Here is a 144,179-nt window from a genome sequence, read left to right as displayed (position 1 = left end):
AAATCTATATCAATCCACACTCGATTATACTACTTTCATATGCATAAGAGATCTTGACTTCACGCATTCACCCTGCAGAAAAATGACTAAACAAATTGTACTTTGTTATCAACTCTGTGATCACTTTTAACAATCAAACTATTAGTGAAATAAATGAATTAAACACAATATAGAATGCGGAATTGAAATGTTAGTTTGAAAACAATAAAACCTTACAACTCCAGGGGTGCCTCTTGCGAGAAGTAGGTGACAACACAACTCCTTCACAAGATTATATATGCATGGATAAATCACACAACAAAAGGATGAAATGAAACAGAGTTTTTAATTGAAAAAATAGAGTTTAAAAACAATATCCAAGTCTGTCACTGTCATTTCGAGAGGCAAATTTATAATCTCTTACAAATAATTGTTTCAGATTATTATGACCCTACCCTACTCGACAATGACAAAAATTAACACAAAGAGATAACATAACGTGATTTCCTCGTGATTTGTTATCATCGAAGAAAATCATGAGGTTGAATATATGCATTCATTAATTCCTTGCTTGCCTGGTTCGCCTTCCTCGATGGTTGACTTTCGCTTTGAATGAGCTACTATGGTGCTTTCCTTATTGATTTAGGCTATGAATATAAGTATAAATCATTGTGCCATCTATTTGTCTCCTGGCCATATGTCTTGTTCCTCGACTAAAGTTTCAGAACCTGCCAAACCTTCGATTTTGTTGCAAAATCAGTCATTAGCTGGAGAATTGGTGCAATTCAGTAGCTCATGCAAATATTAAGTTAAATAATAAATAATAATGACACATATGAAATAGAAGATGATTAGATACCTTCTATTCCATAGACCTTGTAAATTGATGCCCAATTTAGAGTTATGAGAGTAGGATGGAATATAAGAAAGTGGTAAAAAGAGGAAATTTGGGGTTCAACAATGGCCCTTAAAACTTATCGATTGCACATCTCTCAAAGGCCTTGTGTTGAATATGATTCCCACCTTGTTTTTGTTGCCTTGATATGGGATTGAACATAGGCTCAAGATCATTGTGCGGAGTGTGGAGGTGGATTTCATTGTGTGGAGTGTGGAAGTGGATTTCCTTGTGCGGAGTGCGGAGGTCGCTTCACGCTTTGCACAATGAAAGCCACCTCCACACAACGATCCTTAGAGTGTAGAGGTGGATTTCATTGTGTGGAGTGTGAAGCCACCTCCGCACTCTGCACAATGAAAGCCACCCCCACACTTCACACAATGATATCGAGCTTGTGTTCAATATGAGATCAAGGCACATGAAACAAGGTGGGAATCATGTTCAACACAAGGCCTTTGACAGAAGTCCAATCGATAGGTTTGAAGGGACATGCATGCAAAGAGGCATATGTTATATCTACCTCAAGTGCGTTGGGGCTAAGGAATGGAGACCTGGGTGGACTAAAGTCCTTATCATACACTAAGATGGCCTCCTTACCCCTACTTTTGACATTTTTTACTTTAGAATGCTTTTGCCTAGTAATGTTTGGTTCAATTTTGATTATTGTGACACTGATGGGCCTCACCCTCCTCTGTTTGCTCAAGAGCAAGCCAACTAGAATTATATACCGTGAGAGATGTATATATTGAGTACTAATATATTTGTTGTGGAAGAGATAGATATTTAGTATTAATCATGCATGGCCACTAGAATTAAGAATTAAAATTATATCTCTAGAAAAGAGTGAAGAAGCTTGTGAGTATCTGGAAGATTGCCACATTTGTATATACAATCCCTATAGTTGTACTTTATTGGAACAAGCAATGTAAACACAAACCAAACAAAATATTTATGTGAGTTAGTTGGAAGACTCATTGTATTATTTTAACATTTAACTAGTTTGGGAATCTAAGTGTAATCGACACTGCTTGTAACATTAAATCCAACCACATGCACTCATATGATTTTTTTCCTTTTTTCAAATGCTAGAAGTTGAGCGAATATAAGTTTGTTATGGTGCCAAACCATGATAGTAGGGTGCCAGTGAATCTATTGCTTGACAAGTTAAGTAGAGAATTATTTCCTGCATTGTTGATAACAAATCGGGAATGCTTCCTTTGATGCCGCAACAAATGAGGGAAATTTCAACTAATAAATGGATCCATTGTCAATGGACTCGTGTATGCTAAAGAAAAAAAATTAGTTCTCGTTATTGAATGACAATAGATATTAAATGAATTGATTATACTTGGTTTCTGGTTACAAGTTGACCTAGTATAACCTAACGACTCCTGCAAGCTTGTGTCACTTCCAAAATGTTGGTTCTTATACAACCGAAGCATTGGTCACAAAGGATGCCACAACCCACGAGGCCTCCTAACTTATATTGACCTTGTAATTCAAGGCGGTCTCCCTAGCTTTGTGTTTACAACAAAATCACATTAAAATTCACAAGTAAAATTATATGATACTAAGGTTTTATTATTATAGCAATAACAAAGTTAGGATTATGTAAACATTAACTCTAGATTTATCATTCAAATAACATTTAAAACATTTGAATGAGTTGGTGTGGAGGTACGAAGTCTTTGTAGTGCAGAAGAAGTTCATTGTGCAACGTACGGGGGTGCGGAGTCTTTAGAGTGAAGAGGAAGTTCATTGTGTGGAGTGTATAGGTTTGCATAATGAAAGCTTCCTCTACACCTCCCCAACACTCATAATGGATTGAGCGTAAGTGGGAAGAATAATACCATAGACAAAGAAAATGTATGAGACACCTGACGGGAATAAAATAATGGTATGCAGAGGGAAAAATATGCAAATTTACGTTATGCCCGAGTCTTAGGCTCCTTTGCATTGTACTAAACTTCAATTATTTTTAAGAGGTGAGAGGAGCCCAATAGTTTTGATGGTCAACAATAATCCATGGATTATGGATATCTACCTTATTTATACTCCAACAAATGTTTGGATTTTTGTGCCAAACAGCTTAACGTGACCTTGTGGAGGTATGAGACAATATACATGTCACACTCCATTGGAATGTTTTACCTCACAATTCAAACTAAAAAGACACCCGTTGGTTACAAGTACAGAGAGCCTACAAATAATGTTACGAGTGGGAATATATAAACGATGGTTGTCCTAGGAATATTATCAATAGGATTTTTTTAGTGGAACATAATTGTGAATTGGTGTAACATTCTTTGATTTATCCCTTTATATCACATAGTTCACAAATATAACACCATTTTTTTGCCACATTACTAAGAAAAGAGATGGGAATCAATACATAAAACCATTAGAGAATACAAATACAAACTAATGGACTCTACCTCGTGGAGAGGTCGCATGATAAGTGTGAATTTAGCATGCAAATCTTGGTGCATTATATCTAAAACGGTGCAACCCATAGGTGGGACGTTGTTGACTAGTTGGAAGTGATTCTTGGAGCGGGAAAAAAAGAACCAAGCCAAACCAAATAATCTTGCCCCACACCTCATTGGATAGTCATGAATGATAGTAACTTGTTGTTGTATGCATTGCAGTCATACACATTATGATTATGGTCATTGCATTTAAGATCTTGATGTTTTATGTATCGTGCTAATTTGGATTGGCCTATGCAGATGGTTACGATTATGATATTCAAGTACAAGTTGATATACTTGTTATATTGTGTCATAATAATTTGGATTGTCTTGTGCAGAGGTGATATCCTCCCCTGAGATACATTTAGGTATGAGTTTGATTATGTCATCTATTTGGTTTATATAACATGATATGTTTACAAGTTGTCTAAATGTTTGATTAATTGCATGATATGTGTCTATAAGATTGCATGAAGGAATGATCTTGTTTTATGATGGTTGTACTAACACAACATGTGTTGAGACAACTGATATGCACTTGAGTACAAGTGGATGCTAGTTGTAGTATTATAACTTATGACTGTGAGTTGATTGTAGATTATGACATGGTTGTTAGTCTTGGTTAAGGTTGATTTCAGATTAATAGCTACGATGTCTTGACCTTTGGAACATGTGACTGACACATGTGAACAACTTGCAGGGAAACATGTTGAGTACTAGCATGACAAGGTAATAGTTGATTTGTTTATATAATTAACAGCTTGGGGATATGATAGCACGTAATAAGGCTCAATTGCAGCAAGGAAAAAGGTAAAAGAAAGGAAGTGAGGGAGAAATCCTTTGGTTATGTTTAGAAACCACAACTCCAAATGAATGAGTTCTTTGCATGAAAACATGAAGTCTTCTCAACCTTGATTTCCTCTGACATTATGTGGATGTGTGCTATATTCATGAACATGTATTTGACAGGTATAACAGTTGGATTCCAGTTATGGTTGTATTCGTTTAGAATTGGAGTCCCTTGAGAGATGATATGTGTACGTGTTTTGTTATAGATCAATGTGTTGGGTACAACAAGGTACGATAATCAATATATTGTCATGTTTAATTATGTAGTGGCAGTTATGTGTTTATGGCAATATGATGCAGGGAATTGCATGGCAAAACAGACTGCAATGAAATCTTAAAGAAGGTTCGAGTTGAGCTTTCCCTTAGAGGCATTGGGGAGCCCATGGGATTGATTCATCGTGTTTGTTGCTAGTTTTGTGCTTTGTGATTTAATTTTGCTTGATTTGCAGTTTGTTTATGTCTAGTGCATACCCATGCCACTTTGTTTGTGGTGTCGCATTGCTATTGGTTTTTCATGGTTTTCTTCCTAGTTGATTTTGGTTATTGCCTTTTATGTTTTGATGGTATTGGGAATTGGTTGTGAAGGAGGAAGTTAATGGAGCTCAGGGAGAGTTGTGTGGTACCCAATAGGTAATGTAGGACTCGAATGAAGCTTGGTGCATGATTAAAGGGAAGTTGAAAGTAAGAATATGGAAGCCAGCTGGATTGGTTGGGCCCATGGGGATGAATGGACAGTGGCAGGACAGTCATGAGAAAGGTAATCAAGAATGGTAAAGTAAATGGATTTGAGGTGTCAGATGCTTTAGCTATGTTGGGAATTGTTGTTCTCAGTGTTTTGTATGAATAAAGGGAGTTTTCTTAACCTTGACCTTGTGATATCTAGTAATTATGTTGTGATCATGATTATGTTGATGTTTATATATGTATACATGTATGTATGTATGTCGTTGTCTGACAGGGTCGTCAAGGATCATGATTTCTTTATGCTAATGTTTATATGTACATATGGATGTATGTATGTTGTTGTCTGACAGGGTCGTCAAGGATCATTCTTCAGCAGGAATGATTGTTTATGCAGGTGAATGGCATTGTTGGACACCTAATCCTCTAAGGGTTGGTGTGGAAGCTGAATAATCAAAGGGATTCCAAGAAACCACTTGGAATATGAAACCAAGGGTCACTCCAATGTATTATAAATATGTATCAATGTGAATAATAATGCATTCAATGTTTATCCTTCACCTCTCTTGTCTTCGCCATGGTTGTCTTTAACATGTTATCAGAGCGGGTGTTCTCTTACCCTACTCCGACAATTTGAACCACTTGTTTTGTTTTATCGCCTTTCTGCATGTTAGTTCTGACATTTCTGCTCCCTATCAGAAGTGTTTCCTCTGCTCACCAAAACTACTTACAAAACTTTGTTGTATGTGTTTAATCCCCTGAAATTCTGCTCCTGAGCTCTGTGTTGAAGCAATTGCATATTTTTTGTGCATTGAGAGGGAAATTTGTTTTATTAAATGATGGTCACTACTCTTGATATGTGGGGTGTATACATTGAATTATGTTGGACACTGTGAATTTGGTTGAAACCGTTGAAAACTTAAATGTTGCATTCATTCCGGTCAGTTGCGTTAAGTTTTGTATGCTGGTGTTGAAGCATTACTCAGAATAGAGCGATGAAATAGTGGTATGCATTGTGAAGTTTTATATGTCAGTTGTTGTCAATTAAAAACATGTATATACGTTGGTTGAAATCTTCATAAATGATTGAAGTTGTAGTATATATATGTAATGGGCATATATATTATATATCTAGTGCATTGTATATATGAGTGCATTATGTCATGAATTGTATGCATTGAATTACATACGCCATGAGAGCTGGTTGGAGAACTCTCCATTCAAGTTTAATGAAGCACCTTGATCTGCTTTTTCTCTCATGGTTGGTTTTGAAGAATTAGATAGTCTTTCTATCCCTCTGAATTGCAAGATTTGTTTTTCTAAAATTGATTTGGAATAAAATCCCAAGACACCACAAAGTTGTTCTTGAGTTTCTTGATGTATTACAAGGTTGTTTGTTGCTTTGCGATGCAATGGAGGATTTAAAATTGGGTCTTTACCGCCTTGAAATGGTCTATTTATTACTGATGCAAATTGTATGTGTATGTTCTTGTTGAGATACCCATCGTTGAAACCTCAAGCTCGTTATTACTAGTGGTGAATTCCATCTAAGCATCGTTCTTGTAGAAACATGCTCCTTTCCACTTTGTTGAATTATTGGACGCTAGGTGCTCCGACGAATAGAGGAAACAAATCGACAGCGTTGTGCAAAGAATTGAGAACAAGCCAAGTGACCTGCCAAGGTAAAGTCGTCAATATATTTTTTCCGCATTGCATCCCCAGCATAGCACAATCAGGTTCGCCTGGGTAACTTCGCAGAGAAATCTTGCGCCTGTTGTTATGGCCTTGAACAGTCCTGATCCGGGCAAGATAACATGATAGGGAAGTGGTCTCCAGCATTGGACGTCTCCAGTTCAAATCTTGGTGTTGTTAATCAATCCGCAAAATTATTTCTCTCCCATGGAAAACTGGCTCAGCGTGATGTCCTTTGAGATTTGCCTAAGACCCCTATCTGGAGTCCTTGTATTCCAACAGATAAGATGAATCTCATCCTCTCTCAGGGGACAAATCGTGCCAAGAAATAACAAGCAATGGTACCTACAATCAAATACATAGAACCTAGGCAATTTCCATACCGAACCAAACACAATGCACAGAAGGACGCCAAAAACACCATCAGGCAAAATCCGTTGAGTGAAGATTTAGTAACAAAGTGGAGAACTGCAGGCACTTCCATCAAGAAATGCATCAATGTATTCTTGACATAATCACCATTGGTCTGAATTGAGACATAGCATATTACATAACATATAAAGAAAAATGGTTTTATAGATTGCATATCCCTCTGGCAGAGGCGAAGTAATAGACTAAACGAAGCTCCGACCTCGAAAAGAGTGGGGCCACAAGGGGAGGTTGAGAATTAGCTTCTTCGAGCCATGCCTCTTTGGTTTAATCAAAGCCTAGTTGGTCAATGTGAAAGAGAGGGTGAATAGAACTTGATAGAATTTCTAAATTATCTAACAGGTTTCAAATATTTTTACTCTTCAGCATAAGAGAGGGATTGGAAATATTTATTATTTTGTTGTGTTCAAAATTTTTGGATATATTTCCAACTTTACGAGCTAGAAGCTTTCTATTCAGTTAAAAAAAAGGTTAGTCAATTGTATATGTGAGTTGGTCTATATCAAAACAACTATGTGACATAAAAAAAAAAGTATTCCTCAGTGGCAAGAAAGCTAGTATATGGTTCGATGCTTAAATGTTGTATATGGACTTGTAAAAGGAAGCAAACAGTTCGAGTCACTTGCTCCAGTTGTGAAGATTATTACAACGAAGAATTGAAGGTTGGTTTATATTTATGTTGCTCATTCACCATTGGACATTCATTGTTGTGTTGAATATGCGTTGAATTTGAGTTGTTAATAAAATGGTTGAAATTGGCAATTTATTAGAGTTATTGAGAATTCTAATCATCTCTACTACTGTAATCACACTTAAAATTAGCAAGGAAACTCTTTCTGATATTCAAACCTCTCTGCAAAATGCATAAGAGAAGATAGAGTTTTTGCAGCTTGAATCTCAACTTCAGCAAGAAGAATTACAACAATGGAGTCATCATTCTGAACCTGTTTCTCTTCAGAACATTGAGACGGACTCCCATCAACCTCAAGAATATAAAGTTGAGGATGTGCATGCAGATATAAAAGTTCAGCCTACACTTGCCAAGCCCATCATTAGACCTTGGGAAGAGTTTGTCCATAAAAAGCACATAACTGGTCTTGGATATGACAAGGATGTGTCCTTTCATATTCCAGATTACTCAAAGCCCATCCAGTTCCATAGTGTTGGGTTTCTTCATGACAGTTCACCTTCAAGTATTCCAGATTATGCTCCTCCACATTCGCAACCAAAAGTTGTTAAATGCCAACACCGTGACTGAGTTGGCCATATGAAAGATCATTGTTTTGATCTTCATCCATGTAAGCATTGTGGTTAGCGTACTCATTCTTCACACAAATGCTTCAAAAACAAGCCTCCTATAAGAAGAAAGACTCATCTTGGATGGATCGCTTCTTGGCAATGGGCTTCAACAACTAAGAAGATATTTCAGTCATATATCAGAATTTATTCTATAGTATTGAACAATCTTGCAGTTGATTTTTCTCCATCTTCTCACCTTGTATCTAACAGGGGGGGAAATGATGGCCCTGCAAGTTTCAAAGCCACATTAAGTGAGAATGAGCCACAATCTTCCATACCAGATTCAGAGTTGTAGCCAGAGACAAAGATGCCCCTGAGCATGCCTTTGGTTGGTGGTCAACCTTAAACCATCTATGCAGGGTTGAGACCTCCCTTTTCAGGTTGAGATTCTCCCTCTTCAAAGAATTGGGGACACTTCCTCTAGCAGAAGACTTCAACTTCTTGCTAGTTCTGGAAGAGTTCCAGGAATTGCATTAAGCATTCCAGAGTTGGTGGTCATCCTTAAACCACTGCAAGTTGTAAACCTCCCTTTTCCAGGTTGAAGGTCTCCCTCTCTAAATCATTAGAGACACTCCCTCTAGCAGAAGATTTCAGCTTCTTTCCAGACTTGGAAGTGTTCCGAAAAATGCACTAAGCGTTCCAGTGCTAGTGGTCATCCTTAAACCACCACCTTATGCCAACATTTCAGAGAGCACATTTAGCCTAGTTTTGCCATGCATTTTTTCACATTTTGTATTACAACTCTCTTCTTGGACTCATACATACCCCTTCGGATTAAGGGGGGGAATGTTGGACACCTAATCCTCTAAGGGTTGGTGTGGAAGTTGAACAATCAAAGGGAGTCCAAGAGATCAGTTGAGATATGAAACCAAGGGTCACTCCAATGTATTATAAATATGTATCATTGTGAATAATAATGCATTCAATGTTTATCCTTCACCTCTCGTGTCTTCGCCATGGTTGTCTTTAATAGGCATGAAGAGGTTCCTGGTTTTATGCAAAATCAAGTGGGAAGAGTAGCCCTGACAGATCTATGAGGCTAGTATCATGTGGATATGAAATGATATTATGTGATTATACCATGCCTATGTTTATTTTATGGACATGGAATGTTGAGGGATACATTAGTGGAATGAAAGTAGTGTGATATGTTGCATGCTAGGATAAGCATGGATAGTGGGAAGACACTGGAAGCAAGGTTGCTTGGTAGAGTCAATGTGGTGTCTAGATGTGCAACACTACTATTGTCTATATGGTGTACATATGGTGTTGTGTGCATGTTGCATATGCAGTACTATGTACATATAGTGTTGTGTGCATGTTGCATATGCGGTGTTGGGTATAGATGGTGTTGTGTACACATTGTGCAGGTAGTGTCATGTACATCTGATGTTTTGTACACTTTGTGCAATTGGAGTTTTGTACATGTGGTGCTATGTACACGTTGTGTAGGTGGTGTCGTGTACATCTGATGTTGTGTAGGTGGTACTATGTACATGTTGTACATATGTTATTGTGTGCATGTCATACATGTTGTGTTGTGTACATGTGGTATTGTGTGCATGTCGTACATGTTGTGTTGTGCACATGTGGTACTATGTATGTGCATTGTGTAGTCGTGATATCATGATGTGTATTTGTTGTGTTGTACTCTGTGTACATATATGAATTATATTATATGTCAGGTGTAGTTGTGTGTATTGTTTTGTGGTGTACACCGGGTGTAACTATATGTGTTATGTTGTACACTAGATGTAGGTGTTTGTGTTGTGTTGTACACTAGGTGTGTGTGTGCGTTGTATGTCGTGTGTAGGTGCATGTATTATGTGGTGTTGTATGATGTGTGTGGCTATATGTGTGTGGTGTACACTATGTGTATGTGTACATGATTGAAGATAAGTGAAGGCATTGGGTGCTTGATGGGTGTGGCAACTGATTCGGTGTGTGTACGGAAAGAACAAAGGCAGAAGCAAAGAATTGATTGAAGGATAAGTATAAGTATTTTATTTCAGTTTTAAATATGCATGTGATCTATGATTTTGATTTATGATGGTTGCATTTTGAGCTAACCAGGTGTGATATGCTTATGCATGATTATTTGATCGAAGAGCTACTTTGACTTGTTGTGATAGCAAGTAAACAGAATTGCAAGTGTACTTTATTGACGAGCTACAAAAGAGGTATGATTTGAATTTATTTCAATTTATTTTGAATCTAATGGAAATTATGTGCTTGGTATAGGAAAGCAGGGAAATGCCCAGTTTGGGTGGTTGGAACTGATTGCAAGTATTAGCAACAGTAACAAAAGGAATTGGAATAGGCAGTTGTGTGCTGGTAAAGCATTCAGGAGCAGGGCCATTGTGGGACGTTGGTACCCAGTGTCCATCCATGAGCATGTGACCAGTATGATGGTTTTGAGGTAGGGATATGCCTTGGTTTTTGGACCTTCCGATGCGAGGAAACCTTGCAAAGGGATGGATCACCTGGGAAAGGGGATGTCGGGGAACTTAGAAGATGAGTGATTGCATGGAAGGGGGCTACCGTATTTCCCAAGGGACTATGTAGCAGAGAAGGGAAGGTTGGGGGATGGATTTGTTTTGGTCATCAACATTGCCAGATGAGATCAGTTGCACATTGGGAGTGTGCACTGGAATGATGAGCCGTTAATTGTTCACTGAGGGAACAAGTAGCGCAAGGATTGTAGTGTTGGACATTGGATGTAGGTTTGACTTTGGCAGTGGATTTTGGACTTCCTAGTATTATTTTAAGGGTGGAGGTGTGAGCCTCTAGATTCCCTTATTGCATACGCAGGTGTCATATCATTCTATTTCCCGGTAAATGTAAATGTGCATATGTATATGTATGTGTATATGATTGTAAATATTGTATCAAGTTGTGGTTATGAAGATCCATAGACATTACAATTATTTGTTGGTTGAAGAAATGTGCATGAGTATATATGTGGTTATTATTATAAATATCGTAATGAGTTGTGTTATAAAGGTCCAGTAAGCAGTATGTTGTTTTATTGTCAGCAGTGGTCATTGTAAATACTACAACGAGCTAGGTTATAAAGCTCCATAGGAAATATGTTTTGTTTTCAATAGTTTGTTGGTCATAGGTGTCATAGAACACCGAGGACGATGTTCCACTAAGGGGGAGGGGTCTGTAACAGCCTCGAGTTAAAAGTTCATGTAATAAAGTTAATAAGGGAAAAATAAGACCAAGGTCATAGAACATGTATTCCAAGCTGAATGTTGGGAAAAACATCCTAGTGGGCGTTCATTTGGTTTATTATGGCTAAGGAAATTGGCAAAGGCAATGGAAAAGGCTTTGAAAAGGCAAAGTGGTAATTATTGGCATTTATTTATGAAAATAAAGGAAAATATGAGAAAAGGAAGGTGAAGGGTCACAGGTTCTCATGAGAAGGAAAAATAGATGAAAATGAAAAAAATAAAGGCCTCAATGATAAAAAGGATTTTGAGGATCAACTCATAGACTTTTATCAGTTTAGTTTGGAGCTCTCTCTATTCTCTCATACTCTTGCACACTTAGAGAATTCTTGGAGCACTCTAACATTGGTGAAAGGAAGGACAATAAAGTGAAGGGAAACAATGGTCAAGCAAGGAAGAGTTGGATCAAGTGGCCACAACATGATTACTTGTAGGTATTGAGTTGCATGTATGATTTCTTTGCTAGTTTGGACATGCATGTGTGTATTTGGTTCTCTTGTTGTCAGTGGCATGGGATTTTTCAAGTGTAACAGTGGTTTCAACTTTGCCTTGCCATTGCTAGATAGCCATGGTGTGAAAGGGTTCTTTTACTTGGTTTATATTTGGATTGTCAAATAGTTTTGGAACCAGGTGAGGTGGGCTCAGGAAAATTCCCAAGGGCATAGGAATCCCTTGACTGGTAATGGCGAGATTGTGGTAAAGCTTGAGGGTGGAGATAGGCATATTCCTCAAGGTATTGGTGAAAAATTCTAGAGGCATCCAAGCTTGTTTAGGGCCTAGTGATCCCTTGACAAGTTTTGGGCGAGATTGTGGTAAAGCCTGGTAATGTATGTTTTTGTTTGGGCCTAGGAATCCCTTGACCTGTAATGGCAGGGTTGTTGTAGATATTGGTTGTATAGGTGAGGGTTTCGGGCCTAGGAGTCCCTTGATCAGTTTTGATGGGATTGCTGTAAAGCATGAGGAAGCTTTGGTTGTTTTGTTGTGAGTCCCACATTCATGTTTGGAATATGGCACGGAGGTGATTGGTTGAAAGAAATGTTTGGTTCAACCCAAACTATGGTCGGGTGGTACGTGGAAGTCCCTGACTTGGTTGGCATTTGCATATGTTAATAAGAGCCCTTTTCCTCTTGTGTTTTATGAGTAAATGTACTTGCTGTGATATGGATTTAATGGTTATTCTATCATTGTTATTATTATGGTTATATGTTGGTTATAAACATGGTTTTATGATTTATTATAACTATGGCTCTTATCATGTTTTGATTAGTAAATGAATGGTTATTTAATGCATGAGCTAATAGTTGTTATTACAACTATTGTGAGAGGGCATTAGACCTTCTTGATGATTTTTAGATAAGCATCAAATCCCTATGTTCAGATATGCATTCATGATCTATAGATTTCATGTTCACAATGTGTTTGACAAAATGTTTGTCATGTTTAGGCCTAGTTAGGTCAAGTCCTTGATCAAGTTTTGCGTTAGATGCTTTGTATTTGTGTCATTTATTATTTTGGAAAGTTTCATCAAGTTATGGGTAGTGATCTAGAGTTTATCCCTGAAAAGGTAACACAAATTTTGCTGTTGCACACACAAAATTGGGAAATTGGGACTACAGTTGTTGGCTTGTAGGCTTATGCATGCAACTGGAAGCCTATAGTCGCATGTATGTAGGCTTATGCATGTGAATGGTAGCCTAGGTCAGTAAAATAATTATTTAGCTCAAGACTTGGGCACTAGGAATGGTTGTTTGGCCTCTAAGATGTTAGTTTGTGGTTGATAGGTTCAATTGTCGACCCCACTTCCATAACTGAAGCTTGGAGGTTGGGTCATGTCATAGTAGCTCTTCCTCTCATGTTTACCCTAGGAGGGCGGTGAAACTAGGTAATTGTGGGAGGGGGTGGCTACAGGAAGGGTGCAAGTGACAAGGGAAATATGGCACCTCATAGGAAGTTCAATGTAGTTGAGAGAGGACGTGCTTCTCAGCCTGTGGAGTAACAGAATAAAGAAAATGGTAAAGAAACATCGCGGTGTTGAATCTGTGGTAGAGATCATCACAAGAAGGATTTCCCTTTGTATCAAAGTGGTGCAGTGGATGTGTGGTAGACCTTATATCCATGGAGCACAGGAGGCACAAACAATTGGGGATGTAGGTCAACGCATTCCCCGAATCTGTGCAACAGTGGATAACAAGTAGGCAGGTCACTAGGTATCCATCATTGAGGTGGAAGTGGAACCAAGGGGAGAGTTCCAATCATAGCCTCAATGCATTTTGCAACATAATAAGCTCATGCTCCATACCAAATTAATAGGAAAAGTTAAAGTGCATGGAAGCACTTTAGGCCTTATGAAGCTACATGGGAGATGGCTAATTAGATGCAAACATAACAACTGGTTTTCAGTTATGGTCGAATTTGTCAAGGAAATTGGAATCCCTTGAGAGATGATATGCATAGGTGTTTAGTTGCAGGGCAACGTGCTCGGTACATCAAGGCAAGGTAACTGGTATATCGTTATGTTTATTTATGAACTTGTAGTTGTGTGTTTATGGAAATATAATGAAGAGAATTGCATGGCAAACGAGACAACCATATATCTTGAGGAAGGCTCGGGTTGAGCTTTCACTTGGAAGCACTGGGAACCATGGGGATTAAGTCATGGTGTATGTTGAAAGTTTTGTGCTTTCGATATCTTATGATTTGTTTGCGTTTGATTTGTCATTTTGATTACATTTGGTGCATGGCCATGCCACTTTGTTTATGGTGTTGTATTATTTTTGGTTTTCGTTGTTTTCTTTATCTTTTCATTTTGTTCTTGTCTTTTACGTTTTGGGGGTATTGGTAATTGGTTGGGAAAGAAAAAATTTAATGGACCTCGAGGAGAGCTAAGTGTAACCCAACATGTAATGTAAAACCTAGATGAAGCTCGATGCATGGATAAAGGAAACTAAAGGCAAGCATATGACAACTAGTTGGGTTGGTTGGGTCCATTAAGGTAAATGGACAGTGGTAGAACAATTATGAGAAAGGTAATTAGGAAAGGTAAAGTAAATGGGTTGAGGTAACATATGCCCTGGCGAAGTTGGGAACTATTGGTCTTAATATTGTGCATGCGTTACACATATAAAGGAAGCTCTGTTAACCTTGACCTTATGACAACGACAATTGTGTTGTGATCATGATATCTAATGTCTATGTATATGTATGTATGAATCTCATTCTCTGACAAGGTCGTCAAGGATCATTCTTGTTGTAGAATGATTGCTTTATGCAGGTGAATGGCATGAGAAGATTATTGGTTTTATGAGGAATCAAGTGAGTGAGTAACCCTGGAAGATCTATGAGGTTAGCATCATGTGGATATGATTTTGAGATTATGTGTTTATAACTATGCCTATGTTTATGTTATGGACATGCAATGTTGAAGGATAGATTAGCGGAATGAAAGTAGTGTGACCTGCAGGACGCTGGGAGAAGCATAGACAGTGGAAAGAGCCACAGACCCAGGACTTGGGTTGTGGATGCACGCAGTAAGGCGAGGGAAAGACACTAGAAGCAAGATTTATTAGTAGTGACAGTGTGGTCTTTGGATGTGTTGTAATGTTACTATGTACATGTGTTGTGTAGATGTCATACATGTTTTGTCGTGTATATGTCATATTGTGTCATAAGTATTGTGTGCTCATTGTATCGTGACATGTGTATTCGTTGTGTTATACTATGTGCTGTGTTATACATTGTGTGTGGGTGTATGTGTTGTGATGTACATTATGTGTATGTGCAAGTGTTGGGGATTGGTTCTCTAGATCCTGTTGTGGTAAAAACACAACACCCCCATTTTTGACTTGTTCACTTCAAATAATGGGGACCCTTTCTATAAAAATTTTGGCTAAACACCTTTTTGGATTTTTGTTTAGTTGATTGCCCTACGCATTTGTTAATTTTTCGTTTTCTTTGGATTCTTGTTTTGATTGCTTTGTTAGAATCGATTTTTTATAAGCTTCACATTGACGCTTGTTTCGCCTCATTTGGTCAACTGGTTTGAAAATGGCACTCCTTTGAAGTCTCATCATTTATCTAGCCTGGGTTAAAAATGCATAAAATGTACAATATTGCATTTTGTAAATAAATTAGTTCAATAACGCATTCATTTTAAATATTAACCCATAGCGAGTTTTTACTAACATTTTTCCATTTTTAGTTATGCGGCCAAATCATTAATTATCGGGATTTAAGAAATTTACTCCAATTTCCAAATCAATTATTAATCTCGAAAACCCAAAATTTTCGAAGTGGCTGTAGTTTATTTTTATATTTTTACTTTTATTAAGAGTGGCTGTAGTTTATAAAATAATCCTCATAAAATAAAATCAAAATAAAAATTGATTTTTAATATTAAATCTTAGATTAATTAAATTAATTATTATTTAAAATATAATTAATTAAATTAAATTAAAATTTAATATATAAAAAATATATATCGTATCGGGACTTTTCAATAACCCGATACACACCATACCCCGATGCCAATATCGGATCGGGCATTTTTCATTGTGCCAAAGTTTAAAAACTCCGATATCTCAATACCCCCGATCTCCGATAAATAAAACATGAAGCAAAGGGGCATTAACCAAGTCTTATCGCATCGGAACTTTTATGCGAAACAAGTTTAGCAACCCCTCCATCCTCTCAATTGCTGATAGCGAAAAGGCATAAAAACAATTAATTAAAGCTTTGTATAGTTTGTTTCAAACGACTTGTTCTTTTTAACTCTTACATATGGTGACAATAGTTAGTTTAAATATTTTTATATATTAGATTTTAAATTAAATAAATAAATTAATATATAGAATTTAATTTAATTAAAATTTAATTATTATGTTGATTAATGTTAATTAGTTTATAAAATAATTAATTATATTAGTTAGTTAAATTAATTTTAATTAATAATAGTTTGTTAAATAATTAGTTTAGTTTATAATTAATAATTAAAATAGAATTAATTATTAAGTAAGTAGAATTCTAATTTAGGATTTAATTTTTAATGAGAATTTTGATTTTTTAGCTCAGCAACAGAATTTCCAAATTCATGCAAGATTTGATCCATCAATTTTGGAGGCTCATAGATTGGGTTATACTTGGCCAAATGAGCCCAAGACGGCTCATTGGAAAGAGAAAATCAAGGATAACATTTTTGAGGAGGTTTCACTAACAGATTTAATCATTTATTGAGTCAAAAATTAGGCAGAAGATCAAGCTCCGAATTTATAAAACAAAATCAATTTTCTGAGTTATTTTCTGCATTTTCATTTGTCCAAAGTCTCTTCTAATTGCAGATTCGCTCGTCAATGATATTCTTGGCCAATTAAAACCATCTCCGACATCAATAGAAAGCTTACGTTTTATTTTCAATTGTATTTGATTGGATTTGTTTTAAATGCCAGCAATGACATTTTGATTTTATTGTTGCATTTTAATTTATTTTAATTTATTTTTGCAGGAAAACAGTGGAAGAAATATGGAGAAAAAGATCTCAATCAATGAGAATGCTCCAGCAATTGAAGATCAGGATTTTTGAGCAAATAAAATTGGATTTGACAGATTTCTCTTCAACAAACTTTCCTCTCAAGAATTCCTTCACAAATATTATAAATAACAGATTGCAGAATGTAATAAAGGGGCTGTTCTCCTCTGCAATTCTAGACTTCTAAAAGCACTACTGTAATAGGAATTTAGAGTTGTAGGAGAGAGGAGAGAAAATCTCAGGTCTGGGGATTATTAAGGATTTTTCCTTTGTATCTTGAATTATGTATGAGGGGCAGAGTTTGCACTATTGTGGATCTAGTTTTGAAGGCATAAGTTCAAGCAATGTAAAGGACTGTTGGAGACCAAGGATAGAGAAATGAATGCAATAAATTGGTATTTCTAATACTATTGTTTCGAATATCAGTTTCATTTTTATGGTAACAGGAATGTCTCATTTTATTCATGTTTGTACACTATTGTCAATATGGGTAATTTGTCTCAATGTTGTTATTAGGTATCTCTGTTCTTATGAATTAAAATCTGATTTCTGAGTAACTATTTACTTAGAAATCTGTCTTATAAAACTGTTTTATTGAATGGTAATGTGTTGTGAACTATTTCCACATATTATTGTTTAATTATTGATATGATAATCAATATCATTTTTGTGAACTACTTCCGGGAATGTTGTTGGTTTATTATTTCAGTTGATAGGTCTCAATATGATGTTTTTTGGTAACCATAATATCAGTTAATTGAACTACTTCATTAACTTGATATTCATTATAAACGAGACATATTTAAATCCCAATACTTTAATTATCTTGCTCTTAGTTGGGTTAGATCTATATCTGCCTAATTAAGATAGGATTTAGATTAGTTTCTTTTGCTTGCATCATAGAATAAGCTTTCATTTAGAGTAAATTCTACATTCTTTTAAGTCCTCTTCTCAAAGAGGCAAAACTTTAGTTGTGGCTTGGCTGAACCCAAATCAGCTTAAGGGTCATTCTCTTGCCTGATCAGCAAGAAGAAGTGATCTGATATCCCTGTCTATTGGTAGTTAAAGATACATTATAAACCAATAGCAATAGGGAGAAGATAACTAGACCTAGTTAAACCAGTCGGAGCCACCACACCAAACGGAAAAGGAGCTGCTTTAAGGTCCGGACCGGGTGGTTATTCCCCAATGTTGTTGCAGCGATTTTCGAGGCATCAACATTTTTGGCGCTAGAAGAAGGGCCTGAGACTTTTTGTCCGTTGGAGTCTTTTCAATTTTAATATTTTATTTATTGTGATGGTTCCTCTTAAACTTCCAATTTGGAGTTGCATCCATGGACGTGCATCTTCCAATACTCCACCCGAAGTGGTAAGACTCTTGTCTCAGGTAAAGTTCAATGGTAAGAGAAATTCTTCTGCTTTTAACCATGTCTTTCAATTTATTCAAAATGTTTCAAATTACGATTTTCAAGGAATTGATGAAGGCATTTTATGCAGAATTTTTACTCTCACATTTGCGGCAAAAGCCAGAAGCTGGTGTAGAACTCTTCCAGTTGCTTCAATCCACAGTTGGGATCAATTTGTTACAATTTTCATTTGTAAATTTGACGGCTATGATTATGAACAGGTATGTGAAGAAATTGAACATCTACGAAGGTTTAAAAATGAGTCTCTTATTGATTTTAATATTCAATTTCATTTGAATTGTTTAAAATTTAAAGACAAAGATAAACCTATGGAAAAAGAATCATTAGATTGATTTGAATATATTTGTTCTCTTCCACCCATTCCCAATCCATATGAAATTAATTCAAGCTTTGTTCCATCCCCTTCCAATATAAATAAGAATCCAAATTTGGATGTGCAAATAAATTGTGATGAAGTGGTTTCACAAAGCTTGGAAAATAGTTATAATCAAATGCAAGGAGACAACAACAACGATTTTGGAGAAAGAACTACCTTGGAATCTGAAAATTACTCTGCGGTCAATTCAGAAAATCAGATCGCGAATCAACAAGTACAAGCAGCAATCAAAGTAAATAATAAAATGCAAACTGCTGTACAAATTTCTGAATTTTTCCATGATGAGCAAAAAAGCAGCCTTCTTCAAGAAAGCATAAGCACGCAAAGGAATGATCTGCAATCTGAAATTTACAATGAGCATAATGCACAAGAGTTCTCAAATAGAGACACTTTTAAATACATTGTTTCAGGTTCACATTTTTCCCTTTATCCTGATATTTTTAATGATGGTAATTTTTCCCCTCTTGGTATTAATGATATTTCAGAAAATACAGAGGCTGATCTAAATGAATTACCGTTAAGTTTTTATCAAGATAGAGAAGCAATTAATGATCATTCTTTTGCCATTAATGAACATGAAATTCTCGTTCCTCCTTGTTTGGATATATTGGATGAGATTGAAGGGAATTCTAGAGAAAATTGTGAAGTCATTTATGATAATTACTATGACATTGAGGATGTTGATTTCTATTCTTCTCAAGAAAATCCTCATGATAAAATTCAGATAACATCTGAGAATGAGGAACATTTCAATTTAGAAATTATTCCAACCTATCCTCATTTTAGGGTAACAAATTATCTTCATGATTTCACCATTCAAGAAAACATTCCAACTTATGATTCATATCATAATCAAACTCTCATTCCTACTCATAATCATAATTCATTTTCTAGTTCACAAGTTGGAATTCGAAATTACTCAAATTCCATAATTTTGGCCAATCCTTGTGAAAAAGAAATCATTTCAAAACAATCCCAATTGTGTTGTAACATTAGTTGTAAAAATAGTGATTTCATTTTAGTTTTTCTTTCACACTTATTTTGTTTAAATTTAGATTTATTTTCTGATTTTATTTTTCAGAATTTTAACACTTTATGCTGCCATATTGAGCACTTTATTATCAAACACTCAATTGATGAATTGCCTTATTGGGAAATTGAAGTTTCATATTATAACCATGAACATCAAGAGTTGTTAACATGTCAATGTCAATTGATGTTCATTTCTTATCAAAAGCTTCTATTTCCTCAAAGACAATCTCAACTAGAGGATATATTTTTACAATCTGGCCAACATTTTAATTCAATTAATAATTTTCAATTGTATTTAACAGATTTCCATTCATTTTTCATTAATTCATTTGAAAAATATTTAGAAACTTTTCCTTCAAGGAAAACTGTCAATGATTTAACATTTGTACATAATATTAACAATTATTTCCAAGCCTTTGAATTTAAAAGCTCATCTTCACAATCTGGCCTGTTATTTCTTCCTTTGAACATTTTCCAATTTTTAATAGAAATCCATCCAGATTTCTATGATCCAATTGGTATTCAATTGGAAAGGAAATTTCAAGAGAAAGAGATTTTAATTAAGTTGCTAACAATAACTGTACATTCTGATTTCAGATTTATTTTCCTCAGTTTAGTTAAATTTATATGTTTATTACTAACATTTGAACTGTACATATATGCGGGAATAAAAATGAGAGAATGGTTACACTGGAAATATGACTATACCTAGTCATTTCCATGTATATGGTTAGAATAGGAGTATAATTAATTTAGTTTGTTTGTTTTATGTAGTTAATTTATTTTCAACAGTTCTGTAGATTAAAAATAAAATAAAGCAATCAGCCATTCTCATACATGTTCAGTGAAAACATTTTTCCCTATCAGAAAATTTTAATTCTTGCTTTCTTTTTTAAATTTCTTACAGCGATACCTCTACTCTGCCTATTTTGAATAATGTCTTGATTAAATTCAATTAAGATTGCACTTGACATCGATCGCCTCAAAGCCACTTTTCTTTATTTCGAGATTTCCTTCTAAGATTTTCTTTTGAAATTTATATGGTAAGGATTTGAGGATATAAAAGCTCCATGATCCCATTGTCCCATGAAATGTATGACTGTCTATCATAAGCTTAATTCTAATTCAATCATTATTAGTCAGTTTAATCTTTCACGGTAATCATATGAAGTTCATATTATCTTCCTCGAAATTTGTTAAGGATGTTCATTCTGCTGTGTGCACACCTTCAAATCTGTTTTGATATTTTTCCACAAGTAGTGGCTTTATCCCATTTTGATCTTTAGCTTATTATTTGATGCTACAAAACGCATCATATTCATTTACTAAAGGTATTATTGAATAGTTGCTATAACAATACGGATTCTTCCCAAGTTATTCAGAATAAGCAGAGATAATAAATTGTTGTTTCAATTCAAAAGGGGAGCCTATTTTTATATTTATTTCTGATAAATTTTATATTTCCTGAACATAAATAAACAGATCTTATTTAGGCTGATTGCACACTTAAATTTAGAATAAATGATGAGATGATTTTGAATAAAGTCGAAATTTTGATAAATCAAAGGAAGAATTTGAAGATTCATAAGGTAAAATTTGCAGACAATTTCCTTCCAGGTACGCATTTGCAAGTTCGTTCTCATCTCTTATTAGTTTCTCTTTTCCTTAGTTTATTTTTTATTTGTGTTCTGTTTTATTTACAGGTTTTCATTTGTTTTCGAAACTTGAAGTAAGCAGCAAACCCATTTCAAATTTGCAACAGGTTCAGGGAAATTTTATTTTTGATTCATTAGAATTTGAACATTCTTTAACTTTGCTTTTATTCACTTAGAAAACCCAATTGAAATTTCAAGGAATATCATAAGACCATTCGCATCATAAGATTTCATCAGAAGTAGTTCTTAGCATTTCTTTTGATAACAAATTGTTCATCAAAGACCTTCGATGTATTATCTTACTCATATGCCATATCGCATTTCGCATATCGGAGCTTTGCAGTTGAAGTATATTTCCATTATCGTGAATCGCTGATCTCTGATAACCGACTTTACCAATATTGCGATGACCACATAATTCAGGACCCGATATAAAATTCAAATCAAGTTTAAAAAATATCGCGTCTGTTTAATCGCAATAAACGGTGATGAACTTGCCCTAATGTGCCTTTCTGCAATAGCTCCTAAATCTACCTCCTCATCTCGTCGTTTTCCATAATAGAGCATTAGTGTATTGGTCCATTGGGTAGCAGAATAACTTTAAAAGGGCTGATGTCTCGGATCCGATATGTTATTAAAATCCCATCATAAAAAGTTATTGGGTCCGCTCTTCATCACATATCGGCATCGCAAGAATCATATTGTGTTACATCGGGTACCCAAAGTTTGCCGATTGCCGATTAGCTACGTCATCCATCGCATCGCCGATATTGCAATCGTTTCATCACATTTTTTATGCTCACGTCACTTCTCTGAATCTACGATGTGCGGAAGCACAATGTAAATATTCTCCGATCCCGATATAATATTTCTTTAATGATGCGATCGCTTCATTTCATTGCACATGTTCTTATCAGCAATTTGCCATTGAAATCTCCGATGCGATAACTTCCAATGCATGTCTTTGAGCCATTAACATTTAATCGATATATGGCATAGCAACAAAAGTAAAGTCTTGTAAATTTAAATTCAAGCATGGTGAAGAGACATGTGATGCGAATCATCCGATACAGCGATGTGTTATTTTAAAAGCGAGCTTGGGTAACCACTATGGTAAGAAAGCAGTTAATGACTAATTTGCAGCATATTTAAACCATTTTGATTTCTCATACATTTAAGTTTTAAATATATAATTCCATAATTAAAAATGGAATTCGAGACCTCTCTATCTTCATATTTAAATTTTATTATCTTGGATTTGGTCTCGATTCTAGACAATTTATAAAATCATGGAATTTATATGAAACTTATAATATTTTGAGAAACAGTCATTACTGCAAATTCTCATTCTCATTTTTGATGTATTTGTTTTAATTTCAACTCCCTTGAGCACTAAGCATTCTATTTTTACATTTTACTGCTTACTCTAGTGTAAGTAAAATAAATAATGATTTTGGGTTATATGATTTTGGTTAGTTTGACTTCTTCATGTTTTTAATGTTAATTAAAATAAGAAGTCAGCTAGTTTGGAGAAACTGATACCTTTCAGGTAAGATCAAAAGCAATTATCCAATGGTAAGATTCATATACCCACTTTCATTAATTCGTTACTTTAGTTTCAGTTTTGTTTTTCTGATATAAAAAATCTGTTTTGCAGTTCTCCATTTGAAGCTTCCAATCCTCCGCCAGATCATATTTTCGAAGTCCATACTCTTCTCCTAGCTTAATTTCAAGAAGCAACGATAGTCTTCATCGAAATAGCTACACCAGGGAATTTCTGAACCTTTAGTTTGTTTCTTTGAGCATTCCTGTTATTAAAAAATGATCAAGACGATGCTTTGAAACAAGAAGATTGATATCAGATAGAAAATTTTCATTGTGGCTAAATTTTATCGTCACTGCTATCCAAAAAAGCCAAAAACACTTACAACCCTGCAAGGTATGATTTTCATAAATCTCAACATAAGAAAGATTGATTACACGATTATTTTATTTTTCTTCATATTGTTGAGACATTGGTATAAGCATTCTTGTTTGAGTTTATCTTTTGAAACTTGGATTTTCCTTCATTTTTCACATTTCTTCATTTTAATTTTGTTTGCTGATTTCTTTTCTCACTTTAGCATAAGACTTCTTTTCTTTTGGTTTTCAATTTTGATTTTGGTGACTCTGCCGTGATTTATATGGAAGGTCTTCTTGTTACCTAACTATGGTCAGCATTCATGGAGAAAAATTGTTAATAGTTACCTATTAGCGTTTTCTTAAATCTCTTAGTAAAGTTTGATTTTCTTATTATAAAAGTAGACATATTTAAGGAAGAGATTACCAATCAAGAGAAGTTGGCAAAGTATCATAAAATCTGAAAATTTATTTTTCATCAAATTGTAATCATTTTGAGATTTCAAAATTTTATTAAGATCTTTCAAAGTTTTATTATCAGTCAAGAAAAGTTATTTATAACCAAGTAAAGACATTTTACAGCAAAGCACCTTTAACTCTGAAATTGTCATTCTTAACTCTTAAGGAGTCAATGATTCTCTCTGTCCCAAAGAGTCTTATTTTTCTAGAGTATAATCCAGAAATATATTTAAACTTAAAAGATAAGAGGTCTCATCATGAGCCTGCTTACCATGATCATAGGGGAAAAATAGGCTGATATTACCAACATTGTTAAACAAACCAGGGTAATGGCTTATGATTGCAAACAATTATAAAACAAGGGGTCTCATCACGAGCCAGCTTGTTCAGTCCGATTATAACCAGTGAATGGCATTGTTAACTATCTGACCACCAAACCAGGACAATGGCTTTTAAGAAAAATAAAAAATAAAAATTCAAAGAAAATAAACATATATAAATGGATTTATCTCTAGATCAATAATTCTTAAACAGATGGGATTCTGAATCATTCATGATTAAAAGGTAACCTTGTCAAAACTATAGATGTTTGCTGGCAGCAATGGCTCTACCTATGACAAAGGAATATATTTTAAAAGCTAAGCTGTAAAGTGACCCTTACTTTATCTCTACAACTAATTAAGGACTGATGTAGAGTTTTGAAATATTTTAATGTATGAGGAATTTTAAGAAAAATTACAATTAGATGATTCTTGCTTTTATTCAGACTAATGAACTTAGTCAAACATTTCAAGCATAATTTTCTCTTCTTTAATTATTTTTACTTTAATTTTAGGAAAATCTTATTCATATCAAACAGAGATTTTGGTTCTTCTCCCGTGTGTCGCCATTGTTGTGGTAAAAACACAACACCCCCATTTTTGACTTGTTCACTTCAAATAATGGGGACCCTTTCTATAAAATTTTGGCTAAACACCTTTTTGGATTTTTGTTTAGTTGATTGCCCTACGCATTTGTTAATTTCTCATTTTCTTTGGATTCTTGTTTTGATTGCTTTGTTAGAATCGATTTTTTATAAGCTTCACATTGACGCTTGTTTCGCCTCATTTGGTCAACTGGTTTGAAAATGGCACTCTTTTGAAGTCTCATCATTTATCTACCTGGGTTAAAAATGCATAAAATGTACAATATTGCATTTTGTAAATAAATTAGTTCAATAACGCATTCATTTTAAATATTAACCCATAGCGAGTTTTTACTAACATTTTTCCATTTTTAATTATGCGGTCAAATCATTAATTATCGGGATTTAAGAAATTTACTCCAATTTCCAAATCAATTATTAATCTCGAAAACCCAAAATTTTCGAAGTGATTGTAGTTTATTTTTATATTTTTACTTTTATTGAGAGTGGCTATAGTTTATAAAATAATCCTCATAAAATAAAATCAAAATAAAAATTGATTTTTAATATTAAATCTTAGATTAATTAAATTAATTATTATTTAAAATATAATTAATTTAATTAAATTAAAATTTAATATATAAAAAATATATATCGCATCGGGACTTTTCAATAACCCGATACACACCATACCCCGATGCCGATATCGGATCGGGGATTTTGCATTGTGCCAAAGTTTAAAAACTCCGATATCTCCATACCCCGATCTCCGATAAATAAAACATAAAGCAAAGGGGCATTAACCAAGTCTTATCGCATCGGAGCTTTTATGCGAAACAAGTTTAGCAACCCCTCCATCCTCCCGATTGCCGATAGCGAAAAGGCATAAAAACAATTAATTAAAGCTTTGTATAGTTTGTTTCAAACGACTTGTTCTTTTTAACTCTTACGTATGGTGATAATAGTTAGTTTAAATATTTTATATATATTAGATTTTAAATTAAATAAATTAATTAATATATAGAATTTAATTAAATTAAAATTTAATTATTATGTTGATTAATGTTAATTAGTTTATAAAATAATTAATTATATTAGTTAGTTAGATTAATTTTAATTAATAATAGTTTGTTAAATAATTAGTTTAGTTTATAATTAATAATTAAAATAGAATTAATTATTAAGTAAGTAGAATTCTAATTTAGGATTTAATTTTTAATGAAAATTTTGATTTTTTAGTCCAGCAACAGAATTTCCAGATTCATGCAAGATTTGATCCATCAACTTTGGAGGCTCATAGATTGGGTTATACTTGGCCAAATGAGGCCCAAGACGGCTCATTGGAAAGAGAAAATCAAGGAGAACATTTTTGAGAAGGTTTCACTAACAAATTTAATCATTTATTGGGTCAAAAATTAGGCAGAAGATCAAGCTCCGAATTTCTAAAACAAAATCAATTTTCTGAGTTATTTTCTGCATTTTCATTTGTCCAAAGCCTCTTCTAATTGCAGATTCGCTCGTCAATGATATTCTTGGCCAATTAAAACCATCCCCAGCATCAATAGAAAGCTTACATTTTATTTTCAATTGTATTTGATTGGATTTGTTTTAAATGCCAGCAATGACATTTTGATTTTATTGTTGCATTTTAATTTATTTTAATTTCTTTTTGCAGGAAAACAGTGGAAGAAATATGGAGAAAAAGATCTCAATCAATGAGAATGCTCCAGCAATTGAAGATCAGGATTTTTGAGCAAATAAAATTGGATTTGACAGATTTCTCTTCAACAAACTTTCCTCTCAAGAATTCCTTCACAAATATTATAAATAACAGATTGCAGAATGTAATAAAGAGGTTGCTCTCCTCTGCAATTCTAGACTTCTAAAAGCACTACTGTAATAGGAATTTAGAGTTGTAGGAGAGAGGAGAGAAAATCTCAGATCTGGGGATTATTGAGGATTTTTCCTTTGTATCTTGAATTATGTATGAGGGGCAGAGTTTGCACTATTGTGGCTCTAGTTTTGAAGGCATAAGTTCAAGCAATGTAAAGGACTGTTGGAGACCAAGGACAGAGAAATGAAAGCAATAAATTGGTATTTCTAATACTATTGTTTCGAATATCAGTTTCATTTTTATGGTAACAGAAATGTCTCATTTTATTCATGTTTGTACACTATTGTCAATATAGGTAATTTGTCTCAATGTTGTTATTAAGTATCTCTGTTCTTATGAATTAAAATCTGATTTCTGAGTAACTATTTACTTAGAAATCTGTCTTATAAAACTAATTTATTGAATGGTAATGTGTTGTGAACTATTTCCACATATTATTGTTTAATTATTGATATGATAATCAATATCATTTTTTTGAACTACTTCCGGGAATGTTGTTGGTTTATTATTTCAGTTGATAGGTCTCAATAGGATGTGTTTTGGTAACCATAATATCAGTTAATTGAACTACTTCATTAACTTGATATTTATTATAAACGAGACATATTTAAATCCCAATACTTTAATTATCTTGCTCTTAGTTGGGTTAGATCTATATCTGCCTAATTAAGATAGGATTTAGATTAGTTTCTTTTGCTTGCATCATAGAATAAGCTTTCATTTAGAGTAAATTCTACATTCTTTTAAGTCCTCTTCTCAAAGAGGCAAAACTTTAGTTGTGGCTTGGCTGAACCCAAATCAGCTTAAGGGTCATTCTCTTGCCTGATCAGCAAGAAGAAGTGATCTGATATCCCTGTCTATTGGTAGTTAAAGATACATTATAAACCAATAGCAATAGGGAGAAGGTAACTGGACCTAGTTAAACCAGTCGGAGCCACCACACCAAACGGAAAAGGAGCTGCTTTAAGGTCCGGACCGGGTGGTTATTCCCCAATGTTGTTGCAGCGATTTTCGAGGCATCAACAGATCCTTAGAAGTTATGGGTTGAAGCTTTGTAATAGGTTGGGTTCCCTGGAGGTTGTGGGTTGTATCCCTGTAACAACTTGGGTGCCCTGGAGGCTATGTGTGAGATAGTAGTCTTGGAAGCCCTAAACAACTTGGGATGAGACTAACCTTGAGTTGTTGATATTAAGGGTTGAGATGGTATGGTCTATGGATGCCCTTGTTGTTAATACTACATATGGAAGAGAAGGCACTAGGTGCTTGCCGTGTTGGTAACCGATCTAGTGTGTGTAAGTGGTCAAAGAGAAAGAGAATGCAGTGGGTGTTGGCTGGGCTTGGCAACCGATTCAGTGTGTGTAGGGAAAGAACAAAGAACAAAGGCAAAAGCAAAGAACAAATTGAAAGATAGGTATCAATATTTTATTTCAGTTTTTAATTATGCACATAATCTAGAATTATGATTTATGATGATTGAGTTTTGAGTTAACCAGATGTGATATGTTTATACATGATGATTTAACCAAAGATCTAATTTGACTTGTTATGATAGGAAGTAAACAGAGTTGCACATATCACCTCATTCATGAATTACTAAGGAGGTATGATTTGAATCTATTACAATTCCTTTTCAGTTTAGTGGAAATTATGTGATTGGAATAGGAAAGGATGGAAATGACTAGTTTGGGTGGTTGGAACTGGATGCAAGAGTGTTCGCAGTAATAGAAAAAGGAATTGGAACATGCAACAATATGTTGGTAAAGCACTTCAAGAGCAAGGCCATTGTGGGACACTGGTACCCAACAATGTCCATTGATTTCCATGAGCATGCTATGATTGGTATGATGGTTTTTAGGCAAGGACATGCTTTGGTTTTTGTACCTTCCGGTGCAAGGAAACCTTGTCAAGGGATGGATCACCCGAGAAGGGGATGTCAGGGAACTTGGAAGGTGAGTGACTGCACAGAAGGGGGTGACAGGATTGCCTGAGGAACTGGGAAGCAGAGAAGGGAAGGGCGGGGAATAAATTTGTTTTGGTCATTAACATTGCCAGATGGAATTAGAATCACAATGGGAGTGTGCCCTAGAAAAATGAGTTGATAACTGTTCATTGAGAGAATAAGTAGTGCAAGGATTGTGGCACTGGACATTGCAGACAGAATTAATCTTAGCAGTGGATTCTGGACTTCCCCGGAAGGAGGTGAATCCTGGTACTACTTTGAGGGTAGAGGTGAGAGCCTATGGACTCCCTTGTCACTAATGCAGGCATCATATCCTTTTATTTGCTGGTTAAAGCAAGTGTGCATATGTATATCATGGTAAATATTGTATCGAACTGTGTTTATAAAGCTCCATAAAAAATATGTTTATTTGTTGATTGAAGCAAAGGTGTATAAGTAATATATATGTTGTCATTATAAATATCGCATCGAGTTGGGCTTATAAAGCTCCATAAGTAGTATGGTGATCATGTTTTCAATAGTTTAGTATGTTGTAAGAATTGCAACAAATTGTGTTATAAAGCTCCATAAGCAGTATGTTTTGTTGTTCATAAGCATCATAGAACATCGAGGATGATGTTCCCCTAAGGGGGAGGGGTTTGTAATAGTCCCAATTTAATTTTCCATGTAAATAAAATAATACCAAGGTCATGGGACATGTATTCCAAGTTGGATGGTGGACAAACATTATAATGGGCATCACTTGTGGTTTAGTAATGGCTATGGAAATTGGCAAAGGGAAAGAGGATATAAATGGCAATTTAATATGAGAAATAAAGGAAAATAAGAGAAAAGGAAGATGAAGAAACACAAATATGCATCCAAGGGAAATTAGAGAGAAAAGAAAAAGGAAAGGAAGAAACTAGACATCAATGATAAGAAAAGGCACCTAAGAAATAGCGGATAGATTTTGCCCAACTTTTGATCAAATGTAGCAAAGGAGAGAGAACATGCACTTGGATAAGCAAGCAGGGAAAGTAAGGGAGCGCAAGAGGAAGCTTGGATAGCTGCAAGTAAGGACATAAGTTAAATATGGATTGTAGGTAACAGTGTGCATGTGAGTTTTAGCATGTTGGGATTCAAGTGCATGGTGCATGAATTGGTTATTTATTTATGTTTGTTGTCATTGGCATGGAGATTTTCCTAGATTGACAGTGATTTCAACCTTTCCTTGCCATTTCCTGGATAACCATGGTGTAGTGGATTCCCCATTTGGATATTTTGATTGGTTCTCAGGTTCCCTGTGGCTGTGGGTTGGGATATGATCTTTGGGGCCCTATAATAGCTTGGGTCCCTTGAGGTTGTGGGTTGAGATGGTAATTCTCTGGACCCCTATAACAACTTGGGTCCCTGGAGGTTATGGGTTGAGATGGAATCCCTAGAGCGCTGGACAACTTGGGAGGAGATCAATCTGGTCGATGTTAATGATTTCTATACCGTATAGGTGAGATCACTATGGTTGAGGGTTGAGGTGGTTTGGCCTTTGGAAGCCATGGTTGGTTCTCTTTTGGTTTAACCCTTATGATTCCACATTCATGCTAGGAATATCGCATAAGGATGATTGGCTGAAAGAGGGATTTTGGTTCAGAAAATCTATGGTTAGGTGGTATGTGGAAGTCCCTGACTTGGTTGGAATTTTCATATGTTAACATGAATTATCTTCCTATTGTGATTTATGAGAACTTGTATTGACTATCATATTGATCTCATGGCTTATTGTACATGGTTTCTATTCTGGTTATATGTTATTTATATGTTTGGTTCTATGATGTACTCTTACTATGGATCTCTCTCATGATTTGATACATTATTGAATGGTTGATGAATGCATGGGAAAACAAGTGTTGTTGCAACTAGTTTGAGAGGGCATAAAGCCTTCTTGGTGATTCTCAAATGAAGTTCAAAAGTTTATGATCAGATATACATCCATGACCTGTAGCTTTTATGTTTACCATGTGTTTGACGAAATGTCTATCATGTGTTAGGCTTGTCTATATCAATATATTGCTTAAGATTTGAATGGTTGGCATTGTTAACATCATTTTCATGATTCTAGAAAGTTCGAGGCAATTTTGGGCAGTGGTCCGAAAGCTATCCTTAAAAAGGTGGCATAGATCTCGCCACTGCATGCAAAAAACTGAGGAATTCGAGTCATAACTGCATGCAGGCAGGCTTATGGGTGCGGTTGGAGCCTCATAACCACATGCACAATGTGTCAAGGGTGCAGTTGGGGTGTTAGGCTTGTGAAAAAGTAGTTCCAGCTCAGGATATGATCATCAGAGGTTGTGGGCTGACTTCTGGGCGATCTAGTGCTCTTGAGAGATATCAATAAGTTTTTGGATTATAGGCCCCACTTCCATAACTTGAACTTGGAGGTCGGGTCATATCATAGTGACACTTAGCTCATGTTTACCATGGAGAGCTTGTAAAAGTGGGTAAATGTGGGAGGGGTAGTTATAAGGGGAGGGGGGCTTGGTCCTCCATTGTGACCCTACTCCCTTGAGGGGGGAGGTTAGACCAAGCCTTCCCCCACCTGGATCACTCATTTAAAACATGGAGGTACATGTATTAAGATTTGAAAATACCAAGGTCCCTTCACCACGCGTGAGCGAGTTAACTAATTTCTCGAGGCTCCTTCTCTTGCACACACATAACATTGTATCCAAGATTCAGTGGAGGAAATTCGTCATCCCTTAGCACAAAATTCGACACCTTGGTGTTACCTCCTTTTCTCACACCAAGGCAAGACTATGTCCTCCTGACCCGACCTTCCCAAATTTCTTAATTCTTAGTAGTATGTTGGCTCGAAGGCTTTCTCATCCCTTGGATGGTGTTGTGGCTCTGCGAGTGGTGAAGGGAGGGGGCCTCTAGCGCACTTGCAGTGAAGGGAATTTGGCAACCAAGTTATACCAACTCAGGCCTCACCTCGTCAATAGACAAGTGTCCCCCATTGCTATTGGTGTATATTCCTCTCTATCTCTAGTTGCTTGATAATTGTTTTGTTATGCAAGTTCATTTCTACATACATGTCTTTTGTTTTCCACTCCAATTTTTGTCTTAGTCTCTTTTCTTATGCAACTGCCTCTCCTGAGCAATCCACTCATCCTAGGACTCTAGTTGCTCAACCCTATCACTGTCTCATGACTTCTTTGCTCTTTTGGTGGCTTCTTGAACCTTTATACTCTCCTAACTGGCTATGTCGTGTGGCACCATCTCATCTTCTCGTAATGTAGCCTTTTGTCTATTCAATATCCTATTCCTAACTTGGTCCCTCTGCAACTAGCTCTTAACACCATGCCTCAACAATGCATATGCTACAAATGAGTCTCTACTAATAGTGGGGAAGGAAGCTCTCGATATCACTACTAAGCCCAATCTGTTGCACATAGATACCATGACACTATCCCTGAAAACATTCAACATTTAGTAAACCAAGTTGCTACTAAATGTATGCATAAAAGAGATGCTTGCATGGATGACGACATTTTTGCTCACTCTACTGATTGGATTCCAAACCTCGGCCACACCCGTGGCCAACAAAAATTAGTATTTATGCATAGTAGAACTCTACTGGCACATTAGGACACTCCTAATCAAGACTTTGGAGGACAGGGAAGACAACAAAGCAAGATTTCACTACAACTAAGCATCCTTCAAGCAGAAAATAGGCAAATGTCCTTAGAGCATTGTAACATGGCCATGAAACTCACTAAAATTGAGGCTCTACTCTCCAAAGGAAAAGGTCCAGCGCCTCCAAGTACCCCTGTGGCGCCAATAGACCTATCTACCTCCTCTCAGTTATCTAACGATTATCTATGTTAATATGCAGTATAGGTAGATAGACTATCATTTTGTGTCTGCTAGTTTTTTCAAATTGCATATGTTTACAGTTTCTTTTGTTACTCCATAGCTTTGCCATAGTTTTTATGTTGTCCATGTAAAATTTTAGACCAAAGACCTATATTTTCGTCATTGGTTTGGTCACCCCAGTGGACGTAAACAATATGCTATTTGTTTTTTCTTGCTAATCAATAGAACTTATAAGCTTACAAAAAAAAGTTGATGCAATATAATATTTTACAAAAGCTAGCCTTGAGGATTAAATCAATTGGTTGAATCCCCGTTGTTAAGGTACCTTTGCTATTAAGAGGTCACGGGTTCAATTCTCTCGACACTCTTGGGGTCAAGATCCATGGTTGATATGATAGGAAGTGATCCCTTTGGATGGATTTGCCTGGTACAAATACTCTCTGAATGCACGTAGAAAAAAAAATACAAAAGCTAAAAATAAAGTAATACTAATGATGCTCACATGTATTATTAATAAGGGGGTCTCTTTACTCTTCTTTGTTACTTCTATTTGTTGTTTGTGGTACATGAATTTATATGGTACATTCAGTGTAATGTACATAGAGTGTACATAGTAATAAAGTTGATCTACAACTATGTATTATGGTTGTAAGATTAATAAATTTTAAAAAAATGACCTCAATAAAAATGAAAACTAAGAAGGTAGCCTACCATAATAAGAAAAAGTGATTATTATAATAAAATAAAATGGTATAAAACTATCTTTAATTTTGAATCTATTAAGTGCTTAAAGGGATATACATTGACAGGTTAAAAAGTTATCTAGAAGAAGTAGGTTGTGTCACCTTAACTCTTGCTAGTGTAGTCATCACCCGCCTTCTTTGCGTTGATGATATTGTTCTTGTGGCAATGAGTCTCTATGATCTCGACAAGAAACTAAAAATCCTCAAGGATCTATGCTCTATTACATGTATGAATGTTAACACTGACAAAATGAAAGTTATGGCAATTAAATCCAAAATGACCACTTATGCTAATTTCGTACATGATAACAACACCTTGGTTATTGTGACTCCATATAAATGTCTCATAGTCAATCTTCATCACAAGCTTGATTAGAATGATAACACTGAGAAAAGGATATATGGAGGGTGGAAAGATTATTATGTATTCGAAAACAATTGTAAATCAATGCACTTTTAGCTATGGGATAAGAAGAAACACCACTTTGAGACTTGTGTCACCCTTGTTATCTTAGATAGTTGTGAAGTTTGGGACTAAAATATCTCTAGATAATCATGGAGGAAGAAGAAGCAAATCCAAAAGTGATTTATAACTTGTAATCTCAAAATTTAAAGCAATGCATTGTATCCTATCCTCCTCATATAAGTGACTTTTATTTCTATTGGGAGCACAACCATGACTAGGTACCTAATATATAAGAATAAGAGAAACATCGCGGAAAATAATAGGCTTCCAAAGATAGCTTCAAATCCTAGTCGAACCACTTGTGGTTCAAGTGGAGGCGGCATAAAGATGCCCAATCTTAGTTAAATCAAAGGGGAATAAATCAAGAGGTCACTCTAGAGAATAATGATAAATTAAAAATATTACTAATCTAAATTTAAGGAGAAATTTTGCCGCGCCAAGGAACAAAAGGGTAAAAGAAAATTAAGATACTATAAAGAGGTAGTCAACCCTAATCTAAAAGATCATAAGTATCTCTTTGTTTTGATTAGCGCAAGAAGAAAATCATCGTTGCTAAAACATGAACAAATCTCGTGAGTTGCATAGACAAACATGGTTTTGGACATTCCCAAAACATCACGAGTCAAAATAATTTGTCATATTTCTGACACTAAGAAAGTTGAAGGTGAAAAACACTTTTTGCGTCAAAGAGGTGCTCTACAACCCAGTATGGGGGAGATGTTGTAACGACACATTAGATGAAACATTAAATCAAATAATAATAGTAATAAAACATATTGTTGTCTCAATTAAAAAGTAATAAAAGTAAAAGTTTTGAGTACAAAACTTATGAAAAGGTTTGCGTCTCAAGAGATTTGATTCCTCTTGGTCCTTCAGTAGATCCAAATTTAAGATGGATCTATGTTGGTTCTTAGAATGTCTTGCATACATCAACATTATATCATAATTTCAAAATATTTGTTGCAGTACTAACCTATTTAAATTTTAACTCATCAAAACTATGGTGATTTAGGAATGATTCTTCTACAACTTTTCAAGTACAAAAATAAGGTTTTAAAATAAACCAAGAAATTTCTTACCCTTTTAAAGATTTAATCACTTAAATTTGGTGTTTTCTTTTTGTAAGTAAGCATGTCTAAATTATATTAACTGATCCACATTTATAATATGTATAATCATGAGTTTTTTCTCTACCTCGGAGCGAGGAAAACAGAGAGATGAGATAAGATTTATCTGCCCCTAGAAGGGGAAACTAGAGTTAACATTGGTTTTCAAAAATATAAAACCATAGAAACTGCATAGGAGGGCAAGGCCTCGTGGTGCCTGGACAATGGACTGATACAGAGTGATAGTGTCATAATGAGGCAAAGCTGAAAGGTCCTTAGTCTCCAAATTGGCACTCTTTGGCCAAGCAACAACTGTGGTATTGAGCTGGAAATTTCTGAAGAAAAAAGGTCTTCCAAAATCCATAGATCAAAAGAGAAGGAGAAACCAACCTGGGTCTGCTCAGGAAGCCGACAGGTGACGAGAACTGTTGTGAAGCCAGGCATAGGCTGAGATGGAGCCACATTGCACTTAAGAAGTGCCATAAGCTTGTCACGCACAACCCTCCTTCGGGATCTCCTTAAGAATGTAACAACTGTAAGGGTTAGGATTGGGTGGGGAAGAAGATGGAACATTAGGCGCGGCGGGAGGTGAGGGAGCTCTGCGAGGTGGAGGGGGGGAAGAGCTAGCAGGAGGGGAGTGTGTGGGAGACCCGACTAGTGAAGGAACATTGGGGGGGTAATCAATGTGAAGGTCCCTGCAGGTGAGCCGCTTCAAGGTGGTGGACGAGTGGCTAAGGAGCGCCGAGAGCTCTGCAATTTGATGGGTGGCTTTATCCTTGGTTTATTTCTAGTATTTTAGCTGCCGGGACAAAAGGTTGCACAGAGCCTAGAGGGATGAGCGTCCATGGCACATTTCCTCTTCCTCCATGGCCACAACTTTCCTTCGGATGCTCTCAAGGATGGAATGATCGAACATGGTGGCAATTGAGTGGTCATCTAGGGTGGTAGGGGGTCTCCCTCTATCGCAACGTCGACTGGGGCGATGACCTTGTCCTATATTCTCGGTCATGGTTGGGGTGCAGGTACTGGTGGGTGACAACCCTGTCCTATATTTTCCCATTCATAATGTTCACCTCAACAGTCTCTATTGATATCTCTTCTACATCTCCACAATTTTGGACGACCTTGGTAGCGAGCTTCAACTTTGCATATTTACCTTTGCACAACCAGCTGTGACCTTGCACTGCCACTTTATTGCTCAATAATTAATTTTGGTTGTTCACACTTTGGGATTAGCTCTGCTAACCTTGCTCAGTGGCCATAGTCACGTTTGTAGAACTTAGTGTTTGGTCTTCGTGACACTTGCTGGGCACCAAAGACAACATTGACAAGTGAAAAGCCACGAAATATTTCTTCCTAAATTGACATGATACGTGAAAGAGGCTGTGCTAGACATAGTGGGTTTGGTCTGCCACCCCTGACTTGGCATGACCTAGGGATGGAATGATACAATGAAGACATGCCTCAACACATTAGGCTCTTGGTGGCCACCATGGAAACTCAATAGCTCAGGAACACTAGTAATGGTCACTAGGTTGCCTGGAACCTGTTGGGCTGCCATTTGAGGGACCAGGAAGAGGTATTATGACTCACAAAGAGGTGAATTACCGATATGGACTTTCATCTAATACAAACTCACTCTGCTTCAAGGACTCTGTCAAAAGCTTTGGGATTTCAATTCCCTCCTCCTCCTCCACCTCTAGCCTCCCCTAACTTGCTAGCTCATTCAGACAATTCAGACTCTATAACTCAAGGATCCAATCCTCCTAGCCTTGAGATTCCTTAACCCTAAAAATCTAAGGACAAGGATCTAGAAGACCCATGGGAGTGAGTTCAAACATCTGTGAAGCTGGACATCAATCAAATGGTTAGCAACATAGACGATGGTAAAGCTTCTCAGGCAGGTACCTCCATGCAACAAAAGGTTACCACCAACCCGCCTCTACAACAACACACCACTTCTAGCATGTATGTAGAGTTTATTGAGTGGGAGCGACCTCCTTGGCTCCCAAAAGGTCAAGATGACCCCTTCCAGTTCATTGCCAAGAATGATCAACCCCATTAACATGTTCAAGGAAAAGCTCTTCCTGTTTTTGCTATGTTTATGTTACCTATGATCTTTTTCTATCACTATCATGAAAGTTTTTGCGAATATATTTTGAAGTTAAATGCTACTCTCGAACTTTTTTAGAGAACCGACAAGTTTCCCTCTCAAGGGCAAATGGTCTCTCTAATAAGCACTCAACTAAGATAGTTTTGACAACGTAACTCTCTTCTGAATGTTACCCTATACATGTATTATTTGCAACTAATGAAAATCTAATAAAATTTTTATTTTAAAAATAATAAAATAACATTTACACTTAAAAAAATTTAATCTATTTAAATTAAAATAAAAAATAAATTTTATATTTATTTTATACCAAAAACCAAAAACACTGAAACAAATACAAGTGAAAATCTGGAATAAATTTAATATATATTAGTTTAAAAAAATCTTGGATATATAAATCAAAGTAATGGGGAGTTTAATGTTTTTGGGAAGAGTCAATAGCATGATAAATCATATTTTAATTTAGAATTAAAATTTATTTTTCCATTAGTTTGGAAACAAACTATGGGCAAACATAAAACAAACAGCCCACATTTTAATATCTATTAAAATTAAGTTTCCCTTCTCGAAAGGGTTTCAAAAACAAACTATGGGCAAACAAAAAAAAGGGGCGCTGTATGTTTTTTGGGCGGAGCTTACGCCTTTGACTACGGGCAGGCTATTAATCAAAGCGTGGTTATGTGAAAAAGGCGGAGCCAATGGTTTTATGAACGAACCAATGACCCTATCAATAAATGTTCCGGTGACCGTGGGCTTCGTCTCCAAGCCCGTGGAATCGATCGAACCAAGGAAGATTTTTTATGCTCGTTTTCTTTCTTTTTTTTAATAAAATGAGAGGAAGATTTTCTGTGCTAGTTTTCTTGGTAGTGACATGGGTTTGAAATACAAATTTCTTAATAAGTTTAGTTAATCTTAATTAAAACTTCAAATACAAGAAAACTTAAAACTCAATCTAGGCTAAGAAATAACTTCAAATACAAGAAAACTTAAAACTCAATCTAGGCTAAGAAATAAGATGGGCCAAAACCTTTAAAAAAAATTACTTTATTCCAACAAATGAGATCAATTGAGTCCCATTTTTTTTATGAGCATATACCTCAACTTTAACTTTAAAAAATCATTAATTACCTACCAATCAAAGAATTTGCATAACTCACCCATAAAAGCTTATGCTATCCCCAATTATAGATTTTATATACAAAATATCTTAACATAAAAAGTTAAATTTTCTAATAACAATAGAAAATAATTATAATAATAAAAAATAAATATAATTGATTAAAAATAACTTTTTAAAATAATAAATTTAAGAAAAATAACAAAAAAATGTAATAAATAAAAAATAATAAAAAATAATTTTTTTGTTTGTTTTAAAGAAACAATATCCAATTGGGAATTTATATCAAAAGGAAAAGTGCATCTTGAAAGTACAAGTTTTTTTAGTAGATGTAAATGATTTCTATTAATAAAAATGGTTTTACATTTAGAGTATATTGCTTTTGACATCTCAAAAAAAATGATTTGAAAGTGTAAGCTTTCAAATTTGGTAGAGCAAACTAAATACTATCTCTATATATGACAAGTTGGAATTTGGGTGCCATAGGACCAAAGGAAAAACATGAGACCAAGAGACTGAAAATTTTATAATTGTCCACTTGCTTATCTTTGAGAACCATGCGGAAGAGAGTATCCATCTAGTGGTGAACATCGAGAGAATGTAGGAAATGTAACCTTCGTTTTCTGAATTTCCTCGGATCAAGAATCCACTCTAGGCCTTCTGCTCCAACCTCAAAATTAGATCAGGAATCCACTCAAAATCAGATCAGGACTCCACTTTAGGCCTTTTACTCCAACCTCAAAATCAGAGAATTAAATGTGATTACCAAACTCCTTTGATTCAGGGTACTTCAGGACTTCTGCTCCAACCTCAAAATCAGAGAATTAAATGCGATCACCAAACTCCTTTGATTCAGGGTACTTTAGGCCTTCTACTCCAACCTCAAAATCAGAGAATTAAATCACCAAACTCCTTTGATTCAGGGTACTTCAGGCCTTCTACTCCAACCTCAAAATCAGAGAATTAAATGCCATCACCAAACTCCTTTGGTTTAGGGTGAAGGATTTCCCTTTGGACTTCCAAACAGACTGAATCAAAATAAGTTGCAACAAAATCCAAACTAAACAACCTTCGATGGTGAGGGTAAAACTAGCCACCTCTACTACTTGCCATTCTCTGTCAAGGAGACATAGTTACAGAGAGAAGAGAGCAATCCACACAACCCTGGGCAAAACAATGACCAACATGACGAATAAAAAAACAAAATCCAAATTCTTTGAAACCTGACAACACCGCCACCACTCGAGACAACATCGTACCTTCACCACCTTTCAACTACTCTCATGCATTTATAATAAGAGAGAACGATTTTCCTCTTTTATTTGATACCCAATAAAAAAAGAAACATAAACCACTATCAAATCCACTAAAGGAAGAAGTGAATTTGCCTAGACATACATAACTTATTGCAACTTAAAATCATAATTAAAATTATAATTAATTAAAAATAAAAATAAAAAATAATATATATATATATATATAATATTATTTTTGATAAATTATTTTTTTAACAAATTTAGTGTTATTAATTTCTATTTAACTAAAAAACACAATTATAATCATAAGAAAAAAACTAAAAATGTAAATAATAATATTTTTCTAAAAAATTTAATGTTATTAAGTCTTATTTAATTAAAAAAACATAATTATAATAATATAAAAAAATCTTAAAAAAATTATATTTTCATTATTTTTATTTCAAAAATCAGTACACAATTTATTCCAAAATACTCTCAACCACATATTTAATTAATTATAAAAAACCTCATAAATATAAAAACCACTATTCTCTTATGAACTTCATTTCCAAAGAATATAACTCTAACTCCCATTTCATTTACCATACTACAAATAAAAATAAAATACCAAACAACATAATTGATTTTTTTAGTAATTTAATTGATTATTCTTATTAAAAGATTAACTTACACACTTTCAAAAGATAATAATTCATAATATAATAACTTAAATGGAATGTCTTTCAAATACTTTAAAACCTACATCTTTATAAATTTTACCATTTCCTTATAACGCATAAATATACGTTCTAAAAATTTAGCTATAAATACTCTACCTCGGAAAAAGTTGAAAAACCAATACCAGGTTTATACCGCTCTCTGGACTTTTAAAAAAACCACCATCCTTGGTCGTCCTCTTTTTAGGGGAGAAACTCAACCACGGATAAGTTGAAAAACCAATACCAGGTTATAAATATTCTACCTTGGGAAATGTTGAAAAACCAATACCAGGTTTTTACCACTCTCTGGACTTAAAAAAAACCACCGTACTTGGTCGTCCTCTTTTTATGGGAGAAACTCAACCACGGATAAGATGATTCGATGGATAGCCATGAAGTCCGTAATTCAAAACTGGGTATCGTAATACCACTAGATGAAATTCAAAGCAATATCTGAACACTACCAGATAAGACAAATTTGGAGGGAACGGCTTTATGAAACGGGTAAAATCCGCCAAATATGGAACTCCGAACGTTCCTGCAAGATCTTGCGAATTATAAATAGCATAGCCGTTTCCGGCCGAAGCAGCCCGTGATGTTCACTCATAATCAGCTGGGCGAGTTTGAGGTGGGGTTGGGTTTTTGGTTGCGGGATTCGAACGCGGATTAGACGAACACCCGACAAGATGAACAACCAGGGACAGAGTACGGCAGGAGCTCAAAGCAGGAGGCAGAGCCTGACTCAAAGAAAAGGGTCGGCAACTTCAGTGAAGAAGCAGGTTCCGTCTGAGAACGGAAGCACTGGGAACGGTAGCATTGGATCTTTCAGGAAATCGGCGACGCCGGTTTCACCGTATGCAAAGAATTTTTTCTACTTTCTGTTTTGTAAAATTGGCGTCTGTTTCTGCATTTTAATGCTATAAGTTTGTATGCTTTGTCGAAACAGACCAACGTCGGGGGAGAGGACCGTGAAGAGGCTGAGATTGTCCAAGGCGCTCACTATTCCAGAGGGCACGTCGGTGTACGATGCTTGCCGTCGTATGTCCATGCGCAGGGTCGATGCTGCTCTGCTCACGGATCACAGCGCCTTACTCTCTGGAATCATAACCGACAAAGTCTGTAAATTTTCGTTAGATATTATGCTTTTATGGCTCACTGTTCGGGTTTAACTCTCTTTCCTATGCAGGATGTGGCAACGAGGGTTATAGCCGAGGGTTTGAAGCCTCGCGACACACCGGTTTCAAAGGTCATGACGCGGAATCCCATCTTTGTCATGGCGGAGTCTTCGGCCGTAGAAGCCCTCGAGAAGATGATTGATGGTTGGTGCTTTACTATGAGTTCTTTTATGGGGTTCTGTTTAAATTTTTTGTCGATTCATGAATTTGTGTGTTAATGTGGGCACATTTTCGAGGACAGGGAAGTTTAGACACTTGCCGGTTGTGGAAAATGGCGAGGTCATTGCTCTGCTTGATATTACGAAGTGCCTCTATGACGCAATAGCAAAGATGGAAAAGGTCGCGGAAAAGGGCAGTGCTATTGCTGCTGCCGTCGAAGGCATCGAAAGACAATTTGGAGACGGTTAGTTTCTATTCACCTCGGCACACGATTTCATGACTTCATGTTCCTTACCAGGCTTGAAACCCGACTTCTGAACCTGTGCTTGAAGACGAAACTTATAATGCACTTCGTTTCACATTCTAGTATGGTAATTACTACTCATTTTTTTATAGTACTTAAGTATAGTGATTTTACATATTTGATTATATGTAAATAGGTTATTACTTAAAATATCCGTATTTCTGACAGCCGCTTTTTCGACCATCTCAAAGAAAATTTCCCGCAGAGAAAATCATCAATATTATTAACGGCAAAACCACAGAAAATGTGCATATGGCTGTATATTTTACTAATCCCTAGGCGAGACGGCATTAGCCATGTCGATAATAAAAAGAAACATCTGAAAAAGCTCAGAAACCATTTGCTTCAAACGTTTAGCAAATACACTTTCTTTTTTTTTCTCGGTAAAAACTATGCTAATATATTATGTACAGAAGGCAAAAATTACAACATGATAAAACAGAGAGAACCAGGCTCTGGGAATATCATCCATGAGCAGTTGAGGCCAATCAGAAAACTAGCCCACGCAGGGGCGTCAAACATAGAAGCGAGACCATCCAAAAGAGCTAGCCCACGCAGGGGCACCAACCAGAAATCCGGATTATCCCACGCAGGGGAGACTAACAGTACCCATCCCATTAACGAAGTTTCAGAAACATAAACACAGAGCATTGATGCCAGAACTAAGCCAAAACAGACAGCAAAAGAGACCAGAAGACTAGACAGAAGAGCCAAAAGAACCTTGAGCTCGGGCGTCATTAATCGTCCATTTGCACCTCCTCTACCCGGCACCAACCGTAAGCTTCCCTTTCAGCAGCAGTGGGAAAAGTGTCTTCTGCTTCGCCGGTCCCCTCCCTCTGATCGAGCCTGCTTTTCGATGCATTTTCCAGGTCTGAGGCAGGATCTTTAACCTCCTTCTCCGGATTAGCTTCAGGAACCTTTGCTTCGTGCATCTTGCTATCAGTCTTCCTCTGCCCATGTTCATCCAGGGAATCATTGTCTTCCTGGGAATTTTCAATGAACAGGACCGAGACATGCGCACTAATCTGCGGGTTATTCATGGAACTGCTAAAATTGAAGATAGCAGAGCCGAAGGCAGGCAAGGCAGCCGAGCTCGATGCACCCGCGTCCATGAATTGACTGGAGTGAAGGGGATTAGCTCCAGTGGAGCGTAAGTTATTGCAATGACAGCAATGGACAACATTATCCGCCTCGTGACTGCGAGAGGTTCCTCCTCTGGAAGTGCCTCGACGGCTAAGCAGACGCTGTCGAGGTCTCACCATTCTCACAGGGGTCAAGGGGAGGAAATTCCAACAGACCACGGAATAATCCAAACAACCAGCTGCCGGAACCGACTGCGGAATGAGCCAGACAGACAGAGAGGATATCCCGGCGGAGACGGAGAGGCAGGGCAACCGGAATTGCAAAGACCTGCTTGAAGGAGGAGCCACCAACATTCCCTGACCATACGCTGCAACATTGTTTATAACCTCAACTGCCTTGCCTTGGAGCTCACCCGCCATAACTGCAACCTCCGCTTGAGCCGAATTGCCGTGCAGGGCATTAACTGTGCTCTGCAGCGTCACCTTATACCAGCTGCTTGCCTTACGTGCGCCTTCGACGTTTGCCACGTGATGCACTGTGGCCGGCATGTGGCCTTCCGTCCATGCCTGTCCCATCCTATCTAACACCCGCATCCGGGGTTAGCAAATACACTTTCAACATATTATAAAAAAATTAATAAATATAGTTTCAACATAGTATAAAACGAATTATAGGTAATACATATAAAACCACCGTGATAACAATGGATTTCTTGGAAAGAGGGCCAATATAACTCTGTTACCACATGAAAGTGCAGGGACAGTTGAAATTGTCACCAAATTGTGTTGGTCTGGGGCCAGTGTTTAGTGATTTATGGAAGCAAAAATGGTATTATTAGAAACATGATTTCATTCAATGGGTTTCTTTGGCTGTGGTGCTGTTTTGTTAGTCAGTGCGATTGGAATGGCATGCCTGGAAATGAACCTAATAAGCTATTATCGATTTTTTATAAACAAGACTAATGCATAAAAGCAAATATCACATCAAGAAGAGCTTGACTCTGCCTTGCTTTAGCAGGGGTCATTCTTTCTTTATCATATTTTCTTCTCAGTTACAGGCCATCATCTCGACTCTGCCTTTGCTTTAGTGTAGTGGTCATTCTTTCTTTATCATGTTTTCATATTCTCAGTTACAGGCCATCATCTCACAGCCATTTCACAACTTCATGGCTGCTATAGACTTTCACGGTGTCTTGATAGTATTAAAGTTTGTTTATATACCAACATAACCGAGACAAAAGAGAGGAAGTATACTAGATAAACCAACTACTCAATTCTATTAAATTCGCTGCAGTCTAATGTAACCATTTTGTACATGTAATTTGATAAATTGTTCTCAGGTTGGAAATTAATGGTTACATGTAATTTGATAAATTGTTCTTAGGTTGGGAATGAAGAATCTTAATGGATGAAAATACACATTATTCACCATATGACACATCATTATACATAGAATAATAAGAATTTTGAAGCTCCAATGGAATCAATGGAATCTTTTAGGGAATCGCAGTAGTGCAAGTGACATGTATCAAGGATAACTCTCATGTTTCTAGACTTGTTGCTTGAGTAAGAAGGTCATCTTTTGACGAGACCTATGGGATTTAGTGGTGCATCTTGGAAGGGTTGATGCACTCTAGTTCGCAAGCTTGCTTTGCTTCCCTTAGATCGACAAATTATCATTGAGCTTGTCGGGCTCATCGATTAGGTCAATGTGTCCAAGATTTGAAATGCTAGGGCCATTTTTGCTAGATTGGTGTGCAAGTTTTGTTTGCTCCCTTCAATAATATCACTGATAGGTGCTATATTCCTTTTGCATCAACATCATGTGTTGGACCTTGTCCTCAACGTGTGTTGGGTGGCCACTAATTTTGACGACATGCGGGTTTGTTGGCTAGATAGTGTGGCATGTGATTGACTCTCCTACATGCTGTGGCTTTACATGGCTAGTTATTTTTGAAGTGCTCCCCTCCAAGGCCAACTTGGCAAAGAGTGGGATTTTTGTTAATCTCTATGTTGTTTGCTAGTGCTCCAAGTTAGTGAAGAACATGTTGAAGGATTGTCTCTTTGTGAAGAATGGTTAGAAATATGTTTAATATCAATGTTCACTTCTTCTCCAAGTAAGGATTCATTGGTGTGCAACTATACTTGGCGATGAAGACTAATTGGTTCACTCCACTTTCATTGGTATTTGTGATTGTTTGAGAATTTATACTTTGTATACCCTCTAGAAGACCTAGTGTAAGTTTATTTTTGATAGTGAGGTCAATTTGTTGCCTACGTTCTATAGCATGTGGAGGGGTGAGGTGTGTATGTAGTTGACCAATGTGTTTTTTTCTTATTAAGGATGCAATTTCTTTAGATGCATTAGCATATTTTGATTTTATTCCCACTTTATTAACATTGAGGAAGATAATATAAGGTTGAGATAAATACACTTAGCAATAAAATTTACAATATGAGAGTGCCCATGTTTGTAATGGCACTAAGTGTTATTTGCAATTTTTTATTGGGATAAATTAAATCTTTGAGAGAATGATTTCAACAAAATCACATAGAAAATCATTTGTCCTAATAATTTAATTTAATTTGCCCTAATAATTTATTTAAGAGATTTTTCAACTTTAACATCTTTGACCTCTCCCTTGATCCTTATCAACCTGGTCCCTGGTCAAATCTAGCCGTTAGAAGTCATTTTTAACCGTTGCCCGGTCAAATATAGCTGTTGGAAGGACCTGCATTCCCTATTTAACTTGTTGCTCAGATTTGTTCTTCAACTTGTCCTGACGATGAACCACACTGGTTGGTTCGAAACGCGTCGACAAATGATTTTCTATGTGATTTTGCCGAAATCATTCTCTCAAACATGTTATGGATCACAAAAGTCTCTAAGGGCATATTGAACCATGATAACAATGGGTAAGCCTCATGTTTTGGTAAATTCATCCTCTCCATCATGGATGAGATACATGAAAATACATAAAACTTAAGAGACTCAACAATGAGATTGCTTACCAAAATATGCATGCCTTGTCTTTGTTTTCATTATTTATTATGATCTACAAAAGTGTGAGAATGATCATAATCAAAGATGATTGCATTTTCACTATGTTATACAATAAACCACTTGTTCCTATGTAACTAACAAACATTAGATATTTTTTTCTATTTTATTGCATTTATGAGGGAAATCCATCAGGTACTATCTTCATGTTGAGGATGGTACCTAGGGTAAATTAGATTTTGTAGAAGTGGGAAGAATAACATTCAGCCACACAACCACTTGGGCTAGACCCAGTTGACACTAACATTTTCTATACACACATACATACACACATCAACAAGTAAAAACAAAAGAAGGGTATGAAACTTACATCCTCAATGGACGTTTTTTTAGTTTTGGGTATTGACTAGCATTAATTACGCTCACAAAGTAGAGATTTGTCTATTAATTGGAGTGCTTTATATGCTATACATTACATAGTTGTCTATCAAATTCCAAGGATTATTAATCATCTATTGCAATCCTCCTTTATAATCATTGTGATCATGATTAAAGAATGAGTAGTATTTGATTTTTCAAGGAAAAGAAGGAAGAACATAATTTCTAGATGTTTAGTTGCTGGAACCATAGGTTAAGTAGGTTCACCACCCTCTAGGTTTTCTAAAGACAATGACTCAATAGTGGATAGTTGAGTAGGAGAGTCAATTGAGCAATTCATTGAGAACTTAATTAGTTGGTCAAGTTGATCATGGTAGTCGATTGGTGAGTAAGTTGAGGCAAAGTTCAAGGGGTTCATTATGTGGCCTTTCTAGTCAAAGTGTTCCATGTCTTCCTTGCTTCAAGGGAGTTATTCACACTTTGGTACTTTATATGGATGGTCTTATGTATCAATCTATTATGGGAGTTTTGATTCCTTGTATTTCCTATTTTATGTTGAGTTCTGCCCACTTGTGTTTGAGTGTTGTAATGGCATCTTTAGACATCACCTCTTTTTATAATGTATAGCTTTTTGATTTGCTAATTCCTCTGTTCTTTAACATGGTATCAGAGCTATTGATTTGAGGCCTAACTTGTTGTCTACAAGTCTTTTGAATGTTGTCGTAACGAGTCAAAACTCTTTAGTAGTTTGACTCAAGATTTTGACTTGATTATTTTATTAGGGTTTATATCTATAGATCAAGATCATGAGTTCCTTTCTCATATCATATGTGGTTTCATGCTATGATTTATGTCACAATGACAGAGTTTCTAGTTGATATCTTTGGAGTTTTTGATGGAATGGGGGAATACATCTTCATGGAGCCTCTTCTTTTCTTGGCATTGGATTATATGGTGGATATTCATTGCTCTATGATGGATTGTCATGATTGGTAGTCATTGAGTGGTTTGGTCCTACTTTCATGCATTTGCTTAATGGAGGCACTTTTCTCATGTTGGGGAGATCACCTTGTTAATTTCTCACTACCCATGTTGTTTTAGTCACTACTCTCAGTTGGTTGTTGCATGGTGGGGTCATGTCTTTTTCTTAGTTGTTTGCATCCTCTAGCACATGGTGGTGTGTTTTACTAGTTTTTAAAATCTTGATATCATTCATATTTCATCACATTTTCATTTTGTACCTTGGTATAATCCACATCATTTTCCCATTCCTAGAGGGTGCTTGAGTCATTTCATCAATTACCATATAGATTTTCTTCATAAGTAGCCTTTCATTTGCCATATTTCATCATTTCACCATTTCCATGTGTGAACACATCAACGTGGTTTGGAGTATTGTTATCACTGTTTAATTACCCAAACTTTAGCTTTTGTGCTACGTTATTGGCCTATTTATTATATCATGTTATAAACCTTCATTGAGGCGTCATTGGCTTCTTATCTTAAAATGTTTTAGTCATTCACCAAAGAATGAACTTTCTTGCCCCTTGTGGTACACCACATAAGGGTAGCACTCTCCATTTTTGCACATATGTTAAGGCAACACATTAAAAAGGAAAAAATAAAAGGGAAATTATGATTTGCTAATGGTTGACTTCTTTATCAATTCATCCTTATCCATTTGCACACATGTTGAGGAGGTGGTTGAGCTTTGCACATGGTTTGAGAGGTCATTGTCAGTTATGGATGCACCTTGGTCATTTATTTGCCTTGACTCCTCTTTGGCGCATTCTTATAGGCTAGTAGGTGGCGTGCTCCATTAAAGGGTCTATATGAACCTTTGAAAGATCCTTGTTCACTCCTTGTTCCACCTTGTTGAGGCTAAATGTGACTATGAGCTAAATTGACCTACTTTTGGGAGGAGATCCATTGCACATTTTTCGAGATTGCATTATGGAGTGACTTTATGACAAAGAGGATCTACTAATTAAATCTTGCCTTGATCAACCACCTTGGGGGGCATCCATCTTTCGTAAACTTTTCTTGTTGGAGTTTGTTACATGGCACAATTAACCATTTCATTATTTTGTTATTGTTTGAATTGTCACATGAGTTGGTTATGTGAGAGACCATTAATATTATTTTCCTTGGAGAGAAGGATGTATCTAGATAACTCCAAGTATATTTTATTGTTTCTTCTTAGAGAAGAAAGTGGATCTCAACAACTCATTACTACTTTTGGTAAGGAAGTTGTTGAGGTTAATATTTGGAAGGTCATTCTTTCTTTGATGGGAGAGAAAGAATGAAGATTTGGAGAAGCAAAACTATTTCCCCCTTTAGTCAAAACTTTGGGTGGTTCTCGAAAGAAAATATCGAAAAAGATTATGCCTAGGATTGATACCAATAAGAATGTATAAACCATTGCTTCCATAGATTTGATCATAATTTACAATTATGGAGATAGCTTTTGAAGAAAGTGGATCTCAATAACTCATTGCTACTTTTACTAAGGAAGTTGTTGAGGTTGATATTTTATGGTTATTTCTTGGAGAACTAATGGATTTAGGAAAGCAATCACTTGTTTATTGTAAGAGAGATAAAAATCCCTTTATATAAATGAGCTTTCCATTCATAGGTGGATTTTGAGGGATTGTGGATTTGGATTGAGAGAAGTGATAGGAGATTATAGGAGCTTGGGGTTTTAGGTTGATAGAACTCCCTTGTGTATCAAACCCTTTGTTGCATGGTTATGTTTATGCTCTTAAATTGTCGTGAATTATGTATATGAAACCTCTTGTAATAATTTTAATTTGAAGGCCTATTAAGGAAATATTTTTTCATTTTGGAATAGAGTAATGTGAAGAGGTTCTCCCTCTTGTTTTCCTTGTTATAATTTTGTTTAATTTTCTTCATATAATAAACTAGTCGTGGAAATGGAATTATAATTCAAGCAAATATAGTAGCACCTTCATATATCTTTGATGGATCTCCAAGATTAGGTTTCCACACATTAATTGCTAGGAAACACTTAAGGTTAAATTGTATCAACTTAACCCTTTTAACCTCAAGTACACACTACAATGATGAATGTATCAACTAGTTCTTTCATCCATTAAATGGTTGAATGTGGCAAACGACTATTTTTTGACTATATAGCCAAACTCAAAGTAGTTGATTCAGATTGTCACAAACTAGCTTCCTTTCCTTTCTTTATCTTATTATTTTCCCCATTACATTTTCATATACTACAACTACCTTGTGTTTTATCGAGGCTTTCTTTTTCACCTTGAGCCCCCACTCCATAGCCTTGATAATCCTAACTCTAAGGAAGCTCCCTTGTGTTAGAGAAGAGAACCTAAAGTGCGGGGAAGAGTTGTTGAGGTGATAGTAGGTAGCCTTTTTGAGTTATACAAAGCTGACACTTTGGTTCTTAGGACTTTACACTTTTGTGGGTGCTAGATTTTGTTGTAACAAGGTTTAAGCAAGAGCTTGTGGTTTTGAATGGCTACAATTATGGTATGTGGGTGCAAGATATGGAAACATTATTAAAAAGCAAGGGTCTTTGGTAGTGAATGAAGATTGTGATTCCATAAATCGAAAGATGATCAATAGATGTTTGTCATAATGGGAATGAGGATGATGTTGTAGGAGTTATAATGACTTACATCTTCAAGGAGACTTGCTTTCATATGAATGGGATTTATTTCCGTAATCAAATTCGAAAGAAGTTGAAGACTTCATTTGACAAGAGTGATGAAATTTGGGTTATGCAAATTGAGAAAGGGTTGATCTCTATAAATCCTCTTTTTAGAAATAAGTGAAGATTATTTGGTTTGCATGAAGGTGCTATAGTTAAAAGTGAGTGAATGTAGAACTAGTTTTTTAAAGAAGGGTGGTCAGCTCGAAGAATTGATTTGGATGAAGCTGAAGACACTTTATATGTATTTTATTTTAGATTTTGTGCTAGTTGGGTGTTTGAAAAGAAATTGGTAATGGGTTAATCCTTTGACTACATATGTGGTTTGTTAAGGCACAAGAAAAATTGCTTGATGAAAGCAAACTCGAAGTTAAGCTATAAAAAACCTATTTACCAAAGGCAAAGTTTGACAACACTACAAGGAGAAATCGATTGAGTAGGTAATTAGGAGAAAGAATAGGATTGTGTCAAATAGAGTATGAAGAAGAAGCATGATGATCAAGCATCAATTAAGAAAGGTAGGAAGAAGAAGACTTCTTGTTATGGTTGGAAATTGAGACATATGGACAAGACTTCTTGGTAGAATGTTGATGTTAGTAGCTCAGGTAGGTACTTTTGCACATGCATAAATGTTTAGGTGTGTGGAAGTCACCTAATTGACTCTTAACCTTAGCAATTACTTTAATTATTTAAGTAATTGACTTTTATAAGATAAAGTGAGTTAATCTAATGAAATGCAAAGGTTATTTGCATTAGTGAATTAGATGAATCTCAATTGTTGATCTCAAGTGATGTTGAGATCTAATCTCAACCATTAATCACTTTGGAGATTAGGGTTGTTGATTTCTTCAATAAATCAAACTTATAAAAGGAAGGCTAGGTGAAGGGAGACAACTAGATGAGTAGCTTAATCTTTTTCAGATTGACTTAAACAATCTATTCAGTCTCTTTCAGTCTATTAAATCAATCTTTTTCAGATTGATTTAATTTTTTCTCCTAAGGAGACATGAAGATTGGATAGTGGATCAACTTGTAACACCAAGTTTCAAAGGGCAAGGCAAATAACTATATGTTCATTATTAATGCTTCTCAGGCTTTGCATGCTCATGCTTCTAAAAATGAGTAGATAGTTGACTCTAGATGTACCCAATACATGGCTAAAGATGCTTCTCTGTTTTCCTCTTTGAGTAAGACTATAGAAAATTAAATCTTTGTTGTTGATGGTTATGTTGTTATTGTTGTCAATAAAAATGGTCTTATTATTGTTGGTGGTAATGCTTTTATTATTGGCACACTGTGTTTGCATGTGGGATATGGTGATCGATTTCCACTTAAAGTTGATGTGAACCAACTTGGTATTTGTTTAAAGGGGTTTTGAGTGCATGCATCCATTGGGGAAGTGTGTAAGCTAGTCTAACAAGGAGGTTGTCCCTTAGCTTCATGAAATGCTTTGCATAAAGGCCATATTGGGTTTGACCCCGTGAGTTGGATCTAACCAATTGCTTTAATGAACTGTTTATAAATATTTTCTTTAGTGGTCTTGTTTGACTCTTGTTTGTTCAAAATTTGTTGGCTAAAAGCACCCAAAGAGTATTGGAATGCAGTAAATCTATCCATTGAGATGCTCACAACTTGTAATAGGTTAGGGAACCTTAACAAACTAGCAATGTGCTCATTGGGATGGATAGGTCGAGGTAATAACGTTCAAAGAATAGTTTGCAAGATAAGGGTATCAATCTCTATTGGTGGTTGAATCAACAAAGCTACAATGTAAGGGTATCAATCTCTATTGGTGGTTGAATCAACAAAGCTGCAATGTAAGGGTATCGACCTCTATTGATGGTTGAATCAACAAAGCTCTAAATTTGACGAAGTAGCGAAACTAGTTCAAAAGTGGCCTTGGCATGGAAGGGGTGAATTGTGAATATTGCATGAACAATATGTTGGTGAATGGTCTCGTTACATCTAATGATGTAGTGAAGCATGGGAATGTGAACTCTCTCCATCTTAGGCCTGTTATTGCTCAAACTAGCAGGGGGTCTTGAAAGGGCACTTTGCTAGATCAAGAGCAACAATGAAGCTAAAGCCCACTGTCACCACAACTAAAGCTTCCTACTCTTTATGGACTTTCACTAATGGGAGGAGACTTGATATATAGAGAATCACTTATGAAGAATAGATCAACTAAGATGGATGTGAAATGATCTCAATGATCCTTTCTTAGGAGAGACTCAAGAATGGGACTTGCTTGCATTTTAGGCAAGGTGCAAGGTTCTCTAGGAAAGGGGAATAGGGATTCGAGGGCTTGGCTTAGGGAATGTGACTTGTAAAGGAGCTTCCTAAACCCTAAAATCCTTGTGGAACTTGGTTTCCCAAGTGGTTTTTGAAGAGTTGACTTTGATAAGATATGGGACCACACGGGACCAAATGGACCCAGGTTAGGTCAAGAGGAAGGAGTTTAGTAACCAATGATAGACTTGACCTAAACAAGGAGGAGAAGGGGATCAAAGAAGTGATTTTCATTTAAAGGTGCAAAATGATCCCTATGAGGAACTAGCCTAGGGAAACTTAGGGCAAAATCCAATCTCGAGGCTAAGGCTTGGAATATCTCACAACCACACCGTCAGAATTCCCTCAAATTTGGAGAAGGCCTAGGAGACACATCAACGTAGTAGAGGCCAAGAGATTGAAGTTTTTCTATGGGTGGTTTGTCAGGAAAATGATGCCCGAGGAGCCCTACTGTGGATAGACCTTGAATAAAGAAGGAGAGGTGAAGAAAAATGGTTCTTTAAGTGATCACCTTATGGTAGACCAATGCCTAATCCTTTAGGGAGATTGAAGTCAAGAAGAATATGAGAATGAACTTTGTTTCTAGGTCAAGGAGGCTTCAAGGACAACTTTGCTTGTCATTAGGGCAAAAGAGAGTGACCTTAAATGCTTTTACACTTTGTTTTGCAATGTAAGATGGCTTGTCAAGATAAATTCAGTCATAGAATTATCCCTAGGAGAATTCGTTCAACATACATGGCCCATACATAAAGAGATGCTATATAGAAACATAATCCCACAATTTCGCAGTAAATGCATGCAACAATTAGCCCTAGTATAGCGAAAATTTCATCATCAATGCATGTGACAAAGTAAAAGAAGAAATAGCATTAAATTTGTACTTACAAGTAAGAGAATATATCCAACCATCAATAAACTTGCCAATTAAGAAGCTCCAAGATAAGAAAAGATAATCCATACATCAAAATTCATCCATGCTCCAAAATTTCGTCCACTAAGAATGAATAGCGAAAATCTCAAGAGAGATACAAGTCCAAACCAAGTGATGATGAGAAATGAACTCTCATCATTTGTATTTATATACTCCTAATGAGTTCGATTTAGCTACTTGGGCCTAGATTAGCCCCGAAAATAAAAATAATGTGCAAAAACTAACCCTAAAATAAAAATAATGTGCAAATCACTAATTTTGGTGACAAGCCCACCAAACTAGCTCATAAACAAAATAACAAGCCTCTCAAGAGGTCGAATGATCAATAATACGTGTCGTTGGCCCCCCTAAGAAGCCTGATGAAGTCCACGAGTGCCATAATGATGAATAGGACTCCCAAAAGTTAATGGACAAGGGGTTGGCCCCTTGTTCTCCACATAATAAACTTGTGGTGCTCCCAATGGGTGTGAGGGCACACAAGTGACCTCATGGGTCTCCAAGTAAGTCGAATATGCTTGTAGACCATTTGTAAGGGCTCAAATGATGGTGTAAGTGATGCCACATCAACATACAAGTCTTGGGTCATCTGTCAAGTGCATGGTACAATTGTGGGGCTGGCTGGGCAAAGATGAACCAGGTGCATCTTCCTCGTTCAATAGGTGAATCTCGAGCAATCTCTGAACATCTATAGGGTTCCATGGAGTGTTGTCTACTGCTGTGGAGGCCCATGGCTCTCAACACACACCCTACATGTGCCAATGTAGCCCTTTGGATGGTTAGGACCTCGTATAGGGAGACCAAACCCAAAATGGAGAGCGCCTGCGATCTTGCATAAGATCCAATGCGTTCCCTAGCCTTCCAGTACAACAAGTCATCAAGCAAATCGAGTAAAAGAGTTTACAAACCATGGACAATAGGTGGGCACTTCATAATGCCATGCCCTTCCATAATGGGCTTTGGCATATGCTAATGTCTCCAAGCTCCAAATGGGGTTAACCAAGTATCCTATTAGGTGGTTTCTACTTCTAAAGGGGATAGTATGTCCAAGGTACATCCTTTAAAGGGTGGTGGCATGTGATAAAGAGATGAATGGAGTAGGGGATGAAAAGGGGTAGCCCTGAGCCACATGCTGGGGTACAAGGGTAGCTAATAAAAGGGAAGCCCACACTTGAGTATATAATGTATAGGAGGGAGCAATCGTGGTACATGAGGTGCCTCAGCCTTGATTTTTCCACCCTTCTTTATATGCCTTTTGCCTTTTATAATTTTTATTTAATTGATTGCTTAAGGCTCAAGGGATAAGAGCATGATGTGTGAGATATAGCAGTGGATACCCCCTTTAAGGTAGGGCGGTTCATTGCCCACCAGGGGTTGGGACAATCATGGGTTCCTGAATGATAAAGGAGGCTCATCTAGGGCCTGTAGGAACCAAGGTGATGGCCATGATGATGGGGTAGAGCTCATTTATTGGCTTTTGCCAACATGCTAAATGTGTGTGTCTCGACCATCTTTTGCATTTTGTGGTACATTTTCTTGTTGAATGTGGCCAATTATGGTTTTACTTTTCTTTTTAGCTGCATGAACCTTCATGGCATCATTCCAGGCCCGACCCAAGGTGTGGGCAAGGGAAAGGGGAAGGCTAACCCTATGTGGACCCAGTGGAGGAATGTGGACCTAGGTGGGAGAAATGATGAATGGGGTTATAATGAGTGGAAGGGGAGTAATATATGTGGATGAGGGAGCAGGACCATGCAACCAAAATCAGGGTTTCTCATGTAGTACCATCCCTAAATCCCAAGGGTCAGTAAAAGAGATCCCATGGGACTAGGGTTCAAGGTTAACATCCAAAAGAGGTCTAGCAGACAAGAGCACAAACCTTGCTCACTCTTTCCGTTGAATCCCCCATTAATCCATGCCCAAAAGTGTTTTTGATAAGCAAACTACAATACTCAATTACCAAATGACAAGGCATACCTTTAGGTTCGACAGGCCCACCTTCAAACATACGATCGTGACAGATAAGTGAGGGACCACATGGCTGGCTTAGGTGGTGGAGAAATGGCACAATGAGCTAGTTGGTGGCTGCAAGGGGTTGTCGACTAAGGACCATCTTGGAGATATTTTTTCTCCTAAGGATATCACTTACAAAATGGTGGGTAACAGGGTCAATAATACTTTAACAAACTAGGTTCCTAGACATCAGAGTTACATAAAATTATGGGCCTAATAGTGTATTTTAGAAAGTCCATCTTGGATGGAATATCCTAAAGTCATGTTGAAAGCATTGTTACTTAAAAATGGCTAAGAAGCTATAGCTCTTGTTAGTTTCAGGCTAGAGAGCTTATTTCAATCCAAATCATGACCTTGAAAATCAAATTTCTTTGTAGGTGTGAGTGGTGATGGTATTGATCTCCTTACTTTTGAAGTGGAAGTGGTAATTTGGTGGGATATTTTTTGGTTGTTGAAGATAAGAACTTGAATGAAGTAAAGTAAATTGAGAGTGTAACCCATTAAATGTTACTATCAATATTAACAACAGGTGGATGTAAAATGAAAGTTGAAATGAATGGAGTATAGGTATTTTTCAATGAGAGACTTTAAAAAAATTGCATATAATAATTGAGCAACATTTTAGTTCAATTTAATATGTGAAGGTGGAGCTTGTCATAACTTTTTTTTTTTTGAGGAAAGCCTTGTGAGGAAATCCAAGGTATTCTTCCCCATATTCGTAGATGGTGTCCTTAGTATATTTGTTATTGTAGATTAGTGTGCCTCATTTAGGGGGATTGAATTGGGCACCTGATGGCATAGAACTAGTCAATTGAGTTGACCCCTAGGGCTTTGAGCTTGTCATAACTTATATGTCTCAATCATTGTTATGAGGATTAGATCAGTTTTGAATTGATTGACCCCAAAAATTGAATTTGGATTTGAACTAGTAAAAAATTGAAAAAAAACTCGGTTGACCAAAAATGCACAAAATATTCAAATTTTGATAAAAGAAAATCAGTGATATCCATGTGAATCCAAACCATTAGACACAAATATGCAAATATTTCTCATGTATATAGCAAGTAGCATTATAAGGGTGCATATAATCCATACTTGAACCAAAATGAAGAAACAAAAGTGCTTGAAATGGCCTCTAGAAGCCAATAATAAACAAAGTACTAAGTTTTTATCAATAACTATTAGACTCTACAATTTAATCATAAAATTATTTCTCATTGTCTTGACTTTGTTGCTTGGAAGGCAACAAGGCAAGCTTGCATCTAGGCTTTTAGTTCATTAGCTTTGCAAGGTTTTACATTCTCTTCTACATGTGCGACAAGTGTTGTTCCAACTTGTGGATATTCCCCCACTGATTTCCTTTTGACAATTGTTGCATATAATTTTATTGGGAAATCAATTGGTAATGCTCCCATGTTGGATCCCTCTTCTCTAAGGAGCCATCGCAATTTTTTTAACCAACAAATTTTTAAAGACAACCCTAAGGTTTATTGATTTTTAGTAAAACAACAACAATGTTATTGTAAAAATAAGTAGGGTTATAGAAGTAATTTTAATCTTTTACATAACTTTGCAAGTGCTCCGAGTGAAGACTTCAAATTTGAACTTTGAATCAACAAAACAATAGCTCCAAAACAATGGAAGAATGATGCTAATAAAGATGAACACTTGCTCAAAAATTCGCATGCTCAAAAATTCCAAATCGATCAAGTGAAGAGTGTGAGACAACTAGAGTGGGGGACCTCATTAAGTAGAAAGGGCCTAAGTTTAGAATTAGGTCTTTATTTTTTATTATTAATCTTTCTTTTTTGAAGTGGTTTAAGTGGGCCTTGAGCACCTCTTTATGATATTGTATTGAATCGGTTGGTTTAAACCAAAAAAGGCTAGTTTCACATGGAACCAATGACTTTTAGATGGACCCATTGGTTTTGTTGGAAACCCCTGAACTGGTTTTGACAAGATGGTTTGGCTAACTTTGATAACTTTGGTCTCAATGCATGATTGTACGCATATTCAAAAAAAGGAAAAAAATTAAGATTGGCAAAAAATGAAAGAAAGTGTATTGCATAGTAGGAGAGGGAAAAACAACACTAACTACCAGTGTGATCCATAGCTTAATGAGTAGCCAATGGAAGTAATGCTCTCATTAGTAATTAGGAGCAATTTGTTCCCATGAGTTGATTGGTCAAATGAATTGAAGAGGCAAAAAATCAATTATAAAAGAAATTTTGTTAAAGAATGGTAACGTATGTGGGTTGTGTTGTTGCAAAATCTAGCAAGCCTTGTGGAGGGGTACCCTAGAAGGCAATCAGTAGACTAGGTGATAACAATGAGTAAGTAGCCCATTGTCACCACAACTACTACCCCCTGCTCTTTATGGATTTTCACCAATGGGAGGAGTCTTGATAGATAAGTCACCTAAGAGATGTTTTATGCCTAATGGTATAAGGTGACTGCGAGGCTTTTAGGGGAAATGCACAATTTAAGTACAAGGCTCCAACAATGAAGAAGGGGCAATTTACTTTCTAAGTAGAGGCCAAATTGAGACAATGAAAGACCTAGGGTTTGATTGATATGTTTTGTGTTGGGATGACCCAAGGTCAAGATGCCAAGAAAAGGTTTCCAATAATAGGTATTACCAAGATAAAGGCACATGAAACCTTCAACAAGCCCTCAAGTTGAAGTTATAACATCCTAGGGCAAACAACTAGGGAAAGAGAAATTATGGATGAAAATGGAAGGAATGGACACCAAAGGGGAATGATTTTGAGGTAACCACTCAACCTTAGATGTTGAGACCTTCCAAGACCCAAACTTCTCCTAGCAAATTTACAATAAGCTCTATTTGGTCACTTGGCCTTAAGAGCGCCGAATGAGAGAGAGAAAGAAAATTCAAATTTATGGGTAAAAGGTGGGTTGATCACCAAAAGAACTTGGCCAATGCTTAGTCCTTGGGTTGATGGAGTTTATGGATGCTTGAGATTGGCTAGATCTTGCGAAGGAGTAAGTATGTTTGGTGCTGTAGCAACCAAAACCCTAACTATTACCTTTGTGAGAGATCAAAGGCACTTGGGAGAGCTACATCATGAGTTCCCAAAGGGACTGCCATTCACAATCCATGTATGACTAATGCATAATGAGGCTATCTAGATCCCATGCAATAGATTTTCAACAAATTAGGGCACACTAGAAAAAAATCTTAAATAACCATTGCATTCCATACATTAGACATCAAATGAAAATTTCTTCAACAACAAAGCTTACCTACAAGATGAAATGCTTGAATAATCCATCATTGATCCAAGATAACTTCTCCAAAGTCAAGAAAATAGCTCCAACATGCAAAGTACATTCCATAGGTCACATCTTGCTAAGATACAAGAGGTCAAAATTATCCTAAGAGAGGCCGAAATGTCCAAGTGATGATGATGAGAAATGAAAAAGTCCTCTCCTCTATTTATATGAGGAGGACAAGTCTCTAATTAGCCTAGAATCCCTTAAAAGACAAGTAAAATCATAATAGAACCTTGGGTTACAAGCCAACCCAACTAGCTTAGACATAAAATCAAATGAAAGCCCACACATGTGAGTTGTGAGGCCTCATAAAGCTGATGTCATCCATGAAATGAGCTCCAAGTGGCAAGCATTGAGGCTTTTGAGTGCCAAGTGTGGTGTAGAAGCCTCTAAAAATCATCATTTGAGGGTTGGCCCTCAAATCTCCATCAATATCCCTTTGTGGTCCCTAAAATCCACTTGGGGTACCAAAAGGTGGTCTTTTGGGTTTCCAACTGCTCATAACGTCCATTTCTGCTCCAACATTGAGGGCTTTCTAGGTGCTACTAGCCCTCCCAAGTTTGTGAGGCCTCATAAAGTTGATGTCATCCATGAAATGAGCTCCAAGTGGCAAGCATTGAGGCTTTCGAGTGCCAATTGTGGTGTAGAAGCCTCTAAAAATCATCATTTCAGGGTTGGTCCTCAAATCTCCACCAATATCCCTTTGTGGTCCCAAAAATCCACTTGGGGTACCAAAAGGTGGTTTTTTGGGTTTCCAACTGCTCATAACGTCCATCTCTGCTCCAACATTGAGGGCTTTCTAGGTGCTACTAGCCCTCCCAAGTTTATGAGGAAAGACCATATACATTTGGGCCTTGAATCAACTGCCACCCTTCAGAAGGTGTTAAGGTCGGCTTGGGGGCATGTTGGTCTAGGTGTATCATCTCGAAGAATCGTCAAATGTAGTGCAAAGTGGCAGAACGTCTTAGGTGAAGGAGGTGCCCAGAGGTAGGTATGATGTGTTGCTACTGTTCGGAGACCTAAGGCTCTCAACGCTTCACTTGTGGGTGCCAATATACTTCTTTGGGGCCTAGGTACCTGTGGGTAAGGTGCCTAGGTCATGCGCTGTTGCACCACCTAACAATCACAACATAAATTCTAGTGAAAGCAACTAGTCATCAGGGACAATATTCATTTTTGCAACTATGTGAATTGAGCTTGAATGTAAAGCGCTATTCAATACTTCAAAAAAGGCTTCCCTTCCAAAATTGGGTCCTTGAGCTCGTAATGGAGGTCATGGGCTGTTGCACCACCTAACAATCACAACATAAATTCTAGTGAAAGCAACCAGTCATCAGGGACAATATTCATTTTTGCATCTATGTGAATTGAGCTTGAATGTAAAGGGCTATTCAATACTTCAAAAAAGGCTTCCCTTCCAAAATTGGGTCCTTGAGCTCGTAATGGTATTTCCTCCCTAGGTAGGAGTGGCTAAAGGACAACCCTATTAGGTATTTCTTGCCCCAAGGGAAGGAACATTTCCTTAGTGCACCATTCAATTGATAGGTGTTAGCTAATAATGATGGTATAGAGGGGAGAAGACTTCATCGCCAAGTGCCATGGTCAAAGGGACCAACATGATGGGGATCCACATCCTAAGTGTATAGATGTGAGGAGGGAGCAATCGTGGATGCATGAGTTACCAACTTGGCCTTTGTTTTTCCACCCCTCTTGTGCGCCTTTTACTTTTGCTTGATTTTTCCTTGTATCACTACTTGAAGCTCAAAGGGTTAGAGCTTGCTTTGAATGATGTATAATAGTTGTATTGCCCTTTAATGATGAGGCAACTCATTCCCCATTGGGGTTGGGACATGCAAGGGTTCCTTTTTATGATGTAGTTGATCATCATGTGCTTAGGAACCAGGTAATGGCCATAATGAGTGAGGTAGAGTTGATGCTAGGATTTTGCCCACATGCTAATGTGCATGTCTCGACCATCTTTTGCATTTTGATATTTTTTATTTTATTTGTGGCCATAATATGCTCTTTCTTTTTCTTTTAGTTGTATCAGCTTGCTAGGGCAAAGTTTTGGACCTTACCCAAGTATGTGGATGTATGGGTGCCAAATCCTAGAGAACTAGTGGTCAATTGAACTCGAAGAATGGAGGCGTAATATGGGCTTGTAATGTAAGATGGAAAGTGGTAAGTATGGAATAGGGATAGAGGGAACATACTATCTCAATTGAGGCTTCCCGAGTAGTGTCCCTCCTATACCCATTGGGCCATTAGGGGATGTCCCACTAGACTAGGACCGAAGATTAACTGCCCATTTAAGGTGAGGGAACAAGATCACGGTCAAAGCCCCTCCTTTTTCTAGGTCACCCCATAATCCATTTCAAATGCCCAAATACAAACAAGCATAAGCACTTGATTGCAAATTGAATGAAGTACCTTTTGATTGGAAGCCCACCTTCGTCCATGTGCTCTTGTTGGATGGGTGAGAAGCATATGATTGATGCAGGTGGCGGAGATTAAATGGCACGTCATTAGCTAGTGGTGGCTGTCAGGGGCTGCATGGCTGGCCCACTGGATGCAAAGAATGTGAGAATTTTTTTCTCCTATAGGGTCACCCACTTTGGTGGGTAACATGGTGCACCATGCACACTTCTTGGTCAAGAAAATGAAAGAAAGAGTATCACAGTAGGAGAGGGAAAAACAACACTAATTACCAATGTGATCCATAGCTTAGTGAGTAGCCAATGGAAGTAATACTCTCATTAGTCATCAGGAGCAATTTGTTCCCATGAGTTGATTGGTCAAATGAATAGAAGAGGAATAAATCAATGATAAAAAAGAAATTTGTTAAAGAATGATAACGTACATGGGGTGCATCATGCACACTTCTTGGTCAAATGAATAGAAGAGATTAAGCAATCAATGATATAAGAGATTTCACTAAAGAATGATTCCCTGCATTGGGTGCATTATGCATACTTCTTGACAATGAAACTAAAATGGGTATTGTTTCAATTTGATAATATCAAGTGATTAAAGAGCATAAATATAGAATACTTACTATTCATAATTTTTTTCCAATTATTAATTAATCGAGGGTGCGCTTTTGTTGTTGTTGTATTTCTACATGTTTAATCAGTTCAGTAAACATTGGTTGCCCTTGGAATATTTAAGGCCATAGAAAAATTGATGTAATTTTATCGAAATTTTCTAACTGATATTTCAAGCGTGTTAAAAATGGCTCAAAACATGTTTTCTTAAACTTTCTCCATTATTACGTCAAGTTAAAATTGTGTTCTTCACGAATCACAAGTGATTTGATTCCACAGCCTGGATTGTCACACAATTTCTTTTCATTTACTATTTAAATTATATGAAACCCCTGGTTACGGTTAATCAGACTGGTTTATTTAATTGATATTTAGACCCAAAAATTTGCCATTCAAGATCTGTTTATGTACAGAATAAAGCAGGAGTTTCCTTATTAAGTGCACTAAAAAATTCATACTGGTTTCTGGCGTACAAATGACATCTCTACACATTTCTTGTTAATATTACTTGTAATATGTACTTGTTTAGCCCAAAGTGCATTGTGTTATTTTGTGAATTTTACCTTTATTTTTTTGGATTTTGTTTTAGTTGTTTATCTTGGTGTCCTACTTACATATCCTTTTGATTTTGTAGTGCAGCTCCAAGTTCTTTTATTGAAACACTACGGGAACAAATATTCAGGCCCACTTTATCAACAGTCATCGCGGAAAATACAAAGTTGGTGACATTGTACTTAGTAACTGTAGTGTAACCGACAAAATACTATATTTTTTTTAGGCTGATGTCATAAGAATTATACGGTTGTTAGTTTCAGTTTGTAATTCAAGCATACATAATTTAACCATCTGTATGAATGCAAACTTTCTTTTCATCAGGGTGGCAACAGTTTCACCATCTGAATCTGTGTATATGGCTGCAAAGAAGATGCGTGAATTTCGAGTCAATTCAGTCATCGTCACAACTGGGAATAAGCCTCAAGGAATTCTAACGTATGTGTTACTTATTGATGGCCTACAAATGTTAGAATTTCTTTTTCACTTACCAATGCAATTTGATGATGTTATGCTTTATTTTTATTTTCATTAATTTAGTTATCTTTTCTTTCGTAATCCTAAAACATATATGTCAATCACCATGCAGTTCAAAAGATTTGCTTACACGGATTGTTGCACACAACCTTTATCCAGAATCAACCCTCGTTGAAAAGGTCTGGTTCAAGCTGTAACCATGATTTATGTTGTACCTCAGAAAATACCTATAACTGACGAAAAAGAAAATTGTTTGAGTCAAGCATTAACTTTAGAAAATTCTGGCAGTGTTGTGTTTTAGTTTCACTGTAAACTGTTGTCCTTGTTTTCTATGATTACAAAAATGTCTGTCGCTTTAGGGGCTCTTGAGGCAAAACACAACCATTTTGAGATGTATCAGAAATTAATGACTGAGATTGATTACTTCATATGGTTATTGTTTTCATACTTTACCTAGATGTAATAGTGTGAATACAAATTTGACTGTTCTGGCAGTGGCCAAATACAAATGTGTCAAATTGGGATTTCAGTAAAATATAACTTCCAGAAGTTTGAAATCAAACATTATAAAATTTGAAATCGAATATGATATTTAAATGATGAGAGACCTAGTAAGTTAGTTCAATTAATTTTATAAACTATTCAATATAAAAGGGATGGAATGGAGGTCATTACGGTTGTATTTTGGTGATAAGAGTTCTAGATACCCATTATATTTATAAGATAAAACATACAGAGATGATTTGAATAATGTGCCCATCTCAACAACATCCAAGTATTCTTTTGTATCTGCTGGATTATTAAGATTGCATAGTTATTTCCACCAGTGAGTACATGGTGAGGAATTACTGCGTGCCTTTAAGCACATTCTTTTTGTGAAAAAAATTGGTGTCACATTTTCTTTTGCAGGCAGAGGCCAACGCTTTAATAGTTTCAATTGGATTGTTAGGGAGGAAAGAAGATATTTAATATGAATGAAATAGAGTTGCATTTTTGATATTGAAAACTAGCACAGTTAAGTTTTTTATTAGTATTTGTGAAAAACCATGCATACTAATTGGAATAGGGTCCTTTCTAAATTGCAAAAGAAGGCAATAATAAATGGAAAAGTTGTCTAGTGTGACTGAATACTAGAATACTAGAACCATCCCAATGTAGCTCCAACATGTTTACCTGATATATGGGTTACAGACCTCAAATCCATAGATAAGAGAAGGGTTCATGGAAGCGTGTAAGAGGGCAATCTTAGCCTTTCTTTTCAAGGTTGTCATTGTCTATGAAAGGAAGTTATCTAGTTCATCAATATAAATCCCATAGAGTAAGGGTGGAAGTAGGTACCTTTGCTTTATTGTCACGGTATTGTGTGTGCCATGAGGCACCCTTGCATTATTATTGTGGTATTGTGTGTGACATTAGTGTTGCCTATTGGCACAAACCTATTGAATAAGCATCTCATAAAGTATCACTTTGAAGGAGATCATTAAGTTTGGGTAGTCTTAGAACCTTGAGCTCCAAAAGAACACCTTGTAGGTGTCTTGGAACCATATCAAAAGGGATTGTCCACAAAGGAGGAGTGAAGCTGCTTAGTCTTCGGCTCTTTTTGTACTTCGAAATATAAGTTAAAATCTGTGGCATTGAGTCATATGTGTCCAATCATGATGGTTTGATATTGCTTGGCCAATTTTGATTTCTAGATATAGGGATGGAATAAATGATTGTGATTTCTAGGAAGGGAGAAAATGAAGAAATAAACATAGTTTAAGAGATTTATGATATGAGTTGTAAGAATAATTGTGTTGAGTTTGAGTCTTTTGAGACATTTAGCCCTCATATTTTCTAGATCACTGGCTTTGTTACAGTAGAGCTTGAAGATAGTAATAGATGATTTGGATCCTTGAAGGGTTTGGGATTGATATAGATGGGTGGTTGGTTGGGAACATTACAAAGCGAGGTGGTGTATTGTATGCAAGACCATTTGTAGGGGTTGTTGTTGGGGTATTCATATTTTTTGGGTATTGGTTAGGGATGTTGAGAAATCAATAGGGTTTATGAGTTAGGGTTGATTTCTTTGTCATGGTAATTACTTATGAATTTGTTGGTATTATTATTATTATTATGTTCTCTTATTTCATCAAGCAAATACCAAACTATAGATCAAGAAGATCACAAGAAACAAAGAACATGAGATTTAGGGTCTCCAAGCCAGGGCCAAAACCCCACAAGGGGGAAAACCCAGAAAACATTTTCTCTTCTTATAGAATCGTATCAAAGTGACAAATCCAAGACCCAAATCCAACCTCCAAGAAGCCAAGTCCAGCCCTCCAAATTCATCATCTTAGTCAAAGGCAATAATATCAATCTCAGTCATTGTAATTTTCATCAAACTTTGCTCACGTGCCATAGGGAACTTGCTCTTCATTTCAAAACATTTGCCATAGAGAACTCGCATCTCTTTAGTCCATTAAATGACATAAAAACTTCACATTTCTTGAGACCAACTTTCACAAGGAACTTCACATAGTTTCAGATCCTCTTCCATAGGGGATTCATATACATGCTTCAGATCTTTTTTCCCTAGAAAGCTTGCTTATATAGCCTAGGAGCTCACACTTCTTATTCATATATATAGCCTTTAGAACTTCACATATCACTGCTTCATAACACATCACAAAAACCATCGAACTTGCTTGCCATTTGGGTGGAGGACGTATGCCAATATATAGTTGTTCTAACATGCAAAAAGACACATTTGTTTTATGAGCCGACTTGTCATCCAGGAGGGCCGACTTGGCTTCTTGAGGTGGATTAACCCAAAAATACATTGATTTTTTTTTTTCTCTTTTTCTTTACAAGAAGTCCAAATAGGACTTTGACTCAACAAATCCTAGAAGCATGAAGAACATGCTTAACTAATGAAACAATAATAAAATTTTCTTTTTCCTCTTTTTCCTCTTTTTGCTTTTTACATAAGATACACATTATGAAGATCGAACCTAATGACATTTTCCAACACTCCCTCTTAACTAGAGAGGTATTCGTAATTACACGACCGGTCAAGGATACTCTCAAATGGAAATATTCTCATAAGAAGAGTTAGATTAGTAAGCCATCATCAAACATCAACATCATAACGAACATTGTCGAATTTCAATATAGCAATGCCTTGACTAAGAAGCTCTAACTCTCCACTAGATTATAGCACAATGCTGGAAGGCATATATTTGGACACCAATACCATAGCCTCTCAAGGCACATACCCTATCCAATTGTCCACCGGGTATGTGTTCTTACAAGACTATTCTTATCTTGGATTCCCAATCCTCAAAGAATATTGGTCCTCTTCGACTACTTTTATCTTGGATACCCTATCTTATCCTCAAAGAGTATCGGTCCAAGGGACTACTTCCTATCTTGGATTCCAAATCCTCAAGGAGTATTGGTCCCAAATGCTTATCCAATCCTTCATTCTCCCTACCAGTGCCTTCACTAGATTTACGACTGTTTGTCCTAGTCTAGTGCATGACACATGGAGAATACAATGTCCTTTGTCACTATCTCTCAATTAGGGAGGTAATCCTCATTCCCTCTCAAATAGGGAGTAGATCCCTGCTCCCTCTCAACCAGGGAGACATACCATAAGCTTCATCTTGTCTCATTCATCAACTACTTGTTCTTCTGTGGAGATATTAGTAGTAGCTGCAGGGCTCCTTATCTCACATCATCATATCATTCTTGTCTTCAACTTTCTTGGATGCCAAACATTTTATGGAGCCAAATTCTTTCACATTCTATCTTTATAACGGGGTTTCTTGGCTCCTAACAACATCACATGACATCAAACTATGAGCTTCCTGCGTCTTTGACAATCTTGATCCAATTATGTCATTAATTGGTTCATCTGTCATTTTCAAGGAGCAAAACTTCCTTATAGTTGCTAGCACATGCCTTCCATCCTTTCATAACGATATCCTCATGCTCTTTCGAGCCATCATTAGTGCCATCCACTCAAACCATGTGCACCGAAAACAACAACTGGTATAATATCATCAAACAAGTTATCTTTACAGCTTCTTCACATACTTTTGCAATAAGTCCTTTCAGGAAGCCAAACCATATCCTAACATTATCGGAGTTGCCAAAGCGTAATAACTTTTAGTCAAGATGTGGATTCTTCAAAATCTTGGTTCTTGCTCCCTTTGAGGTCAACATTCCTTTGAATGGTCTATCTTCATATTACCACAGAGTTTTGCTACATGCTCTATAGCTTTCAATCATCAATCAATGTAATCAACAAGCTTCAATATCGTATCCATCAGAGTCTTTACAACTCCCTCCTCATTTGAGGTAAGTGAAATTCTTGTCCTCTAATCGACTTCCTTGATGCAAACTTCAAACTGTTCTCTGCTTATTCATCTTCATGCTTTGCCACATTCTTCTACTTTTGCCCTTTTTCTAGTCAAGTTTTAGGTAAGTCTTGTCTTGACTTGCAACCCTTATTAGAAGACCATGAAAGAACATCAAAGGTTAGATAAACCTTTAATAGTGAACATGATTAGATAGGGTTTACTTTTAGTCCAAATACGTTAGGGTTTATAAACTCAATAGTTGCAAACCCTAGATCCTTCATAGTTATCAAGACTTGTCATCCATGCATTGCAAAGTTCTACTAGCATGCTACAAAACCCTAAAGATACTTTTTGACATTGCATCTATCCATTTCATTTGATTACAAGACCTAGTATTTATATGCAACATCAATCTCTTACATGTCACTGTCTCTATCCTATATTTATGTAGACCCTTTTTATGATCATCATCATGACCTAAAGAACTTAAGATTATAATTTACATAGATCATGGAATGCACAAAAATTATACGTAACTCTTTGATTTTACCTTTTCTTCTTTGCAGAGATCTGGTCTTGTTCCTTGAGAGACAACAAAGCTTCATAGGCCTTTAGATATAGTACTTCCATAGATTACAAAGTCTTAGTTTTCAGATGATCTATGCAATTATTCATTCTCTTTCTGAGGCTATATGCCATACATATCCCAAATATTTGTTCTTTGTATATAGAATAACTTTCTTCAAGTTTGAGATTTCCAACTTAGTTTTTAGTCCAAACTTCAAATAGGCTTCATTTATGTCACTCATTCTTCTATTGAATAGCGTCACTGCCTCAAGTATTGATATTACAAGGATAAGCTAATCCATCCATAGAGCTCCAATGCTACAGTCTTCAGGATTAGAGATAATTCATATTGGTTTCTTTCACTTTAGATCTCAACACACTTCTATCCTTTGTTCGTCAGTTGTATAATTGAAGTGCCATAGAGAAGATCTTCGCATAGCCTTTTACAAAGTTTCGACCTTTGATTATGGTGAGAACTCATTGCTTCGGTCTTGTGTTGAAGGTCTTCATAATTCAAACGTTGATCCATAGACCTTTCACATAGGTCCCATTTGTTGTGCTGATTTGCTTCTCCAATTCGGATTATACTACAAGAATCTCAGAGATTTGATTCATAAGTTTTGTTTTGGATTACTTCAGGTTGACCATAGAATTTGGGTGTCACAGTCTTGTCCTTTATAATGAGCATTACCTGTTTTGTATATGCATCTACTGTTCCTTGCAGACTTTGTCATGTCCCTCAAAACTCCTTACGGCACTGAGTTACGACCATGTCATTCATCAATGACATTTATCAAGATCATTGTTATATATAGGGTTTCTACCAAATCAAGGTTACTGTAAAACGAGGGATCTTCCAAGTCACAGTCATATATATATGATTGTCATGCCTCCAGGTATACAAACATGTCTTCATTCATCGATATTATTGTCTTACATCAACGATCCATAAAGACTCATTAAGTGGCACAAAGAATTGTAGAGATAATGCGAGTCCCGAAGAAATTCAATGTGAGCCATAACAATGCTAACCTCATGCAAGTGAGATAATACGAGCGAAGATGAAAAAATAAGGGATAATATGAGCGATAGTGATCATAGCAGAGGTAAGAAAGTGAGCTACTCTGTAAAATTAGAGTCGCAGGAACAATACAATCCACTGAGATTGAGCTATATAGATGAGCTTATGTGTGAACGGGCCATTATGTAAACGAACCACTGTAGAGATGTAATGCAATGCTACAAGCGAGCCTTGTATAGAGTGCAAGCCATTAGTGTAGAATGCGGATCAAGCGAGCCACAAAAATAGAGCTTGAACAAACCTACAAAGATTAGGGTCTACTTCATGTCATAAAGATAAGAGATCATTTATATGCCCAGAATCTTGTTCAATCCACAGAGACATAAGAAGCTACAACAATAAAAGCCACATAAATTCTTCCAATAAGAACCACAGAGAGAGATTTGAAGACCTTCAAGGATGCATTAGTCTTCGATTCTTTGATAACCATTTAAATGCCAATAGAATGTGATCTTCAAGCCTCCTTCAAACTTTACCTCTGATACCATGTTGAGAAATCAATAGGCTTTATGAGTTAGGGTTGATTTCTCTGTCATGGTAATTACTTGTGAATTTGTTGGCTTTATTATTATTATTATGTTCTCTTATTTCATCAAGCAATTACCAAAATATAAATCAAGAAGATCACAAGAAACAAAGAACACAAGATGTAGGCTCTCCAAGCCAAGGCCAAAACCCCACAAGGGGGGAAACCCATAAATTTTCTTCTCTTCTTATAGAATCAGATCAAAGTGAGAAATCCAAGACCCAAATCCAACCTCCAAGAAGCCAAGTCAAGCCCTCCAAATTCATCATCTTAGTCACATGTAATAATATCAATATCAATCATTGTAATTTTCATCAAACTCTGCTCACATGCCACAGGGAACTTCCTCTTCATCTCAGAACATTTTCCATAGAGAACTCACATCTCTTCAGTCCATTAATCACAAAAAAACTTAGCATTCTTCAAGCCATCTTTCACAGGGAACTTCCAATAGTCTCAGATCCTCTTCCACAGGTGATTAACATATACATACTTCAAATCTTTTTGCCCTAGAAAGCTTGCTTATATAGCCCAAGAGCTCGCACTTCTTATTCATATATATAGCCTTTAGAACTTTGCATATCATTGCTTCAGAACACATTACAGAAAACCATCGAACTTGCTTGCCATTTGGGTGGAGGACATATGCCAATATATAGTTGTTCTAACATGTGAAAAGACACATTCGTTGGGTGAGCCGACTCGTCATCCAAGAGGGTCGACTTGGCTTTCTCGAGGTGGACTAACCCAAAAATACATTTAAAAAAATCCTAGAAGCACAAAGAACATGCTTAACTAATGAAACATCAATAAAAATTTATTTTCCTCTTTTTCTTCTTTTTGCTTTTTACATAATATATAAATTATGAAGACCGAACCTAGTTACATTTTCTAACAAGGAACATTATAAAGTGAGGTTGCATATTGTATGCAAGACCATGTGTAGGGGTTGTTGATGGGTAGTTGTATTTTTTGGGTAAGAATTGTATCTAAAAGGATGCGATTGGTTTTGAGTTGTTGTAAGGTCTTCCTTCTCTCTTTGTTGAGGTATTGGCATTTTCCCCTTCTAAGTAGGCTTTGGCAATATTTTTGGGCTATCTTGGCTTTAGTGGTTTATGAACGAAGGCTTGTCAAAATGTGTAGAGGTTTGTACACATTGTCATGCAAGGAATTTAAAGGGCAACGACCGTGTGTAGTTTGAGGTTGAAAGGTATGAATGGAGTGCGGAAACTTGGAATGCATCTAAGATAGGACTAGGTTAGTTGTGGAAACTTGTATGCTCTCCCAACAAGGTCTTGGGTTTCCTAGTTGTTAATGAGGTTGGAGTTTGAATTGGTGGTTTTCTTCTCATCAAAGGAGTGGTGAAAGTGAATAACAATGGATTGGTTTGTTTGGTGTTATAAAATAGGAGATTTAGGGTCGATGTTATTACCTTTTCAGGGAGTCATAGATCTCCCTCACCAGTTTTTGATACCTAGACTAGTAGTGCTTGCCCTTTTTCACAAGGGATGCACTTGCATTTTGATCTCATTTATTTTGGCCTCACACTTGACTTGACGCAATTGGGATTACTTCCAATGCTCCTATTGGACAAGGGCACCAAGAGGCAACCATATAGCAACACCATATTGGACAATCTATTTGTGAGACCTTGGGAGTCATTTTGTGCTCCCTAGCGAGATCCTTACAGATTTGTCATCTCAGACCTTGAGATAGTTATGTAGTACCTTTCATGCAATTGACTACCTCTAGACCTTGGCAGTGGGTTACATCATCTAGACAACAAAGGACACACAAACCAGCTTGTTGCAAGTGTCCAAGACTTTTGGTTAGTTATCGATCACACATTTCCTTTCTTCTCTATGACCTTGGCTGTTAGGAGAGACTCAAGGACTTTGGCAGTGAGTTACATCATCTAGACAACAAAGGCACAACACAAACCAGCTTGTTCCAAGTCGTACAAGTCTTTTGGTTTGTTATCTATCTTGTTTCCTTTCTTATCTTTAACCTTGGCTGTTAGGAGAGACTCAAGGATTGAGACTTTTGGCTTGGAGGAGGGAAGCAGGCCCTCCTTCGAAGTTCATACTCAGCTGATGGCTTTAGGGGACATTGAGGTACCCTTCCGAGTACTGACCATCCCTTCCACCATGAGATACTTCTCTTCCCGGGGTTTTGGGTCTCAGCAGTGATGGCATTTTTATGGCTGCATTACTGATTTGTACTCTGCTCTTTGATCTTAGACCTTGGCTCTTAGATCTTATAGGTTAGATATGATTTTATGTTGCTTTGATATGAGTGACCTTTGTGCTCCCTCTTTGTAACGACATTGATGTACTTAGCAGTCCGATTGGCCTATTTGAGGTGATTTACTGGAAGTTAATAAAGTATATTATCTTTTCTGATCTCAACTGTAAGTTTCTGTACTTGTGCTAGTCAAAGTAATAGTCTTATTCTGTGAGATTTGTATTTGCATTCTAATATCTAAAAATTTGAGGGGTAGTTATGATTCCTTGTGGAAGAGAAATTGTATCTTAATTTCCAAGTCGTGTAAGAATCAAATTCAGTCCTGTAATAATTATTGAATAATTATTATGGCTAGTAATGAAATTTAGCTAGAAACAAGTAAAGAAGGAACATGGCAATTTGAAGAACCCCATTGGAAAGTGTTGCAGCTGTGCCAGGAAAAGGAAGAATACCAATTTTTGAAGTAGAATATGTTACCATTTTCATAATCACGATTTGAATGTTTGAGGACTTGGTACAAATGTCACTCAAATGTTGTTTTGCAAAATGGCAGTTCTTTGAATGGCATATTTATTGTATGTTGGCCTCTGCCAGAGAGTTAGTTTACACTGATTGATTGGCATTTTAATATTTTATGCTAGGAGAATAAATTTAAAGCTGCTGTCAATATGAAATGCGTTTTTTTCGAGAGCTTGATAGTTGGCTGAGTTAGAAATAGAGTTTAAAATACCTATTAGATATTTTTAAAGAATTCTGAATTATACTGGCAACTTCATATTTTGCATGATTCTACTACTCTTTATTTATGCTTCTCTTTGGTATCTTAACATGGATTTTCCAGAAAATTGTTCCTTAACGTTCATTACTTATTCTTATATGTCATATATTAATTGGCTCTCAAGTAATTTGAATTCTTTTGAGATTTCTGGTGACCTGTTTGTATTATGGCATTCCATTTTAGATTTGAAATTGATAGATTGTATAAGTGTGCTTTTCAGGTGAGCACGTTATAGGACTTTTTCCATATTCTACTGTACAATTTTTTGTTTAATTGTATCACCTGCAGAATCAATCTGGGGAAATTAAATTTGTGGCTTGTTGTGTAATATGACTTGCATTGTACATCTTGAGGGTGATTAATTGATTATCAAGCAAACTCTTGATGGCAATTGATTGAAAGGGCTAATGTTCATTTTCAGTATATTTGATCATAATCAAGTGGAGAAGCTGTTTTCTATATTCTGTATATGAAACACATCTATTTTCTGAGGACTGAAAGCAATTCTCAGGGTTGGCCCTTTCACTAGTCCCTCTTTTTCTTCCTTCGGTGCACTTTGAATAATCTCTAACATTAGTTGTTAGTTGCATTACATAATGTGCTTTGATCTTGTTCTTCTCTTGTGGTTAATTTCATAAAAGGATTGATGGCAGTGTGTTTCTCATTTCTAAATTATAAGTGCTTATTGCCTATGTCAGGGTAGTGATTTTTCCTAGCATAATAATCTTTGTTACTATACCTGTTGGAATAATCTTTGCCGTTAACTGTTTTTTTCCTCTTTTGTATGTAATGTTAGTTCCCTTGTTCTTGCCCGTTTTAATCTGGGAATAATTTTTTATTAGAATAGAAACAGTGGAGTTCCAAGTGGTTGGATGGTTCATATGCCTATTGAGAATAAAGTGTGGGAATCCTGCACCAGTAGTAATGATGTGGGTAAAGGGTGGTTTATTCACTAATTTTCATGTGGTAAGGAGTATTATTTGGTGCGTTTTCCAGATCTTTGTGTCCACAGCCCTCAAAAGGTTGCTTCAGTCTTGCCAATAGTTTGCTTGCAGTTTTCACAAATGTTAGTTTTGTTCTCCATTATTTTATTCTGTGCCATCCATTATCTGAAACGTGTTTCTATTCAAGACATGATGCAGTAACATGCTGCTAGTTGTGTATTTATCATGGTTTTGCTTACCATTTTCTGCCCAGCAGGTGATGACACCAAATCCAGACTGTACAACTGTTGACACAACAATTGTTGATGCATTGCATACCATGCACGATGGGAAATTTTTACATCTTCCAGTAGTTGATAAAGGTAATTGTTATGTTGAATTTCCTTTCAGGCTTTTGCATCTGTTCAATTTATGATTTTAACAGTGTCAAGTTAGTGCAGATGGATACATTTTGGCCTGTCTGGATGTTTTACAGCTAACACATGCAGCCATGGCCATGGTAAGACTACATTTATGTGTTTTTTAAACTTAATTTTCTGTGATTTCATTTTAGCCGTGGCCATGGTAAGGTTACATTTATGTGTTTTTTTAGCACATAAGCATGAGTTCTGTATGAAAGATTGAAGTTTTAAAAGTTGTGCTTATTAGAAGATACACTTTGGCTGTGATGCTCTAAAGATTCATCAAGGATTAAAGTGGGTTCAAACTTCTATGTTAGATAATGCCTATGCAAAAGTTGGCAATTGCTGAAATAAATGATTGTTCCGTTTGTTTGGAAGCAAAAGGTTTCAACTTCCTGTTGTGCTCAAATGCCTGGACACATTGCTTGAAAACAAAAGTCCACATTGCATGAAGAATATATCAGAGCTGTTACATCACTGGATAGGAAGCTCACTATGAAAAGGGGCAAAAACATGCACCTTGAACGCAAAAATATGGTTCATATCAGCGAAGATGAAAGGGATTTTACCATTCTCTCTAAGGGTTATGGAGGTTGCCTGACCTCCAAGTGGGCTCACATGATGGTAGCCACCCTACTTTATTTGGTTTCCCTTTGATGCTATTGGGGACAAACCTATATATCCTTACATATAGAATATAGTAGTCTTTTCTGTTTACAGAGAAAATGGTTGGTTATTTATGTGTTTTTTAAACTTAATTTTCTGTGATTTCATTTTAGCCGTGGCCATGGTAAGGTTACATTTATGTGTTTTTTAGCACATAAGCATGAGTTCTGTATGAAAGATTGAAGTTTTAAAAGTTGTGCTTATTAGAAGATACACTTTGGCTGTGATGCTCTAAAGATTCATCAAGGATTAAAGTGGGTTCAAACTTCTATGTTAGATAATGCCTATGTAAAAGTTGGCAATTGCTGAAATAAATGATTGTTCCGTTTGTTTGGAAGCAAAAGGTTTCAACTTCCTGTTGTGCTCAAATGCCTGGACACATTGCTTGAAAACAAAAGTCCACATTGCATGAAGAATATATCAGAGCTGTTACATCACTGGATAGGAAGCTCACTATGAAAAGGGGCAAAAACATGCACGTTGAACGCAAAAATATGGTTCATATCAGCGAAGATGAAAGGGATTTTACCATTCTCTCTAAGGGTTATGGAGGTTGCCTGACCTCCAAGTGGGCTCACATGATGGTAGCCACCCTACTTTATTAAATATTTGGTTTCCTTATGATGCTATTGGGGACAAACCTATATATCCTTACATATAGAATATAGTAGTCTTTTCTGTTTACAGAGAAAATGGTTGGTTATTTATCCATCATTCTAGTGATTTTGAGTTAATACTTTTCTCTTTTAAATGGGTGATGACTTTATATGTTCTTATCTTACAATTTTCTAAACCAAACATCTTGTATTTCTTCTAAGTTTTATATGATATATCTGTTATCATGACCTTTTATTTCAAATGCATAATTTTATAGAAATGCTGCATATATTATTCATGTACTCACATGATGGAACAAAGAGAATTATGAGGCATGAACAATAGGGGGTTGAGAAATGCCTTCCCTAAAAAGGCCAAAAAAGCAAGCATGTGAGCTTGTGCAACAAGAGGAAGTGACTCAACATCTGGACAGAAAACATTGAGTTGCACTCGCAATCAAGGAAAACTCTTGGTTAAAGCTCCTCAAATAGCTTGTGCTAAAAGGGGAAGGGATCTCTTGAAAAGTGACTTTATACCAATGTTTCCATATAAAGGCAATAAGCCAAACATTGTGCTGCAAGGACTTGCAATGATCCCTTATCATCCAATTGTCTTTTAGGAGAAGACTTTTTTATTAGAGTAGGCCATGGAATGAGTGGAACTCATCTTGAAACCATGCCCAAAACATTTTCATAGATTGGCATCTCCAAAAGACATGCTCAATTGTCTCATCCTTACTTCATAGAATGCAAACAACATTTGTCACACTAGCTTGATTGCCAACCCTTAATGAAGCAAAAACCATTGAAGAAAAAGCCATGCACATATTTTGTGTTTAAGATTGATTTCTAGATGCATTGGCATCTCCCCAACGAGCACGCCACATGATCCCTCAACCTCCACCTTTTGTTCAAGCAAGGACAATGTTGGATACATGCCCTTATCACATCATAAAGGTTTGTGGTCACATATGTGTAGAAGGTTTCCCCATTCCTTCAATTCCAATCCCTCTAGAATATTCTTGATACATGTTGTTGCTTTTTTGAAAAGACAAATTGAGGAATTATGTGACAGAGGCCCTCTAAATTAGATCTATTCCAATAACTAAGATTTTGAGCTCGCTTGAGAGCTCACTAGATGTGCCATTGTTGGTGGCAATGATTCCACAAATCGTCCCAAGAAGAGACTTTCTTGGCCAATTTAATCGTTGGAGGATGCGAACATTCAAATTGGTTTTGACACCAATTTCACATCATCTTAGGGTCCCTCAAATTGTAAAGCATTATAATTAGAACAACATACAGAGCAACCCACACTCTAATCATGGTAGAACTTGCAATCTCAAAGGCTTGAAGATTTCCAACTATGCCATATAGATTAAAGGGACCTTTAATACCTTGAATATGTTGAGCTTGTTGAATTTGGTATTGAACTAAAAATTATCAAGGAACATCCCCTTCTGTTGTATATATACCCATTTACTTGCAAGAATCTCCCCTTGTGCTCTTATAAGGAGGCCCAATCTTGCTTTATTTTTCGGTACTCTTCATACATTTAAAGACACCAAAGTAGGCCCTTTTGCCTCCCTTGCTTGCCCTAAAGTTTTTTTTTTGACAATGTGCTACAACCATTTGTAGGCTATTTAAGAAGGGTAAATACAGGAGGAATAATGTATATGCTTGGTTGCTAAAATTCTTTCAACAATTGTAACCTTCCTAGCAAGAGGAAGATTGAGATGATTCAAAGCTTGAAGTTTCTTTTCAAACTTGTCAATGATCCACCCTTGGTAATTGACTAGAGAAATCAACTTACTGAAGGGGACCTAATTATTGAATGATCTCTCTAGGCTTAGTAAAATTCCATTTATGGTTTAGCTAGTGACGAGTGTTGTCTTGGCCAACAAGAAATGCCTATGTTTTTTCCTCACTAATGATTAACAAATATTTACAAAAGTGTCCAAGCATAAAATAGTACCTTGAACTTGTTGAATGAATTTAGGTGTTTGGGTTGCATCATCTACAAAATGGACATTAACAAGTTGATTACCATTTAGTAGGGACATACCTTTCATTTATGCTTGCAATCTAGCAATCTCTAGTAAATGATTGAGGGCATCCCTTGCAATGATACAAATATAGGAGCAAGAGGGCAATATTGTTGAAGAGACACATTATAAAAGATTAAATTCAAACAACACACCATTCACACTAATCCTTGTTGAGGCTCATGCAAAAAGACGAGTGAGGAGCATACAGTAAATAAATAAACCAAAGATTCAATTTGACACCTTATATATGTTTGAATTTCTTGAACCCAGCACCCAGTATTTAATTCCAAGTAATAAATCACTGAATAAATGACCCAATTTAGAAAGTACATATTACAATACTTTGGATTTGATTCAATAGATGTGTTCTCTCTTGCAACTAGATCTCCAACCCCTCTGCTCTCTCTCGGACCCAACACATGCTCATTGAGATGCTGTTCTCAACCTTGTGCAACTATTGTGATTTTGCCTCATCCTTTAGGTTCAATTTATAACTTTATTAAGCTAAGATTGATGACCAAAATTAGCTTGTGAAGTTAACTGAAGATAAGTTACTTCACTTTAGTTAACTTTCTTATATTTAGTTTTCTTTACTTCAACTCAAGTACAAGTCATAAATTTAGCTTGCTTTACATGCATATCTCATGCAACACACTTGCATGCATGCAATTCACTTGCACACTCCACATGTCGCATGCAATCAACATGCAAACTTCGCATGTTGCATGCAATTGAAAAGAGGCAAAACAAGGTTCTTCTAGTCAAGACATAGCTAGAATACCTTTCACAGGTACAAAACTACTTGCACGAGCTACAAAAATCAACAATATAGAATGTTCAATGGTTGTTTACTAGCCCCCCATGCTAGTGGATCCCTATCCATGCATACAAAGTGTGAAATAACAATAGAGTCCCTTTGACCAAAATGGTTGGGATGACATGGATGCACTGTGCACATCTATGCAGGTTTCTTTATGCATGTGGCATACCATTCATAATTCTTCCCTTGCCTTATTGGCATGATATCGTTAATGACATCAATAGTTCCCCTAAAGTATACAAGAGCCCTAGGTGACAAAGTTAGAGCCATGGGACTTGAGAAGGAAAATGCCAGGATCCATAATGCTTTAGGGAAATCTATATATGAATGGATTGGATATGGGGAATTCATTGTATTTGATGGTTGAGCAAATTTTAAAGGCAAATCATTTTTAAATGTTCTTAGTGTGTGTTAGTGGCCCAATCTTCCTTGTATCATTACAATTTTGGGGTTAATTGCATGACACTTATTGAAAACAATTCAAGAAAATGGCTTGTATGATGTCATTCAAGTCATTATTGATAGAGCTGCTAATTGTAAGGCATTGAGAGCAATCATTGGGATGCATATTGTAACATATTATGGTATGGATGTTTGGTGCAAACATTTAACCTTTTCATGCATGATATTGTTAAGTTGAAGGAGATCGATTATAAATGTATTAGTTCTGTAACCCACCAAGAGTAGGGGTACCCCTAGGAGATTTTTTCTCCAAATCATCTTCTTCAAGCCAACAACTAACAACAACCCTTCTTGACAACCTCCTTGTAACTGATGTAATGTGCCATTTTATCTCTACCCCCTGCATCAACCATATGTTTCCTCGCTTGTTTGTCAAGAACACATGTTAGAAGGTGGGCAATCTGATCCAAAAGGTATATTCATTGTGCAATTGGGTGCTTATGCTTGTTTTTCATTTGGGCATTTAGCATGGATTATGGGGTGACTTGGAAAAAGGAAGGGTTTTGACCGTAATTTTGTTCCCTCACCTTAAATGGGGCGTTAATCTTCGGTCCTAGTCCAATGAGACCTCTTGTAATGGCCCATGGCTTTAGGAAGGGCACTACTTGGGGAAACCTTGATTGAGACAACGCCCATTTTACCCATTTCATACTTATCACTTCGCTCTGTACATTATGAGCCCTATATTTCACCTCCCTTCTCTAGGTGCACATGACCATGGGCCCCCTGGGTTCTAGCCACACCAGGAGATGGGGCCCTTGTTCACATATATGGTTCGGGCTTGGAAACTTTGCCCCAGGAGATTGATGTAGCTAAAAGAAAAGTAAAAAGCATATAATGGCCACAAACAAGAAACAAAAAAATAAGAAGATTATAAAATGCAAAATATGGTTGGGACATTAATATTAACATGTGGGCAAAAGCCAAACATGAGCCCTACCCATTATCATTATGGCCATCACCCAGTTCCTAAGGCCAATGTTGCCTTGCCACAACATAAAAGGAAACCTTGCATGTCCCAACCCTTGGTGGGTGATGAATAACTCCACCTTTAAGGGGGTAACCACTGCTACACGTCATTCAAAGCATGCTCTCATTTCTTAGAGCTTCGAGCAATAATACAACGAAAAATAAAGAAAAGGCAAAAGGCAATAAGAGGGGTGGAAAAACAAAGATCGGGGTAACCCATGCATCAACGATTACTCTCTCCTCACATTTGTACAACCAAAATGTGGATTTCCCCCTCATCATCGCTACCCCTTTTGACCATGGCATATGGCCCAGAGATCCCTTGTCCCATTTGTTCCTTCATTATTCACATGACACCTATTGATTGTTGGATGTACCAGAGACTTGTCTTTCCCCTTAGGGGTTGGGAACACCTAATAGGATCATCCATCAACCACTCCTACCTACTAAGGTAACGCTATACATGATCAAAGCCCCAAGTTTGGAAGGGATGCTTGGTATGAAGTGTCAATTTTCCCTTGACTAGCAAGCTTGCTCCACTTAGATGAATTAATGATTATTGTACCTAATGGTGAAGATGCAACACTGGACGTTGTGTGTGATTGGCAGATGGTTTTGATCATTGGTTGGGCAACTTAACTGAGTCCAAGTCCACTAGAGGAGCATTATGACACCCTACAGGTGAAGTGTTGAGAGTCGTGGGACCCTCATCGCTTGCAGAGTATCATTCCATTCCATGGGCACCTATAGCACCCTCGACAACGTGCACTTTGCCTCACGTTATTCATGAGATGATGCACTTGGACCAACATGCCACACTTGACTTAGTAGTGTACACATGGTTTAGCAATTGATTCGAGGCCCATATGAGGCTCGTCTCACCCTTTGAGACATGGGAGGGCTAATATCATCCTCAGAACCATCAACGTTGGAGCAGAATTAGGCTATTATTTCACTGGGAGACCCATGAGACCCATTTTGTGCCCCAAACACAAAACTAGGGTCCACACGATGATTTGCATAGAGGTCTAGGGGCCGATCCCTAGATCATGATTTTTGGAGCCCTCTGTTGTATTTCCACAATGTTGGCTCTAGGTTAGAATCTCAAAATCACTGACGCTACCAAACCAAGAATCTCAGCCATAAACTACTTTGCACAACGGAAATATAAGGCAGTAAAACACATGCACACATATACACACTTTTTAACAAAATTGTACAATCCCTATCTTTGTTATATTAAACACCTGACTTAGTAGTGTACACATGGTTTAGCAATTGATTCGAGGCCCATATGAGGCTTGTCTCACCCTTTGAGACATGGGAGGGCTAACATCATCCTCAGAACCATCAACGTTGGAGCAGAATTAGGCTATTATTTCACTAGGAGACCCATGAGACCCATTTTGTGCCCCAAACACAAAACTAGGGTCCACACGATGATTTGCATAGAGGTCTAGGGGCCGATCCCTAGATCATGATTTTTGGAGCCCTCTATTGTATTTCCACAACGTTGGCTCTAGGTTAGAATCTTAAAATCACTGATGCTACCAAACCAAGAATCTCAACCATAAACTACTTTGCACAACGGAAATATAAAGCAGTAAAACACATGCACACATATACACACTTTTTAACAAAATTGTACAATATTGTACAATCCCTATCTTTGTTATATTAAACCAAATCTGAATAATACAACAGTGTACAATATACAAGATACAATGACAAACATTGCTGCAACTTCTATGTCATATCTTGTCCTGTTGGTCTTTCGATTCCGTGCTGCTCACTAGTAGTGCCTTAGTACATCAAGGCCACTACACATTGAGACTCCAAGAGGGCTGCCACCTATCATTGATGCAAATCGCTTCTACTACAATGAACACAAGCTAATCAATCTGCTCCCTGGGTAGGCCTAATTTACGAGCACTGATCTGCCTTCTAGTAACCTCTTTTGTCCATCAAAGAGCTACACATAAGGCGGCAATACTTCACCCAATCATGCACCAACAATGTCCTTCTTGTCGGTTGCTCTAGGGCTACTTTGGTTAGCCAACACACTGCCCTCTAATCATATCAATGTTACCCCATCATGTCACTGCAAGATCTGCTCTGATGAAGACACGATCACACAATCTCGTCTTCAAATTGGCTCCCACAGGCTGTAAGGTAAACTGATCCAATCTGGTCAACACTTGACCCAACACTCCAACACGAAACACTGTTGTCCTCCATTGTTGTTTGATGTTCCTGCAATTCTGGTTAAGGCACAAACTTCAGCCCTTAACCTTCCACACAGTCAGCAACAAAATCCTTCAAGGGCTGCGGTTCTCCAAGGATAGGCTCCTCCACACCCACGTTGCCTCAAGGAGGCGTTGTTAACCCAACACTGCCCTTGAAACAACCTTAGCTACTGGATATGGTCTGTGACCTAGCACAACAACAAGCTGTGGCTCTCGGCCTCCCTCAAATCAACCCAATGCTGCCCTTAACACAAATGCATAATGTCCTATGCTCCTTGGCCTAGCTGCCCGACATCTCGGCCTTAGAACAACTGTCTTTTTAGCCCTTAAAACAACCCTTAGAAGGTTCGCAATCATGCCTAGAACTCGGCCTCCAAACAGACCTTTTTCATGCTCCTCCTCGGCCTCCAATTCAGACTTATCATCACGCTGTCCCTTGACCCTTTCTTGTTGTGGCTAGAGCATCCAAATTTCAAAGCTATCTTGGATGAATGTTGCATGAGATGGATGCATAAATGACTCCAATACACCTCATATTTATATAGAAAATGAGGGCTCCACGAATTCATGAAGAGACCCATCTATTGGACGAATTTTACATCAAGCCTACATGACTTGAAAACCAATAATTACTAGTCAACTTTAAAACCTCATAACTTCGTTTCTTTAGCTTCGATTTGAGTGATCTTTGGAGTGTTGGAATTGGCTCGTCAAGCTATATCACCTCAAATTTTCCCAAGCTCAAATCCATCAAACATCGATGGGTGCAAAACCCCATACTTGGCTTCCAAGCCTACAAGTTGCCCTTGTGGTGCTTTGCCCTACAAACCCTGAACCTTGAGGCTTGGAGTACCTCACAAGCTACACAAATCAACACTCCCTCTTAGTGAGGGAGGTACTTCCAAGACTAGGAAGTCTCTCATCATCATCATCACTACTCGCAACACTTGTTCAATTCCTGGCGCTCACAATTGTAACAATCCTTGTACGGTGAACTATTCCCTTCTCAGAAGTGTCTCTGTTATTGCTGGAAGCACCCTGCTTCTTCTTCTTATCCTGTAACATCTTCCACTCTCTCCACGATTCCTTCTTGGCAGTTGTAGGAGCACCCTTGCTCTCCATTGACCACGTGCTCTTCTTGGGCTATAGATTCTCCTTGTGAACTTGCAAGCTCCTTTTCAAACTCGACTTTGTCTGAGTCTCTGGAACTTGGACCTTCTCGGGAAGGTGTACCTTCTTTTCGGGAACTTGTACTTGCGCCTTTGAAGCCTGCACCTGCTCTTGCTTCTCTGGAACTTGCACTTGCTCCACCTGCTTCTTTCCATGATCCACAGGCTTGCCATCAACTTGTAGAGTCCATGCTCTCTAATTCCAAGTCCAATCCCATTGGACTTAGAGCCTCTGGTCCTGAGTCTTGCCTTCCCATCCCGGAATAAGACCTCAAACCCTTTCCTCTTGATCATTGAGACGAAAATCACGCTATATTTGAGTCTTGGTACAAACAATACATCTTGGATCCGCATCACACATCCTGTGTCCATCCTGAATGGCACAACTCCTGATCCTCGGATCTCCAACTGACTCCTTTCGCTCAACACCATGTGCAACTTCGAGTCCCATTCAACTAGAGTCTCAAAACCTCCTGTGATCCTGTCATATGCTTCGTCGCACCACTGTCCACGTACCATCCATCCTCATTGACAGTACCCTGCGAGAAATGAGAAATCATAGCAAAGTCCTCCTCTTTCAATCTCTTGGAGAGGTCATCTATCTCAGCTGAAGTGGCAACACCAACGACATGCTTTCCTTTCCTCTTCTCATCATCTCCCTTCTTCATCGGACATCTCGACGAATAATGACCCATTTTGTCACAGTTGAAACACTTGACTTTTCTCAAGTCCTTTTGCTTACCCTTCATTCGCGCTGCAAGTGCCATGTCATCATCAAAAGCCTTCTTCGGATGAAGATCCTCGTCTCGCAACTCTTCCTGAATGAAGTCATCCCACAACCTATCCTAGTCTGGCAAACTTCTCCCTGACAATGATCCCTTTGATGAAGGGCTTCCAATCCTTGGTGAACCCTTTCAAGGAAATCCTTTCCATATCTCCATCTGATGTAGACACACACCGATGGTAGCAAGCTCATCTTTGACCTAAGACAATCTCGTCAGATACAAGGTCACACTTTCACCCTTCATCATCTTGGTGGACTTCAACTTATCCTCCAATATTGTACTCCGTTCTCGTTCTTATTTCAGAACAAATTCTGAAGAGCCATCCACATCTCATGTGCATTGTTCTTCTCAAACAAATGAGGTATTAGGGCATCCTTCACACCATCTAGGATGATCAATCTTGCCCTTGCATCCAAATCATCCCATATTTCCAGCTCCTTAGGGTTAGTTGGCTTCTTGATCTCTTTCTCGGCAAAATCTCAAATCCTGTTGACCTGCAAAACCAAATTGATCCTTTCCTTCCAAGGAGTATAGTTGGACAACCCTTCCAACATGTCCTCATATTGGAGACCTGCCTGCAACTTCGACATTGTAGTGAGCCCTTCACTTACAATGTGACCAACTCAATCTCATGCTGTACTTCACTACGCACAACTCTGATTTACTTACTTCCAAAGTAGCTCAGACACACTTTGATACCATGTTGAATTTCCGCGACCTTGGGTCAAGGTTAGAGTCTTAAAATCACTGATGCTACCAAACGAAGAATCTCAATCATAAACTACTTTGCACATCGGAAATATAACGCAGTAAATCACATATGCACAAATATACACTTTTTAACAAAAATGTACAATCCCAATCTTCATTATATTAAACTAAATCTGAATAATACAACAGTTTATGGTATACAAGATACAATGACAAACATTGTTGCAGCTTCTATGTCGTATCTTGTCCTGCTGGTCCTTCGCTTTCGTATTTCTCACTAGTAGTGCCTTAGTCCATCAAGGCCACTACACATCGAGACACCAGGAGGGCTGACTTTTATCACTGTTACAAGTTGCTTCTGCTACAATGAACACAGGCTCATCAATCTGCTCTCTGGGTAGGCCTAATTCTCGAGCTCCAATTTGCCTTCAAGTAGCCTCTTGTCCATCAAAGAGCTACACATAAGGCTGCGATACTTCACCCAATCACACACCAACAACGTCCTTCTTGTCTGCTGCTCTAGGGCTACTTTGGGTAGCCAACACATTGCCCTCTAATCAGATCAATGGTACCCAATCATGTCACTGCAAGATCTGCTCCGATGAAGACACACGATCACCCAATCTCGTCTTCAAATTGGCTCCCATAGGCTGCAAGGTAAACTGATCCAATCTGGTCAACACTTGACCCAACACACCTCCACAAAACGCTTCTGCCCTCCACTGTTGTTTGTTGTTCCTGCAACTTTGGTTAGGGCACAAACTTTAGCCCTTAACCCTCCATGTAGTCAACAACAAAATCCTTCAAGGGCTACGGTTCTCCAAGGATAGGTTCCTCCACACCCACGCTGCCTCAAGGAGGCTTTGTTAACCCAACACTGCCCTTGAAACAACCTTAGTTGTTGGCTATGGTCCACGACCTAGCACAATAACAAGTTGTTGCTCTCGACCTCCCTCAAATCAACCCAACGTTGCCCTTGACACAATAGCGTAATGTCCTCTTCTCCTTGGTCTAGCAGCCCAACATCTCGGCCCTAGAACAACTGTCTTTTTAGCCCTTAAACAACCCTTAGAAGGTCTGCAATCATGCCCAAAACTCGGCCTCCAAACAGACCTCTCCCACGCTGCTCCTCAGCCTCCAATTCAGACTTATCCTCACACTATCCCTTGACCCTTTCTTGTTGTAGCTAGAGCATCTGAATTTTAGAGCTATCTTGGATGAATGTTGAATGAGATGGATGCCTAAATGACTCCAATACACCTCATATTTATACACAAAATGAGGGCTCCATGAATTCATGAAGAGACCCATCTATTGGATGAATTTTACATCAAGCCTACATGACTTGAAAACCAATAATTACTAGTCAACTTCAAAAATTCATAACTTTGTTTCTAGAGCTCTGATTTGAGTGATCTTTGGAGTGTTGGAATCGGCTCGCCAAGCTCTATCACCTCAAATTTTCCCAAGCTCAAATTCATCATAGTTTTGACCCAAACAACGATGGGTGCAAAACCCCATACTTGGGTTCCAAGCCCACAAGCTGCCCTTGTGGTGCTTTGCCCTCCAAACCCTGAACCCTAGGGCTTGGAGTACCTCCCAAGCTACACAAATCAACATCCTCTACACTTCCTTTCTATCATATGGCGAGATGCATCACTGTCCAGAAACTGGTCACTTCTAACACTAGTGCTAGAAAGACAAACAATCACTAATGATAACTCCTGAAATTTTGCTGCAAGCTTTTCAGTCTTTGCTGATGCTACAACTTGTGTTTTCCTATTGTTTTTTTTTTGTTTAGACATTGACTCGCATAATGCCCTAGCTTGTGACATGTAAAGCACTTGACTTTGCTCATGTCCCTCTTCTTCGCATCATGAGAGGATCCTCCCTCTCCTTTGTTCAATTTGATAGTCCCCTTACCTTTTCTTACATGACTTTAAAGAGCAATGTTCTCCTCATCCCTTTCACCTTTTACTTGGTTGCCATGTAGAGCCTCCTCACGAGTCTCCTCTTGGGTGAAGTCATCCCACAATCGATCCCAGGTTGGGAGATTCTCTTGTGCCATGGCTCCTTTAACAAAGGCACCCCACCACTATGTGAACTTGTTCAAAGCTTTCCTTACTAGTTCTGAGTTTGAAACTGTCTCCCCTACTGCAACAAGCTCATCTCGTATCTGAGAAATTTGGGTGAGATAAGAAGAAACTATCTCATTTTTGGACATCTTGGTGTGCTTGAGTTTCTCTCAGTACCATTTTTTGGTTTTGGTTCACTTTGGTATAACTTGGTCAATGCCTCCCACATTTCTTTGGCGGTTTTCTTCTCGAATATATGAGGAATATTGTGATCCTTCACTCCATATAGGATAATCCTCTTGGCTTTCATGTCCTTATTATGGGTGGCCAAAAGTGTTGCATCGGTAGGACAAATCTGAGTATGTGATACAAACTCCCAGTTTTCATTCTCCTCTAACATCAATGCAATCCTCTCCTTCCAAATGTTGTAGTTAGACAACCCATCCAAGTGATCTTCAAACCTAAGACCGGTAGCCATCTCTATCCAATTGATTAATCTTTGCCAAAAAACAATTTCACTTGAAGAAGATACCTGTGCTCCTCCTCACACTATCTACAGTTGCTCAAACCCCACAACGACTTCATTGTCTCAATGACCAATCCAATTGACACTTCTTTGTTAGACCTTTTTTCCTTGTCCCACGACCTTGATGGTTGCTGCGTTATGGTCCACTCAGCCCCCGTGGCCCTTGCTGGCTATTGGTTCTTCTTGTTGTGTTGACGACTCACCCAACAGTGGTTACGATGTCTCGGTCATGGCCCTCTTGGCTCCTAACTAACTTGGCAGGAAACAACACTCTACTGCAGTGTTTCCCTGCTTGGTCCATAACTTCTTCCTCAACTTTCTTCCTGCACCTCGATCGCCTTTGTCCCCGTTCATTGCATCGACTGGACTTGACTTCAACTACGACTAGTTAGCACCCCAGTGATCTGTTGTGTTTCATCTTGTGTTGATCACTGCAGTTGCTTGGCTGCCATAACCTCTGTCTCTGCATTTGGCCCAAGCTGACTCTCTGTTGCTCTTGACCTCTGTTGAAACTATTATCCATTGTGTCCTCCAATAATGGTGGCTCGATTTTGCATTATGCCACCGATCTTCGCCGCCCAATTCTTGTGTCACTACCTGTTGGGTCCTTCTTGTGCTCCCTAATGCTCGTTGCCTTTGTTCGCTGTAGTTGTTGAGACCCTCCTTCCTCGCCTTGCAACCCTGGTGCTGCTATCAGCGTGTTGAACATGCCGCCAACCACGTCAATTCTTGGCTTACCTCACTCCACCTCGATCTGCGGTTCCTGGTGGTTGCTCGTTTGCCTTAAGACAACACCTTTGCCTTTCCCTGTGCTGGCTTTTGCTATCGGCGACTATGTTTTTAGCCGACGGCTGCAGTGGCTCTCCTTTCTAGCTGCTAGTGCTACTTTACACCCTTTGCAACAATCTCTACGTCAACCTCCATGCATGGTTCTTCTGTCAAATAGCTTTTCGACAAACCTTTAACTTGACTTTGTTCGCCCTTGACCCTTGCATTTTTGTGACTGATTGGGCGACTATAGCTTCTTTGGTGGTTGGGTGGGCCATTAGGCTTGTCAGCCCTCATGCAATCTCTTTTTTTATTTTTATTTTTTAATGTGTCGCCTAAAAAGAAGTTGGCCCTTTCTAAAAAAATTCTATTCGGTTGTTTGACCGATTTACTACGGCCCCATTTTTTTACTCATACCATTGTGGCTGAACTTAGCTCTAACAATCTAATATGAACCTGGCACCTGTGATTCTGAGATTGTTTTTCTTTAAAGTTCTAGCTCTAATACCATGTTAGTTTTCAAAACCCAACACCTTGCATTTAATCCTTAGCATAAAACCTTACTGCATTAAGAAACAGCTAGGTTCCTAACAAAATAATTAGCGGATGCAATTATAATGATCTCAATCCCAATGATACACATAGATTCTGCCCAGCAAGTTTTTAATTAACAAATTCAAACATACATGGGCTCCCCTCTTGGGATAATGCCCGAGAAAATACACAAGACAATAACTTGGATCTGATCAAGTAGATCTGCCTTAGATTGGTGTTTGATCTCTTTTGCAAATCTATATCTCGAACCTCTCCACACTCCCTTGGACCACACCACTCACTGAGATTTCTCTCTGAATCTTGTGCTGCTGTTGTGTGTTTTCTCCTTCTCCTTAGCCTTTCTTTTATAAATATACATTGAGCTAAATCCCTAACTTTAACCCTGATCTCAAAGTGATTAACGGTCAAGATTAGATCTTGTGTTACTTGAGATCAACTCAATAAGCTCAATAAGATAACATACTAATATGTGTTTTTTCTAAGTTAGACTTAGGCAAAGTTACATCAACAACTTGCCTAGACACAAGGCCTGTGCAAAGTACCCACCCAAGTTATAAAAATCAACAATATTCTGTTTTGCAATGACTACTTATCATTTTAAGCTTTTTAATTTGTATATGTAGATTTTGATTATCATTCTTGAGACGTGAAAGTTCTTTTGTTTTCTATTTGATCTTTATCTTTAATGTTTTGAGACTCAAGTTTCTCATTTTTTAATGTTCTATTTTCTTCTAGCAAATTTTCATTAAGTCTCTTAAAGTGAGGATTTTCTTCTTTTGCTGAGAGGTTCTTGAATTTTTTCCCAATACCTTCTTTTTCTTGTTCTAATCTTTGATAATTTTGCTTCATAGCCTTGGACTTCCTCACTTGTGCAAGTAGTTTTTGACTATGATATTTTAAGCGAGGAATTTCTGTCTTTTTTTATTAGTTCCTTCTAAAACATATCCTTGAGATCTTTATCCTTTTGTTGTGATTCCTTCTTGTTTTGTCGATGTTTGGCTAATTCATTGCCTAATTTTTTTATTCGAGTTATACTATGATCTACCAATTGTAATTTTTGAGTACATTGGATTATGTTGTCTTGTAGGAGTGGTGTTTGGTTTTCTTTGACACATGCTCCTTTTTGTCATTTGTCTCTTCTTGTGCTAATTGACTATATTTTTAATGTCTAAAAAGCTATTTTGCTCAAGTTTTGCTACGAGTTTATCAAATTCTTCACGTATCATTGATCCCATATGTCTTGTCATAATTGCTAAAACTTTTAAAATAATAACCTTATTTTTCTTTTGAAAATGTTTGAATTGAAATGCTTCCCTTCACTGTTCTTGCTATATATATAATATATCACTTGATAGTTTAGTAATTTAGGAACTTAAATAGCTTCTTTAAAATAATCCTTTTTAAATTACCTTTGTCATTTGTCTCTTCTTGTGCTAATTGACTATCTTTATTGTCAAAAAAGCTATTTTTCTCAAGTTTTGCTACAAGTTTATCAAATTCTTCATGTGTCATTGATCCCATAAGTCTTGTCATAATTGCTAAAACTTTTAAAATAATAACCATAATTTTCTTCTGAAGATGTTTGAATTGAAATGCTTCCCTTCTTGCTATATATATATATATATATATATCTTTCTTGTGCTAATTGACTATCTTTATTATAAAAAAAGCTATTTTTCTCAAGTTTTGCTACAAGTTTATCAAATTCTTCATCTGTCATTGATCCCATAAGTCCTGTCATAATGCTAAAACTTTTAAAATAATAACCTTATTTTTCTTCTGAAAATGTTTGAATTGAAATGCTTCCCTTCACTGTTCTTGCCATATATATATATTACTTAATAGTTTAGTAATTTAGAAACTTAAATAGCTTCTTTAAAATAATTCTTTATAAATTACCAAAGTTCAAACACTATTTTTTAACCTCAAAACTTCCTTTATATATATATATATATATATATATATATAATTTCCTTCAGCTTTTTGGCATATAATAGATATTTTTTTAAATAAATATATTGGATAATTTCCTCCACATAAAAGTTCAAAACTTATTATTCAGGAGATATTTGTATTTTTGTTTTTTTTTTGCTTTACTTTGAAAGTACCATGGTTTCCAAACCATGAGCTTGTAAACCACTTATGACAAATTAATTATATAATATTTCTTCTTTGTACACTCTTAAAAATGCTAGTAAAACTCACCTCTTACTTTTTCACATGCACTTAATAGTACTTGGAAACCTTTTTTTATATATCAATGATTTTAGCCACGATCCTTACCTTTTTATTTCTTCTTTCTTAATTACAAGAATAAGAGTGGCCAAAAGCCCTAATCGTGGTCAAGGACTTGTAGAGTAGGGAGACCCCAAGAATTTTATGTGGCCAATTTAGATCAAACAAACAAAGCTCTAATACCAAATGTGACAATCAAATATGGTTCACAAATTGAATTTCAAAATTATTTGGAATACAAAGATATCCATTTAGGATAAATAAATAATATAAAAATTATATGATATTACAAATGAGGGCCTCATTATAAATACTAGAAAGGAGTGCCCTTTTATTAATAGACATGTCTTTTTGATAAGATACATCTTTTCATTATAATGTCTTCACATTAATTAATTATTATTATTATTAGTTATATTTTTATATATATCTATGCTTTTTTATGTTTATAACAATGTCTAGGTGGTTTCATTTGCTTGTAAATAAGAGATTTCACATAGCAATAGATGGGGAGAGGGGATGGGCCCTTGTGTACGCATTGATCTGGAGTCAGAAACCATGTTGCGATTAGTTTGTCTCTTGGTGCCCCTAGTTGATGGGAGCATTGAAAACAAGGAAATATTCTACTAAGTGGGATCCAGTGTAGGAGGTCAGAGAAAATGGGCATGAGATCGTCCTGCATGTAAAGGGCTAGGCATTTCTAGTCTTAAGTACTAGAAGAAACTGGATAGGATTTGGATCCCCTAGAATAGACAATGTAATCTTTTGTGGTTCTCATAATAAATAGGGCAACAAAATATGAAGTGCTCCTTTGTCTCAACTTCACGACGATAGCGCAATGAATAAATCCTCCCTTGTTGTACGGTGAGGTGATTTGTCTTAACTTGAAGTTTGTGTGAGCCCACTCAGAATTGGCCTAGGGGAACGCAAAGAGAGTGCGTCCAATGACGATAAGTGTATGGGGTTTGGATAATGAGTTCGTTCCTCACGTCTATGAAGTGTTCAACATGGTAGCCATCTTCAAAGATAACTCACCTTGAGGGTCTATCCAAGTTTGAGATCGTCCTGCATGTAAAGGGCTAGGCATTTCTAGTCTTAAGTACTAGAAGAAACTGGATAGGATTTGGATCCCGTAGAATAGACAATGTAATCTTTTGTGGATCTCATAATAAATAGGGCAACAAAATATGAAGTGCTCCTTTGTCTCAACTTCAAGAAGATAGCGCAATGAATAAATCCTCTCTTGTTGTACGGTGAGGTGATTTGTCTTAACTTGAAGTCTGTGTGAGCCCACTCTAGGGGAACGCAAAGAGAGTGCGTCCAATGACGATAAGTGTATGGGGTTTGGATAATGAGTTCGTTCCTCACGTCTATGAAGTGTTCAACATGGTAGCCATCTTCAAAGATAACTCACCTTGAGGGTCTATCCAAGTTTGAGATTGTCCTGCATGTAAAGGGCTAGGCATTTCTAGTCTTAAGTACTAGAAGAAACTGGATAGGATTTGGATCCCCTAGAATAGACAATGTAATCTTTTGTGGATCTCATAATAAATAGGGCAACAAAATATGAAGTGCTCCTTTGTCTCAACTTCACGAAGATAGCGCAATGAATAAATCCTCTCTTGTTGTGCGGTGAGGTGATTTGTCTTAACTTGAAGTTTGTGTGAACCCACTCAGAATTGGCCTAGGGGAACGCAAAGAGAGTGCGTCCAATGACGATAAGTGTATGGGGTTTGGATAATGAGTTCGTTCCTCACGTCTATGAAGTGTTCAACATGGTAGCCATCTTCAAAGATAACTCACCTTGAGGGTCTATCCAAGTTTGAGATCGTCCTGCATGTAAAGGGCTAGGCATTTCTAGTCTTAAGTACTAGAAGAAACTGGATAGGATTTGGATCCCCTAGAATAGACAATGTAATCTTTTGTGGATCTCATAATAAATAGGGCAACAAAATATGAAGTGCTCCTTTGTCTCAACTTCACGAAGATAGCGCAATGAATAAATCCTCTCTTGTTGTATGGTGAGGTGATTTGTCTTAACTTGAAGTCTGTGTGAGCCCACTCAGAATTGGCCTAGGGGAACGCAAAGAGAGTGCATCCAATGATGATAAGTGTATGGGGTTTGGATAATGAGTTCGTTCCTCACGTCTATGAAGTGTTCAACATGGTAGCCATCTTCAAAGATAACTCACCTTGAGGGTCTATCCAAGTTTGAGATCGTCCTGCATGTAAAGGGCTAGGCATTTCTAGTCTTAAGTACTAGAAGAAACTGGATAGGATTTGGATCCCGTAGAATAGACAATGTAATCTTTTGTGGATCTCATAATAAATAGGGCAACAAAATATGAAGTGCTCCTTTGTCTCAACTTCAAGAAGATAGCGCAATGAATAAATCCTCTCTTGTTGTACGGTGAGGTGATTTGTCTTAAATTGAAGTCTGTGTGAGCCCACTCAGAATTGGCCTAGGGGAACGCAAAGAGAGTGCGTCCAATGACGATAAGTGTATGGGGTTTGGATAATGAGTTCGTTCCTCACGTCTATGAAGTGTTCAACATGGTAGCCATCTTCAAAGATAACTCACCTTGAGGGTCTATCCAAGTTTGAGATCGTCCTGCATGTAAAGGGATAGGCATTTCTAGTCTTAAGTACTAGAAGAAACTGGATAGGATTTGGATCCCCTAGAATAGACAATGTAATCTTTTGTGGATCTCATAATAAATAGGGCAACAAAATATGAAGTGCTCCTTTGTCTCAACTTCACGAAGATAGCGCAATGAATAAATCCTCTCTTGTTGTACGGTGAGGTGATTTGTCTTAACTTGAACTCTGTGTGAGCCCACTCAGAATTGGCCTATGGGAACGCAAAGAAAGTGCGTCCAATGACGATAAGTGTATGGGGTTTGGATAATGAGTTTGTTCCTCACGTCTATGAAGTGTTCAACATGGTAGCCATCTTCAAAGATAACTCACCTTGAGGGTCTATCCAAGTGACTTGCCATCTTCAAAGATAACTCACCTTGAGGGTCTATCCAAGTGACTTGTACAAACTATCTTATATGTCATCCCAAAGGATCTTGTTCAACTCTTGTTCAGTCTATTGGAGGTGGATAGGTGCATCCATGGAGTATTTGTAAGGAGGAAATCGGTTTGTTGAAATACCAACGAACTCCAAAAGGTTCTGCATACCAACACTTGATGCAACCACGAGGGTGAGATAAGGTAATGGACTCTTATGAGCAATAAGCCAGGTATGGGTATTGGTCTTGACTTAGTGTTGTATCGGCGAAAGTCCAAATGTGTTTTTGAAGTGAAACAAGGAAGAAAATAGTCTCGAGCTGAAAGGGGTGAGCACCAAACTCTAGAAGGATGATGTGTTAAGGCATTGTCTATTTGCATGTGATAATGCATTGAAGGAAAAGGGTTTATACGCTCTCAATTGAAAGCCCAATTGGCTTATAATAGACAAGGTCCTTGTTGCAAAATCTTGCAAGCCTAATGCAACAAAACCAGACCTTATGGCAACAAGAGAAAGGGTTTTTACTATCACCTTAACAACCTTTCTCTTGCTCTTTAGTGCTATTTAACCACACAGAAGGCTTCACTAGATTAACTAAAGGATATTATAATACTATGGTTCAAGGTGATGGATATGAGGTCTCTAATATGGAACAAAGTACCAACAAAACATAGAAAGGCTTAAATATTGTATATTATAGTGCAAGTACTCTATTACTAGACCATTGGTATGGCTGTTATAAGTTGGGGTTTTATTAATTTTCCATGATAGAATGCACAATGTCATATAACAACCAAAGAAAAGGCCTTTTAAGGATAATCAATGAAAGGGAATTAAGACTTTCCAATAAACACCTAGGGTTAGGTTACTCAATGGGAATTTATGGTTTAAAAAACATTCATAAACAACAAATGAGGATGTTGTTAGTCCTAAAAGGGAAGGATTAACCATGCAACAATGCTAGATTTTGCTTTTATGTAATTTATTGATGCAATTCCTAATTTATGAACCATAAACATCAACAAAAATGTACTTTTTATGCAACATTTTACCCAAAAACCCTAGCGGCTAACCCTAGACGTCTAGGAACAAGGAAAAAAAGAAGAAATTTAATAAATAAAGTGGGTTGATCAGCACAATAATATGATTAGTGCCTTGTTTAAAATGGTTTAATGGGGTTTTTTAGGGCTAAATTTTTGAGAACAACCTTGATGAAGTAAGGGGATGATGTTTGGTACATCAGATGGATACCCCAACGATTTGCATTATGAGGGAAAAATTATATTCAAGGAATATACAATCAAAGTTTCACTATAGGTTTCAAAGAGCACAATTTTGCATGTTGTAATGAAGCAATATTTCAACATAGATTCATCATTTATTCATGGCACGAAATAGTAACCCTACTAACACAAACACAATATGAAAAATATAGAAGATAAAACATTAAAACTTTAAAGATTTCCAAAGAAGCACTTCTTTCGATTCCAGGAAAACATCTACATGCAAAAAACTGTCTCTAAGAGACACTTACATCATAAAAAGATCACATTTCGCCCAAGTCGAATGAACGACACTGATTCACATTATTAGAGAGAAGAGTGATAAAATGTTTGATGATGAAATGAAATAAAGGGAGCCTCTACTTATATGAGGCTTACAACCCTTATTTTTACAAAATTAGAAGTAAAATCTCTATTACAAGCTTATTTGAGTGTTCAACAAGTGTGAGGTTACAAGCCAACTTCATAATAGCTCAAAAACATAACTAATAGTGCCAAAAGATGCCACACACAACCACACACATGGGATTAAAGCCTCATTTACTATGATGTCATCCTCCAAAGGAGCTCAACATGCCACAGTGAGAAATAGGCCAATGAGTGCACTGTACTCCAAAACATAGCTCAAAGTCCATGGGTATGCCTCCAAACCAAGGTGCCTTACGTCACCCTCGAAAGGGAAAGGGGTGATGTGGCAATGTTGTTCTTAAGCAATGAGTCAAATATTGATGTGCAAGCCCTCCCTTGTCGTCTCAAGTATAACCATGATCATATGGGTCCCGAAACAAGCAACACCCATCAAACAATGTTAAGGCCATCTTGGGTGTGTGTTAAGTCCATCTTGGGTGTGTGTTAAGTCCATCTAGGCACTTCATTAATAAGTCCAACACGAAGCCTCACTGGTTCATCGTTTCGGCATCTGGCGGCTCTTCAAAATGTCAAGTACCATGTGTAACCATCATATAGCCCAACGCTCTGCTCTAGGTGGGAAACACCACATCAACAACGTCATATTTGCTCTTTGGAATGGGTAAAACAACCTTTGGTATGTTATTGGATGTGGAGTGATAATCATCTCTCCAGAGGCCTTTGCTGCTTTGACAATACCACCTAACAAAACACTCCCAAGATCAAGTGAAATGATCAATCATTAAGGACAATAACCATAAATACTTCATAGTGTACCATACATAATGTTAGGGGCACAATAATAGTTCACACAAAGCTCACCTTCAAATGTGTAATTAGACTAGGTCTCGGAAATAGGTTACCTCCTTATGTTAGGGATGGTTAGATGAATAACTCTATTAGGTGTTTCTAGTCTTCGAGGGGAAGTGACATGTCCCAAGTTGACCCGTCAATCCATACGTGCGTGTGAGAATGGTGGTTGCGGAGTGGGAAAGTTTTCAGGGGTAGGTGTCATAACCATGTGACCAACTAATGGAGGTCTCCTGAGTGTATGAATGTAAGGAGGGAGCAATCGTGGAGGCATGAGTTACCCTTTTCCTTGACCTCCTTTTTCCACCCCTCTAGTGTGCTTTTTACCTGTTTATGATTTATCTTTATTTGGGTGCATAGCTTAGGAGCCCAAGCTTGCTTTTGAAATTTTACATTACCCCTTAAGGATTAGCTAGTTTATCACTCATCAGGGTTGGGACAATACAAGAGTTCGTTTTTATGGATGAAGCATCATGTGCTTGAGGAATTAGGTGATGGCTAATGAGCAAGGGTAGAGCTCATGCTAGGATTTTGCCCATGTGCTAATCAAATCTCCCGACCTTATTTTGCATTTTATCTTTTTCTTTCATTTCGGCTTTCTTATGCTTTTATCTTTCTTTTTTAGCTGCATCAACCTCCAAGGCAAAGTTTTTGAGGCCTAGACTCAAGGATGAGGCTGAAAGGGTGTCAATCCGAATGGCCAATGACCACCAACCTGAAAAATGGAGATGAATAAGCGAAAAGATGGAAAGTGGTAAGTATGGCATATCTTGGACATGCTACTTCAATCAAGGCCCCCCCAATAGTGTCCTTCCTAAAACCCTAAGGCCTTAGAGGAGGCCCCACTTGACTAGGGTCAAAGACTAACCTTCTAGGTGAAGAGAGGGAATACAAATATAGTCATTGATTGGTGAATTGTCTAGTTTGCCCTTTGATCCATATATTAGTATGGAAATGACATTAAGTAAAAGCACATGATTGCAAAAATGGTTCAAGTACCTACCAGTGAATGACCCAGCTTCCTTCAAGAAGGAATGTTGGATGGGAGAGAGTAATCTGACCAAAGCAAGAAGTGGAGTATCTTGGTATCATGTTATGTGCTAATCATATAGGGCTGTTGGCTCTTTGGCTGTCCAAGGAGTCTCCTATGTGGGTAAGAGTTCCCAAACCTCTAGGCTATTGAGGACTGTAGGCCAAATGAGGGAATCCATAAAAGATAGCTTGGATGGAATGTCTTGAAAACAATGAAGGAAACATTGTCTCTCAAGAGCAACTAAGGATCCATAACCTTGGTTTATGCGAGTTCGACATGCATGTGGAAGACAAAAGTGAGGCCCTAAGTGGAAGTGCTGGTGACCTGAATTTGCATTCCCGTGAAAAAGAAATGGTGGTCTACTAGAGTCTTGTGCAATGCATTGAAGATCATCACCTTGGTTTTACCTAGCTTGACTGTCAAACGTTGAATATCACGAAAAAGTGCCAAAGCATCTAGTTGTCTTTGCAGCCCCTCTGGAATACCAAATCATCAGTGAAAAGCAGGATAGAGATCAAGACCTAGTGTAGGAGGCATCCATCACTGTCCTAGATATGATCTTACATGGAGTATTTTTATGTATTAGTTATTGCACCGATGTAATGTCCCGTCCCATGTTGTCTTGTCCTGTTTAACATTTTGACTCTGTCAAATTACTTAAAAATAAAAATAAAAATAAATAAAATAAATTAATAATTAAAGCAGAATAGTTAATTTGGCATTCGCAGTTTTTGGACTTTAGATTTTGAATATAATATTTTTTATTTTTTTAATAAAATTATTCATTTTTTATTGGGTTGAGAGGTGATCTCCAGCTTAGTATGCTAGATATGTGTAACATAATGTAATGTCATGTAAACATTTTGAGTTGGTAAACATAAAATAAAAATAAAAATAAAAATATGGTAGAGATGTGTAACATAATGTAATGTAATGTAAACAATTTAACTCATGAAAACAAAATAAAAATAACCTTATAAAAATCAAATAATAAAAAAATATAAATGACCCATGGTATTAAGAATCCATGGTATTGACACATGGTATTCATGCGGAATATAACCTATTTAAGGGGAAATTAAACTAGCCTAGATCCATCTTAGTTTGATGTTATATTTAGATACATAATTAGCTGTTGAAAATGATGGGGTTGAATCCATGTAGCCTTTAAAGGTAAAACTTTTTTATGGATATGTTCACACTGGGCATTTGTATGGATCTGTTCGGTGGCCCTATGGCCATTTGTATGCTTTGTTTCTATTGTTGAATGTATGAATACATAATGTGTATATATGCGTATAGAACAATAGCTGCTTCTTCATTTTAATTGTGTCTTTGTTAATCACTTTAATATAATATCTGTAATATATTCTCTTAATTTATGCGTAATAATGATTCTATAGAGCTCTGATATATCTAGGATGGTAAGTTTAGAAATGAATAAGCTTAACTATGAAAGTGAGCTGGGGTGAGGGGAGGAGGTGGGGGAAATATTAGGTAAAATGTAATTATTACATTTTATCTAATATTTCTGCCTACCTCCATCCACTTTTTACTAGTTTATATTGGGTAAAATATAATACTATAATATTACATTTGACCCAATAATTCCCTCAATTGGTCCACTTATTGTAAATTTTATTTTATTTTTATTTTTTGTTTGTTTGTTTTGTTATTTGGTTTTTTATATTTGAAGTTTGAAAGTAAACAAAACACAATTATAAAATTAGCAGGGGTGAGGGGAAATATTGAGTAAAATGTAATATTTAGGCTGGGGGTGATGGGAAATATTAGGTAAAATGTAATAATATTACATTTTAATTAGTATTTTCCCCCACCCTTGTCCACTTTTTATTGGGTGGGGGTGGTAATAAATAGTGGGTAACATGTAATACTATAATATTATATTTTATCCTCTCACCCGATCCACTTTTTATTTAAAAAATTCTTTATATTTGAGGTTCATAAGTAAACTTAACTCCTATGTAAACATTTGATCCCAATATGGTAGAGATGTTATAATCTTTAACATTTTGACTTGGTAAAAATAAAATAAAAATGAAATTAATAAAATAAAATAAAAAACATAAATTAATATTAATATTAATTTTTAGAATTATAATTAATAATTAAACCACACTAGATCCATCTTAACTCCGGATCTACCAAGCGCCGAGAGAGATCAAATTTCTTGAGATGCAAACCTCTTTTAAAGTGAAAAGAGATTTGAGTCCTCTCGGCACTTGGTAGATCCAGAGTTAAGATGGATCTAGGCTGGTTACATATAACATTTGGGAGGATTGAAAACAATGTCATCAGCTACATATGCAATGTTGGATGAAGAGGGTATGACTGTATGCAGAAAGAAGTGAAAAGTAATGAACGTCATGCATGATATTTCGGATGAGTTGAAGCAAATCTTACCAAAGTTTTGAACAATACTATGCTTTCTTTTTTGGTTATTTCGTTATGGATAGCACATTTAGTTTAAGAGATTTCAGTGCAGTTGACTTCATCATTTTCCCTGACAAGGCATCCTTGCAACCGAATATTGGCATATACCATTATGGTTCTGATTGTTGTCTCGCAAGAAATATTGTTATTAAATTTTAATTCTTACATAGCTGCCATTTGTTATCATGTTGCAACTGGATCTGGATGACCAATTTGGATAGATCCTGTGGATGCAGAATCTTGTTGGTTGCCTTTCTGATTTTACATTTTTCTATTTTATATCTTTCCTTCAACAGCTAATAGTTCATTTTCTTCTGGATAATCTTGTCTGTGATAGTTTTATTCAGCTGAACAACTTTCCTTTGAACTTGTACAGTTTATGGTTTGAAATCCTTGAAATATGTACCAACTGTTTAGACAAGCTGTGAAAAGGTTGCTAAGAGTTTCAGTAAAAATACTTCTGCAACAATTATGCATGCTTGCTCCTGCAGCCTTATACCGCTTAGGCTTATAAGAGATATTTAACTGCTTGAAACTTGACCTTATCATTACTTTCGATTGTTTGCGGAAAGAGCATGGTCAGTAGTGTGTCTAGATTCTAAGAGTGATAATTTACATGCGTAAGTGCACTTATTACAGTTTTCATACATTATTCATCATTGCTAAAATGAAGCTAACACAGATATTGCTGTAAGCATTCCATTGTATGTAAATTGTGCTTTATCTACACGAGGCTCCTTAACAAACTGGTTGTCTATTTGAAGGTGGGAGGTTCAAGCTGTGCTGCAAGTGACACAGCAAGCACAATGATGCAGAAATTCTGGGATTCGACTCTGACATTAGAGCCACAGGAGATTGATGAGGATGGTCACAGGTATAATTAGATATAGATTTTATGCTATGACTGTGAAGTTGGACTTCAGAGGTTTACTGATTACTTGACAGACGGGGCTTTATCAACGGGTTAAGCTTTATTTGGCAATACCATGCTTGTTATATTGGTGTGCAGTGATTTCTCTCCAAGGCAGTCAGTTGATGGTATAGAATCAGTAAAATCAGGATATCCATTGTTAGGTCTTGCGAATACATTTGATTTTAAGTTGCGCGATTCTAAGGGGCGCATTCATCGATTCAACTGTGGTATGAACTGAACTTCATAGAATTACACTTCTATTGATTATCATTCGGGTTCTGGAAGTTGAGACTACTTTTGTAAAAGGATGATACAAAATAGATACTGATGTCTAATGTTGTTTTGGTGATAGGATTTGAGAGCTTGACAGAGCTTGCTTCTGCTGTTGTTCAACGAATAGGAGATGATATTGATCAACTCCGGCCACCTCAGATTTTGGTACTTAGTTACTAAATTTAATTTTAGAAAGCTTCTTGATAGTGACCAAATCTTATGTATTAGAACATTAAATTTTCAACATGATATATTTACATGCAATTTTATTTGATGCTTTATGGTGGCAGTATGAAGATGATGAAGGTGATAAGGTCTTACTCTCCACTGATGGTGACCTTGTTGCAGCTGTAAATCATGCCAGGCAAGCAGGTTTGAAGGTATTGTCTGCTCTCCAAAAAGGCAGTTAGTATTCGATAAGATATAAAAGCTGTGCGTTGCATGAATGTAGTACATATGAAACCTTGCTACTTTAAGGATTTAATTGTATCATCCAGCACAATTCTAGTCGTACTTCTATCGAGGTAGTATTGTTTTGTTTATATAGGGGTTAGGGTCTCACTTTATATCAATATTGCCTACTGCTGTCCCCCTTACTGTTCTCTTAATGTTCGCTTGTTGCTATGAAATAATTAATGTAGGGCTTGTGACTCAGTAACCATGGTAATCTGGTCTACTGTTCTTTTTAACTGCTGTATTTTTACTTGTCAAATCACTTATGGCATTATGTTTTTTATTCATCACAATGTATTGGAGATGTCTCCTATAACAAACATTTGAGATCTGGGGATATATTTGGGTATGCATGCGATAAATAAAAAAAGATCAAGTTTCTTGAAATATAAGAATTAGTTAATTGTTCCTCTGGTTTAAGATCTAAATTCTGGATAGGCAGCAATGAGACCCAAAACAGGGAGCCGAAAGATGATGCCCATATCAGGTTCTCACAGAAGTAAATCATCTTCAATGGCCTTCGTTAGTCTACATGATAGAAAAATCATGCCTAAAAATTGCAAATACACAGGAAAAGCATCACTGAAATTTATTTTTCACCAGGGAAATTTCCTTTCCTTATGGAAGTTACTTTAACCAAAAGGCACACGAAACTGAAATCTAACACTAGTAACGATTGAAAGTAAGCTCATTGATGTTTCCTCTTCTCTGCTCAAAAAAAAATAATTCTCTCCATCCTCATCTTCTTTCTCTTCTGCAAAATTGCTGTGATGTGAATTTGGTCACATGCCATGTCTCCTCTTCTTTTCTTGCAAGTCTCCATAAATGTGCAGGTTTGCCAAAATAATGGCATGTCTTCAGAGAAGATTTTCATTTGCTGCTTTTTTCTCTTCCTTTTTTGTCATTTCTCGTCTTTTCGTCATGCCTTCACCCTCGATTTTTCTGCAGGCACATTGTCAAAATTTTCTTTCACTTGAAATCTCAAATTCATATCGTTCTTCAATGAGAGATCATTCACGTAATTAAAGAGCGCATATCTTGTCATTGTTGAGATATTCAAGGTGGGTATAAAACCTCCTGTAAGACTTTTGCGGAATATTCAGCTTCAGTGATTAGTTCTCTTTCTGGCATCTCCACCCCTGTGACAAGCTGGTTCCAGAAATATTTCAACCTAGTGAGATGGAGTCTCATTGAAGTGTCTTAAACAGTCTTCAAGTTGATTCATTAGGTGCAGGCCTTGGGTCATGCTTGTCTGATACATCGACTTCAACTTCTCCCAAATTTGATGAACACAAGATTCATTTTTCAAGTGTGGTAGGACTTAATCAGCCAATGAAAAAGTTGCCATTGATTGCTCTTTCCACCAACAGAGATGCCAAGAGCAACTGTGACTGTTCCAAACACTCCACGATAATGCTGCTACACCATTAAAAGATGATTTATCATTTGGCTTGTAATGAATCTGTGCAACAATAAAATTATGAAATGTTGCTTAGTAGCTTGAAATTCTCACATGTATCTCCCCGAACATCCACCCACCCTGACTTAAAATCAGGTTGATGAGGAATAGAATAGGACAGATTTTCTGAAATGTCCGCAAGGGCAAATGGTCTATGTGTGGGATGGACAGGTTACATCTATAGGAGGCCGTGCCTTTGCAGAAAACAAAAACAACAGTGTATGTAAATGGAAAAAGGTGGCTAAAGCAGGAGAGAGTGGTAGGATGCTACCAAGGGTAATGCAGAAAACAAAAACAACAGTGTATGTAAATGGAAAAAGGTGGCTAAAGCAGGAGAGAGTGGTAGGATGCTACTAAGGGTAATCATGAACAAGTCAATGAGTCGCTTATCTTGGTGGTGCATCATAGGAATTTGCTGCTATAGTAAGATAGCTTGCAATTGCACACATATATGGATAATAACAAATCAGTGGTGGCCCACTATGCAGGACATCAATACTGCCAGTGATGTTTGGTCCTGAGTGAGGGAGGATGCTATGACATTAACCCAATGATGAGAGTTTCCACCATTTATTACTCAACAATCCAACAGATCTGCAGACAACTTTCTTCACTACAAATATCTCATAAATGCTGTAACTCATGCTGTCAAAAGTTGAGCAATTCATTGTCATTTATCATGGTCTTCCCTCAAAATAAATTTTCATAGCTACAGCTAAACAAATTGCTACAGGACAAAAGCATGCGCACGTATAATTGAGTCTGCCATATCATCAAAGAGATTATTTGTACAAAACATATCACAGTAGACTCCACAAAACTCTCATCAGCACAACCAAAATTTAAAAATCTTATAAAGGGCGTAAGGAATTTTGACACTCAGACAGAACTTAAAAACTGTTTACCGCTTAATTTCTCTCTTGGATTTCTCCTACTTGTCACAATGTTACAATAATCTGCTTTTGTACTATTGAAATCCAACTGCACAGCAGCTTCCCGACAACAGAGCAAGATCAAACACACATGCAGAGATGTGCTCAAACAATTTGTACCAAGATGATGAATCCAAAATCTTCCTTGTGGATACAGTAGCATGGAAAGGCCTGATTATTGATTCATGGCCTTTCACTTCGAACGTCATTTGACAATTGTTTTCTTTTTTCTAATACTAAACATTATTTTGAGTCTTGGCTGTTTGTTATTACTTACGATAAACGTAATCATAAGGCTGCAACATCAAACTTCTAACATCTACTATTCTAACAATCTCAAGGCATAAACTTGAGTGTCTGTTAATACTAGCAAACTGACCATGTATTGTTTGCCATCTCAGATTATGATGACACTGTAAGACGAAAATTAATAATGCATATAATTTCAGAAATTACAGACAATCATGTTGCATGGAGAGCGGAGAAATACCTTGCCAATATAACCATCTGACAGCTTGAAACTTGTAATTATTGGCCTAATTATTAATATGTTTGGGCTTTCATGCATGCTGGATTACTTTTCTGTTCATAGTTTCCTATATATTCTCTCTCTATGATAAATGTTACTGCGTTCTATTGTCACATTGTCTAAATAGTCGATGGTTTCAGGGACTGAAATTGCATGTTGATAGCCCGGTTCCAGAGGATAAGAAGACAGTTACGTCTACAGATTCTGTTGAGTTGGATCTTGCACAAAGGCATGACCGGTCTTCATCATACAGGACAGTTGTTGTAGGAGTGGCTTTGTTGGCAGGTGTTAGTATCTTGGTATATTTGAAAAGATCATCCAAGTAAAAGAACTAAACACGATTGGCTTACAGGATCTCAAGGAAGGTAGATGCTTTGGTTTACAGTTGATCAATTTAATATTGACACTTTAAAGTATATCAAGGAAGGTGGATGCTTTGGTTTACAGTGACCACTTAATTATTTCTAGATATTAGTTAAGGAAATAGTAGATCTGTTTCAGGGTTCAACCAGATGTGGATTAAGCTATCTCATTTAAATTTTAGTAAAACCTACAAGGCAGCCTTTAATTGTAGTGTACTTGAGATATAGATGGCTGGCCTTTGTGGTATTTTGTCATGCTTCTGTAGAACTGTGCTGTGATAATCCTGTATAAATTTGTCCTCAAACATGCTCAACTACTCAACGCCTCCCTTTCCCCAGCTCACCCTTTCATTCAATATCGGTTACTGACAATGCTGTAAATATGAGATTCTTTCATGTATTTCAAAAATTTTGACCATTATTCTCACCTGTTCCTGTGCAAATTTGGTATTTGATGATAGAATAAGAGTCAGAAGGTTTGGGTTGCTTTTCGTTATTGGAAGCAAATTAATACGACACTGCTCTGCAAAGTCATGGCAAAGTATCTTTTCATAAGGGCCAACTACACACATCATATGGGTGCAAAAGGTATTCCTGTAGTAAGGTGCAAAATGAATGTAATTGTGAAATTCTATGCCTGTCTTTAGAATTAAATCCTCCACCTCAAGTTATCCTAAAGTGTGAAAATACAAATATCAGAAGCAATATGTCCATGTAAATCCAGTATTTATAAGACCAAGAGCAAACTACTTCTAGGTTTTCCCCTTAAAATAAAAGCTATACACATTCTCTTACATTGCTGTTAAGAGACATGATAAAATTTAGAAGCATTTTTTAAAATATGTCCATGTTCATGAAGTCAGCAAACTAATTCATGGCTTTTTCTATAAATGCAAAACTATACAAGTGACAATGTTTTTCTTTCCTGAATAATTTATTTTCAGTAAGTGAATGTCTGAATTGAATTTTTATTTAAGAATAAATTAAACAGCATTGACTATTAAAAATCTATACAGTAAAGATGAAATGTAAGGGGAAAAATAGGGTAAAGATGAAAGAATGGGTGAAAAGGGAAAAAAATACAGTAAACATGAAATAATGTGTGAAAGGGAAAAAATAGTGAATATGATTTTTTTCTAACCATGTGCCATGAAAAGAAAGTGAATATGGATTAGAATGATATGGTAAGGGAAAAAATATAGAGAATATGAAATATTTTTAAGATAAATGTTAGTAATTATAATTTAAAGAAATTATTAATAAAAAATAACAAATAAATCTGTGAATGGAAAAATTATAATGAAGATGATTTAATAAAATTTAATAAATTTAATGACATTTATTATTTTATTATTTGAGTTGTTTTCAAATATTTTTAAACAAAAAGGAATTATCTATTTTTATTTAAATTAAGAATAAGAAAATGATTTAGGTTAACAAAATTGAGAAACACGTAGAACCAGCCTAATTATATTGTTACGTGGAAAGCTAAAAGTAGAAAATTTCAATTAATATGTTTGATTAATCTAGTAGTGCTCTTTCTTTTCACATATGAAGCATGATTGATTAGTATGCCTTACGGCTTTTTAATGAGATGGTTCCTTTGAACATTAATCACCTGTTTGCTTCATCTCAGTATCTTGTTGCTTCATGTCAGCAAGTGGCATGTATGAGGTTTTGTTTCTTTCACTTTATTCTTTTAAATGTGTATTCAGAGTCTTTCATGTATTATATTTTTGTGTTTTTACTGTACTTGGTTTTGTTTTCACCTTTTGTGTGAGGGCAGTGCTAGGTTTGCTCTTGCTACGCTTAAATTTTGCATAATAGGGATCACTTTGAAGTATGGATTTTTGATGGTTCTATTGGTGCTAAGACTCATATTTTGACATGCCATTACCTTGTTATGAGCAATTTCTATGGTAACTTTGTATGGGCAATTGCATACACCACTTTGGTTAATTTTTTGGTGGTGTTGTATTATGTTTTCTGTAATAAAGAAGTGTTCTTGCATTTACTGGAAGCCAGTTTGTTAAGACTCTATACCCAACATCACGTTGGTATGTTGCTTGTGTAGGTTAGTGTTTGTTTTAGTCTTGTGTTTATAAATATACAAGCTATTGAATATTTTTGTTAGATGTCGGGTTATTTGAAGATACAAACTAGACAAACAAATAACAATGTTTTGTTTGTCTTTGGAAGGTTAGTGTTATCGTTGTTGTTTTACTCATTTGTATGTATTGGAAGATTAGGGTAGTCACAATTTTCTTATTCGGCTACAATATATGTCACATATTCATGTCTTGCTCAAGTCATTAGCCACTGAGAATAATTTTATGAAATTGTGTACATATGTTCTTACACAGTAAAGCTTCCCTATATTGAAGGCAATTAATAGTTGAAGGGGATAAATATTCTTTATTACATTGAAAAGTTTGGTTTTCTGTCTGCTCAAGCTGTTGCATTGTTTTGGTTTGTTCCTTGTACTTGGAAGCACTTTTTTAAATATTGTTTTTCATTGTTTTCAATTTTCTCATAGATCTCTCCAAACCAAGGAGTGAAATTAGTTAAAATATTTAATGAATCCTTGTTACCCTTCTGCCACTTCAATAGTGAAGCTTCCCCTTGAAGGCAATGACTCTTTGAAAGAGATACATTTCCATTACATCTAGAGCTTCTTTTTTACAAAGTATAATAATATAAAATGGACTATTATGTTATGAAACCAGCTCAAGAAAAGATAGAAAAGATAGATCAACGCCTTAGAATTCAATCTCTTCGAGGGGGCAACTTCTTTTACATTACATAAATGAACAATTCTTGGATGATCCAAATGACAAAACCTCCTTTCTATATATAGGAGTCTAAGAAGTCACAATATAATCCAGCCGACTTAACAATAATAATATAAAGCCACAAAAATAACAATAGAGGGATTCTATGGGGCACATAAATAACAATATGGAGGTAATAGGGGCACAACAATATAAATAAGGGGTATAACTACAATAGTAATGGGGTAATCACTAGTATTATAGGGACCCAACATGCCCCTCTCCTTCAAAAAAGTGTTGTCCTCAACGCTTGAGTAGTTCTGGATACTTCTGCATAAAATTCTCATCCTCCCATGTGGAATCTTCAGCGGATAAGTTCTTCCACTTGATAAGATACTCTGAAATTGATCGATTTCGTAGCTGTCGAGTTCTTGTTTCTGTGACTGCTTCCGGTTCCAATATAATTTTTCCTTCTTCGTCAAGTTCTGGCAATATTGTTTGAACTGGGATCGTGTCGCTTATAACCTTCTTTAAACATGAAACATGGAAGACTGGGTGCAATCGAGAAGCTGCAGGAAGCTCCAATTTGTATGCCATAGTACCAATCTTTTCCAACACCTTGTACGGACCATAATACTTTGGTGATAATTTATTATCCTTCTTAGCTTGCTTTAGGGACATTTGCTTATATGGTTGTAGCCGTAGGAATACCCAATCACCTACATCAAAACTTCTTTCACTGCGATGTTGATCTGCCTGTTGTTTCATTCTATTTTGTGCCAACACGAGGTTATCCTTTAAGAGTTGGAGGACTTGTTGTTGATGTTCGATGTGATGTTCCACTGCCTGAACTTTAGAATTTTCTCTTAAATATGATGTGATTGATGGTGGTTGGTATCCATAAATGGGGTCATTTTTGTTGCTGTATGGAAGGAAGTGTTATACCACCATTCAGCCAGAGGCAACCATTTGACCCATTGTGTCTGTTTATCAGATACAAAGCAACGAAGATATCCTTCCAAACATTTGTTTACTATCTCAGTTTGCCCATCAAATTGAGGATGATAAGATGAGCTATGAGCTAACTGAGTACCAAGACAAGAAAATAATTCTGTCCAAAAATTTCCAGTGAAAATGGGATCTCTGTCACTTACAATAATCTTTGGGTTTCCATGTAGCTTTTGAACTGTTTCCATAAATGCAGTAGAAACTGTACTGGCTTTAAATGGATGTGATAATGCACAAAAGTGTGCATACTTGGTAAGTCTGTCAACTACCACCATGATGACACTCTTTCCCTCAGACTTGGGTAAACCTGTGATAAAATCCATTGAAACCTCCTCCCAACGTTGGCTTGGAATGGATAAAGGTTGTAATAGACCCGGTGTCTTAATTGTTTCAACTTTATTTTGTTGGCAAACCAAACATTCCGCCACAAACTTTTGAATATCTGATTTAAGGCCATCCCAAAAAAATTCCTTCTTAACCCTGTGGTAAGTTTTTAAAAATCCTGAGTGCCCTCCTAAGGGAGAAATGTGCAATTCCATAAGAATCTTTTGTTTTAGCTGGGAATTCTTACAGAGGTATAAGCGATCTTTGTACCATAACGAATCATTTTGCCAGCTAAATGTATCAGAAGTACTGGAATCTTGTTGTAGCTTTCGAATAAGTGCCCACACTTCTTCGTCATTCTTCCATTCCTCCTTTGCTTCGTTTATCCAATCTGGTTGGATAATAGAAATGGCACACAACAATGCTTCCATATCCTCATCCTTTCTTGAGAGTGCATCTGCCACCACATTTTGCTTCCCTTTTTTGTAGATGATTTCAAAGTCATAACCCAACATTTTTGTGACCCACTTTTGTTGCTCTTCAGAGGATAATCTTTGTTCTAAAAAGTATTTAAGGCTATCATGATCTGTTTTTACCTTGAAGTGTCTTCCCATTAGGTAGGGTCGCCATTTCTTAAGTGCATGGAGTATTGCCAACATTTCCTTCTCATAAATAGCTTTGCTTAAAAACTTTCCCTTGATTGGACGACTTTCAAAAGCAATGGGTCTTTCATCTTGCATTAGAACAGCACCAATTCCATTTCCTGAAGCATCACATTCCACAATAAAGGTTTTTGTGAAGTCCGGTGTAGCTAAGACCGGTGCTTGGCACATTGCCTCTTTAAATGTTTAAAGGCCTTTGTTGCTTCCAGAGTCCATGAAAATGAATCTTTCTTCAATAATGTTGTTAGAGGTGCTGCTATTCTCCCATAATTCTTAACGAACTTGCGATAATACCCTGTCAACCCAAGAAATTCTCGCAGATGCTTTATGGATGTGGGGATTTTCCATTCCTTAATGGCTTTAATTTTGCTAGGGTCTACCTTAACTCCTTCATGAGATACAATATGACCCAAATATTCCACCTCCTGGACTCCAAAGAAACATTTGGATCTTTTTTCATATAATTGTTTCTCCTCCAATAGTTGTAGCACCTTGTCAACATGTTCAACATGATCTTTCCAAGACTTGCTGTAGATTAGTATATCATCAAAAAATACTAACACAAATTTTCTAAGGAATGGTTTGAAAATTGAATTCATCAAACCTTGAAATGTTGAAGGTGCATTGGTAAGGCCAAAAGGCATGACCAAAAATTCATAATGACCCTCATGAGTTTTAAATGCCGTTTTCGGAATGTCTTCAATCTTCATTCTGATTTGATGATATCCCGAACGAAGATCCAACTTGGTGAAGTAAATTGATCCATGCAATTCATCAGTAATTCATCAATGACAGGAATGGGGAACTTATCTTTAATAGTGAGCTTGTTGAGCTCCCTATAATCTGGACACATGCGCCATGATCCATCCTTCTTGTGCACCAATACTACTGGAGCTGAGAAAGAACTTTGACTCGGTTGAATTATACCAGCCTCTAGCATTTCTGCAACCATACGTTCAATTTCACTTTTTTGGACATATGGATATCTGTACGGCCTGATGTTTGGAGGAACACTTCCTGGAATCAGATGAATAGCATGATCATGATCACGCATAGGTGGGAGACCTTTGGGAGTCTCAAATACCTTGGAATGATTGTCCAGGACTTTTTGGAGATCTGGAGAAATAGATGATTCCAATGTGGAAACATCTAGCGAACATAATTGTGCAATTACACCTCTTTGCTCCTTTTTTAGAAGCTTTGTCATGCCATTAGAGCTGATTATCTTTCCTGGTTTCCCTGCAATACCCCTTAATTCAACTTCCTTTCCTTCCACAGAAAATTTCATGAAAAGTTCTTGAAAATTAAAAGCTATTGTACCCAAGGATTGTAGCCATTGGACTCCTAGTACAACATCAACACCTCCCATTGGAATGGAAAACATTGGGCTAGTCAATACATATTCTCCCATGGATAGCTTGATATTATGGCACTTTCCAGAACAATTTATTGTTCCTCCATTTGCAATCATCACTTGACACTCTGGTGCTGGATATAGGAAGCAATTCAATTCTTTTGCTACCCTACAATGAATAAAATTGTGGGTGCTTCCTGAATCAATCAACACTATTACCTTTTTCTTCTTGATTTGTCCTTCTATCTTGATGGTTTGAGGAGTGGTAATTCCCGCCAATGCATTACAAGATATGGTCGGATTTTATTTGTTTTTCGTCTAGGCTTTGTTCCTGGAATATATCCTCTTCTTTTGACCTTTCTTGCTTCTTTTCTTCTTCCTCTTCACAATCTATGTAGAATAATTTTTTCTCAGCACATTTATGACCTTTTGTGTATTTGCTATCACAATTGTAACAAAGCCCTTTTGCTCTTTTTTCTTCCAATTGTTGTGGTGTCAACCTTGTAGGTTGTGGAAGACTATGGGCAACAACACTTCCATCTTTATAGTTGTGAATGGTATGCTTCCTAGTTGCCATAATTTTGCTTTCCATTTTTCTTGCTAACCTGAATGCCTTTTCTAATGAATCAGGTTCCCAAAGACGCACATCATAAAGACCCTATGAACACATCAATCCTATGCTCCTCTGGAATATCTTTTACCCTTATGTTCAATTTTTGGAACTCCTCAATGTGCTATCAATTCTTCCGTAAAAATTGCCCAAGTGATAAATTGTTTACGAGAACAAAGCCATTGATACCATACAAACTGATTTGGTTCCAAATATAAAGTTGCCATACGTACCTTTTGTGTGTTTTGCACATTATTGAGATCGAAGAATTGCTCCATCTGTAATATCCATGTGGCGGGATCCTTGCCATCAAACTTCCTCATATCGATTTTTGGAACATGGTGAGTCTTCGATCCAACATTAGAGTCTATGGAATCATGATTAACATTTCTTTTGTTCTCATCATGAGTTTCCTTTACTACCTTTTCACCACTAGTGACCCTTTATCTTAGATTCCACGCCATTTATCTTAGATTCCACGCCACTTATCTTAGCTTCAGTTAGCTTTTGTGAGCGTGACATTTGTTGCACTTGTTCTTGTAATTTTGATATATCATGTAGCATTTCTTCCTCTTCTTCATGAGTCATGCTAGAGCTTTCAGGTTCCTTACTAGGTGTTTGCATTTTCTTTCCTCGGGGCATCAGTTACCGATAATAATGCTTTACTATGCCCTTTGAATTCCGTTAAACCAAGCTTACATAAAAATTTTAAAAAAACTACACACCTTTTTTCACTTTATAGAAGCCTGATATTGAATCTGATGTATCTCTGTAATTTCGGATCATCCAGTTCTGAAATTTCTACCTATAGTAGCCTTCTGCGTCCTCTTTCCAATGCCACAAGTCTGAGCCAAATTGGATTCTCCAAGGAAGAGTTATGTGAAATCTCCCACAGTGACTTGCTTTTAGACTGGTTCAGTAGAGCGAACTTGTACGACGTGCCACGAGTCACTGTTTCGACTTTTGAATCTGAAACACACATACAAGAAAACTACAGTCCGTCCTCTTTCTATACCTTCTTACGAAATTTCAATCCGATCCCCAGAGAGAAAGTTATGACGATTTTCCCCAGGTCACCTGTTTTGAATGTAATTCAGGAGTCTGCAAAAAGACCAACTTCCTCAGAGCATATCTCCACAAATATCACGCGAAAAGATCTGAAATTCGGACCCAAGGTTTAGCGCGATTTTTTCTCAAATGGGTTTTTTTTGCGACTTTTGAAACGTCACAGAAAAAAATTTATAGCGAAAATGCCACGATGACCTGTTTGGAGCAGCGAAACCCTAGAATCCAAAGCTCTGATACCAAATGTTATGAAACCAGCTCAAGAAAAGATAGAAAAGATAAATCAACTTCTTAGTATTCAGCCTCTTCGAGGGGGCAACCTCCTTTACATTACATAAATGAACAATTCTTGGATGATCCAAATGACAAAACCTCCTTTCTATATATAGGAGTCTAAGGACTCACAATATAATCCAGCCGACCTAACAATAATAATATAAAGCCACAAAAATAACAATAGAGGGATTCTATGGGGCACAGAAATAACAATATGGGGATAATAGGGGCACAACAATATAAATAAGGGGTATAACTACAATAGTAATGGGGTAATCACTAGTATTATAGGGACCCAACATATTATGTAATTATAAGATACATTCTTTACTCTATAATCCACTGTCTAATATATTTATCGATCTTTGGAATTTTTTTTTATTAAAATGAATTTTCATTCATATTATATTTAGTTCAAATGCTTGAATATATATTATGTAATAGATTCTCACAATTAGTGTCAATATTGAAAGTATTCATATGAATGTATCTATGTTAACTTACTAGTTTGGTAGTAAGCATGGCTCTCTTTGCTAAATGAAAGACAACAAATTTATAATGAGATGTATCCTCTAGGTTGGAAACAAGACATTCTTTCAATTCTCGCAATGAAGATAACCAAAGAAGGAAAGATAATAAAAACACGCTTATCGGGAACTTTTTTCTGTAATGTTTTGAATCAAAGTTTTTCTATTAATTAAAAAGATTACATCTCATCGTAATTTTTTTCAAAAACTTGTTGGCCTCAATATTACTAGATTTATTGGCCAACAAATGCATACTCAGATGCATAGCGAATATGAAAAATGAAAATGATTTACATAATCTGACAGACAAAAAGTTCCAAAGCACCCATAAGACCAAAACACAACCATCATCAGAATTTATCGAGGCAAGATGATTTGGACCTAAGCCATGGGATTGCATGGGTTTGAATTCACAATGAACATGCTCCTCCATGTGCACAAAATTAGTTTCGAAACAGTCAAGCTGCCCTTGGATGCGCTATTGCCCTCTCCATAGGTTGAAGTCTATCACGCATCTCCCACACGTTTTGTTGAATGTGATTCATGAAGTCTATAGTGTCATTGTGATCATCTTGCCGAGCCTAATTGAGCTGGTCCAAGGAGCTACTCAACTGTTGAAAGATGCTCGCAGTGTCTTCTGACGAGAAGGTGTTCACCACTGAGGGAAAACACTGAGATAGCGGTTGGCCTATGGTTTTTCCATGACCTTGCTCATGTTGTTACTGTTGCCCTTGAAATCTCTTGGCCTCCATTCCTCAACACACCCAGCGTCACTGAGGATGCGTATTTAACGCCCACCTTTGAGCTTCTTGTCCCAGAGAGAAATCATTTCTGTTGCACCAACTAATCCGGCTAAATGGATGGGGATGCCCCTTCTTCATGTTAGGGGCCACAAATAACCACGTCCCCTAATGCAAACACCTCTTTCCAGGGAGACCCTCTCAAGCCACCACAAAAACCATCCAAACTTGCAAAAAAGCAATAACCACTTCGCTGCTACCTAGCTTGACGGCTGTGGAGGATACACCCACCAACCTCCCCAAGAGGGTCGAAGAAAGCTCAAACTAGTGTGTAGAAAACTGGGGCTTTCAGGGCCACACTACTAATAGACGAAGCATGCTTCCTCCTTTCCTGAAGACACCTAACCCATATACAACTGAAATCTAGAATGCTCACAACGCTTAAATGCCCAAAGTAATGATTCACTGCCTAACAACAAATCTCCAGACGTCCCAACTTCCCCAATGCATACAAAAAAGGTAAGCTAGAATGCCCCTTACCTGACTACCACTTTACCCCAACACACCCAACAAGACTACAAATTATAAGCACACAAATAACTAGTGTAAAATGAATGACCAAGCTAAAAGCTTTATACCTAGTATGGATCACCCACAACAATGCCAAGAACAAATCTAGAGAGCCTAGATCAATATTGTAACCTGACTGCTCATTGAGAAGTCTCCCATTGCATGACTCAAATCAAAATTTCAACTTACTCTCGCTCTGGAACTCCTGCTCTCTTTGGTTCTCAAGGCCAATTCCTCTCACGATTCCCCCTTTTGTCCCTGGGTTGAGACAGATGGCCTTCCCCTTGAATTTCTCCTCACTATTTGGTACTCAAACATACAAACTACCAAGCATCCTCCATCCCATGTTACTTTGGTACCTCGGCCGCCATCGAACAAACCACCGTCCTCTCCTCTAGTACAAAATACTAATGAATGAAATGACCAACGTTAATGCCATTTCCACCCTGCAATGGCTTGGGGCTTCGCACAGGCGTGCATTTTGCCTAGATGCCGCATAAAGACCTATGAGATGTCGAGAGGGATCGTAGGGTGGCAAACACATTCCACAATCCCCAAAGCTCATTGATCTATCACCCCTATTGGGTTTTGTTGTTGTTGTTGTTGTTCTATAATGTCATTGAAATAATTGAAAGTCAATTATTTAAGATCTCCCACTTTCTCTGGAATTTCAATCAAATTATATCCTTTTCAATATCAACATGCAAACTTAGCATCAAGTATAATGAGCGATTTTCTCTAATGATGTCACTATGAACACTTATCTCTTTAATACATTTGTATTTGTCTCTACAAAACCCTAATATATTATATTTCCTGAAAATAGGACTCAACATAAAGTTTGACTTCTAAATAAAGATTGAAGCTAAAACTCTTCATAAAATACAAGAGTTTCAACTCAACAACAAAATAAGATTAGGGCATAGCTTTAGTAAGAATTAAAGACATCCACCAATAACTTCAACCATTAAATCTTTAAATCTATTGTTGGGAGAAAAACTTCTTGTGAGAAACACATTTTTTGCACATTGGAGAAAATCGTTTTTATAACCATTGAGAAGATTTTCTTTTAAACTCATTGAGAAACTTCTCCCTAGGTCAATCACATTGGCTACTATTGGAAATGTAGGTTGCCTTATGGAAACTTATGAACCATCCTCTTGCAAAATGCACGCATAAAAAAATACACACATGTTGCCCTTTTATAGTGTGTCATCAACTCCTATTTAGCATTTCTAAAAAGTTCCATAAATAATTTATTAGGATAAAGTCTTTTACAATGATTTACAATACACAACTAAAAACACCATATAAGGATTCAACCTTTCTTATCCAGGAGACTTAATCTGTTTACATATGAGGAAACCAAAACCCAATAGAAAATTTCTGAACGAGTAAAATAACTCTTTCCAAATTAGCATTATTTTTTAAATGGTTATTAAAGTTCTGGCTTAATCATCAATACCTCAAGGGCTATAAGAAAGTGTATACAAGCTATCAATGATGAAAGAGCCTACGCATTTTACCAACAGATTGTGCAACTACTAAAGCGCTGTGAATTCTCCATTACCAAACAAAACCCAATCATGAAATGCACAATCCAAACCAAACTTTCTTCCATTTTACCTTGAAAAATTTCAACATTAAATCGACCATCTAGCATTAGAAAGCATAAGGGGCCATCCATTGCCACACCCTTTCTCTTTTTTATTGCACTTGTGAAAAAGGCCACACATCTTCTTATGCTAAATTTTTAATTATTAATTCATTAATATGTTATGCTTCACCCAACTAGATGTCTTTTCCACGTGTAAATTTTAATTCCGGACTAATTTAAATACATATTATTCACCCAACTATAAACTATCTTTCCTATTTTTACGCAATTATATTGCATCTTACATTTTTATTCTTTGGTGTGTGCACATATTAATTGAATTTTAAATAATTATACCTCTAGAATAGAACATAAATAATTTCTACTCGTGCATGTTTCTTAGTATTTAATTTCCTATTTGAAATTTGATTGATAAAGTCATTCTATTTTGCCCATTATATTTCCTTTAAGTGCATATGTTTCTAAGAGCATTCTAAATGATATGCACGTATATGAGAGGTTGTTTAGGAATCTCAATCAAAATTGATATAATTGGTACGAAGGGTGAGGTTAGGATCACTTAAACTTTTTAGAACACATATGTTTTTATGGTGGAGTAAAATTATTGTAATTTGACACTTGATCATTATTAGTTATATTTTATTTATGCATGGTGAGAATCTCATGGTTACTAAGGAATAAAGAATGGGTGAATGCATGAAGATGAGTTACATTTTGGGCCAAATGTGGCAATGAAATTTCAAAATTATACTTTTATTGAATTGAATCTCTTAAAATTCATATAAGCCTTGTGAATTTTGATTCAAAGTAAAAAGAGAATTTGTGGAGAATTATTTTCTTGTCTTAATGATATTTTTGCAAAAAAATTTAGTGTCGCATAATCGGTTAATTTTTCATTAAATTAAATGCTCATCCTTGCAAATTTTTGCACATCTTAAGAGGTATGCGTGTGTTCCTGTAGCATAACTTGGTTTAAAATGTGTAATTTTTTTTTGTTATATATATATATATGAGCATGATTTACATAGAGATAACTAAGTTATGCATATTAATTTTGTTTTTTATATGCAAAGTTATATTTTTATTATTTTTCGAAGTTGGCGAAGTAGTATTTCAATTAAATTTTGCAGACACGTGTTCACATAAGGTTTTTTTAAAATTTAAATAAATTCAAAAACCAAGAGTACTATTTTGAAGAGGACTCGTAAACAAAGGTATTGGTACTTTTTGAAATTTTTTCGTTGTGTATATTTTATATTATTGATTTTTTATTTAACCCCTTTGAAACTATCCAAAAAAAATTCTAGCATTATGTTTAAAAGAAATTAGATGAAAAATAGCATATGAATTCGGAAATGTCAAACTCATATGCCATTGGACAGAGGATTCCTTCATGAATCCAACATGATAAACTCCACCACCTAATGACAAATTTTGCCTTAATTTTTCCAGGGCACAAAATGGTGTTGCAGAGAAATCTATAGAAGGGGAGCTAAAACTCCGTTTTTTAGGCTCTCAACAGCTCGATTGAGTGTTTGAGATAAAATTTCAAATAGCTTGATTGAGCGTTTAAGAAAACCTCGATCTTAACGTGGCTAATCAAATGCCTGATCTATCTTTAAGGCTTGATCGAACCATTTTTTTTAATATATTATTTTTTAATTCCATCCCTAGGTTGTATTGGTGGGAAATTTCAAAAACATGGCTTGATCGAGCTCCTAGATAATCTTGGGTTACACAGGAGCTCGATCGAGGGTTTGTTTTTAAGCCCTCAAACAACTCAATCGAGGGCTCAAATATTGCTCAATCAAGCACTTAAAATGGCTTGATCGAGCACTTAAAATGAATTGATCGAGTTGCTGTTTTTCACCCAAAACACGCCATTGCTTGCCAAAAAGTGTAACCCATGCGCTCGATAGAGCAACTAGTTCACTTAGCTCGATCAAGCCACTAGCTCGTTCGAGCTCCTAGATAACCTCGAGTTAAACAAGAGCTTGATCGAGCTCCTAGATAACCTCGAGTTAAACAAGAGCTTGATCGAGCTCCTAGATAACCTCGAGTTAAACAGGAGCTTGATTGAGGGCTTGTTTTAATGCCCGATCAAGCTATCTTTAAGCCCTCAAACAACTCAATCGAGGGCTCAAATATTGCTTGATCGAGTTGTCGTTTTTCACCAAAAATACTCCCTCACTTGCCAAAAAGTGTAACCTAGCTTCATGCATAGACTTGACTACATGACCTTATTGCATGTCCCTCATTCAGATATCTTGCGGCTTGGCTTAATCACTTTCGAGTAGAGTGTTGAAAATAGCAACAAGAAATGCTAAAAATAGAAATGCTATAAATAACATTTCAGGATATATTCCAATTTTAATTTTCCTTGAATTAAAATTCGAATTTAGTCTCACCAGCTGTTTGAAAAATAATTAATTAATTCATCTTGAGTTAGTTAGTTGGTGAAATTCAAACATGAAGTCTTTGTGAAGACATGCAACAATTATCCCTTTGATTGAGGAAGTTATCCCTTAATTAAGGAGATAAGGATGAGTTGTATTTGAGTTGTAATTAGTTAGCTCAGTTAACTGAGTTAAGTCCAATTAAATTAGTTCCAAACAATTTGAGGACCTAATTGTGAGTTCATTCAGTTAATGCATGCGTGCATGCAACTAGTGTTCTCTAGATAACTGAATATTATCTCATAAATAACCAATGCATGTCAGTTCAGACAAAAACCGAGTTGAGATTAACGGCTGGGACAATGTACTATCAGCTACTAGAATATTCCTATGAGAATATCTCTTGCATGTAGAAGGAATTCATTCCTTGAGGATTACGCAATTACTAGAGAGGTCAGAGCAGTGTGTGAGGTGAGAATCACACAGGTGGCAACTGGAGGACCTAGGAGAAACTGCGCAAGGAAATAGGAGGCTTGGAGGACAGAGGAGAAGGCATATGTGTTGTCTATTCTGTCTATGAGCAGCAGTGAGGGATTGTACTGAGAGCTAGATAGCTTGAGAGCTAAAGCTTTGTGTAATCCTGAGATATTTCCACTTGTATGATAATACAGATAGCGAGGTTTTTAGCTGACGCTTTCCCCAGAGTATTCTTCTGTGTTTCATGTGTGATTGAATCTTCTTCTCTGTTATATGTGTTCTTTTTGATCTTGCTTAAAATCGATTAAGCTTTTGCAAGTTTGATTGTAGAAGTAGATTAAGTATTTTGCTTTAGTACATTGCATAATCAGTTTAATCTACAGTGAGAATTTCTACGTGGTATCAGAGCGAAGGAGATCAAAGCGGAGAACAATATACAAAGAAGGGAGAAGTTCAAAGTTTGATGTTCTTGATCGTAGGTACAAATTCGATTTCTTATCACATCTCAAAGTTCACCAATGGCGTTCAATGGCTTGAGACTTGAGTATGCCCTGGATGGCAGCTTGAATTACATAGCATGGAAGGATCACATGGAAGCGGTATTGGAAGACAATGGTTTGAAGGACTTCATTGATAAAGAAGTCCCCAAGCTAGCAACAACTAATGCCCGAGAATTAGCGGAATGGAAGAAATGTGTGGCGAGAGCGAGGAGGATTCTTTTGGAGGGAGTTCGAGACCATATTGTCTCGAGTCTCCATGGGAAGGAGACTCCGTTTTCAATGTGGAAGACATTGAAGGACCTATATCAGAACAACAATGACCAAAGGAAGCTGGCGCTAAAGGACAAGCTTCGGAAAATCAAGTGTGAAAATGGCAACACGATTTCTACATATCTGAACAAGCTCACCACCTGTAGAGATGAGCTTGGAAGTGTAGGAATCACAACAACTGATGATGATATGGTGAGTCTTGCTCTCCTCAGTCTTCCTAAGAGCTGGCATAGCTACCAGGACTCAGTGAATGGAAGAGAGAAACTTCTAGATTGGGAACGACTGTGGTCGGATTTGATGCAGGAGGAGATTAGGAGAAGCACCAGAGATGGTTCTTCATCTAAGCATGATGATGAAGAAAATCTAGCCTTAGCAACTAAGGTGCGGAAAGGGAAAGGGAAGACTTCCCATTCCAAATCGAGTTCTTCCCATGATGGGAAGAAGATTGTCAAATCTAAAGTGAGATGCTTTAATTGTCATGAGGTGGGCCATTATGCAACAAATTGTCCATTGAAGAAATCCAAGAAGGGATCCTCGAAAGGATCAAATGGTGAGGCACTTGCCTCACAGCTCAAATTGGATTTTACCTTCATTGCATGCATGTTTCATCGATGGTGGGTTGTTTTTTGTACCTGGACAGTGGAGCCTCATTCCACATGATCGACGATAAGAGTTTATTCAGTACCTTGGAGGAGAAAGACCTCCAGATGCGCATCGAGATGGGCGATGATGGAAAGTACCGTGTTTCAAGTGAAGGTACGGTTGTGTTTCAGAGGGAGCATGGAGCTCCTCTCACCCTGACTAATGTAAAGTATGTGCCTGGACTGAAGAAAAACTTGGTATCGGTCGCGATGTTGGAAGACAAAGGCTATGATGTAGTCTTCAGTAAAGGAAAGGCGTTCCTGAGATACATAGCCACGGGTCAAACCAAGAGGATTGGGATTCGAGTGAAGAATCTCTACAAGCTGGAGGTAGATGACTGTGCTGCATTGAGTTCCAAAGCAGAATTGGTGCAAAGCCAAGATATTGGCGAGTTATGGCATAGACGGTTGGGCCACTTGCATCATGGGGCCTTGAAGATAATGCAACAGATTTCTACTGGACTTCCCAAAGGTAAACTTGAGCAAGTGGACACATGCAAAGGTTGTACCTTGGGTAAGTATGCAAAATCTTCCTTTCAGGATCGAGACAGTTGAGCTGAAGCAATCTTGGAGCGAGTTCATACAGATGTGTGTGGACCATTCTCGACAGCCTCCACCGCTAAACAAAGGTATTATGTGATTTTCATTGATGATTTTTCTCGTAGATGTTGGATCTATTTCATGCAGAAGAAGGATCAAACCTTCTCAAGGTTTTGTGAGTTCAAAGCCTTGGTTGAGAAAGAATTAGGAAAGAAGATCAGGGCCTTGCGAAGTGACAATGGTGGAGAGTATATCTCTCAAGAGTTTAAGGACTTTTGTGCTGCAGAAGGAATTAAACGGAGTTGATGACACCTCATAACCCACAGTAGAATGGGGTGGCTGAGAGGAAGAAAAAAACGATTGTGGGGACAGCTCGGGCGATGCTGCATGACCAAGGCCTATCACTTCATTTGCGGGGTGAGGCATGCAACCCAACGGTTTACTTGCAGAATAGAAGCCCGCATTGCATACTTGGGATGAAGACACCAGAGGAAGCTTTCTCTGGGAAGAGACTAGATGTGGGTCACTTTAGGATCTTTGGCACATCGATTTATTGCCATGTGACCGAGGATGCCCGGAAGAAGCTAGAGTCGACAACAGAGTTGGGGATACTTGTGGGGTACACTGATACTCCCCACAACTATCAGGTGTATTTGCCTACCAGTCAGAGGATAGTGGTTTTCAGAGATCTTAAGTTCGATGAGCTGAAATCCATGCGAGTTTCCCTTAAGAGGGACCTCAAGTTGCAGGCAGAGGAGGAACTTTTGATTCCTAAGGAGGAGGAGCTTCAGACTGATGCGGAGCAACCGCATGTAGAGGTTTCAGGAGTGGAGACATCCACTCATGCAGAGTCTTCCAGAGAGGGGCGAAAATGCACAAGGGAGGTTGACATATTGTTGATGGATGTGAGAGAGAATGTGGGAGAGCCATCTTCTCAGCGCAGACAGAGGAGGTCACCTGAGCGGTACACTGGTTACATGGCCCTTGTTGGGGAATGTGTAGAGACCGAACCATCTTCCTTTGAGGAAGCAGTGCAGTAGCCAGTTTGGGTTGATGCTATGGTGGAGGAGTATGACTCCATAGTTTGGAACAGTGTTTGGGATGTGGTTCCAAGACCGGAGAACAAGTTAATTGTGAGTTCCCGTTGGCTTTACAAGGTAAAGCATGCTGCTGATGGTAGTGTGGAGAAACATAAGGCAAGGTTTGTTGCCCGTGGTTTCTCACAGGTCAAGGGGATTGACTATGATGAGACTTTTGCTCCTGTAGCAAGGTACTCATCTATCAGATCGATGTTGGCACTATTAGCACATATGGGTTGGGTGATCCATCAGATGGATGTGAAGACTGCATTCCTCAATGACAAGATTGAGGAAGAGGTGTACATAGAGCAGTCGGAAGGATTCGAGACCTTCGATCGTAAGTCGCATGTGTGCTAACTCAAGAGAGCTTTGTATGGGCTGAAGCAAGCACCTCGTGCTTGGTACACCAGGATCAACAACTACTTCACCGGGTTGGGCTTCACAAAGAGTGAAGCAGATGTGAACTTGTACCACATCATGGTGGAAGGTAAGCAGTTGATCATTGTTCTTTATGTTGATGATTTGATATTGACAGGTGATGATTAGTTGATCATGTCTTGCAAGGAGGACCTTGCAAGAGAGTTCGAGATGAAAGACATGGGTCTCATGCACTACTTTCTAGGCATGGAAGTGTGGCAGAAGGATGGGGAAGTGTTTGTGTCTCAAGGCAAGTATGCCAATGAGATACTCAGGAGATTCCACATGGAGAAGTGCAAGCCCATGCAGACTCCTATAGAAGTAGTAGAAGCTACTGTGTATCGGCAGCTTGTGGGTTCACTGATGTACTTAGTGAACACACGACCAGATTTGTGCTATGCGGTGAACCAACTGAGTCAAGCTATGGTTTAGCCTACCAAGCTGTTTTGGAAGGCAGCTAAGCATGTTTTGAGATACCTTAGAGGCACATCTCAGTATGGATTATGGTACAGACGGTCAGAGGGAGTGAAGCTTCAGGGCTTCACAGATGCAGATTGGGCAGGGAGTCCATCAGATCAGAAGAGCATATCAAGAGGAATTCTCAACCTTGGTTCAGCTGTAGTTTCTTGGTACAGCAGGAAACAGAGGCTAGTTTCACTTAGCTTAGCAGAGGTTGAATACATGGCTACAAGTCAGGCAGCATGTGAGGCCATTTGGATGCGGAAAATTCTAGTTGGTTTGTTTGATCAGAGGATGGATCCAACTGTGATCTATTGTGATAATCAGAGTTGTATCAAACTCTCTGAGAATCCAGTATTTCATGACAGGTCCAAGCATATCGACATTCAGTATCATCATCTCAGAGACTGTGTGGCGAGGAGGATCATGTTGTTGCAGTATATTTCGACCGAGGAGCAAGATGCTGACATTTTGACTAAGGCATTGTCAAAGTGTAAATTCGAGTTCCACAGAGACAAGATCAAGGTGGCAAATAATCCCTTTCTTGTTGAAAGGGAGTGTTAATATAGCAACAAGAAATGCTAAAAATATAAATGCTATAAATAGCATTGCTATAGATAGCATTTCAGGATATATTCCAATTTTAATTTGTCCTTGAATTAAAATTCAAATTTAGTCTCACCAGCTGTTTGAAAAATAATTAATTAATTCAAATTGAGTTAATTAGTTGGTGAAATTCAAACATGAAGTATTTGTGAAGACATGCAACAATTATCCCTTTGATTGAGGAAGTTATCCCTTAATTAAGGAGATAAGGATGAGTTGTAATTAGTTAGCTCAGTTAACTGAGTTAAGTTCAGTTAAATTAGTTCCAAACAGTTTGAGGAACTAATTGTGAGTTCAGTCAGTTAATGCATGCATGCATGCAACTAGTGCTCTCTAGATAATTTAATATTCTCTCATAAATAACCAATGCATGTCAGTTCAGACAAAGACCCAGTTGAGATTAAAGGGAGGGACAATGTACTATCAGTTGCTAGAATATTCTTATGAGAATATCTCTTGCATGTCGAAGGAATTATTTCCTTGACGATTACGCAGTTACTATAGAGGTCAGAGCAGTGTGTGAGGTGAGAATCACACAGGTGGCAGCTGGAGGACCTAGGAGAAACTACACAAGGAAATAGGAGGCTTGGAGGACAAAGGAGAAGGCATATGTGTTGTTTATTCTGTCTATGAGTAGTAGTGAGGGATTGTACTGAGAGCTGGATAGCTTGAGAGCTAAAGCTTTGTGTAATCTTGAGATATTTCCATTTGTATGATAATACAAATAGCGGGGTTTTTAGCTAAGGCTTTCCACAGAGTATTCTTCTGCGTTTCATGTGTGATTGATTCTTCTTCTTTGTTATATATGTTCTACTTGATCTTGCTCAAAATCGATTAAGCTTTTGCAAGTTTGATTGTAGAAGTAGATTAAGTATTTTGCTTTAGTACATTGCATAATTAGTTTAATCTACAGTGAGAATTTTTACATAGATGATTGAATAACTCCACACTTTAAAGAAACTTTATTGATGTCAACTATACATAAATACATTCAAACACGACTCTTTCTTTCATCTTCCAAGAGATCCAATGACTTGACATTTGCCTACGACTCTTCATATTTTTCCTAAATTAATATTTAGAGAAATACTTACAACATACCATAACCTTAAGGATTCAACACCTAACATTCCCCCCTCAATCTGAATAGGTGTTTGTATGTCCAAGCATCTTTTTATACTTTTCTCTTCCAAACACTTTGGTAAATATGTTTGCATTATGATCACACATAGAACAATGCATTAGTTGAATGGTTTTCATCTCCACATGATGTTGAATCAACTGGTACTTTGCGTTGATGTGCTTGGTTTGATCATGAAATCTAGGGTTCATGACCAACTTGATTATAGATGTGTTATAACTCAAAAGTAGAGTACCTTCACCCATTTACCTATTTCCTTGCAAATCCTTTAGTATCTTCATTAGCCACACAATCTCCCTTGTTGCCTTTGTAGTAGCCAAATAGTCTATCTCTATAGTGGAAATTGCTAGAACGAATTGTTTGCGTGATCTCCAAGAGATAAATATTGATCCAAAACTCATGACATATTTTGAAGCTATAAAAGTTTGAATATGAACTCCTAACTAGTTTAAAGTTACCCACCTTAGGGTATTTGAGCCCAAATCCTTGAGAGTACATTTCAAGCAACTTAGAAATCTCTTTGTAGTACACCAATGTTCTTCACATGTTTTTTACATGAACATGTCAAAAAAATTACAATTGAAAGATTTGGTCTAGTAGTAGTAAGGTGGATAAGACTCTTGACAAGTTGTCTATATTTATTTGTTCTCTTGATGTAAGCTCCATATTTTTCTCCAATGGAGTAGAAAGAGGATTACGTTTAGCCATGCCAAATTTGTGCAATAATCCTCCAATGTACTTATTGAAGAAGAATATATGCTTTAGATTTCAGAGTTACTTCAATACTCAAGTAATAGTGAAGATGTCCAATGTATATCATCTAAAAAAGGTTCTTTAATTCGTTCTTTATGGATGCAATATATGCTTTATTGTTCCTTGTTATCATGAGACCATCTACATATGCCACAAGATATAAAATAGTTTGGCTAATTTTCTTGACTCATCAAGATTAAAATGCTTGAAATTGATTTTCAAAAGATGATAAATTAGCTTTTCATGCCATGCGCGAGGTGCTTGCTTTAGGCCATACAAATACTTAATGAACTTGCATACCTTTTGTTCTTGACCTTTCACAACAAATCCTTCTAGTTGAAAAAAAGTATGCACTCTTTCAAGTCTCCATTCTAGAAGGATGTCTTCACACCCATGTAATGAATCATCCAACTATTCTACGTTTCTAAAGCCAACAATGCATGAATGGCAGCCCATTTTGTTGTGGGGGAAAAATATCCTCATAGTATATGCCTTTTTTTGTGCAAATCCTCTCGTAACAAGCCTCACTTTATGCTCGTCAAGTGAGCCATTTCATTGTACATGTTTTTGTAGTCACATCGATAGTTAGTTGGTTTGGTTCCAAATGGAGGATCCATCGACTTCCATGTCCCATTCTTGGTGAAAGCATCATACTCCTCCTACATGGTTTCTTTTCACTCATCATGAGAAGATTATTCTTCAAATAAATTTAATGTTAGTAGATAAATTCAATTCATGATCATATGAAACATTTGTATTATTGACGTCCCCCGAATTTGAATTATCTACATCACCTTGATCAACTTGTCTTGTAGAATTTTTATTTTTGTCTTTGCAACCTCAGTAGAACCTACACTTTCAATTGTCTTTATGAACCACTTTGGGCATTTGGGTGATGCTCCATGTTATTCCATTTATTGATATGGTGTTGCATTTCCATTGAGGTTCATCATTTCAATCCTCTCGATCACATTTTTCAATTGAAATTATTTTTTTGAAGAAGATGCTGTATCTTCTATGTGAGGGGTAGAAGACACTTCAAAAGGAGATTCCAAAGATTGATCCAAAATAAAGATCCCCTTCTTCAATATGTGGAATCTCATCATCAAAGTTATGACGTGTCTTTACATGTGTGAATCTATTTAGATGATCACACTACCACTCAACAATCTTGTCAATCTTGGTAAATTCATGAAAAATAACATCTCTAGAAAGAATGAACTTTTATTTACTTCATTGTAAAGATGATATTCCTTGGTGGTATTTGAACACCTCAAGAAGATGCACTTTTGAATCTGTGCACGTAGTTTGGTTTTTTGCTTCTTCATAATTAAGGCATAATAGTTGGAACAAAAAAACCCAAAATGCCTCACCAAAGAAATGTGGCCAACCACATTTCATAAGGAATCTTGTGTCCAAGAGCATGACATGGAATCTTGTTTTCACATATGCTACATATAGAATTGCATCATCCGAAAATATCAACTTCACATTCTTGAAAAATAACATTAAATGTACCATGTTTAAAAAAGTCCTATGCATTCTTTCTGTCACACCATTCTACTGAGGATTGTATGATAGTGATTTGACACTTGATCCCATGTTGGTGAAGATATATTTCAAACTTATTAATTAGAACTATTCCTATCCATTATCAATATGAAGAGTTCCACTATGAGATTGAGTCTTATTTTTAATCCATTGACAAAAATTTCTAAACGTTTCAAATGTTTGAGATTTCTGTTTCAACAGATAAATCCAATAAATTTTGGAGTAGTCATCAATATAGTCATGATATTTATCGCCAAATTAAGATGGAATAGATAGGGGGAATGCTCTTGTTGTGGAATCATGAAAAGACTGTTTGCTGTGTTTACCAAGGATACATGCCTCATATTGCTTCAAGTTCCTTAGAATGGTAGATAAACTAGAGACACCATTTTTCTTCGCCACATGAAGGGTATCATAATTGATGTGCCCAAATATAGCATGTCACAAGGGACTAGAAGACAAATTAGTTTCATCATGGTGAGAAAGGATGTAGAATTTTGTGCCCATTCATATATTTCCTTCAACTTCAACAATATATCATCCTACCATCTTGTCATGATGACCATGTTGTTGAAAGACCTCTTATTTCAATTTTTCCATCACACATGTGAATGGAATTGTTGAATGCGTGCAAGAGCCTAAAATTATTTTGCAACCCATGAAGAGAGAGAACATTATGCAAAATAAAACATGGGAATCTGGACAATTTGAGCCTAACGGTGCCGATTCTCATAGGTTTGAGACTAGATCCATCTGCAAATCTTATTGCACCATTTATATCTTCATTCAATTCTTTAAAGAAGTCTCTTTGAAAATTAATGTGACATATCAAGCAACCAAGTATCTTTCCAGGAACTAAATGAAGTTCTGAACACTTTTTAATTTGTGCATGAATAATAACAAGTAACCAATTCACAAACTTTACAATTTCCTTCTTTCATTAGAGGAATTTTGAGGTCTAAAATGGGCCTCCTAAGGAAATAATAAAATAATAGTGGAAATAATAAAATAAGATTAGATTACATCATCAAATTTTAGAGGGGAAAAATACATTTTTTCAACTCGTATTTTCAAATTATCTCCCTTTGGGTTTACTCAAATTTCGAGTAGGAACACTCGTTGGATGTAGAATTTGATTGCTCATCTAAGGAGTGTCCATGTTGCATACTTTTGATAGACCTTGCTACACGAAAAATGAGAAATACATGAAAAACGTGATTGTAATAACGGTTTTTCATGTATTTCTCATTTTTTGGCGTAGCAGGGTCCATTGAAAGTATGCAACATGGGTACTCCTCAGATGAGGAATTAAATTTTGCATCCAACAAGTACTCTCACTCTAAATTTGAGTAAAACCTTAGGGAGTTAAGTTGAAAATACAAGTCGAAAAAGTAGTTTTATTATTTTTTAATCTTTTTACTTTTTTTACTCCAAAAATGGTGAATCATCCCCATGATTGACATCATCATCTTGAATGCTATTGGTTCTTATAAAGTGATCTTTTACACTTTTGAATGAAGTAGAAAACTCGTCGATACCATTGGTAAAGTTCAGAAGACTATGACTGATCCTCAAAGTATAATGAATGGAAAAAAAAACATGTCGTTGGTTGTACATTTTTCTTAAGAGGCCCATTTTAGACCTCAAAATTTCTCTAATGTTTGTTCTTACTTGTCTTTGATCTTTTCCTATGCTATCCTACAAGTCTTTACATCATATCCCTTCTTACCAAATTACAATGAAGATTATGATTGTACCTACCTATCTTTAAAATTATTTTTTTCGACATCCAAGCTGTCCATGAAAAAAGATCGTCCAAATTTTAATTACCAAATGTTAGAATCTAGAAAATGTTAAACAATGACGCAAAAGAAACCAATTTCAAAGTAACAAGAGCAACATCCTTTTGCTCCCATACGCTCCCATACACAGGCCAGGCCAAAGATAACCACAATAACTTCATATTGTTTCTCACCAATTTCTTCAGTTTCTATTGCCCTAAAATGATTTTTGTTTTTTGATTAACCCATCAACCCTTTTCTTCAAAGCTTCGTGAATACAAGGAAGATGTTGTTCCAAGTCCTTCCAATGTATGGTGCAATTTTATATACCATCTTTGTGTGCATCAAACTCCTTAATGACTTTCAAAATTGTTATTCTTTGAAACAATGGATTCAATTGTTGTAGCAATACGTTCTATGCATGCCATTTTTTGAAAACTATGGATTCAATTGTTGTAGCCACAATTCCTATGTTTGCCATACTTGATATTGAATGAAAACTAAGCAGAAGAGTCTTTAGCACATTAATATCGCAACCCTAGAAATGAAATTTGTAGATACAAAACTGCTATTTGGATGTGCAAATTTGAGCCAGTCAAAATCCCGGGGCAAAATTTCACCCTCATTACCAAGAATCGAACCTTGACATCGAGGTCCGTTATGTCAAAGGGATCCAAAAGAACAACCCTCCCAAGCATGCTAAAGCCACCACGATCTCTTTTACTATTTCATGGCTAAGAAGCAATAGAGATAAGTTTAGGGTTAGCAGATAGAGTCACTCTGCACAAATGACATGCTCAATCAATGACAAAACAAAATGCCTCGATAGAGAAATAATGACCAACAATTCCATTAGATTAGGCTTAGGTTTTGAATCAAGCACGAAGGAGATCACTGAATTCTGGGTGTTGATAAACTTTGTGAAGGCTACTGTTGGTGGGGCCTTTTGACAACCCCTGCAAGGAATAGTAGAACACCTCAATGATTTTGGTGGTCCACCTCCATAATCAAATGAAAGAAATGGGCCTGGCTCCATCACAGTTCTCATGCAAGATGACCTTTCCAAGGAGGTGTAGGTGATCATGGAGTTATAAAACAAATACCAATTTTGTGAAGAGACCCACGTAATTATGAAATTATTGCACCTTAGAGGCACCCTCTAGCCAGGTATGGTAGATATGTTGTAATATAATGTTTAACATTTTGATTAAGTCCAATTATATATATATATATATATATATATATATATATATATATATTAAGCTTGTTAGGACTACATCTTTCATCATGTCCAACTTCTCACCCCAATCGAGGGGAATAACACAAGATTTGAACCCAAAACTTTCAGTTCGGTAAGACTTCATTTTCACAACCATTGCCAATTAAACTATCCCAAACAGATAATCCAATTACATAAAAATAAAATTAAATAAAAAAATAATGTATTATGATACAAACATTTTAACTTAGTCAAATCAAAATAAAAAAAATAAAAATAAAATAACAAAATAAAAATAACTTTTTAAAAATAAAATAGATATTTACCAATTTAATGAAATCATAAATAAAACCACCAATAATAATATTCAAAAGTACCCAGTAATTCTCCAGATGTATAATTTATATATCATCCTAACATGTTTATGATGACAATGTAAACAAACAATGACATATAGTATCACTTCAAAGCAATTAGTTCATGTTAACCAAAACAACATCAGTTTTTTTAAGGTTTTTAAAAATAAATAAATTGAATAGAAATTTCAAAATTTAGATTTAGATTGCTAAAGATGAAAATGGTAACAGTAATCTCATTTGAATGCTTATTTTTAAAATTATAAATTTTAATTTTTTAATACAAAGTTCGTGAATTTATTAAACAAATATGTACTTCTGTTCACTAAAGCAACTCATAAATTTTCAATACAAAGTCCGTGAAATTATCAAACGACCTTGTACTATTTTCGACAATTCCACTTTATTTCCTTTCAAATAATTTGACGATTAAATAAAAAGGAGAGTATTAGGTTGTTAGTAACATTTAAATATGGATTTAACCGGAGTTGAAAGGGTACGCAATTATTTTATTATTATTATTTTATTTATTTATTTATTTTTATTTTTATTTTTATTTTTAATTATGAATTTACATTATTTAAATATTTTGTATAGTTTATTAATTTTTTAATTTATTATTTAAATATTTTGTATAGTTTATTAATTTTTTAATTTAGATTGAAATAATAAAATTTCAATTTTGATAACGAATTGATAGAATTACACATCATACTAAGTGGTAGAATGAGTTTTTCAGCTTAATAAACTTATATATATCTCAATACTTTTGAAAATAAGAACAATTATTTTTAACTCAAGATAAAAAACACAATATAGACGTCGAACTCCTTTGCCTTCTCTGCGTCTCAACTATATATATACTCTAGAAAAAAAAAAAAAACAATTATTTTTAACTACCAAGACTAAATAATGCATTGGTCTCGTGTGTGGATTTTTCTATTCTCAATGGATTTTAACCCAAAACCCGAAATAGGAAAAAATCTTAATTCTAAATATTATTGAGTTCCCACACTTTTAGCTTAAAAGGTTGGTAAATAAAAATTAATGACCAAATGGATTTTAGTTAGGTTCAATACTTGGATTTTAGTTAGGCTCTATAGAGTTTTATTCCCAATAAATACTAAACATTAATATTGTTATTATAAAAATTAAAAAGAAATTAATAATTATAAAATTGAAAAAAGTGATAGTTTATAATAAAATATTGGTTTTGAATATGTTTTAAAATTGTTTTTATGGGCTAACTGCTTGTTTTATTGAGATTTAAAGAAATATTTGTCCCCACACACATCAACAAGTAATTCATATGGTTTAATTTTCCTTAAATAACAATCATGAATGACCTATATTGCTGTGGAATTTAGTTATTCCATGATGTATTTTTTATAGAGTTGTATTCCCAATAAACACTAAACATTAGTATTGTCATCATAAAAATTAAAAAGAAATGAACAATTATAAAAAATGAAAAAAGTGATAGTTTGTAATAAAATATTGGTTTTGAGTATGTTTTAAAATTGTTTTTGGTTGGCTAACTGCTTGTTTTATTGAAATTTAAGGAAACATTTGCCTCATACACACCAACAAGAAATTCATATGGTTTAGTTTTCCTTAAATAACACTGATGAATGACCTACATTGCTGTCCAATTTAGTTATTCCACAATGTATTCTTTATAGAGTTGTATTCTCAATAAATGCTAAACATTAGTATTGTCATAATAAAATTTAAAAAGAAATTAACAATTATAAAAATTGAAAAAAGTGATAGTTTGTAATAAAATATTGGTTTTGAGTATGTTTTAAAATTGTTTTTGGTTGGCTAATGGCTTGTCTTATTGAGATTTAAGAAAACATTGGCCTCTTACATACTAATGAGTAATTTATAAGGTTTAGTTTTCCTTAATAACAGTGATGAATGACCTACATTGCTGTCCAATTTAGTGATGAGTAGCAGATAACAATCAATCATTATTGTCCTCTTTGTTGATTTCACAACTAAATTAAAAAAAATAAAAAATATAGCTCAAAATTTATCATACAAAGTTATTAGGTTGGAATTACATTAAATATTCAATATTCACAACTAAAATAAAAAAATAAAAAATATAGTTCAAAACTTTTTTGTCAAAGATTTTTTTTGTTGGAGTTACATTAAATATTGAATATTCACATATGTTGTAAAATAGAAGTTAAAATTAATAATATTGAATAAAATATGGTTAAAATATGTATGTGTAAAGTAATATGTAATTTTGAAAAAAAGTAGGATATTTTTTTACTATGTGTAATTTAATTGGAAATAAGTTAATTTATATTTTCTGTTTACACATAAATGTTGTATGGCAATTTAACTTTTGTAAGAGAAATTATAAAATATATAGTGGATATGAGTAAGTGTTTAAAAGGTAATGGATGATCAAACCTAATATGATAAGGGCATAAGTATGAAATCTACAAAAGGGGATTTAATTTTCTATCCTAAAAACATGTTATATTAAGTATTGACACCTCTAACAAAATTTGAAGTACACTCCTATGTATATTAATTATTAATATTGCACAACTAATAAAAAATGAAATAAATATATGTCATATATGTATATTATTATTATAGGTATGTTGTATATATTAACGTATATAATTTTGTTAAAATATCTTTACAAGATTATTAGTTTCAATTGATAAAAAAAAACATTTTTTCATTAGTTTTTATTTTTTATTTTTCTATTTTTTCATTAGTGGTCCCTACTGCTGCATCATCGGACCCTGCTGCTACATGGATGACTCTTGCTACAACGAAGGTTGCCCTTGTTGCTGTAGAGGTTGTCCTTGCTGCTGCAAGGGTACTTGGACAATTCTCGAATTGAAACCTTGAAACTTTTCGAACTATATTTGGCCATAGCCACCGGGAATGGTGGTCGGACTAGGCTGAACGTACTGCCCAGGTTGAAAGACGTAAGGTGGATTACCATTCCTTGGGAACCATATGGAACATAAGGAGTTTGGTACTGAACTTGAGCCTCATAAGGCTGCTGATACTGGAAATTTCTTGACCCAGACGAACCAACGAGATTTTGGACCTGTTGGTATTGGACATTGCTTGATCCAGCAGGACCAACAGGGTTTTGAATAACACCAGAAGAAGGCTGGTTCACCCCAACCATGTGAGCATGTGATCTACTCACATTAGTTGTGCCTGACACCATAGAGACATTTGGATTCTGCCCCCCAGGTGGTGGCACAACTTGTGCACTTATTGGAGGGATCGAAGGACTGACAGAGGCAAGACTTGAGACTGTCGGTTGCACCGGACGGGTGACTTGGACTGATGAGACAAGAGGGTTTGAAACGGTGGGCTACACTGGGATTGAAGTAACTGTAGAAATCAACGTCTGTTGGGGGGTCGGATTCGGAATGAACAGACCCGTGGTAGGAATCGCGCCAGACACCCAAACATGATTATGATAAAGTGAAGAGGCACTAGGTGTACCTGAGACCAACTGTGCTAAAGTCACATAATTGGGAGGTAAGTTCCGATAAACACTGATGGGAATGCTTCCCGTGTAGGGGAAACCTTCCGGAGGAAACTGATCTTCTTCCTCTTCGATAGTGTGTGGAGTGGAAACCTCTGAGTGACCCGGAGAGGAGACTGGAAATTCACCTTCGAGTTCCATGGGTGGAAACAAGCGACGAAGAACGATAGAAGATGTTCGAGGGGATAATTCCAAAGGAATACTTGGTTGATCGTATGGACGCTGCGGTGATATCACAATAGGGTCGATGTTATGAAACCAACTCACAAAAAGATAGAAAAGATAAATGAACGCCTTAGAATTCAGCCTCTTCGAGGGGGAAACCTCCTTTACATTACACAAATGAACAATTCTTGGATGATACAAATGACAAGACCTCCTTTCTATATATAGGAGTCTAAGGTGTCATAATATAGTCAGAGTTGAAAAAACAATAATAATGTAAGGGCACAATAATAACAATAGTGGGCTTCTATGGGACACAATAATAATAATATGGGGACTACATGGTCACAACAATATAATAAGGGGCTTGTACTAATAACAATAAGGGGGTTGTATTAATAACATTAAGGGGTTACACTAGTAGTATAGGGACCTAACATGCCCCTCTCCTTCAAAAAGTGTTGTCCTCAACGCTTGAGTAGTTCTTGATGCTTATGTATAAATTCTTGTCCTCCCATATGGAATCTTCAGCGGGTAAGTTCTTCCACTTGATGAGATACTCTGAAATTGATCTATTTTGTAGTTGTCAATTTCTCGGTTCTGTGACTACTTCAAGTTCCAATATGATTTTTCCTTCCTTGTCAAGTTCTCGCAATACTGTTTGAACTAGGATCTTCTGCAACTTTTGAATGAGTTCCCATTCCTTTAGGCATATGGATATCTGTAAGGTCTGATGTTTGGAGGAACACTTCCTGGAATCAAATGAATAGCATGATCATGATAATGAATAGGTGGGAGGCCTTTGGGAGTCTCAAATACCTTGGAATGATTGTCCAAAATGTTTTGAAGATTTGGAGAAATACATGATTTCGATGTGGGATCCTCTAGTGAACATAATTGTGCAATTATGCCTCACTTTTCTTTATTTAGAAGCTTTGTCATGATGTTAGAGTTGATTATCTTTCTAGGTTTCCCTTCCATACCCCTCAATTCAACTTCCTTTCCTTCCCAAAAAAAATTCAAGAAAATTTCTTGAAAATTAAAAGCTATCATACCCAAAGATTGTAGCCATTGGACTCCTAGTAAAACATCAGCACCACCCATTGGAATGGAAAGAATTGGGCTATTAAATACATATTCTCCCATGGATAGCTTGATATTATGGAAATTTCCAGAGCAATTTATGGTTCCTCCACTTGCAACCATCACTTGACACTTTGGTGCTGGATATAGGAAGCAATTCAATTCCTTGGCTATCTTACAATGAATAAAATTATGGGTACTGCCTGAATCAATCAACACTATTACCTTTTTCTTCTTGAATGTACTTCTATCTTAATAGTTTGAGGAGTGGTAATTTCTTCCAATGCATTACAATATATGGTCAGATTCATTTCTTGATGCTCGATGGATCTTTCAATTCTTGAACATTTTTCTTCTTGATATGTCCTTCTATTTTGATAGTTTGAGGAGTGGTAATTCTGGCCAACGCATTACAAGATATGTTCAGATTCATTTCTTCTTTCGCGATTATATCTTTCACTTCTTGAACCTTTTTCTTCTTGATATGTCCTTTTACTTTGAGAGTTTGAGGAGTGATAATTCTTTCCAATGCTTTACAAGATATAGTCGGATTCATTTCTTATTTCTCTGGGGTGTGTTCCTGGTGTATGTCCTCTTCTTTTGATGTTTCTTGATCCTTTTCTTCCTCCTCTTCATAATCTATGTAAAATAATTTCTTCTCAGCACACTTATGACCTTTAGTGTATTTGCTATCACAATTGTAACAAAGCCATTTTTCTCTTTTTTCTTCCAATTATTGTGGTGTAAACCTTGTAGGTTGTGGATGGCTAGGAGAAAAAACACTTCCATAATTATAGTCGTGAGTGGTGGGATTCCTTGTCTCCATAATTTCGCTTTCAATTTTTCTTGCCAACCTGAATGCCTTCTCCAATGAATCAAGTTCCCAAAGATGAACCTCGTGTTGAATGTTATCCTTTAAAGTCCCTATGAAGACATCAACTATTTTCTCCTCTGGAATATCATTTACCCTTAATTCAATTTTTGGAAGTCCTCATTGTGATCTGCTATTGAACCCTTTTGCTTGAGATTTATCAATTGGCTAAAGAAGGTGTTTCTCTTTGTATCCTCATAATGTGCTATCATTTCCTCCGTGAAAATTGACCACATGACAAGTGGTTTATGATAACAAAGCCATTTATACCATAAAAATTGATTCGGTTCTAAATCATTAGATGTAATACATACCTTTGTAATAGTGGTACACCATGTAGATCAAAATATTTCTCCATCTGTAGTATCCAATTTACCAGATCCTTGCCATCAAACTTCCTCATCTCGCTTTTTCTTGATTTTTGGAGCTCGATCTTGAAATGACTGTAACTCTATACTTTCATATCTTTAAGTTCTGAAATTTCAGTCTGTAATATCCCTTTGAGTCCTCTTTCTAACTCCGCAAGTCTGATCGCAATTGGATTCCTAAAGAAATATCTATTCCCAATCTCCCGCGATGATTAATTATAGACTAGTTTAGTAGAGTGAACTTGTACTACATGCCACGTCTCACTGTTTTAACCGTAGGTTCTGAAAATTATACCCAAACAAAATACATTCTATCCTCTTTCTGTAACTTCTTACGAAATTTCAATCTAATACTTAGAGAGAACGTTATGACAATTTTCCCAAGGTCACCTATTTAGGATGTAATTTCAGAGTCTGCAAAAACCCTAAATTCCTCAGATCATATATCCGAAAATATAGCGAGACAAGATCTGAAATTTGGACCCGAGGTTCAGATAGATTTCTTCTTAAATGTTTTTTATTTTATGTTCTGAAACTTTGTAGCGAAAAATCCACGATGACCTGTTTTAAATGAAATTCTGGAGCTTGAAAAAACCCTAACTCCCTTAGATCATATATCCTAAAATATAGTGGGACAAGATCTGAAATTTGGACCTTAGGTTCAACGAGATTTTGTCTCAAATGGGTTTTTTTTTAGATTCTGAAACGTTGCAGAAAAAATGTTATAGCTAATATTCCACGATGACCTGTTTGGAGCAGCGAAACCCTAGAATCCAAAGCTCTGATACCAAATGTTATGAAACTAGCTCACAAAAAGATATACAAGATATATGAACGCCTTAGAATTCAACCTCTTCGAGGGGGAAACCTCCTTTACATTACACAAATGAAGAATTCTTAGATGATACAAATTACAAGACCTCCTTTCTATATATAGGAGTCTAAGGGGTCCTAATATAATCAAAACCGACATAAAAATAATAATGTAAGGGCACAATAATAACAATAGTGGGCTTCTATGGGGCAAAATAATAACAATATGGGGACTACATGAGCACAAAAATAAAATAAGGGGGTTGTACTAATAACAATAAGGGGTTACACTAGTAGTATAGGGACCTAACAGTCGAACAAAGGATTTAGAGGATAAACAACCAGTCCAAGCTGACCATTAGGGGTCGGCTGACTCTCGGGAGTCTGGATAGGATTATCCAGAGATTCTAGGCCAATATCAGAAAGTGACCTGGTATCTGAAGGAGGTGGCGAACGAGATGACAAAGGTAGAATGCTTAGAATGATTCCAAGTTCAACACCTTGGTCCTCAAGTGACTGCAGTAATTCAGGAAATGGCTCCTCAGACAATCTTTCAAATGGAGGAGAGAAAGAGGAACTAGGTGAACCAGACGGTTCAACCACGATGGCTTTGCCTCAAATAACAAGAATAAAGAGATGAATTCCAAGGCTTTAAATTTACTTTAAAAGGAATACTCACGATTAGGTCTAGAAAGGACAATTACTCGGATAATCTTTTAAGCTTAAATAGTCAAAAAGATCAAATGGCTACTCAGGATGATCTAGGTAAAAAGGATTACCAGGTAACCATGAACTACAGAATAACTCTCGGCGAATCGAGAAATTCAGGCAGATGATCTCCCCAAATGTTGTGTTCGGTGTATCACGTTTATAAGGCAACATACTCGGCTTCCTATGGATAAAGGATTGTAGCCTAGTCGGGTCTCCCTTTATATACTCAATAGTACGGGGATCACAAATCCATAGCGCTATCTAGTGCCGAAGCGAATGATTGTTGCTAGGTTTAAAGATGCCAGAACACGTCTCTAGCCTATACCTTCTAGATGTGATTGTTAGGTTTCAAATGTGCCTTAGGTTAATTAAGTTCATTTTGAAGTTTATCTTGAATTATGTCTCGGTTTTCGGGCCTTAGCGATGTGACTTGAAAAATCCTGTATGCATCTAAATAAGACAATACTCTTTCAATTCGATGAATTTTTTACACTAGAGAGGGTAGAAAACACAATCAAATGCAAACAACGAAGCAACTGAAAACAAAATGACTTTTTCACTACTTTACTTTTTGAAAAAAAACAATGCAAAATTCTTCCCAATTCCTATTTGCCTAACAAGTTCACTTCAAGCAGTCCCTCCAAAGGTAAAGAGAATTATTTTTCTTTTCAAATGCAAATGCAACTATAGTATTCAATGATGCTAACTAACCTAACATATTGATGCAACAAACTAGAATTGTGTACTTTTCACGAAATGACAAAATGAATTTTTTGTAAAACACTTCAATGAAAAAGTTTTCGAGACAATCAATCTTGAAACAGATGAAAAGACACAAAAAGAACTTCTTCCAAACTAATGACGCAATGAATCTACTAAAAACAAGACAAGCAATGTGATCTATGTCGGAAAAGAGACATTTAAACAGCCAAACGAAACTTTTCAAACTTGAATGATGGAGATCAAAGCAATAAGAGGACTAAAAATGAAATGCAAGGAGTAAATTTACCAACTACTTGACTCACTGAGTTCATAATCAGTGGGATGGATGAAAAGCTAGATGTCCAAGAGCCACTAACCATCCAAAGACTCAAGAAATCAAGCGAAAGAAGGAAAACAAACAAGCACATAAACCAAGCCAAATTAAGCTTTCCAGTCAGGGAGAAATAACATAAAACAATCTAAGAGGTAGAAATCAAGAGAGCAAGACACACCCATTGAGATCTGGGGTAAACCTTAATATCCATATATAGGCATCAGCCCGACTGCCTAACTAACAACAAGCGCTAGAGGGGGGTCGGCGCGACTTTTTGTGAGAAATGCGATCTGATCGGCGTGATGGTTTAAAAAAAACTGCACTGGCCGAGGATTCAAAGGAAAAAAAAACTTTCCTCAGGTAAAAACCAGACTTGCTACTGTAAATTTCAGACTCAGAGTAGTAAACCAAGAAAAAAAAAGAACACTAGAGGGAAATGGTGATACTAGAAAAGTTCACACAAACAATTCCTCTAGCCCGAGAGATTTGTCTAGTAAAAAATAGACAATCTATGGAATATTTCCTTAGGCTAGAATCAATTAATAGGGCCTACCTCTTAGAACTCTATTCTTCTTGGTGATGATCTTGCTTCCTCGCTCCTACTATCTTTCATTTACTTCCTTCGCACACCTGAAACAAGAAAACAACAGAAAACAAAAAATGTAATAGCATACAATATTGCATTCAACCTACTTAACAAGTCAAGGAACATTAAGCCATAAATATGTGAGATGAAATTTCATGTAGGAAATCAATTAATAGTTTCATCTATATCAGTTCGAGAAGAGATTACAATGAATGTCTTGATGTTGATGTTCTCCTCTAACATATCCGGGTTCCCACACTTCCGCTAGTACTTCATGGATAGCCCCAAAAATAGAGATTTTAAGGCCCCCTTCCCTCTAGTCTCAAACCAAACCAAACTCACAATTCTCCCCTAAACACAAGCTAGAAAGCTACAAACTATGGGTAGCTTGTTGACTACTCCAAAATCAAAACCTTGGCCAGAACTTAATTAGGACTAAAAGCTAGCTTGTGCTTGGGAAAAAGAGAGGTTTATATAGCTTGGATGGAGGGGAAATGGTTCCTCTTCTCATGGGAGAAGGCCTTATATCTTTGATTAGTTCCATCCTAATAGGGGAAAGGAGCCCAACCTGACCTCCTCGACCCCATCCGGCCTAACCATTTACCAGACTTCTGTTACGAAGCTTCTAGAGCTGGAAGCTTCGGCTCCATATTTAAAAAACTTTCCAAAAGAGGATTGGTGTGACTAAGAAAGGGCTTAGTCAATCCGATCGGCGATAGGGATAGTTGTAAACCCTGCATATAGATGTGAGGAGGAAACGGGTCATTAGTGCTGGTCTTGTAAACTAGGATAAACAAAAGATTTTTGGGAAATGACGCAAAAGGGAATTGTTCTAATCATGAAGAGGGACACAATGGGAGTTTCTTCATGATAGGAAAGCATGTGAGGAATATTGTAGAGGTCCTCTAGGATCGGTAGATAGGGAGTACAGGGACAGTAAAAATGTTGTGTAACACCCCCCCCCCCCCCTGCCTTGAGATAGATAGTAAGGGAATACCAACCCTCGGAGGATCAATGGCTCACATCAATCTTGGGGGTTCGATTCCTTATTCCAAATCCACTGTAGGCTCGCCCATAAGCAGTTTTTGGATCTAACAAAACCACCATTGCATCCCCAAACGCACATTCCAACATGGTGGGGCTCGTACCTCCGGTCCTCCCAATGCTGGAGCATCATTTCATCCCAATGCCCTAGTCCTAAAACCTAACTGTTAGGTGCACATCTTATGGAATTTTGGGTAAGGATTGCTAGGCTTATGTAGTCTGGTGGATCTCACCCTCGGACATATGCTCTCCTCCGACTAGCCCAAGCAATACATTGCCACGCCATCTTTCCTGCTTCATCTTAGCGCACTATCTAGGTGACTCTGTTCACTTCTCCTTTAATTAACATGGGTGGGTCTAAATAAATGACATCATCCAAATTCCTTTATGTAGAAAATCTGATGGTAGGTTAACCCGATAATGCAATATAAATCAAAGCAGAACACTATAACCTACTTCTACTATCAATTTGCAGAAGCTCAAAGATCGAGTTGAACAATATAACCAGAAGAAGAAGAATCAATCGCACAATACACATGAAAATACTTTTGGGAAAGCCTCAGCTAAAAACCCCATTATCTGTATTATCATACAAGGTGGAAATACATAGGAATTATACAAAGCCTTAGCTCTCATAGCTAGCCAGCTCTTAGTACAATCCTCACAGATGCTCAAAGGCAATCTTGGCTTCTCTCGAGCCTTCCTCTCTGCCTTCCAAGCTCCTATTTCCTTGCACTGTTCCCCTGGGATGATTCTCCTGTTACCAAGTGGATGATCTCTTTCAAAACTGCGCAATCCTCAAGGATTAAATCCTTGATTTCATGCACGAGTTTTCTCTTTGAGAAAACACATGCAACTGATAGTACACTGTCATTGAATTTAATCTCAACTGGGTCTTTCTCATAATAGACATGCATGAGTTTCTAATGAGGGAATCTTCAATTAACTGGAGTAGCACTAGTTGAGTGCATGCATGCATCAACTCACTGTTAACTCTCTATTAGTTCCTAAATCAATTTGGAACTAACTTAACTGGACTTAACTAAATAAAATGAGTTAACTAATTACAACTCAAATATAACTCAATCTTATCTCCTTAATTTAAGGGATAACTCTTGCATGACTTCAAAAAGACTTCTAACCTGAATTTCTCCAACTAATTAATTTAAAATAAATAAATTAATTATTTCCAAGTAGCTGTTAAGACTAAATTCAGTTTAGTTCACAATTTAATTCATTAAATTGGAATATTCTTGTTGCCATATTTCAACACTCCCTCTCAACAAGAAAGGGATTATCTGCCACCCCGATCCTGTCTCTATGGAACTCGAATTTACACTTTGACAGTGCCTTTGTCAAATTGTCAACATCTTGTTCCTTTGTCGAAATATACTGCAGCAACATGATCCTCCTCGCTACAAAGTCTCTTAGATGATACCGGATGTCGATGTGCTTGGACCTATCATGAAATACAAGATTCTCAAAGAGTTTGATACAACTCTGATTATCACAATAGATCACAGTTGGATCCATCCTCTGATCAAACAAACCAACTAGGATTTTCCACATCTAGATGGCCTCACATGCTGGCTGATTTGCAGCCATGTATTCTGCCTCTGTCGAGCTGAGTGCAACCAATCTCTGTTTCCTATTGTACCAAGAAACTGCCGCTGACCCAAGGTTGAAAATCCCTCCTGATGTGCTCTTCCGATGATGGACTCCCTGCCCAATCTGCATCAGTGAAGCCTTGTAGCTTCACTCCCTCTGTCTGTATGTACCATAACCCATACTGGGATGTGCCTCTGAGGTATCTCAATACATGCTTTGCCACCTTGCAAAACATCTTGTTAGGTTGAACCATCGCTTGATTCAGCTCGTTCACCGCATAACATAAATCTGTTTGTGTGTTCACTAAGTACATTAGGGAACCCACAAGCTGCTTGTACACAGTTGCCTCTACCACTTCTCTTGAAGTAGCACCCTCCTTCCTCCAGTTACCTGCTAGAGGAGTCTACATGGGTTTGCACTTCTCCATGTGGAATCTCCTGAGTTCCTCGTTGGCATACTTGCCCTGAGACACAAACAACTCCCCATCCTTCTGCCACACTTCCATGCTAAGGAAGTAATGCATGAGACCCATGTCTTTCATCTCGAATTCTCTTGCAAGGTCCTCCTTGCAAGACATGATCAACTGATCATCACCAGTTAATATGAGAACATCAACATGAAGTACGATGATCAACAACTTACCTTTCACCACGATGTGGTACAAGTTCACATCCGCTTCACTCTTTGTGAAGCCCAACCAGGTGAAGTAGTTGTCTATCATGGTGTACCATGCACGAGGTACTTGCTTCAGCCCATACAATGCTCTCTTGAGTTGGCACACATGCGATTCACGATCAAAGGTCTCAAAACCTTCCGGCTGCTCCATGTACACCTCTTCCTCAATCTGGCCATTGAGGAATGCAGTCTTGACATCATCTGATGGATCTTCCAACCCATCTGTGATGATAGTGCCAACATGGATATGATAGATGAGTACCTTGTGACAGGAGTAAAAGTCTCATCATATTCAATCCCCTCGACCTGTGAAAAGCCACGGGAAACAAGTCTTACCTTATGCTTCTCCACACTACCATCATCAACTTGCTTTGCCTTATAAAGCCAATGGGAACTCACAACTGACTTGTTCTTCGATCTTGAAACCACGTCCCAAACACTGTTGCGAACTATGGAGTCATACTCCTCCACCATAGCATCAAAGCAAATTGGCTACTGCACTGCCTCCTCAAAGGAAAATGGCTCAGTCTCAACACATTCCCCAGCAAGGGCCATGTATCCAGTGTACCTCTCAGGTGACCTCCTCTGTCTGTGCTAAGAAGATGGTTCTCCCACATTCTCTCTCACATCCTCCAACAATCTGTCAGCTTCTCTTGCGCGCTTCCGTCCATCTCTAGAAGACTCTGCTTGAGTGGATATCTCCACTCCTAAAACCTCTACATGCAGCTACTCCACATCAATCTGAGGCTCCTCCTTCTTAGGAACCAACAGTTCCTCCACAGCCTATAGTTGGAGCTCCCTCTCAAGGGAAACTCGCATGGCCTTCTGCTCATCAAACTTGAGATCTCTGTGAACCACTATCCTTCGACTGGTAGGAAAGTACACCCGATAGTTGTGAGGTGTATCAGTGTACCCCACAAATATCCCCAACTCTCTTGTCGTCTCAAGCTTCTTCTGTGCATCCTTTGTCACATGGAAATATACTGATGAGCCAAAGATTCTGAAGTGACCCACATTTGGTCTCTTACTGGAGAAATCTTCCTCTGGTGTCTTCATCCCAAGGATGCGATGCGGGCTTCTATTCTGCAAATAGACTGCTATGTTGCATGCCTCAGCCCACAAGTAAAGTGGTAGGCCTTGGTCATGCAGCATTTACCGTGTCGCCCCTACAATAGTTATGTTCTTTCTCTTGGCCACCCCATTCTGCTGTGGCTTATGAGGTGCCGTCAACTCTTGTTTAATTCCTTCCGCTGCACATAAGTCCTTAAACTCTTGAGAGACATATTCTCCACCGTTGTCACTTCTCAAGGCCTTGATCTTCTTCCCTGACTCTTTCTCGACCATAACTTTGAACTCACAAAACTTTTTGAAGGTTTGGTCCTTGTTCTGCATGAAATACATCCAACATTTATGAGAATAGTCATCAATGAAAATCACATAATACCTTTGCTTCATTGTGGATGTCGTTGAGAATGGTCCACACACATCAATATGAACTCGCTCTAAGATAGCCTCTGCTTAACTGTCTCGATCATGAAAGGAAGACTTGGTGTACTTTCCCAAGGTACAACCTTTGCATGTGTCAACTTGCTCAAGTTTACCTTTGGGAAGTCCTGTAGATATCTGTTGCATTATCTTCAAATCCCCATGATGCAAATGGCCCAACCGCCTATGCCACAACTCACCAATGTCTTGGCTTTGTACCAATTTTGCTTTGATACTCAATGATGCACAATCATCTACCTCTAGTTTATAGAGATTATTCACCTGGATGCCTATCCTCTTGGTCTGACCCATGGCTATGTTGGCATAGGCACTCTTGTGGCCACTCCCTATCAGAGGTCTGTATTGAAATCCTAATGGGCCACCACCTCCCATGCCACACGCCAAGGGTTTCAGACTCCTAAGAAAGTCTACAAGCGGTTATATGGCGTTATGCAAGGGCTTCTAGGGCCTAACCAACAATGCTAGGAAGCTCGTTGAAGACCTCAGGGATACTGAAAATGGAAGTATGACTAATCCTTCATGAAAGGGTTTTGAGATAACCTTAGCCTTAAAAAAGGAAATAACTCTTCCGGTGTTAATTCAGTGCCACTTATGTAGATTCAGAGGCTTATCACTAGACAAAT

General features: G+C 36.9%; 1 protein-coding gene across 1 annotated transcript; it reads left to right on the top strand.

The window, feature by feature from the left end:
• The first annotated feature begins 40,358 nt into the window (after nucleotides 1-40,358).
• On the top strand, nucleotides 40,359-103,987 carry LOC149144640 (CBS domain-containing protein CBSCBSPB3-like). The gene is made up of 14 exons (XM_089452996.1): nucleotides 40,359-40,858; nucleotides 40,952-41,120; nucleotides 41,192-41,324; nucleotides 41,422-41,583; nucleotides 62,009-62,087; nucleotides 62,246-62,359; nucleotides 62,511-62,577; nucleotides 73,141-73,246; nucleotides 73,325-73,383; nucleotides 99,685-99,794; nucleotides 99,930-100,060; nucleotides 100,186-100,271; nucleotides 100,397-100,486; nucleotides 103,620-103,987. The coding sequence occupies exons 1-14, from the start codon at nucleotides 40,692-40,694 to the stop codon at nucleotides 103,803-103,805; spliced, it is 1,659 nt and encodes a 552-aa protein (XP_089309122.1). The 5' UTR covers nucleotides 40,359-40,691; the 3' UTR covers nucleotides 103,806-103,987.
• The last annotated feature ends 40,192 nt before the right edge of the window (nucleotides 103,988-144,179 follow it).

The sequence above is a fragment of the Pinus tabuliformis genome, chromosome X, assembly GCF_031772625.1.
Source record: "Pinus tabuliformis cultivar Carrire ecotype Pingquan chromosome X, CPIR1, whole genome shotgun sequence".
Taxonomy (NCBI): domain Eukaryota; kingdom Viridiplantae; phylum Streptophyta; class Pinopsida; order Pinales; family Pinaceae; genus Pinus; species Pinus tabuliformis.
The sequence above is the reverse complement of the archived record's forward strand: the minus strand, read 5'-3'. Positions and strand labels throughout refer to the sequence as shown.

What these genes read in the sequence shown, in the direction of transcription:
- LOC149144640 (XM_089452996.1), top strand. Translation starts at nt 40,692, where the DNA reads ATGAACAACCAGGGACAGAGTACGGCAGGAGCTCAAAGCAGGAGGCAG. An exon ending in TCGGCGACGCCGGTTTCACC is followed by an intron (nt 40,859 to 40,951) that starts GTATGCAAAGAA and finishes TTGTCGAAACAG; the next exon opens with ACCAACGTCGGGGGAGAGGA. An exon ending in TCCGGCCACCTCAGATTTTG is followed by an intron (nt 100,272 to 100,396) that starts GTACTTAGTTAC and finishes TTATGGTGGCAG; the next exon opens with TATGAAGATGATGAAGGTGA.